This window comes from Pristiophorus japonicus, chromosome 25 (genome assembly GCF_044704955.1).
Source record: "Pristiophorus japonicus isolate sPriJap1 chromosome 25, sPriJap1.hap1, whole genome shotgun sequence".
NCBI lineage: Eukaryota > Metazoa > Chordata > Chondrichthyes > Pristiophoridae > Pristiophorus > Pristiophorus japonicus.
In genome coordinates, this window is record NC_092001.1 from 20,930,155 (window position 1) to 21,074,333 (window position 144,179).

The window sequence follows — 144,179 nt, forward strand, 5'->3', positions numbered from 1 at the left end:
ATGACGTGTGGAATGATGTGTGGAATAAGGTGTGGAATGAGGTGTGGAATGATGTTTGGAATGCTGTTTGGAATGATGTGTGGAATGATTTGTGGAATGATGTGTGGAATGATGTGTGGAATGATGCGTGGAATGATGTGTGGAATGATGTGTGGAATGATGTGTGGAATGATGTGTTGAATGAGTTGTGGAATGAGGTGTGGAATGATGCGTGGAATGACGAGTGGAATGAGGTGTTTAAATGACGTGTGGAATGATTTGCGGAATGATGTATGGAATGATGTTTGGAATGATGTGTGCAATGATGTGTGGAATGATGTGTGGAATGAGGTGTGGAATGAGGTGTGGAATGAGGTGTGAATTGATGTGAAGAATGATGTGTGTAATGCTGTGTGGAATGACGCGTGGAATTACGTGTGGAAGATGTGTGGAATGAGGTGTGGAATGAGGTGTGGAATGATATTTGGAATGCTGTGTGGAATGATGTGTGGAATGATATGTGCAATGATGTATGCAATGATGTGTGGAATGAGGTGTGGAATGAGGTCAGGAATGAGGTGTGGAATGAGGGATGGGCTGATATGTGGAATGATATGTGGAATGATATCTGGTATGATGTGTGGAATGATGTGTGGAATGATGTGTGGAATGATGCGTGGAATGATATGTGGAATGAGGTGTGGAATGATGTGTGGAATGATGTGTGGAATGATGTGTGGAATGATGTGTGGAATGATGTGTGGAATGATGTGTTGAATGATGTATGGAATGATGTTTGGAATGCTGTTTGGAATGATGTGTGGAATGATATTTGGAATGCTGTTTGGAATGATGTGTGGAATGATTTGTGGAATGATGTGTGGAATGATGTGTGGAATGATGCGTGGAATGATATGTGGAATGAGGTGTGGAATGATGTTTGGAATAATGTGTGGAATGATGTGTGGAATGATGTGTGGAATGATGTGTGGAATGATGTGTTGAATGAGTTGTGGAATGAGGTGTGGAATGATGCGTGGAATGACGAGTGGAATGAGGTGTTTAAATGACGTGCGGAATGATTTGAGGAATGATGTATGGAATGATGTTTGGAATGATGTGTACAATGATGTGTGGAATGATGTGTGGAATGAGGTGTGGAATGAGGTGTGGAATGAGGTGTGAATTGATGTGAAGAATGATGTGTGTAATGCTGTGTGGAATGACGCGTGGAATTACGTGTGGAAGATGTGTGGAATGAGGTGTGGAATGAGGTGTGGAATGATATTTGGAATGCTGTGTGGAATGATGTGTGGAATGATGTGTGGAATGACGTGTGGAATGAGGTGTGGAATGATGTTTGGAATGATGTGTGGAATGAGATGTGTAATTATGCGTCGAATGATATGAGGAATGAGGTTTGGATGATATTTGGAATGTTGTGTGGAATGATGTGTGTAATGCTTTGTGGAATGATGGGTGGAATGAGTTGTGGAATGAAGTGTGGAATGGTGTGTGCAATGATGTGAGGAATGCTGTGTGGAATTATGTGTGGAATGATGTGTGGAATGATGTGTGGAATGATATGTGGAATGATGTACTGAATAATGTGTTGAATGATGTGTGGAATGAGGTGTGGAATGATGTGTGGAATGATGTGTGGAATGATGTGTGGATTGGTGTGTGGAATGATGTGTGAATTGTTGTGGAATGATGTGTGGTATGAGGTGTGAAATGATGTGTGGAATGATGTGTGGAATAATGTGTGGAATGTTGAGTGGAATGTTATGGAATGATGTGTGGAATGAGGTATGCAATGATGTATCAATGATGTGTGGAATGATGTCTTGAATGATGTATGGAATGATGTGTGGAATGATGTGTTGAATGATGTATGGAATGACATGCGGAATGATGTGTGGAATGATGTGTGGAATTAGATGTGGAATGATGCGTGGAATGATATGTGGATTGAGGTGTGGAATGATATTTGGAATGCTGTGTGGAATGATGTGTGCAATGATGTGTGGAATGATGTGTGGAATGATATGTGGAATGATGTGTGGAATGATGTGTAGAATGTTGAGGAATGTTGTGGAATGATGTGTGGAATGATGTGTGGAATGATGGGTGGAATGAGGTGTGGAATGAGGTGTGGAACGATGTTTGGAATGATGTGTGGAATGATGTGTGGAATGATGCGTGGAATGATATGTGGATTGAGGTGTGGAATGATGTGTAAATGAAATGTGGAATGAGGTGTGGAATGATGTGTGGAATGTTGTGTGCAATGATGTGTGGAATGCTGTGTGGAATGATGTTTGGAATGCTGTGTGGAATGATGTGTGGAATGATGTATGGAATGACGTGCGGAATGATGTGTGGAATGATGTGTGGAATTAGATGTGGAATGATGCGTGGAATGATATGTGGATTGAGGTGTGGAATGATATTTGGAATGCTGTGTGGAATGATGTGTGCAATGATGTGTGGAATGATGTGTGGAATGATATGTGGAATGATGTATTGAATGATGTGTGGAATGATGTGTGGAATGATGTGTGGAATGATGTGTGGAATGTTATGTGGAATGAAGTGTGGAATGATGTTTGGAATGATGTGTGGAATGATGTGTGGAATGATGTGTGGAATGAGGTGTGGATTGATGTGTGGAATGATGTGTGGAATGATGCGTGGAATGATATGTGGATTGAGGTGTGGAATGAGGTGTGGAATGAGTTGTGGAATGTTGTGTGGAATGACGTGTGGAATGATGGATGTAATGATCTTTGGAACGGTGTGTGGAATGATGCGTGGAATGTTGTGGCATGTTGTGGAATGATGTGTGGAATGATGTCTGGAACGATGGGTGGAATGAGGTGTGGAATGAGGTGTGGAATGAGGTGTGGAATGAGGTGAGAAATGATGTGTGGAATGATGAGTGGAATGAGGTGTTTAAATGACGTGTGGAATGATTTGTGGAATGATGTATGGAATGATGTTTGGAATGATGTGTGCAATGATGTGTGGAATGATGTGTGGAATGAGGTGTGGAATGAGGTGTGGAATGAGGTGTGAATTGATGTGAAGAATGATGTGTGTAATGCTGTGTGGAATGACGCGTGGAATGACGTGTGGAATGATGTGTGGAATGAGGTGTGGAATGAGGTGTGGAATGATGTTTGGAATGCTGTTTCGAATGATGTGTGGAATGATATTTGGAATGCTGTTTGGAATAATATGTGGAATGACGTGTGGAATGACGTGTGGAATGATGTGTGGAATGATGTGTGGAATGAGATGTGGAATGATGCGTGGAATGAAATGAGGAATGAGGATTGGATGATATTTGGAATGTTGTGTGGAATGATGTGTGGAATGCTGTGTGGAATGATGTGTGGAATGATGTGTGGAATGATGTGTGGAATGATATGTGGAATGATGTATTGAATGATGTGTGGAATGATGTGATGATGTGTGGAATGAGGTGTGGAATGAGGTGTGCAATGATGTGTGGAATGATGTGTGGATTGATGTGTGGAATGATGTGTAAAATGTTGTGGAATGATGTGTGGAATGAGGTGTGAAATGATGTGTGGAATGATGTGTGGAATGATGTGTGGAATGATGTCAATGATGTGTGGAATAATGTGTGGAATGTTGAGTGGAATGTTATGGAATGATGTGTGGAATGAGGTATGGAATGATGTGTTAATGATGAGTGGAATGATGTGTGGAATGATGCGTGTAATGAGGTATGGAATGATATGCGGAATGAGGTGTGGAATGATGTGTGGAATGAGGTGTGAAATGCTGTGTGGAATGAGATGTGGAATGATGCGTGGAATGATATGCGGAATGAGGAGTGGATGATATTTGGAATGTTGTGTGGAATGATGTGTTGAATGATGTGTGGAATGAGGTATGGAATGATGTGTGCAATGATGTGTGGAATGTTGTGTGGAATGATATATGGAATGATGTGTGGAATGGTATGTGGAATGATGTATTGAATGTTGTGTGGAATGAGGTGAGGAATGATGTGTGGAATGAGGTGTGGAATGAGGTGTGGCATGATGTGTGGAATGAGTTGTTCAATGACGTGTGGAATGAGGGATGGAATGATGTGTGGATTGATGTGTGGAATGATGTGTTGAATGTTGTGGAATGATTTGTGAAATGAGGTGTGGAATGGGTTGTGGAATGATGTGTGGAATGATGTGTGGGTTGAGGTTTTCATTGAGGTGTGGAATGAGGGATGGAATGAAGTGTGGATTGATGTGTGTAATTAGGTGTTGAATGTTGTGGAATATTACGTGGAAAGTGGTGTGTGGAATGTTGTGCGGAATGAGGGATGGACTGATGTGTGGAATGATATGTGGAATGATATGTGGAATGATGTGTGGAATGATGTGTGGAATGATGTGTGGAATGATGTGTGGAATGATGTGTTGACTGAGTTGCGGAATGAGGTGTGGAATGATGCGTGGAATGATGAGTGGAATGAGGTGTTTAAATGACGCGTGGAATGATTTGTTGAATGATGTATGTAATGATGTTTGGAATGATGTGTGCAAAGATGTGTGGAATGAGGTGCGGAATGAGGTGTGGAATGAGGTGTGAATTGATGTGAAGAATGATGTGTGTAATGCTGTGTGGAATGACGCGTGGAATTACGTGTGGAATGACGTGTGGAATGATGTGTGGAATGAGGTGTGCAATGATATTTGGAATGCTGTGTGGAATGATGTGTGGAATGATGTGTGGAATGACGTGTGGAATGATGTGTGGAATGATAAGTGGAATGATGTGTGGAATGAGATGTGGAATTATGCGTGGAATGATATGAGGAATGAGGATTGGATGATACTTGGAATGTTGTGTGGAATGATGTGTGGAATGCTGTGTGGAATGATGTGAGGAATGATTTGTGGAATGATGTATGGAATGATGTTTGGAATGATGTGTGCAATGATGTGTGGAATGATGTGTGGAATGAGGTGTGGAATGAGGTGTGGAATGAGGTGTGAATTGATGTGAAGAATGATGTGTGTAATGCTGTGTGGAATGACGCGTGGAATGACGTGTGGAATGATGTGTGGAATGAGGTGTGGAATGAGGTGTGGAATGATGTTTGGAATGCTGTTTCGAATGATGTGTGGAATGATATTTGGAATGCTGTTTGGAATAATATGTGGAATGACGTGTGGAATGACGTGTGGAATGATGTGTGGAATGATGTGTGGAATGAGATGTGGAATGATGCGTGGAATGAAATGAGGAATGAGGATTGGATGATATTTGGAATGTTGTGTGGAATGATGTGTGGAATGCTGTGTGGAATGATGTGTGGAATGATGTGTGGAATGATGTGTGGAATGATATGTGGAATGATGTATTGAATGATGTGTGGAATGATGTGATGATGTGTGGAATGAGGTGTGGAATGAGGTGTGCAATGATGTGTGGAATGATGTGTGGATTGATGTGTGGAATGATGTGTAAAATGTTGTGGAATGATGTGTGGAATGAGGTGTGAAATGATGTGTGGAATGATGTGTGGAATGATGTGTGGAATGATGTCAATGATGTGTGGAATAATGTGTGGAATGTTGAGTGGAATGTTATGGAATGATGTGTGGAATGAGGTATGGAATGATGTGTTAATGATGAGTGGAATGATGTGTGGAATGATGCGTGTAATGAGGTATGGAATGATATGCGGAATGAGGTGTGGAATGATGTGTGGAATGAGGTGTGAAATGCTGTGTGGAATGAGATGTGGAATGATGCGTGGAATGATATGCGGAATGAGGAGTGGATGATATTTGGAATGTTGTGTGGAATGATGTGTTGAATGATGTGTGGAATGAGGTATGGAATGATGTGTGCAATGATGTGTGGAATGTTGTGTGGAATGATATATGGAATGATGTGTGGAATGGTATGTGGAATGATGTATTGAATGTTGTGTGGAATGAGGTGAGGAATGATGTGTGGAATGAGGTGTGGAATGAGGTGTGGCATGATGTGTGGAATGAGTTGTTCAATGACGTGTGGAATGAGGGATGGAATGATGTGTGGATTGATGTGTGGAATGATGTGTTGAATGTTGTGGAATGATTTGTGAAATGAGGTGTGGAATGGGTTGTGGAATGATGTGTGGAATGATGTGTGGGTTGAGGTTTTCATTGAGGTGTGGAATGAGGGATGGAATGAAGTGTGGATTGATGTGTGTAATTAGGTGTTGAATGTTGTGGAATATTACGTGGAAAGTGGTGTGTGGAATGTTGTGCGGAATGAGGGATGGACTGATGTGTGGAATGATATGTGGAATGATATGTGGAATGATGTGTGGAATGATGTGTGGAATGATGTGTGGAATGATGTGTGGAATGATGTGTTGACTGAGTTGCGGAATGAGGTGTGGAATGATGCGTGGAATGATGAGTGGAATGAGGTGTTTAAATGACGCGTGGAATGATTTGTTGAATGATGTATGTAATGATGTTTGGAATGATGTGTGCAAAGATGTGTGGAATGAGGTGCGGAATGAGGTGTGGAATGAGGTGTGAATTGATGTGAAGAATGATGTGTGTAATGCTGTGTGGAATGACGCGTGGAATTACGTGTGGAATGACGTGTGGAATGATGTGTGGAATGAGGTGTGCAATGATATTTGGAATGCTGTGTGGAATGATGTGTGGAATGATGTGTGGAATGACGTGTGGAATGATGTGTGGAATGATAAGTGGAATGATGTGTGGAATGAGATGTGGAATTATGCGTGGAATGATATGAGGAATGAGGATTGGATGATACTTGGAATGTTGTGTGGAATGATGTGTGGAATGCTGTGTGGAATGATGTGAGGAATGAGGTGTGGTATGAGGTGTGGATGAAGTGTGCAATGATGTGTGGAATGCTGTTTGGAATTATGTGTGGAACGATGTGTGGAATGATGTGTGGAATGATATGTGGAATGATGTATTGAATGATGTGTGGAATGAGGTGTGGAATGATGTGTGGAATGAAGTGTGGAATGATGTGTGGAATGATGTCTCAATGATGTGTGGAATGATGTGTGGAATGATGCGTGGAATGATATGTGGATTGAGGTGTGGAATGAGGTGTGGAATGAGTTGTGGAATGATGTGTGGAATGAAGTGTGGAATGATGGATGTAATGATCTTTGGAATGATGTGTGGAATGATGCGTGGAATGTTGTGGCATGTTGTGGAATGATGTGTGGAATGATGTCTGGAACGATGGGTGGAATGAGGTGTGGAATGAGGTGTAGAATGAGGTGTGGAATGAGGTGAGAAATGATGTGTGGAATGATGAGTGGAATGAGGTGTTTAAATGACGTGTGGAATGATTTGTGGAATGATGTATGGAATGATGTTTGGAATGATGTGTGCAATGATGTCTGGAATGATGTGTGGAATGAGGTGTGGAATGAGGTGTCGAATGAGGTGTGAATTGATGTGAAGAATGATGTGTGTAATGCTGTGTGGAATGACGCGTGGCATGACGTGTGGAATGATGTGTGGAATGAGGTGTGGAATGAGGTGTGGAATGATGTTTGGAATGCTGTTTGGAATGATGTGTGGAATGATATTTGGATTGCTGTTTGAAATGATGTGTGGAATGATGTGTGGAATGATGTGTGGAATGCTGTGTGGAATGATGCGTAGAATGATATGTGGAATGAGGTGTGGAATGATGTTTGGAATAATGTGTGGAATGATGTGTGGAATGATGTGTGGAATGATGTGTTGAATGAGTTGTGGAATGAGGTGTGGAATGATGCGTGGAATGACGAGTGGAATGATGTGTGCAATGATGTGTGGAATGATGTGTGGAATGAGGTGTGGAATGAGGTGTGGAATGAGGTGTGAATTGATGTGAAGATGATGTGTGTAATGCTGTGTGGAATGACGCGTGGAATTACGTGTGGAAGACGTGTGGAATGAGGTGTGGAATGAGGTGTGGAATGATATTGATGTGTGGAATGATGTCTCAATGATGTGTGGAATAATGTGTGGAATGTTGAGTGGTATGTTATGGAATGATGTGTGGAATGAGGTATGCAATGATGTATCAATGATTTGTGGAATGATGTGTGGAATAATGTGTGGAATGAGGTGAGGAATGTTGTGTGAAATGAAGTGTGGAATGATGTGTGGAATGATGTGTGGAATGTTATGTGGAATGAAGTGTGGAATGATGTTTGGAATGATGTGTGGAATGATGTGTGGAATGATGTGTGGAATGATGTGTGGAATGATATGTAGATTGAGGTGTGGAATGATATTTGGAATGCTGTGTGGAATGATGTGTGCAATGATGTGTGGAATGATGTGTGGAATGATATGTGGAATGATGTATTGAATGATGTGTGGAATGATGTGTGGAATGAGGTGAGGAATGATGTGTGAAATGAAGTGTGGAATGATGTGTGGAATGATGTGTGGAATGTTATGTGGAATGAAGTGTGGAATGATGTTTGGAATGATGTGTGGAATGATGTGTGGAATGATGTGTGGAATGAGGTGTGGATTGATGTGTGGAATGATGTGTGGAATGATGTGTGGAATGAAGTGTAGAATGTTGAGGAATGTTGTGGAATGATGTGTGGAATGATGTGTGGAATGATGGGTGGAATGAGGTGTGGAATGAGGTGTGGAACGATGTTTGGAATGATGTGTGGAATGATGTGTGGATTGAGGTGTGGAATGAGGTGTGGAATGAGTTGTGGAATGATGTGTGGAATGAAGTGTGGAATGATGGATGTAATGATCTTTGGAATGATGTGTGGAATGATGCGTGGAATGTTGTGGAATGATGTATGGAATGATGTTTGGAATGATGTTTGCAATGATGTGTGGAATGATGTGTGGAATGAGGTGTGGAATGAGGTGTGGAATGAGGTGTGAATTGATGTGAAGAATGATGTGTGTAATGCTGTGTGGAATGACGCGTGGAATGACGTGTGGAATGATGTGTGGAATGAGGTGTGGAATGAGGTGTGGAATGATGTTTGGAATGCTGTTTCGAATGATGTGTGGAATGATATTTGGAATGCTGTTTGGAATAATGTGTGGAATGATGTGTGGAATGACGTGTGGAATGACGTGTGGAATGATGTGTAGAATGCTGTGTGGAATGATGTGTGGAATGAGGTGTGGAATGAGGTGTGGAATGAAGTGTGCAATGATGTGTGGAATGATGTGTGGAATGATGTGTGGAATGATATGTGGAATGATGTGTGGAATGCTGTGTGGAATGATGTGTGGAATGAGGTGTGGAATGAGGTGTGGAATGAAGTGTGCAATGATGTGTGGAATGCTTTGTGGAATTATGTGTGGAACGATGTGTGGAATGATGTGTGGAATGATATGTGGAATGATGTATTGAATGATGTGTGGACTGATGTGTAGAATGAGGTGTGGAATGATGTGTGGAATGAAGTGTGGAATGATGTGTGGAATGATGTCTCAATGATGTGTGGAATGATGTGTGGAATGATGAGTGGCAAGTTATGGAATGATGTGAGGAATGAGGTATGGAATGATGTGTCAATGATTTGTGGAATGATGTGTGCAATGATGTTTGGAATGATGTGTGGAATGAGGAGTGGAATGATGTGTCATTGATGTGTGGAATTATTTGTGGAATGATGTGTGGAATTATATGTGGAGTGAGGTGTGGATTGATGTGTGGAATGATGTGTGGAATGACGAGTGAAATGATGTGTGGAATGAGGTGTGGAATGATGTGTGGAATGTTGTGTGCAATGATGTGTTTAATGCTGTGGGGAATGCTGTGTGGAATGATGTGTGGAATGCTGTGTGTAATGATGTGTGGAATAATGTATGGAATATGGTGTGGAATGATGCGTGGAATATGGTGTAGAATCATGCGTGGAATAATGTGGAATTTGATGTGGAATGATGTTTGGAATGATGTGTGCAATGCTGTGTGGAATGATGTGTGGAATGAGGTGAGGAATGATGTGTGGAATGAAGTGTGAAAAGATGTGTGGAATGATGTGCCGAATGACATCTGGAATGATGAATGGAATGATGTGTGGAATCATGTTTGGAATGATGTGTGGAATGAAGCGTGGAATGTTATGTGGAATGTGATGTGGAATGATGTTTGGAATAATGTGTGGATTGATGTGTGGAATGATGTGTGGAATGATGTGTGGAATGAAGTGTGGAATGAGGTGTGGAATGAGGTATGGACTGATGTGTGGAATGATGTGTGGAATGATGTGTGGAATGAGATGTGGAAAGGTATGTTGAATGAGGTATTGAATGATGTGTGGAATGATGTGTGGAATGATGTGTGTAATGATGTGTGGAATGTTGTGTGGAATGATGTGTGGAATGATGTGTGGAATGATGTGTGGAATGATGTGTGGAATGATGTGTGGAATGAGATGTGGAATGATGCGTGGAATGATATGTGGAATGAGGAGTGGATGATATTTGGAAAGTTGTGTGGAATGATTTGAGTGAATAATGTGTGAAATGAGGTGTGGAATGAGGTAAGGAATGATGTGTGCAATGTTGTGTGGAATGTTGTGTGGAATGATGTGTGGAATGATGTGTGGAATGGTATCTGTAATGATGTATTGAATGATGTGAGAGATGATGTGAGGAATGATGTGTGGAATGAAGTGTGGAAAGATGTGTGGAATGATGCGTGGAATGATGCGTGGAATGTGATGTGGAATGATGTTTGGAATGATGTGTAGAATGATGAGTGGAATGATGTGTGGAATGAAGTGTGGAATGATGTGTGGAATAATGTGTGGAATGAGGTGTGGAATGAGGTATGGACTGATGTGTGGAAGGACGTGTGGAATGAGGTGTGGAATGATGTGTGGAATGTTATGTGGAATGAGGTGTGGAATGATGTTTGGAATGATGTGTGGCATGATGTCTGGAATGATGTGTGGAATGAGGTGTGGAATGAGGTATGGACTAATGTGTGGAATGATGTGTGGAATGATGTGTGGAATGTTGAGGAATGTTGTGGAATGATGTGTGGAATGATGTGTGGATTGATGGGTGGAATGAGGTGTGGAATGAAGTTTCGAATGAGGTGTGGAAGGGTGTGTGCAATGATGTGTTGCATGATGTGTGGAATGAGTTGTTCAATGACGTGTGGAATGAGGGATGGAATGTTGTGTGGTTTGATGTGTGGAATGATGTGTTGAATGTTGTGGAATGATATTTGAAATGAGGTGTGGAATGGGGTGTGGAATGATGTGTGGAATGATGTGTGGAATGAGGTGTTCAATGAGGTGTGGAATGACGGATAGAATGATGTGTGGATTAATGTGTGGAATGATGTGTTGAATGTTGTGGAATGATACGTGAAATGAGGTGTGGAATGGTGAGTGGAATGATGTGTGGAATGATATGTGCAATGATGTATGCAATGTTGTGTGGAATGAGGTGTGGAATGAGGTGTGGAATGAGGGATGGAATGATGTGTCGAATCATGTGTGGAATGATATGTGGAATGATGTGTGGAATGATGTGTGGAATGATGTGTGGAATGATGCGTGGAATGAAATGAGGAATGAGGATTGGATGATATTTGGAATGTTGTGTGGAATGATGTGTTGAATGCTGTGTGGAATGATGTGTGGAATGAGGTGTGGAATGAGGTGTGGAATGATGTGTGCAATGATGTGTGGAATGCTGTGTGGAATCACGTGTGGAATGAGGTGTGGAATGATGTGTGGAATGATGTGTGGAATGAGATGTGGAATGATGCGTGGAATGATATGAGGAATGAGGATTGGATGATAAGAGGAATGTTGTGTGGAAAGATGTGTGTAATGAGGTGTGGAATGAAGCGTGGAATGATGCGTGGAATGGTGTGTAGTATGATGTGTGGAATGATGTGCGGAAAGATGTGTGGAATGATGCGTGGCAAGAGATGTGGAATGAAGTGTGGAATGAGGTGTGGAATGATGTGTGGAATGAGATGTGGAATGATGCGTGGAATGATATGTGGAATGAGGTGTGGGATGAGGTTTGGAATTATGTGTGGCATGATGTGTGGAATGATGTGTGGAATGAGGTGTGGAATGAGGTATGGACTGATGTGTGGAATGATGTGTGGAATGATGTCTGGAATGTTGAGGAATGTTGTGGAATGATGTGTGGAATGATGTTTGGAATGATGGGTGGAATGAGGTGTGGAAGGAGGTGTGGAATGATGTTTGGAATGATGTGTGGAATGATCTGTGGATTGATGCGTGGAATGATATGTAGAGTGAGGTGTGGAATGAGGTGTGGAATGATGTGTGGAATGATGTGTGAAATGCTGTGTGGAATGATGTGTGGAATTATGGATGTAATGATGTTTGGAATGATGTGTGGAATGATGTGTGGAATGATGTGTGGAATGATGTGGAATGTGATGTGGAATGATGTTTGGAATGATGTGTGTATTGATGTGTGGAATGATTTGTGGAATGAGGTGTGGAATCAGGTATGGAATGATGTGTGGAATGCGGTGTGGGATGAGGTGTGGAATGAGCTGTGGAATGATGTGTGGAATGATGTATGAAATGCTGTGTAGAATGATGTGTGGAATGATGGATGTAATGATGTGTGGAATGATGTGTGGAATGATGCATGGAATATGGTGTGGAATGATGTGTAAAATGATGTTTGGAATGATGTGTGGAATGATGTGTGGAATGATGTGTGGAATGAGGTGTGGAATGAGGTGTGGAATGAGGTATGGACTGATGTGTGGAATGTTGTGTGGAATGATGTGTGGAATGTTGTGGAATGTAGTGGAATGATGTGTGAAATGATGTTTGGAATGATGGGTGGAATGAGGTGTGGAATGAGGTGTGGAATGAGGTGTGGAATGATGTTTGGAATGATGTGTGGAATGATGTGTGGAAAGATGCGTGGAATGCTATATGGAATGAGGAGTGGAATAAGGTGTGGAATGAGTTGTGGAATGATGTGTGAAATGCTGTGTGGAATGATGTGTGCAATGATGTATGTAATGATGTTTGGAATGATGTGTGGAAAGATGAGTGGAATATGATGTGGCATGATGTGTGGAATGATGTGGAATGTGATGTGGAATGATGTTTGGAATGATGTTTGGAATGATGTGTGGAATGATGTGTGGAATGAGGTGAGAAATGATGTGTGGAATTAAGTGTGGACAGATGTGTGGAATGATGTGTCGATTGACATCTGGAATGATGTATGGAATGATGTTTGGACTGATGTTTGGAATGATGTGTGGAATGAAGTGTGGAATGAGGTTTGGAATGAGGTATGGACTGATGTGTGGAATAATGTGTGGAATGATGTGTGGAATGAGATGTAGAATGATGTATTGAATGATGTGTGGAATGGTATGTGGAATGATGAATTGAATGATGTGTGGAATGAGGTGACGAATGATGTGTGGAAGGAAGTGTGGAAAGATGTGTGGAATGATGTGTCGAATGACATCTGGAATGATCTATGGAATGTGGTATGGACAGAACTGTGGAATGATGTGTGGAATGAGGTGTGGAATGAGATGTGGAATGATGTGTGGCATGATGTGTGGCATGATGTGTGGAATGAGTTGTTCAATGACGTGTGGAATGAGGGATGGAATGATGTGTGGATTGATGTGTGGAATGATGTGTTGAATGTTGTGGAATGATATGTGGAATGAGGTGTGGAATGGGGTGTGGACTGATGTGTGGAATGATGTGTTTAATGATGTGTCGAATGAGGTGTTCAATGAGAGGTAGAATGAGGGATGGACTGATATGTGGAATGATCTGTGGAATGAGGTGTGGAATGAGGTGTGGAATGATGTGTGGCATGATGTGTGGCCTGATGTGTGTAATGAGTTGTTCAATGACGTGTGGAATGAGGGATGGAATGATGTGTGGATTGATGTGTGGAATGATGTGTTGAATGTTGTGGAATGATACGTGGAATGAGGTGTGGAAACTGGGATGGAATGATGTGTCGAATGATGTGTGGAATGATATGTGGATTGTTGTGTGGAATGATGTGTGGAATGATGTGTGGAATGATGCGTAGAATTATATGTGGAATGAGGTGTGGAATAATGTTTGGCATGATGTGTGGAATGATGTTTGGAATGATGTGTGGAATGAGGTGTGGAATGAGATGTGGAATGATGCGTGGAATGATGCGTGGAATGATGCATGGAATGATGCGTGGAATGATGAGTGGAAAGAGGTGTTTAAATGACGTGTGGAATGACTTGTGGAATGATGTGTGGAATGATGTTTGGAATTAAGTGTGCAATGACGTGCGGAATCAGATGTGGAATGATGCATGGAATGATATTTGGAATGCTGTGTGGAATGATGTGTGCAATGATGTGTGGAATGATGTGTGGAATGCGGTGTGGAATGAGGTATGGGCTGATGTGTGGAATGATGTGTGGAATGATGTGTGGAATGTTGAGGAATGTTGTGGAATGATGTGTGGAATGATGTGTGGAATGAAGGATGTAATGATGTTTGGAATTATGTGTGAAATGTTGCGTCGAATTATGTGTGGAATGATGTGTGGAATGATGTGTGGAATGATGTGGAATGTGATGTGGAATGATGTTTGGAATGATCTGTGGAATGATGTGTGGAATGAGGTATGGACTGATGTGTGGAATGATGTGTGGAATGATGTGTGGAATGTTGTGGAATGTTGTGGAATGATGTTTGAAATGATGTGTGGAAAGATGAGTGGAATGATGTGTCGAATGTTGCGTGGAATGATATGTGGATTGAGGTGTGGAATGAGGTGTGGAATGAGGTGTGAAATGCTGTGTGGAATGATGTGTGAAATAATGGATGTAATTTTGTTTGGAATGATGTGTGGAATGATGCATGGAATATGGTGTGGAATGATGTGTGGAATGATGTGGAATGTGAAGTGGAATGACGTTTGGAATGATTTGTGTAATGATGTGTGGAATGATGTGTGGAATGATGTGTGGAATGATGTGCGGAACGAGGTATGGATTGATGTGTGGACTGATGTGTGGAATGATGTGTGGAATAATGTGTGGAATGTTGTGGAATGTTGTGGAATGATGTGTGGAATGATGTGTGGAATGATGGGTGGAATGAGGTGTGGAATGAGGTGTGGAATGAGGTGTGGAATGGTGTTTCGAATGATGTGTGGAATGATGCGTGGAATGTTGCGTGGAATGATGCGTGGAATGATATTTGGAATGAGGTGTGGAATGAGGTGTGGACAAATGTGTGAAATGCTGTGTGGAATGATGTGTGGAATGATATTTCTAATGGTGTTTGGAATGATGTGTGGAATGATGCGTGGAATATGGTGTGGAATGATGTGTGGAATGATTTGGAATGTGATGTGGAATGATGTTTGGAATGATGTGTGGAATGATGTGTGGAATGAGGTGAGGAATGATGTGTGGAATGAAGTGTGGAAAGATGTGTGGAATGATGTGTCGAATGGCATCTGGAATGATGTATGGAATGATGTGTGGAATGATGTTTGGAATGATGTGTGGAATGAAGTGTGGAATGAGGTGTGGAATGAGATATGGACTGATGTGTGGAATGATGTGTTGAATGATGTGTGGAATGAGGTGTGGAATGCTATGTGGAATGAGGTGTTGAATGATGTGTGGAATGATGTGTGGAATGATGTGTGAAATGAGATGTGGAATGATGCGTGGAATGATATGTGGAATGAGGAGTGTATGATATTTGGAATGTTGTGTGGAATGATGTATTGAATGATGTGTGGAATGAGGTGTGGAATGATGTGTGGAATGATGTGTACAATGATGTGTGGAATGTTGTGTGGAATGATGTGTGGAATGATGTGTGGTATGATGTGTGGAATGGTATGTGGAATGATGAATTGAATGATGTGTGGAATGAGGTGAGGAATGATATGTGGAATGAAGTGTGGAAAGATGTGTCGAATGATGTGTCGAATGACATCTGGAACGATGTATGGAATGATGTGTGGAATGATGTTTGGAATGATGTGTGGAATGATGCGTGGAATGCTATGTGGAATGTGATGTGGAATGATGTTTGGAATGATGTGTGGAATGATGTGTGGAATGATGTGTGGAATGAGGTGTGGAATGAGGTACGGACTGATGTGTGGAATGATGTGTGTAATCATGTGTGGAAATAGAGTGGAATGGTGTGTGGAATGATGTGTGGCATGATGTGTGGAATGAGTTGTTCAATGACGTGTGGATTTAGGGATTGAAATAATGTGTGGATTGATGTGTGGAATGATGTGTTGAATGTTGTGGAATGATATTTGGAATGAGGTGTGGAATGAGGTGTGGAATGAGGGATGGAATGATGTGTCGAATGATGTGTGGAATGAGATGTGGAATGATGTGTGGAATGATGTATGGAATGATGCGTGGAATGATATGTGGAATGATGTGTGGAATAATGTTTGGAATAATGTGTGGAATGACGTGTGGAATGATGTGTGGAATGATGTGTGGAATGATGTGTTGAATGAGCTGTGGAATGAGGTGTGGAATGATGTTTGGAATGAAGTGTGCAATGATGTGTGGAATGATGTGTGGAATGAGGTGTGGAATGAGGTGCGTCATGAGGTGTGAATTGATGTGAAGAATGATGTGTGTAATGATGTGTGGAATGCTGTGTGGAATGACGCGTGGAATTACGTGTGGAATGAGGTGTGGAATGAGATGTGGAATGATGCGTGGAATGATATGAGGAATGAGGATTGGATGATATTTGGAATGTTGTGTGGAATGATGTGTGGAATGCCGTGTGGAATGATGTGTGGAATGAGGTGTGGAATGAGCTGTGGAATGATGTGTGCAATGATGTGTGGAATGCTGTATGGAATTATGTGTGGAATGATGTGTGGAATAATGTGTGAATGATGTGTGGAATGATGTGAGGAATGATGTGTGGAATGAAGTTTGGAATGATGCGTGCAATGATGTGTCGAATAATATCTGGAATGATGTGTGGAATGATGCGTGGAATGACGTGTGGAATGAGGTGTGGAATGATGTGTGGAATGATGTGTGGAATGATGTATGGAATGATGTGTGGAATGATGTGTTGAATGAGGTGTGGAATGTGGTGTGGAAAGATGCGTGGAATGATGAGTGAAATGAGGTGTTTAAATGACGTGTGTAGTTATTTGTGGAATGATGTGTGGAATGATGTTTGGAATGAAGTGTGCAATGATGTGTGGAATGATGTGTGGAATGAGGTGTGGAATGAGGTTCGTCATGAGGTGTGAATTGATGTGAAGAATGATGTGTGTAATGCTGTGTGGAATGACGCGTGGAATTACGTGTGGAATGAGGTGTGGAATGAGGTGTGGAATGAAGTGTGGAATGAGGTGTGGAATGATGTGTGGAATGATGTGTGGAATGAGATGTGGAATGAGGCGTGGAATGATATGAGGAATGAGGATTGGATGATATTTGGAATGTTGTGTGGAATGATGTGTGGAATGCTGTGTGGAATGATGTGTGGAATGAGGTGTGGAATAAGTTGTGGAATGATGTGTGCAATGATGTGTGGAATGCTGTGTGGAATTTATGTCTGGAATGATGTGTGGAATGAAGTGTGGAATGATGTGTGGAATGATGTGTGGAATGATATGTGGAATGATGTATTGAATGATGTGTCGAATGATGAGTGGAATGATGTGAGGAATGCTGTGTGGAATGAAGTTTGGAATGATGCGTGCAATGATGTGTCGAATAATATCTGGAATGATGTGTGGAATGAGGTGTGAAATGAGGTGTGGAATGAATTGTTCAATGCCGTGTGGAATGAGGGATGGAATGATGTGTGGATTGATGTGTCGAATGATGTGTTGAATGTTGTGGAATGATATGTGGAATGAGGTGTGGAATGGGTTATGGAATGATGTGTGGAATGATGTGTGGAATGATATTTGCAATGTTGTATGCAATGATGTGTGGAATGAGATGTGGAATGAGGTGTTGAATGAGGTGTGGAATGATGTTTGGCATGAGGTGTGGCATGATGCGTGGAATGATGAGTGTAATGAGGTGTTTAAATGACGTGTGGAATGATTTGTGGAATGATGTGTGGAGTGATGTTTGGAATGAAGTGTGCAATGATGTCTGGAATGATGTGTGGAATGAGGTGTCGAATGAGGTGTGTAATGTGGTGTTGAATGAGGGATGGTATGATGTGTCGAATGATGTGTGGAATGTTGTGGAATGATACGTGGAATGAGGTGTGGAATAGTGTGTGGAATGATGTGTGGAATGATATTTGCAATGTTGTATGCAATGATGTGTGGAATTAGATGTGGAATGAGGTGTTGAATGAGGGATGGTATGATGTGTCGAATGATGTGTGGAATGATATGTGGAATGATGTGTTGAATGATGTGTGGAATGGTGCGTGGAATGATATGTGGAATGAGGTGTGGAATGATGTTTGGAATGATGTGTGCAATGATATTTGCAATGTTGTGTGCAATGATGTGTGGAATGAGATGTGGAATGAGGTGTTGAATGAGGGATGGTATGATGTGTGGAATGATGTGTGGAATGATATGTGGAATGATGTGTTGAATGATGTGTGGAATGATGCGTGGAATGATATGTGGAATGAGGTGTGGAATGATGTTTGGCATGAGGTGTGGCATGATACGTGGAATGATAAGTGGAATGAGGTGTTTAAATGACGTGTGGAATGATTTGTGGAATGATGTGTGGAGTTTGGAATGAAGTGTGCAATGATGTGTGGAATGATGTGTTGAATGAGGTGTGGAATGAGGTGTGTAATGTGGTGCGAATTGATGTGAAGAATGATGTGTGTAATGCTGTGTGGAATGAAGCGTGGAATTAGGCGTGGAATGATGTGTGGAATGAGGTGTGGAATGAGGTGTGGAATGAGGTGTGGAAAGCTGTGTGGAATCACGTGTGGAATGACGTGTGAAATGAGGTGTGGAATGATATGTGGAATGATGTGTGGAATGATGTGTGGAATGAGATGTGGAATGATGCGTGGAATGATATGAGGAATGAGGAGTGGATGATATTTGGAATGTTGTGTGGAATGATATGTGGAATGCTGTGTGGAATGATGTGTGGAATGAGGTTTGGAATGAGGTGTGGAATGATGTGTGGAATGATGTGTGGAATGATGTGTGGAATGATATGTGGAATGATATATTGAATGATGTGTGGAATGATGAGTGGAATGAGGTGAGGAATGATGTGTGGAATGAAGTTTGGAATGATGTGTGCAATGATGTGTCGAATAATTTCTGGAATGATGTGTGGAATGACGTGTGGCCTGATGTTTGGAATGATGTGTGGAATGATGTGTGGAATGATGTGTGGAATGATGTGTGGTATGATGTGTCGAATGATGTGTGGACTAATGTGTGGAATGATGTGTGGATTGATGTGTGGAATGATGTGTGGAATAATGTGTGGAATGTTGTGGAATGATGTGTGGAATGAGGTGTGGAATGATGTTTGGAATGATGTGTGGAATGATGTGTCAATGATGTGTGGAACGATGTGTGGAATAATGTGTGGAATGATGTGTGGAATAATGTTTGAAATGATGTGTGGAATGATGTGTGGAATGATGTGTGGAATGAAGTGTGGAATGTTGTGTGCAATGATGTGTGGAATGCTGTGTGGAATAACGTGTGGAATGCTGTGCGGAATGATGTGTGGAATGATGTGTGGAATGATGAGTGGAATGTTGTATGGAATGACGTGCGGAATCAGATGTGGAATGATGCGTGGAATGATATGTCGAATGAGCTGTGGAATGATATTTGGAATGCTGTGTGGAATGATGTGTGCAATGATGTGTGTAATGATGTGTGGAATGCGGTTTGGAATTATGTGTGGATTGATGTGTGGAGTGCTTGTGGAATGATGTGTGGAATGTTATGTGGAATGTTATGTGGAATGAGGTGTGGAATGATGTGTGGAATGAGGTGTGGAATGAGGTATGGACTGATGTGTGGAATGATGTGTGGAATGATGTGTGCAATGTTGAGGAATGTTGTGGAATGATGTGTGGAATTATATGTGGAATGATGGATGTAATGATGTTTGGAATGATGTGTGGAATGATGCGTGGAATATGGTGTGGAATGATGTGTGGAATGATGTGGAATATAATGTGGAATGATATTTGGAATGATGTGTGGAATGATGTGTGGAATGATGTGTGAAATGTTGTGGAATGATGTGTGGAATGATGGGTGGAATCGTGTGGAATGATGGGTGGAATGAGGTGTGGAATGAGGTGTGGATTGAGGTGTGGAATGAGGTGTGGAATGATGTTTGGAATGATGTCTGGAATGATGTGTGGAATGATGTGTGGAATGATGTGTGGAATGAGGTGTTCAATGACGTGTGGAATGAGGGATGGAATGATGTGTGGATTGTTGTGGAATGATATGTGTTGAATGTTGTGGAATGATATGTGGAATGAGGTGTGGACTGGCGTGTGGAATGATGTGTGGAATGATGTGTGGAATGAGGTGTTCAATGAGGTGTGGAATGAGGGATGGAATTATGTGTGGATTGATGTGTGATATAACGTGTTGAATGTTGTGGAATGATATGTGGAATGAGGTGTGGAATGGTGTGTGAAATGTTGTGTGGAATGATATGTGCAATGATGTATGCAATGATGTTTGGAATGAGGTGTGAAATGAGGTGTGGAATGAGGGATGGAATGATGTATGGAATGATGTGTGGAATGATTTTTGGAATGATATGTGGAAAGATGCGTGAAATGTTCTGTGGAATGTGATGTGGAATGATGATTTGAATGTAGTGTGGAATGATGTGTGAAATGCTATGTGGAATCATGCGTGGAATGATATGAGGAATGAGGATTGGATGATATTTGGAATGTTCTGTGGAATGATGTGTTGAATGCTGTGTGGACTAATGTGTGGAATGATGTGTGGATTGATGTGTGGAATGATGTGTCAATGATGTGTGGGATGATGTGTGCAATGATGTGTGGAATGTTATGGAATGATGTTTGGAATGAGGTATGGAATGATGTGTCAATGATGCGTGGAATGATGTGTGGAATGATATGTGGAATAATGTTTGGAATTTTGTGTGGAATGACGTGTGGAATGATGTTTGGAATGATGTGTGGAATGATGTGTGGAATGATGTGTGGATTGATGTGTGTAATGATGTGTGTAATGTTATGGAATGATGTGTGGAATGAGGTGTGGAATGATGTGTCAATGATGTGTTGAAAGATTTGTGGAATGATGTGTCAATGATGTGTGGAATGATTTGTGGAATGAAGTGTGGAATGATTTGTGGAATGAGGTGTGGAATGATGTGTCGAATGACATCTGGAATGATGTATGGAATGAAGTGTGGAATGATGTTTGGAATGATGTGTGGAATGATGTTTGGAATGATGTGTGGAATGAAGTGTGGAATGAGGTGTGGAATGAGGTGTGGACTGATGTGTGAAATGATGCGTGGAATGATGTGTGGAATAAGGAGTGGAATGAGGTGTGGAATGATGTGTGACATGCTGTGTGGAATGATGTGTGGAATGATGTATGTAATGATGTTTGGAATGATGTGTGGAATGATGTGTCGAATGATGTGTGGAATGAGATGCTGAATGATGCGCGGAATGATTTGTGGAATGAGGAGTGGATGATATTTGGAATGTTGTGTGGAATGATGTGTGGAATGAGGTGTTAATGATGTGTGCAATGATGTATGGAATGATGTGTGGAACGATATTTGGAACGATGTGTGGAATGATGTGTGGAATGAGTTGTGGAATGATGTGTTGAATGTTGTGGAATGATATGTGGAATGAGGTGTGGAATGGGGTGTGGAATGATGTGTGGAATGATGTGTGGAATGAGGTGTTCAATGAGGTGTGGAATGAGGGATGGAATGATGTGTGGATTGATGTGTGGAATGATGTGTTAAATGTTGTGGAATGATATGTGGAATGAGGTGTGGAATGGTGTGTGGAATGATGTGTGGAATGATATGTGCAATGATGTAATCAATGATGTGTGGAATGAGGTGTGGAATGAGGTGTGGAATGAGGGATGGAATGATGTGTCGAATGATGTGTGGAATGATATGTGGAACGATGTGTGGAATGATGTGTGGAATGATGCGTGGAATGATATGTGGAATGAAGTGTGGAATGATGTATGGAATGATGTGTGGAATGACGTGTGGAATGATGTGTGGAATGAGGTGTGGAATGACGTGTGGAATGAGGCATGGAATGATGTGTGGAATGATGTATGGAATGAGATGTGGAATGATGCGTGGAATGATATGAGGAATGAGGATTGGAAGATATTTGGAATGTTGTCTGGAATGATGTGTGGAATGCTGTGTGGAATGATGTGTGGAATGAGGTGTGGAATGATGTGTGCAATGATGTGTGGAATGCTCTGTGGAATGATGTGTGAAATGATGTGTGGAATGATATGTGGAATGATGTATTGAATGATGTGTGGAATGAGGTGAGGAATGATGTGTGGAATGATGTGTGGAATGATGTTTGGAATGAGTTGTGGAATGAGGTGTGGACTGATGTGTGGAATGATGTGTGAATTGATGTGTGGAATGATGTGTGGAATGATGTGTGGAATGATGTGTGGAATGATGTTTGGAATGAGTTGTGGAATGAGGTGTGGACTGATGTGTGGAATGATGTGTGGATTGATTTGTGCAATAATGTATGGAATGTAGTGGAATGATGTGTGCAATGATGTGTGGAATGATGTGTGCAATGATGTGTGCAATAATGTGTGCAATTATGTGTGAAATGACGTGTGGAATTTGGTGTGGAATGATGTGTGTAATGCTGTGTGAAATGAGATGTGGAATGATGCGTGGAATGATATGTGGAATGAGGTGTGGAATGATGTTTGGAATGCTGAGTGGAATGATGTTTGCAATGATGTGTGGAATAATGTGTGAAATAAGGTGAGGAATGATGTGTGGAATGCTGTTTGGAATGCTGTGTGGAATGATGTGTGGAATGATGTGTCCATGATGTATGGAATGCTGTATGGAATGATGTGTGGAATGATGTGTGGTATGATGTATGGAATTCTGTGTGGAATGATGTGTGAAATGATGTGTGGAATGAGGTGTGGAATGATGTGTGCAATGATGTGTGCAATGATGTGTGCAATGATGTGTCGAACAATATCTGGAATGATGTGTGGAATGATGTGTGGAATGATATGTGGAATGATTTGTGGAATGAGATGTGGAATGAGTTGTGGAATGAGGTGTGGAATGAGGTGTGGAATAATGTGTGGAATGATGTGTGAATTGAAGTGTGGAATAACGTTTGGAATGATGTGTTGAATGATGTGTGGAATGATGTGTGGAATGAGGTGTTGGATCAGATGTGGAATGAGGTATGAAATGATGTGTGGAATTATGTGTGGAATGCTGTGTGGAATGATGGGTGGAATGAGGTTCGGAATGAGGTGTGGAATGAGGTGTGGAATGAGGTGTGGAATGATGTGTGGAATGATGTGTGCAATGATGTGTGGAATGATGCGTGGAATGATATTTGGAATGAGGTGTGGAATGAGGTGTGGAATGAGGTGTGGAATGATGTGTGGAATGATGTGTGACATGCTGTGTGGAATGATGTGTGGAATGATGTGTGACATGCTGTGTGGAATGATGTGGGGAATGATGTATGTAATGATATTTGGAATGATGTGTGGAATGATGCGTGGAATATGGTGTGGAATGATGTGGAATGTGATGTGGAATGATGTTTGGAATGATGTGTGGAATGATGTGTGGAATGATGTGTCGAATGACATCTGGAATGATGTATGGAATGATGTGTGGAATGATGTTTGGAATGATGTGTGGAATGATGTGTGGAATCATGTTTGGAATAATGTGTGGATTAATGTGTGGAATGATGTGTGGAATGATGTGTGGAATGATGTGTGGAATGATGTATGTAATGATGTTTGGAATGATGTGTGGAATGATGTGTGGAATGATGCGTGGAATATGGTGTGGAATGATGTGTGGAATGATGTGGAATGTGATGTACAATGATGTTTGGAATGATGTGAGGAATGATGTGTGGAATGAGGTGTGGAATGAGGTATGGACTGATATGTGGAATGATGTGTGGAATGATGTATTGGAATGTTGTGGAATGTTGTTGAATCATGTGTGGAATGAAGGGTGGAATGATGTGTGGAATGAGGTGTGGAATGAGCTGTGTAATGATATGTGGAATGATGTGTGAAATGCTGTGTGAATGATGTGTGCAATGATGTCTGTAATGATGTTTGGAATGATGCGTGGAATATGGTCTGGAATGATTTGTGGAATGTGATGTGGAATGATGTTTGGAATGATGTTTGAAATGATGTGTGGAATGATGTGTGGAATGATGTGTGGAATGAGGTGTGGAATGATGTGTGGAATGAAGTCTGGAAAGATGCGTGGAATGATGTATGGAATGATGCATGGAATGATTCGTAGAATGATGTTTCGAATGATGTGTGGAATGATGCGTGGAATGTTATGTGTAATGAGGAGTGGAATGAGGTATGGACTGATGTGTGGAATGATGTGTGGAATGATGTGTGGAATGAGGTGTGGAATGGTATGTGGAATGAGGTTGTTGAATGATGTGTGGAATTATGTGTGGAATGATGTGTGGAATGAGATATGGAATAATGGGTGGAATGAGGTGTGGAATGAGGTGTGGAATGAGGTGTGGACTGATGTGTGGAATGATGCGTGGAATGATGTGTGGAATGTTGAGGAATGTTGTGGAATGATGTGTGGAATGATGTGTGGAATGATGGGTGGAATTAATTGTGGAATGAGGTGTGGAATGAGGTGTGCACTAATGTGTGGTATGATGTGTGGATTGATGTGTGGAATGATGTGTGGAATGTTGTGGAATGAGGTGTGGAATAATGTGTGGAATGATGTGTGGAATGATGTGTGGAATGATGTATGCAATGATGTGTGGAATGAGGTGTGGAATGATGTGTGGAATGATGTGTGGAATGAGGTGTTGGATCAGATGTGGAATGAGGTATGGAATGATATGTGGAATTATGCGTGGAATGATGTGTGGAATGATGGGTGGAATGAGTTGCGGAATGAGGTTTGGAATGAGGTGTGGAATGATGTGTGGAATGATGTGTGGAATGATATTTGGAATGAGGTGTAGAATGAGTTGTGGAATGAGGTGTGGAATGATGTGTGGAATGATGTATGACATGCTGTGTGGAATGATGTGTGGAATGATGTGTGACATGCTGTGTGGAATAATGTGTGGAATGATGTATGTAATGATGTTTGGAATGATGTGTGGAATGATGCGTGCAATATGGTGTGGAATGATTTGTGGAATGATGTGTAATATGATGTGGAATGAATTTGGAATGATGTGTGGAATGACGTGTGGAATGATGTGTGGAATGAAGTGTGGAAAGATGTGTGGAATGATGTGTCGAATGACATCTGGAATGATTTATGGAATGAAGTGTGGAATGATGTTTGGAATGATGTGTGGAATGATGTGTGGAATGATGTTTGGATAATGTGTGGAATGATGTGTGGAATAATGTGTGGAATGATGTGTGGAATGATATGTGGAATGATGTATGTGATGATGTTTGGAATGATGTGTGGAATGATGCGTGGAATATGGTGTGGAATGATGTGTGGAATGATGTGGAATGTAATGTTGAATGATGTATGGAATGAATTGTGGAATGATGTGTGGCATGAGGTGTGGAATGAGGTATGGACTGATGTGTGGAATGAGGTGTGGAATGAGGTATGGACTGATGTGTGGAATGATGTGTGGAATGTTGTAGAATGCTGTTGAATGATGTGTGGAATGATGGGTGGAATGAGGTGTGGAATGAGGTGTGGAATGATGTTTGGAATGAGGCGTGGAATGATATTTGGAATGAGGTGTGGAATGAGGTGTGGAATGAGGTGTTGAATGATGTGTGGAATGATGTGTGGAATGACGTGTGGAATGAGGTTTGGAATGAAGTGAGCAATGATGTATAGAATGGTGTGTGGAATGATATTTGAAATGATGTGTGGAATGATGCGTGGAATGTTATGTGGAATGTGATGTGGAATGATGTTTGGAATGATGTGTGGAATGATGTGTGGAATGAGTTGTGGAATGATGTGTTGAATGCTGTGGAATGATATCTGGAATGAGGTGTGGAATGGGGTGTGGAATAATGTGTGTAATGATGTGTGGAATGAGGTGTTCAATGAGGTGTGGAATGAGGGATGGAATGATGTGTGGATTGATGTGTGGAATGATATGTGCAATGAAGTAATCAATGATGTGTGGAATGAGGTGTGGAATGAGGTGTGGAATGAGGGATGGAATGATGTGTCGAATGATGTGTCGAATGATATGTGGAATGATATGTGGAATGATGTGTGGAATGATGCGTGGAATGATATGTGGAATGAGATGTGGAATGATATATGGAATGATGTGTGGAATGATGTGTGGACTGATGTGTGGAATGAGGTGTGGAAGGACGTGTGGAATGAGGAGTGGAATGTTGTGTGGAATGATGTGTGGAATGCTGTGTGGAATGAGGTGTGGAATGATGTGTGCAATGATGTGTGGAATGCTCCATGGAATGATGTGTGGAATGATGTGTGGAATGATGTGTGGAATGATGTGTGGAATGATGTGTGGAATGATGTGTGGAATGATATGTGGAATGATGTATTGAATGATGTGTGGAATGATGAGTGGAATGAAGTTTGGAATGATGTGTGCAATGATGTGTCGAATAATATCTGGAATGATGTCTGGAATGATGTGTGGACTGAAGTTTGGAATGATGTGTGGAATAATGTGTGGAATTATGTGTGGAATGATGTGTGGAATGAGATGTGGAATGATGCGTGGAATGATATGTGGAATGAGGTGTGGAAAGATATTTGGAATGCTGTGTGGAATGATGTGTGCAATGATGAGTGGAATGAGGTGTTTAAATGACGTGTGGAATGATGTGTGGAATAATGTGTGGAATGAGGTATGAAATGATGTTTGGAATGATGTGTGGAATGATGCCTGGAATATGGTGTGGAATGATGTGTGTAATGATGTGGAATGTGATGTGGAATGATGTTTGGAATGATGTGTGGAATGATGTGTGGAATAATGTGTGGAATGAAGTGTGGAAAGATGTGTGGAATGATGTGTGGAATGATGTTTGGAATGATAAGTGGAATGATGTTTGGAATGATGTGGAATGTTGTTGAATGATGTGTGGAATGATGAGTGGAACGAGGTGTGGAATGCGGTTTGGAATGAGGTATGGATTGAGGGGTGGAATGAGGTGTGGAATGATGTATGGAATGATCTGTGGAATAATGCGTGGAATGATATTTGGAATGAGGTGTGGAATGAGGTGTGGAATGTGGTGTGGAATTATGTGTGGAATGATGCGTGAAATGCTGTGTGGAATGATGTGTGGAATGATGTATGTAATGATGTTTGGAATGATGCGTGGAATATAGTGTGGAATGATGTGTGGAATGTGATGTGGTATGGTGTTTGGAATGATGTTTGAAATGATGTGTGGAATGATGTGTGTAATGATGTGTGGAATGAGGTGAGGAATGATGTGTGCAATGAAGTGTGGAAAGATGCGTGGAATGATGTGTGGAATGATGCATGGAATGATGCGATGAATGATGTATAGAATGATGTGTGGAATGATGCGTGGAATGTTATGTGGAATGTGATAAGGAATGATGTTTGGAATGATGTGTGGACTGATATGTGGAATGATGTGTGGAATGATGTGCGGAATGAAGTGTGGAATGAGGTGTGGAATGAGGTATGGACTGATGTGTGGAATGATGTGTGGAATGATGAGTGGAATGAAATGTGGAATGGTATGTGGAATGAGGTTGTTGAATGTTGTTTGGAATGATGTGTGGAATGATGTGTGGAATAAGATGTGGAATGATGCGTGGAATGATATGTGGAACGAGTAGTGGATGATATTTGGAATGTTGTGTTGAATGAAGTGTGGAAAGATGTGTGGAATGATGTGTCGAATGACATCTGGAATGATGTATGGAATGAAGTGTGGAATGATGTTTGGAATGATGTGTGGAATGATGCGTGGAATGTTATGTGGAATGTGATGTGGAATGATGTTTGGAATGTTGTGTGGAATGATGTGTGGAATGATGTGTGGCATGATGTGTGGAATGATGTGTGGAATGAGGTGTGGAATGAGGTATGGACTGATGTGTGGAATGATGTGTTGAAAGATGTGGGGAATGAGGTGTGGAATGAGGTGTGGAATGGTGTGTGGCATGATGTGTGGCATGTTGTGTGGAATTAGTTTTTCAATGATGTGTGGAATGCTTTGTGGAATGATGTGTGGAATGATGTATGGAATGACTTGCGGAATGATGTGTGGAATGTGGTGTGGAATGATGTATGGAATGATGTGTGGAATGAGATGTGGAATGATGCATGGAATGATATGTGGAATGAGGTGTGGAATGATATTTGGAATGCTGTGTGGAATGATGTGTGGAATGATGTGTGGAATGCGTTGTGGAATGATGTGTGGAATGATGTGTGCAATGATGTGTGGAATGCTTGTGGAATGATGTGTGGAATGATGTGTGGAATGATATGTGGAATGATGTATTGAATGATGTGTGGAATGATGTGTGGAATGAGGTGAGGAATGATGTGTGAAATGAAGTGTGGAATGATGTGTGGAATGAGGTGTGGAATGTTCCGTGGAATGAGGTGTGGAATGATGTGTGGAATAATGTGTGGAATTATGTGTGGAATGATGTTTGGAATGAGGTGTGGAATGAGGGATGGAATGATGTGTGGATTGATGTGTGGAATGATGTGTGGAATGATGTGTGGAATGAGGTGTGGAATGAGGTGTGGAATGAGGTTTGGAATGAGTTGTTCAATGACGTGTGGAATGAGGGATGGAATGATGTGTGGAATGAAGTGTGGAATGAGTTGTTCAAAGACGTGTGGTATGAGGGATGGAATGATGTATGGACTGATGTGTGGAATGATGTGTGGAATGATGTGTGGAATGATGTGTGGAATGATGTGTGGCATGATGTGTGGAATGAGTTGTTCAATGACGTGTAGAATGAGGGATGGAATGATGTGTGGATTGATGTGTGGAATGATGTGTTGAATGTTGTGGAATGATTTGTGGAATGAGGTGTGGAATGGGGTGTGGAATGATGTGTGGAATGATGTGTGGGTTGAGGTTTTCATTGAGGTGTGGAATGAGGGATGGAATGAAGTGTGGATTGATGTGTGGAATTAGGTGTTGAATGGTGTGTGGAATGATGTGTGGAATGATATGTGCAATGATGTATGCAATGATGTGAATAATGAGGTGTGGAATGAGGTGTGGAATGAGGTGTGGAATGAGGGATGGACTGATGTGTGGAATGATATGTGGAATGATATGTGGAATGATGTGTGGAATGAAGTGTGGAATGATACGTGCAATGATGCGTAGAATGATATATGGAATGAGGTGTGGAATGATGTTTGGAATAATGTGTGGAATGATGTGTGGAATGATGTGTGAAATGATGTGTTGATTGAGTTGTGGAATTAGGTGTGGAATGATGCGTGGAATGATGAGTGGAATGATGTATTTAAATGACGCGTGGAATGATTTGTCAATGATGTATGGAATGATGTTTGGAATAATGCGTGCAAAGATGTGTGGAATGAGGTGTGAATTGATGTGAAGAATGATGTGCGTAATGCTGTGTGGAATGACGCGTGGAATTACGTGTGGAATGACGTGTGGAATGATGTGTGGAATGAGGTGTGCAATGATATTTGGAATGCTGTGCGGAATGATGTGTGGAATGATGTGTGGAATGACGTGTGGAATTAGGTGTGGAATGATGTGTGGAATGATTTGTGGAATGAGATGTGGAATTATGCGTGGAATGATATGAGGAATGAGGATTGGATGATATTTGGAATGTTGTGTGGAATGATGTGTGGAATGCTGTGTGGAATGATGTGTGGAATGAGGTGTGTAATGAGGTGGGGAATGAAGTGTGCAATGTTGTGTGGAATGATATGTGGAATTATGTATTGAATGATGTGTGCAATGATGTGTGGAATGAGGTGTGGAATGATGTGTGGAATGAAGTGTGGAATGATGTGTGGAATGATGTCTCAATGATGTGTGGAATGATGTGTGGAATGATGAGTGGAATGTTATGGAATGATGTGAGGAATGAGTTATGGAATGATGTGTCAATGATTTGTGAAATGATGTGTGGAATGATGTGTGGAATGATGTGTGGAATAATGTGTGGAATGATGTGTGGAATGATGTTTGGAATGATGTATGGAATGATGTGTGGAATGATGTGTGGGTTGTTGTGTTTATAATGATGTGTGGAATGTTATGGAATGATGTGTGGAATGAGGAGTTAAATGATGTGTCATTGATGTGTGGAATGATTTGTGGAATGATGTGTGGAATTATATGTGGAGTGAGGTGTGGATTGATGTGTGGAATGATGTATGGAATGACGTGCGGAATGATGTGTGGAATGATGTATTGAAGGATGTGTGGAATGATGTGTGGAAAGAGATGTGGAATGATGTGTGGAATGAGGTGTGGAATGATGTGTGGAATGAGGTGTGCAATGATATTTGGAATGCTGTGTGGAATGATGTGTGGAATGATGTGTGGAATGACGTGTGGAATGAGGTGTGGAATGATGTGTGGAATGATTTGTGGAATGAGATGTGGAATTATGCGTGGAATGATATGAGGAATGAGGATTGGATGATATTTGGAATGTTGTGTGGAATGATGTGTGGAATGCTGTGTGGAATGATGTGTGGAATGAGGTGTGTAATGAGGTGGGGAATGAAGTGTGCAATGTTGTGTGGAATGATATGTGGAATTATGTATTGAATGATGTGTGCAATGATGTGTGGAATGAGGTGTGGAATGATGTGTGGAATGAAGTGTGGAATGATGTGTGGAATGATGTCTCAATGATGTGTGGAATGATGTGTGGAATGATGAGTGGAATGTTATGGAATGATGTGAGGAATGAGTTATGGAATGATGTGTCAATGATTTGTGAAATGATGTGTGGAATGATGTGTGGAATGATGTGTGGAATAATGTGTGGAATGATGTGTGGAATGATGTTTGGAATGATGTATGGAATGATGTGTGGAATGATGTGTGGGTTGATGTGTATAATGATGTGTGGAATGTTATGGAATGATGTGTGGAATGAGGAGTTAAATGATGTGTCATTGATGTGTGGAATGATTTGTGGAATGATGTGTGGAATTATATGTGGAGTGAGGTGTGGATTGATGTGTGGAATGATGTGTGGAATGACGTGCGGAATGATGTGTGGAATGATGTATTGAAGGATGTGTGGAATGATGTGTGGAAAGAGATGTGGAATGATGTGTGGAATGAGGTGTGGAATGATGTGTGGAATGTTGTGTGCAATGATGTGTGGAATGCTGTGTGGAATGATATGTGGAATGATGTATGGAATATGGTGTGGAATGATGCGTGGAATATGGTGTAGAATAATGCGTGGAATGATGTGGAATTTGATGTGGAATGATGTTTGGAATGATGTGTGGAATGCTGTGTGTAATGATGTGTGTAATGAGGTGAGGAATGATGTGTGGAATTATGTATGGAATATGGTGTGGAATGATGCATGGAATATGGTGTAGAATAATGCGTGGAATGATGTGGAATTTGATGTGGAATGATGTTTGGAATGATGTGTGGAATGCTGTGTGTAATGATGTGTGGAATGAGGTGAGGAATGATGTGTGGAATGAAGTGTGGAAAGATGTGTGGAATGATGTGTCGAATGACATCTGGAATGATGTATGGAATGATGTGTGGAATCATGTTTGGAATGATGTGTGGAATGATGCGTGGAATGTTATGTGGAATGTGATGTGGAATGATTTTTGGAATAATGTGTCGATTGATGTGTGGAATGGTCTGTGGAATGATGTGTGCAATGAAGTGTGGATTGAGGTGTGGAATGAGGGATGGAATGATGTGTCGAATGATGTGTGGAATGAAATGTGGAATGATGTGTGGAATGATGTGTGGAATGATGCGTGGAATGATATGTGGAATGAAGTGTGTAATGATTTATGGAATGATGTGTGGAATGACGTGTGGAATGATGTGTGGAATGATGTGTGGAATTACGTGTGGAATGAGGCGTGGAATGATGTGTGGAATGATGTGTGGAATGAGATGTGGAATGATGCGTGGAATGATATTAGGAATGAGGATTGGAAGATATTAGGAATGTTGTCTGGAATGATGTTTGCAATGATGTGTGGAATGATGTGTGGATTGATGTGTGCAATGATGTATGGAATGTTGTGGAATGATGTGTGCAATGATGTGTGGAATGATGTGTGCAATGATGTGTGCAATGGTGTGTGCAATTATGTGTGAAATGATGTGTGGAATTTGGTGTGGAATGATGTGTGTAATGATGTGTGGAATGAGATGAGGAATGATGCGTGGAATGATATGTGGAATGAGGTGTGGAATGATGTTTGGAATGCTGAGTGGAATGATGTTTGCAATGATGTGTGGAATGATGTGTGGAATAAGGTGTGGAATGATGTGTGGATTGCTGTTTGGAATGCTGTGTGGAATGATGTGTGGAATGATGTGTCAATGATGTATGGAATGCTGTAAGGAATGATGTGTGGAATGATGTGTGGTATGATGTATGGAATTCTGTGTGGAATGATGTGTGAAATGATGTGTGGAATGATGTGTGGAATGAGGTGTGGAATGATGTGTGCAATGATGTGTGCAATGATGTTTCGAATAATATCTGAAATGATGTGTGGAATGATGTGTGGAATGATATGTGGAATGATTTGTGGAATGAGATGTGGAATGAGTTGTGGAATGAGGTGTGGAATGAGGTGTGGACTAATGTGTGGAATGATGTGTGGATTGATGTGTGGAATGATGTGTGGAATGTTGTGGAATGATGTGTGGAATTAGGTGTGGAATGATGTGTGGAATGATGTGTGGAATGATGTGTGGAATGAGGTGTTCGATCAGATGTGGAATGAGGTATGGAATGATGTGTGGAATTATGTGTGGAATGCTGTGTGGAATGATGGGTGGAATGAGGTTCGGAATGAGGTGTGGAATGAGGTCTGGAATGAGGTGTGGAATGAGGTGTGGAATGATGTGTGGAATGATGTGTGGAATGATGTGTGGAATGATGCGTGGAATGTTATTGGGAATGAGGTGTGGAATGAGATGTGGAATGAGGTGTGGAATGATGTGTGGAATGATGTGTGACATGCTGTGTGGAATGATGTGTGGAATGATGTGTGACATGCTGTGTGGAATGATGTGTGGAATGATGTATGTAATGATATTTGGAATGATGTGTGGAATGATGCGTGGAATATGGTGTGGAATGATATGTGGAATGATGTGGAATGTGATGTGGAATGATGTTTGGAATGATGTGTGGAATGATGTGTGGAATGATGTGTCGAATGACATCTGGAATGATGTATGGAATGATGTGTGGAATGATGTTTGGAATGATGTGTGGAATGATGTGTTGAATCATGTTTGGAATAATGTGTGGATTGATGTGTGGAATGATGTGTGGAATGATGTGTGGAATGATGTGTGGAATGATGTATGTAATGATGTTTGGAATGATGTGTGGAATGATGTGTGGAATAATGCGTGGAATATGGTGTGGAATGATGTGTGGAATGATGTGGAATGTGATGTACAATGATGTTTGGAATGATGTGTGGAATGATGTATGGAATGTTGTGAAATGTTGTTGAATGATGTGTGGAATGATGGGTGGAATGAGGTGTGGAATGCGGTGTGGAATGATGTGTGGAATGAGGTGTGGAATGAGCTGTGTAATGATATGTGGAATGATGTGTGAAATGCTGTGTGAATGATGTGTGCAATGATGTCTGTAATGATGTTTGGAATGATGCGTGGAATATGGTGTGGAATGATGTGTGGAATGTGATGTGGAATGATGTTTGGAATGATGTTTGAAATGATGTGTGGAATGATGTGTGGAATGATGTGTGGAATGAGGTGTGGAATGATGTGTGGAATGAAGTCTGGAAAGATGCGTGGAATGATGTGTGGAATGATGCATGGAATGATGCGTAGAATGATGTTTGGAATGATGTGTGGAATGATGCGTGGAATGTTATGTGGAATGAGGAGTGGAATGAGGTATGGACTCATGTGAGGAATGATGTGTGGAAAGATGTGTGGAATGAGGTGTGGAATGATGTGTGGAATGAGATGTGGAATAATGGGTGGAATGAGGTGTGGAATGAGGTGTGGAATGAGGTGTGGACTGATGTGTGGAATGATGCGTGGAATGATGTGTGGAATGTTGAGGAATGTTGTGGAATAATGTGTGGAATGTTGTGTGGAATGATGGGTGGAATGAGGTGTGGAATGAGGTGTGGAATGAGGTGTGCACTAATGTGAGGAAAGATGTGTCGATTGATGTGTGGAATGATGTGTGGAATGTTGTGGAATGAGGTGTGGAATGATGTGTGGAATGATGTATGGGTTGAGGTTTTCATTGAGGTGTGGAATGAGGGATGGAATGAAGTATGGATTGATGTGTGGAATTAGGTGTTGAATGGTGTGTGGAATGATGTGTGGAATGATATGTGCAATGATGTATGCAATGATGTGTGGAATGAGGTGTGGAATGAGGTATGGAATGAGGTGTGGAATGAGGGATGGACTGATGTGTGGAATTATATGTGGAATGATATGTGGAATGATGTGTGGAATGAAGCGTGGAATGATACGTGGAATGATGCGTAGAATGATATGTGGAATGAGGTGTGGAATGATGTTTGGAATAATGTGTGGAATGATGTGTGGAATGATGTGTGGAATGATGTGTTGATTGAGTTGTGGAATGAGGTGTGGAATGATGCGTGGAATGATGAGTGGAATGATGTGTTTAAATGACGCGTGGAATGATTTGTCAATGATGTATGGAATGATGTTTGGAATGATGTTTGCAAAGATGTGTGGAATGATGTGTGGAATGAGGTGTGGAATGAGGTGTGGAGTGAGGTGTGAATTGATGTGAAGAATGATGTGTGTAATGCTGTGTGGAATGACGCGTGGAATTACGTGTGGAATGACGTGTGGAATGATGTTTGGAATGAGGTGTGCAATGATATTTGGAATGCTGTGTGGAATGATGTGTGGAATGATGTGTGGAATGACGTGTGGAATGAGGTGTGGAATGATGTGTGGAATGATGTGTGGAATGAGATGTGGAATTATGCGTGGAATGATATGAGGAATGAGGATTGGATGATATTTGGAATGTTGTGTGGAATGATGTGTGGAATGCTGTGTGGAATGATGTGTGGAATGAGGTGTGTAATGAGGTGTGGAATGAAGTGTGCAATGATGTGTGGAATGCTTTCTGGAATTATGTGTGGAACGATGTGTGGAATGATGTGTGGAATGATATGTGGAATGATGTATTGAATGATGTGTGGAATGATGTGTGGAATGAGGTGTGGAATGATGTGTGGAATGATGTGTGGAATGATGCGTGGAATGTTATTGGGAATGAGGTGTGGAATGAGATGTGGAATGAGGTGTGGAATGATGTGTGGAATGATGTGTGACATGCTGTGTGGAATGATGTGTGGAATGATGTGTGACATGCTGTGTGGAATGATGTGTGGAATGATGTATGTAATGATATTTGGAATGATGTGTGGAATGATGCGTGGAATATGGTGTGGAATGATATGTGGAATGATGTGGAATGTGATGTGGAATGATGTTTGGAATGATGTGTGGAATGATGTGTGGAATGATGTGTCGAATGACATCTGGAATGATGTATGGAATGATGTGTGGAATGATGTTTGGAATGATGTGTGGAATGATGTGTTGAATCATGTTTGGAATAATGTGTGGATTGATGTGTGGAATGATGTGTGGAATGATGTGTGGAATGATGTGTGGAATGATGTATGTAATGATGTTTGGAATGATGTGTGGAATGATGTGTGGAATAATGCGTGGAATATGGTGTGGAATGATGTGTGGAATGATGTGGAATGTGATGTACAATGATGTTTGGAATGATGTGTGGAATGATGTATGGAATGTTGTGAAATGTTGTTGAATGATGTGTGGAATGATGGGTGGAATGAGGTGTGGAATGCGGTGTGGAATGATGTGTGGAATGAGGTGTGGAATGAGCTGTGTAATGATATGTGGAATGATGTGTGAAATGCTGTGTGAATGATGTGTGCAATGATGTCTGTAATGATGTTTGGAATGATGCGTGGAATATGGTGTGGAATGATGTGTGGAATGTGATGTGGAATGATGTTTGGAATGATGTTTGAAATGATGTGTGGAATGATGTGTGGAATGATGTGTGGAATGAGGTGTGGAATGATGTGTGGAATGAAGTCTGGAAAGATGCGTGGAATGATGTGTGGAATGATGCATGGAATGATGCGTAGAATGATGTTTGGAATGATGTGTGGAATGATGCGTGGAATGTTATGTGGAATGAGGAGTGGAATGAGGTATGGACTCATGTGAGGAATGATGTGTGGAAAGATGTGTGGAATGAGGTGTGGAATGATGTGTGGAATGAGATGTGGAATAATGGGTGGAATGAGGTGTGGAATGAGGTGTGGAATGAGGTGTGGACTGATGTGTGGAATGATGCGTGGAATGATGTGTGGAATGTTGAGGAATGTTGTGGAATAATGTGTGGAATGTTGTGTGGAATGATGGGTGGAATGAGGTGTGGAATGAGGTGTGGAATGAGGTGTGCACTAATGTGAGGAAAGATGTGTCGATTGATGTGTGGAATGATGTGTGGAATGTTGTGGAATGAGGTGTGGAATGATGTGTGGAATGATGTATGGGTTGAGGTTTTCATTGAGGTGTGGAATGAGGGATGGAATGAAGTATGGATTGATGTGTGGAATTAGGTGTTGAATGGTGTGTGGAATGATGTGTGGAATGATATGTGCAATGATGTATGCAATGATGTGTGGAATGAGGTGTGGAATGAGGTATGGAATGAGGTGTGGAATGAGGGATGGACTGATGTGTGGAATTATATGTGGAATGATATGTGGAATGATGTGTGGAATGAAGCGTGGAATGATACGTGGAATGATGCGTAGAATGATATGTGGAATGAGGTGTGGAATGATGTTTGGAATAATGTGTGGAATGATGTGTGGAATGATGTGTGGAATGATGTGTTGATTGAGTTGTGGAATGAGGTGTGGAATGATGCGTGGAATGATGAGTGGAATGATGTGTTTAAATGACGCGTGGAATGATTTGTCAATGATGTATGGAATGATGTTTGGAATGATGTTTGCAAAGATGTGTGGAATGATGTGTGGAATGAGGTGTGGAATGAGGTGTGGAGTGAGGTGTGAATTGATGTGAAGAATGATGTGTGTAATGCTGTGTGGAATGACGCGTGGAATTACGTGTGGAATGACGTGTGGAATGATGTTTGGAATGAGGTGTGCAATGATATTTGGAATGCTGTGTGGAATGATGTGTGGAATGATGAGTGGAATGATGTGTTTAAATGACGCGTGGAATGATTTGTCAATGATGTATGGAATGATGTTTGGAATGATGTTTGCAAAGATGTGTGGAATGATGTGTGGAATGATGTGTGGAATGATGTGTTGATTGAGTTGTGGAATGAGGTGTGGAATGATGCGTGGAATGATGAGTGGAATGATGTGTTTAAATGACGCGTGGAATGATTTGTCAATGATGTATGGAATGATGTTTGGAATGATGTTTGCAAAGATGTGTGGAATGATGTGTGGAATGAGGTGTGGAATGAGGTGTGGAGTGAGGTGTGAATTGATGTGAAGAATGATGTGTGTAATGCTGTGTGGAATGACGCGTGGAATTACGTGTGGAATGACGTGTGGAATGATGTTTGGAATGAGGTGTGCAATGATATTTGGAATGCTGTGTGGAATGATGTGTGGAATGATGTGTGGAATGACGTGTGGAATGAGGTGTGGAATGATGTGTGGAATGATGTGTGGAATGAGATGTGGAATTATGCGTGGAATGATATGAGGAATGAGGATTGGATGATATTTGGAATGTTGTGTGGAATGATGTGTGGAATGCTGTGTGGAATGATGTGTGGAATGAGGTGTGTAATGAGGTGTGGAATGAAGTGTGCAATGATGTGTGGAATGCTTTCTGGAATTATGTGTGGAACGATGTGTGGAATGATGTGTGGAATGATATGTGGAATGATGTATTGAATGATGTGTGGAATGATGTGTGGAATGAGGTGTGGAATGATGTGTGGAATGATGTGTGGAATGATGCGTGGAATGTTATTGGGAATGAGGTGTGGAATGAGATGTGGAATGAGGTGTGGAATGATGTGTGGAATGATGTGTGACATGCTGTGTGGAATGATGTGTGGAATGATGTGTGACATGCTGTGTGGAATGATGTGTGGAATGATGTATGTAATGATATTTGGAATGATGTGTGGAATGATGCGTGGAATATGGTGTGGAATGATATGTGGAATGATGTGGAATGTGATGTGGAATGATGTTTGGAATGATGTGTGGAATGATGTGTGGAATGATGTGTCGAATGACATCTGGAATGATGTATGGAATGATGTGTGGAATGATGTTTGGAATGATGTGTGGAATGATGTGTTGAATCATGTTTGGAATAATGTGTGGATTGATGTGTGGAATGATGTGTGGAATGATGTGTGGAATGATGTGTGGAATGATGTATGTAATGATGTTTGGAATGATGTGTGGAATGATGTGTGGAATAATGCGTGGAATATGGTGTGGAATGATGTGTGGAATGATGTGGAATGTGATGTACAATGATGTTTGGAATGATGTGTGGAATGATGTATGGAATGTTGTGAAATGTTGTTGAATGATGTGTGGAATGATGGGTGGAATGAGGTGTGGAATGCGGTGTGGAATGATGTGTGGAATGAGGTGTGGAATGAGCTGTGTAATGATATGTGGAATGATGTGTGAAATGCTGTGTGAATGATGTGTGCAATGATGTCTGTAATGATGTTTGGAATGATGCGTGGAATATGGTGTGGAATGATGTGTGGAATGTGATGTGGAATGATGTTTGGAATGATGTTTGAAATGATGTGTGGAATGATGTGTGGAATGATGTGTGGAATGAGGTGTGGAATGATGTGTGGAATGAAGTCTGGAAAGATGCGTGGAATGATGTGTGGAATGATGCATGGAATGATGCGTAGAATGATGTTTGGAATGATGTGTGGAATGATGCGTGGAATGTTATGTGGAATGAGGAGTGGAATGAGGTATGGACTCATGTGAGGAATGATGTGTGGAAAGATGTGTGGAATGAGGTGTGGAATGATGTGTGGAATGAGATGTGGAATAATGGGTGGAATGAGGTGTGGAATGAGGTGTGGAATGAGGTGTGGACTGATGTGTGGAATGATGCGTGGAATGATGTGTGGAATGTTGAGGAATGTTGTGGAATAATGTGTGGAATGTTGTGTGGAATGATGGGTGGAATGAGGTGTGGAATGAGGTGTGGAATGAGGTGTGCACTAATGTGAGGAAAGATGTGTCGATTGATGTGTGGAATGATGTGTGGAATGTTGTGGAATGAGGTGTGGAATGATGTGTGGAATGATGTATGGGTTGAGGTTTTCATTGAGGTGTGGAATGAGGGATGGAATGAAGTATGGATTGATGTGTGGAATTAGGTGTTGAATGGTGTGTGGAATGATGTGTGGAATGATATGTGCAATGATGTATGCAATGATGTGTGGAATGAGGTGTGGAATGAGGTATGGAATGAGGTGTGGAATGAGGGATGGACTGATGTGTGGAATTATATGTGGAATGATATGTGGAATGATGTGTGGAATGAAGCGTGGAATGATACGTGGAATGATGCGTAGAATGATATGTGGAATGAGGTGTGGAATGATGTTTGGAATAATGTGTGGAATGATGTGTGGAATGATGTGTGGAATGATGTGTTGATTGAGTTGTGGAATGAGGTGTGGAATGATGCGTGGAATGATGAGTGGAATGATGTGTTTAAATGACGCGTGGAATGATTTGTCAATGATGTATGGAATGATGTTTGGAATGATGTTTGCAAAGATGTGTGGAATGATGTGTGGAATGAGGTGTGGAATGAGGTGTGGAGTGAGGTGTGAATTGATGTGAAGAATGATGTGTGTAATGCTGTGTGGAATGACGCGTGGAATTACGTGTGGAATGACGTGTGGAATGATGTTTGGAATGAGGTGTGCAATGATATTTGGAATGCTGTGTGGAATGATGTGTGGAATGATGTGTGGAATGACGTGTGGAATGAGGTGTGGAATGATGTGTGGAATGATGTGTGGAATGAGATGTGGAATTATGCGTGGAATGATATGAGGAATGAGGATTGGATGATATTTGGAATGTTGTGTGGAATGATGTGTGGAATGCTGTGTGGAATGATGTGTGGAATGAGGTGTGTAATGAGGTGTGGAATGAAGTGTGCAATGATGTGTGGAATGCTTTCTGGAATTATGTGTGGAACGATGTGTGGAATGATGTGTGGAATGATATGTGGAATGATGTATTGAATGATGTGTGGAATGATGTGTGGAATGAGGTGTGGAATGATGTGTGGAATGAAGTGTGGAATGATGTGTGGAATGATGTCTCAATGATGTGTGGAATGATGTGTGGAATGATGAGTGGAATGTTATGGAATGATGTGAGGAATGAGGTATGGAATGATGTATCAATGATTTGTGGAATGATGTGTGGAATGATGTGTGGAATGATGTGTGGAATAATGTGTGGAATGATGTGTGGAATGATGTTTGGAATGATGTATGGAATGATGTGTGGAATGATGTGTGGGTTGATGTGTGTAATGATGTGAGGAATGTTATGGAATGATGTGTGGAATGAGGAGTGGAATGATGTGTCATTGATGTGTGGAATGATTTGTGGAATGATGTGTGGAATTATATGTGTAGTGAGGTGTGGATTGATGTGTGGAATGATGTGTGGAATGACGTGTGGAATGATGTGTGGAATGATGTGTTGAAGGATGTGTGGAATGATGTGTGGAAAGAGATGTGGAATGATGTGTGGAATGAGGTGTGGAATGATGTGTGGAATGTTGTGTGCAATGATGTGTGGAATGCTGTGTGGAATGCTGTGTGGAATGATGTGTGGAATGCTGTGTGGAATGATGTGTGGAATGATGTATGGAATATGGTGTGGAATGATGCGTGGAATATGGTGTATAATAATGCGTGGAATGATGTGGAAGTTGATGTGGAATGATGTTTGGAATGATGTGTGGAATGCTGTGTGTAATGATGTGTGGAATGAGGTGAGGAATGATGTGTGGAATGAAGTGTGGAAAGATGTGTGGAATGATGCGTGGAATGTTGTGTGGAATGTGATGTGGAATGATGTTTGGAATAATGTTTCGATTGATGTGTGGAATGATGTGTGGAATGATGTGTGGAATGAAGTGTGGATTGAGGTGTGGAATGAGGGATGGAATGATGTGTCGAATGATGTGTGGAATGATATGTGGAATGATGTGTGCAATGATGTGTGGAATGATGCGTGGAATGATATGTGGAATGAAGTGTGGAATGATTTATGGAATGATGTGTGGAATGACGTGTGGAATTATGTGTGGAATGAGGTGTGGAATGACGTGTGGAATGAGGCGTGGAATGATGTGTGGAATGATGTGTGGAATGAGGTGTGGAATGATGCGTGGAATGATATGAGGAATGAGGATTGGAAGATATTTGGAATGTTCTCTGGAATGATGTGTGGTATGCTGTGTGGAATGATGTGTGGAATGAGGTGTGGAATGATGTGTGCAATGATGTGTGGAATGCTCTGTGGAATGATGTGTGGAATGATGTGTGGAATGATATGTGGAATGATGTTTTGAATGATGTGTGGAATGATGTTTGGAATGAGTTGTGGAATGAGGTGTGGACTGATGTGTGGAATGATGTGTGGATTGATGTGTGCAATGATGCATGGAATGTTGTGGAATGATGTGTGCAATGATGTGTGGAATGATGTGTGCAATGATGTGTGCAATGATGTGTGCAATTATGTGTGAAATGATGTGTGGAATTTGGTGTGGAATGATGTGTGTAATGCTGTGCGGAATGAGATGTGGAATGATGCGTGGAATGATATGTGGAATGAGGTGTGAATGATGTTTGGAATGCTGAGTAGAATGATGTTTGCAATGATGTGTGGAATGATGTGTGGAATAAGGTGAGGAATTATGTGTGGAATGCTTTTTGGAATGCTGTGTGGAATGATGTGTGGAATGATGTGTCAATGATGTCTGGAATGCTCTGTGGAATGATGTGTGGAATGATGTGTGGAATGATATGTGGAATGATGTATTGAATGATGTGTGGAATGATGAGTGGAATGAGGTGAGGAATGATGTGTGGAATGATGTGTGGAATGATGTTTGGAATGAGTTGTGGAATGAGGTGTGGAACGATGTGTGGAATGATGTGTGGAATGATATGTGGAATGATGTATTGAATGATGTGTGGAATGATGTGTGGAATGAGGTGTGGAATGATGTGTGGAATGAAGTGTGGAATGATGTGTGGAATGATGTCTCAATGATGTGTGGAATGATGTGTGGAATGATGAGTGGAATGTTATGGAATGATGTGAGGAATGAGGTATGGAATAATGTGTCAATGATTTGTGGAATGATGTGTAGAATGATGTGTGGAATGATGTGTGGAATAATGTGTGGAATGATGTGTGGAATGATGTTTGGAATGATTTATGGAATGATGTGTGGAATGATGTGTGGGTTGATGTGTGTAATGATGTGGGGAATGTTATGGAATGATGTGTGGAATTAGGAGTGGAATGATGTGTCATTGCTGTGTGGAATGATTTGTGGAATGATGTGTGGAATTATATGTGGAGTGAGGTGTGGATTGATGTGTGGAATGATGTGTGGAATGAGATGAGGAATGATGTGTGGAATGAAGTGTGAAAAGATATGTGGAATGATGTGTCGAATGACATCTGGAATGATGTATGGAATGATGTGTGGAATCACGTTTGGAATGATGTGTGGAATGATGCGTGGAATGAAGTGTGGAATGTGATGTGGAATGATGTTTGGAATAATATGTCGATTGATGTGTGGAATGATGTGTGGAATGATGTGTGGAATGAAGTGTGGATTGAGGTGTGGAATGAGGTATGGAGTGATGTGTGGAATGATGTGTGGAATTATGTGTGGAATGAGATGTAGTAAGGTATGTTGAATGAGGTTTTGAATGATGTGTGGAATGATGTGTGGAATGATGTGTGTAATGATGTGTGGAATGATGTGTGGAATGAGATGTGGAATGATGCGTGGAATGATATGTGGAATGAGGAGTGGATGATATTTGGAAAGTTGTGTGGAATGATGTGAGTGAATGATGTGTGGAATGAGGTGTGGAATGATGTGTGCAATGTTGTGTGGAATGTTGTGTGGAATGATGTGTGGAATGATGTGTGGAATGGTTTATGTAATGATGTATTGAATGATGTGAGAAATGATGTGAGGAATGATGTGTGGAATGAAGTGTGGAAAGATGTGTGGAATGATGCGTGGAATGATGCGTGGAATGTGATGTGGAATGATGTTTGGAATGATGTGTGGAATAATGAGTGGAATGATGTGTGGAATGAGGTGTGGAATGATGTGTGGAATGATGTATGGCATGATGTGTGGAATGAGTTGTTGAATGACGTGTGGAATGAGGATTCGAATGATGTGTGGATTGATGTGTGGAATGATGTGTTGAATGTTGTGGAATGATATGTGGAATGAGGTGTGGAATGGGGTGTGGAATGATGTGTGGATTGATGTGTGGAATGAGGTGTTCAATGAGGTGTGGAATGAGGGATAGATTGATGTGTGGATTAATGTGTGGAATTATGTGTGGAATGATGTGTGGAATGATGTGTGGAATGCTGTGTGGAATGATGTGTGGAATGAGGTGTGGAATGAGGTGTGGAATGAAGTGTGCAATGATGTGTGGAAAGCTTTGTGGAATTTTTGTGGAATGATGGGGAATGATGTGTGGAATGATATGTGGAATGATGTACTGAACGTTGTGTGGAATGACGTGTGGAATGATGTGTGGAATGAGGTGTGGAATGATATTTGGAATGCTGTGTGGAATGATGTGTGGAATGATGCGTGGAATGATATGAGGAATGAGGATTGGATGATATTTGGAATGTTGTGTGGAATGAAGTGTGGAAAGCTGTGTGGAATGATGTGTGGAATGAGGTGTGGAATGAGGTGCGGAATGAAGTGTGCAATGATGTGTGGAATGCTGTGTGGAATTATGTATGGAATGATGTGTGGAATGATGTGTGGAATGATATGTGGAATGATGTATTGAATGATGTGTGGAATGAGGTATGGAATGATGTGTCAATGATGTGTGGAAAGATGTGTGGAATGATGTTTGGAATGATGTGTGGAATGATGTGTGGAATGATGTGGGGATTGATGTGTGTAATGATGTGTGGAATGTTATGGAATGATGTGTGGAATGAGGTGTGTAATGATGTGTCATTGATTTGTGGAATGTTGTGTGGAATTATTTGTGGAGTGAGGTGTGGATTGATGTGTGGAATGATGTGTGGAATGAGGTGTGGAATGATGTGTGGAATGATGTGTGGAAAGGTGTGTGGAATGATGTCTGGAAAGAGATGTGTAATGATGTGTGGAATAAGTTTGGAATGATGTGTGGAATGTTGTGTGCAATGATGTGTGGAATGAGATGTGGAATGATGCATGGAATGATGCGTGGAATGATATGTGGAATGAGGTGTGGAATGATATTTGGAATGATGTGTGGAATGATGTGTTGAATGATGTGTGGAAACATGTGTGGAAAGATGTGTGGAATGATGTGTGAAAAGAGATGTGAAATGATGTGTGTAATGATGTGTGCAATGATGTGTGGAATGAGATGTGGAATGATGCGTGGAATGATGCGTGGAATGATATGTGGAATGAAGTGTGGAATGATATTTGGAATGCTGTGTGGAATGATGTGTGCAATGATTTGTGGAATAATGTGTGGAATGCGGTGTGGAATGATGTGTGGAATGATGTGGGAAATGCTTGTGAAACGATGTGTGGAATGATATGTGGAATGATGTATTGAATGATGTTTGGAATGATGTGTGGAATGAGGTGAGGAATTATGTGTGAAATGAAGAGTGGAATGCTGTGTGGAATGAGATGTGAAATGATGCGTGGAATGATATGAGGAATGAGGATTGGATGATATTTGGAATGTTGTCTGGAATGATGTGTGGAAAGCTGTGTGGAATGATGTGAGTAATGAGGTGTGGAATGATGTGTGGAATGATGTGTCGAATGATATGTGGAATGATGTATTGAATGATGTGTGGAATGATGTGTGGAATGAGGTGTGGAATGACGTGTGGAATGATGTGTGGAATGATGTGTGGAATGATGTCTCAATGATGTGTGGAATGATGTGAGGAATGATGAGTGGAATGTTATGGAATGATGTGTGGAATGAGGTATGGAATGATGTGTCAATGATGTGTGGAATGATGTGTGGAATGATGTGTGGAATGATGTGTGGAATGATGTCTCAATGATGTGTGGAATGATGTGAGGAATGATGAGTGGAATGTTATGGAATGATGTGTGGAATGAGGTATGGAATGATGTGTCAATGATGTGTGGAATGATGTGAGGAATGATGAGTGGAATGTTATGGAATGATGTGTGGAATGAGGTATGGAATGATGTGTCAATGATGTGTGGAATGATGTGTGGAATGATGTTTGGAATGATGTGTGGAATGATGTGTGTAATGATGAGTGTAATGATGTGTGGAATGTTATGGAATGATGCGGGGAATGAGGTGTGGAATGATGTGTCATTGATGTGTGGAATGATTTGTGGAATGATGTGTGGAATTATTTATGGAGTGAGTTGTGGATTGATGTGTGGAATGATGTGTGGAATGAGGTGTGGAATGATGTGTGGAATGATGTGTTGAAAGATGTGTGGAATGATGTGTGGAAAGAGATGTGGAATGATGTGTGGAATAAGGTTGGAATGATGTGTGGAATGTTGTGTGCAATGATGTGTGGAATGAGATGTGGAATGGTGCGTGGAATGATGCGTGGAATGATATGTGGAATGAGGTGTGGAATGATATTTGGAATGATGTGTGGAATGATGTGTTGAATGATGTGTGGAAACATGTGTGGAAAGATGTGTGGAATGATGTGTGGAAACAGATGTGGAATGATGTTTGGTATGATGTGTGCAATGATGTTTGGAATGAGATGTGGAATGATGCGTGGAATGATGCGTGAAATGATATGTGGAATGAGGTGTGCAATGATATTTGGAATGCTGTGTGGAATGATGTGTGCAATGATGTGTGGAATAATGTGTGGAATGCGGTGTGGAATGATGTGTGGAATGATGTGTGCAATGCTTGTGGAACGATGTGTGGAATTATGTGTGGAATGATATGTGGCATGATGTATTGAATGATGTGTGGAATGATGTGTGGAATGAGGTGAGGAATTATGTGTGAAATGAAGAGTAGAATGCTGTGTGGAATGAGATGTGGAATGATGCGTGGAATGATATGAGGAATGAGGATTGGATGATATTTGGAATGTTGTCTGGAATGATGAGTGGAAAACTGTGTGGAATGATGTGAGGAATGAGGTGTGGAATGATGTGTAGTATGATGTGTCGAATGAGGTGTGGAAGGAGGTGTTGAATGAGGTGTGGAATGAGGTGTGGAAGGATGTGTGGAATGATGTGTGGAATGAGATGTGGAATGATGCGTGGAATGATATGAGGAATGAGGTTTGGATGATATTTGCAGTGTTGTGTGGAATAATGTGTGGAATGCTGTGTGGAATGAAGTGTGGAATGAGATGTGGAATGAGGTGTGGAATCATATTTGGAATGATGTGTGGAATGATGTGTTGAATGATGTGTGGAATGATGTGTGGAATAAGGTGTGGAATGAGGTGTGAATTGATGTGAAGAATGATGTGCGTAATGCTGTGTGGAATGACGTGTGGAATGATGTGTGGAATGAGGTGTGCAATGTTATTTGGAATGCTGTGTGGAATGATGTGTGGAATGATGTGTGGAATGACGTGAGGAATGAGGTGTGGAATGATGCGTGGAATGATATGAGGAATGAGGATTAGATGATATTTGGAATGTTGTCTGGAATGATGTGTGGAAAGCTGTGTGGAATGATGTGTGGAATGAGGTGTGGAATGATGTGTGGAATGATGTGTCGAATGATATGTGGAATGATGTATTGAATGATGTGTGGAATGATGTGTGGAATGAGGAGTGGAATGATGTGTGGAATGATGTGTGGAATGATGTGTGGAATGATGTCTCAATGATGTGTGAAATAATGTGAGGAATGATGAGTGGAATGTTATGGAATTATGTGTGGAATGAGGTATGGAATGATGTGTCAATGATGTGTGGAATGACGTGTGGAATGATGTGTAGAATGATGTGTGGAATGATGTGTGGAATGATGTCTCAATGATGTGTGGAATGATGTGAGGAAGGATGAGTGGAATGTTATGGAATGATGTGTGGAATGAGGTATGGAATGATGTGTCAATGATGTGTCGAATGATGTGAGGAATGATGAGTGGAATGTTATGGAATGATGTGTGGAATGATGTATGGAATGATGTGTCAATGATGTGTGGAATGATGTGTGGAATGATGTGTGGAATGGTGTGTGGAATGATGTGTGGAATGATGATTCGAATAATGTGTGGAATGATGTGTGGAATGATGTGTGGATTGATGTGTGGAATGATGTGTGGAATGTTATGGAATGATGTGTGGAATGAGGTGTGGAATGATGTGTCATTGATGTGTGGAATGATTTGTGGAATGATGTGTGGAATTATTTGTGGAATGAGGTGTGGAATGATGTATGGAATGATGTGTGGAAATATGTGTGGAATGATGTGTGGAAAGAGATGTGGAATCATGTGTGGAATAAGGTTGGAATGATGTTTGGAATGTTGTGTGCAATGATGTGTGGAATGAGATGTGGAATGATGCGTCGAATGATGCGTGGAATGATATGTGGAATGAGGTGTGGAATGATATTTGGAATGATGTGTGGAATGATGTGTTGAATGATGTGTGGAAACATGTGTGGAAAGATGTGTGAAATGATGTGTGGAAAGAGATGTGGAATCATGTGTGGAATAAGGTTGGAATGATGTGTGGAATGATGTGTGCAATGATGTGTGGAATGAGATGTGGAATTATGCGTGGAATGATGCGAGGAATGATATGTGGAATTAGGTGTGGAATGATATTTGGAATGCTGTGTGGAATGATGTGTGCAATGATGTGTGGATAATGTGTGGAATGCGGTGTGGAATGATGTGTGGAATGATGTGTGGAATGATGTGTGGAATGATGTGTGGAATGAGATGTGGAATGATGCGTGGAATGTATGTGGAATGAGGAGTGGATGATATTTGGAAAGTTGTGTGGAATGATGTGAGTGAATGATGTGTGGAATGAGGTGTGGAATGAGGTGTGGAATGATGTGTGCAATGTTGTGTGGAATGTTGTGTGGAATGATGTGTGGAATGATGCGTGGAATGATGCGTGGAATGTGATGTGGAATGATGTTTGGAATGGTGTGTGGAATGATGAGTGGAATGAGTTGTTCAATGACGTGTGGAATGAGGGATGGAATGATATGTGGATTGATGTGTGGAACGATGTGTTGAATGTCGTGTAATGATATGGGGAATGAGGTGTGGAATGGGGTGTGGAATGATGTGTGGAATGATGTGTGGAATGAGGTGTTAAATAAGGTGTGGAATGAGGGATAGAATGATGTGTGGATTAGTGTGTGGAATCATGTGTGGAATGATGTGTGGAATGATGTGTGGAATGAGATGTGGAATGAGGTGTGGAATGATATTTGGAATGCTGTGTGGAATGATGTGAGGAATCACGTGTGGAATGAGGTGTGGAATGAGGTGTGGAAGGATGTGTGGAATGATGTGTGGAATGCTGTGTGGAATGCTGTGTGGAATGATGTGTGGAATGACGTGTGGAATGAGGTGTGGAATGATGTGTGGAATGATGCGTGGAATGAGATGTGGAATGATGCTGGAATGATATGAGGAATGAGGATTGGATGATATTTGGAGTGATGTTTGGAATAATGTGTGGAATGCTGTGTGGAATGATGTGTGGAATGAGGTGTGGAATGAGGTGTGGAACGAAATGTGCAATGATGTGTGGAATGCTGTGTGGAATGCTGTGTGGAATGATGTGTGGAATGATGTGTGGAATGACGTGTGGAATGAGGTGTGGAATGATGTGTGGAATGATGCGTGGAATGAGATGTGGAATGATGCGTGGAATGATATGAGGAATGAGGATTGGATGATATTTGGAATGTTGTCTGGAATGATGTGTGGAAAGCTGTGTGGAATGATGTGTGGAATGAGGTGTGGAATGATGTGTGGAATGATGTGTCGAATGATCTGTGGAATGATGTATTGAATGATGTGTGGAATGATGTGTGGAATGAGGTGTGGAATGATGTGTGGAATGATGTGTGGAATGATGTGTGGAATGATGTCTCAATGATTGTGTGGAATGATGTGAGGAATGATGAGTGGAATGTTATGGAATGATGTGTGGAATGAGGTATGGAATGATTTGTCAATGATGTGTGGAATGATGTGTGGAATGATGTGTGGAATGATGTGTGAAATGATGTCTCAATGATGTATGGAATGATGTGAGGAATGATGAGGGGAATTTTATGGAATGATGTGTGGAATGAGGTATAGAATGATGTGTCAATGATGTATGGAATGATGTGAGGAATGATGAGTGGAATGTTATGGAATGATGTGTGGAAAGCTGTGTGGAATGATGTGTGGAATGAGGTGTGGAATGATGTGTGGAATGATGTGTCGAATGGTATGTGGAATGTTGTATTGAATGATGTGTGGAATGATGTGTGGAATGAGGTGTGGAATGATGTGTGGAATGATGTGTGGAATGATGTCTGGAATGATGTGTCATTGATGTGTGGAATGATTTGTGGAATGATGTGTGGAATTATTTGTGGAGTGAGGTGTGGATTGATGTGTGGAATGATGTGTGGAATGAGGTGTGGAATGATGTGTGGAATGATGTGTGGAAATATGTATGGAATGATGTGTGGAATGAGATGTGGAATGATGCGTGGAATGATGCGTGGAATGATATGTGGAATGAGGTGTGGAATGATATTTGGAATGATGTGTGGAATGATGTGTTGAATGATGTGTGGAAAGAGATGTGGAAATTTGTGTGGAATGTTGTGTGCAATGATGTGTGGAATGAGATGTGGAATGATATTTGGAATGATGTGTGGAATGATGTGTTGAATGATGTGTGGAAATATGCGTGGAAAGATGTGTGGAATGATGTGTGGAAAGAGATGTGGAATGATGTGTGGGATGATGTGTGCAATGATGTGTGGAATGAGATGTGGAATGATGCGTGGAATGATGCGTGGAATGATATTTTGAATGAGGTGTGGAATAATATTTGGAATGCTGTGTGGAATGATGTGTGCAATGATGTGTGGAATAATGTGTGGAATGCGGTGTGGAATGATGTGTGGAATGATGTGTGCAATGCTTGTGCAACGATGTGTGGAATGATGAGTGGAACGAAGTGTGGAATGATATGTGGAATGATGTATTGAATGATGTGTGGAATGATGTGTGGAATGACGTGTGGAATCACGTGTGGAATGAGGTGTAGAATGAGGTGTGGAAGGATGTGTGGAATGATGTGTGGAAAGAGATGTGGAATGATGCGTGGAATGATATGAGGATTGAGGATTGGATGATATTTGGAGTGTTGTGTGGAATAATGTGTGGAATGCTGTGTGGAATGATGTGTGGAATGAGGTATGGAATGAGGTGTGGAATGATATGTGGAATGATGTATTGAATGATATGTGGAATGACGTATTGAATGATGTGTGGAATGATGTGTGGAATAAGGTGTGGAATGAGGTGTGAATTGATGTGAAGAATGATGTGTGTAATGCTGTGTGGAATGACGTGTGGAATGATGTGTGGAATGAGGTGTGGAATGACGTGTGGAATGATGTGTGGAATGATGTGTGGAATGATGTCTCAATGATGTGTGGAATAATGTGTGGAATGTAGAGTGGAATGTTATGGAATGATGTGTGGAATGAGGTATGAAATGATGTGTCAATGATGTGTGGAATGATGTGTGGAATGATGTGTGGAATGATGTGTGGAATGATGTCTCAATGATGTGTGGAATGATGTGAGGAAAGATGAGTGGAATGTTATGGAATGATGTGTGGAATGAGGTATGGAATGATGTGTCAATGATGTGTGTTATGATGTGAGGAATGATGAGTGGAATGTTATGGAATGATGTGTGGAATGAGGTATGTAATTACTGTGTCAATAATGTGTGGAATGATGTGTGGAATGATGTGTGGAATGTTGTTTGGAATGATGTGTGGAATGATGTGTGGAATGATGTGTGGAATGATGTGTGGAATGATTTGTGGAATGATGTGTGGAATTATTTGTGGAGTGAGGTGTGGATTGATGTGTGGAATGATGTGTGGAATGAGGTGTGGAATGATGTGTGGAATGATGTGTGGAAAGATGTGTGGAATGATGTGTGGAAAGAGATGTGGAATGATGTGTGGAATAAGGTTGGAATGATGTGTGGAATGTTGTGTGCAATGATGTGTGGAATGAGATGTGGAATGATGCGTGGAATGATGGGTGGAATGATATGTGGAATGAGGTGTGGAATGATATTTGGAATGATGTGTGGAATGATGTGTTGAATGATGTGTGGAAACATGTGTGGAAAGATGTGTGGAATGATGTGTGGAAAGAGATGTGGAATGATGTGTGGAATGATGTGTGCAATGATGTGTGGAATGAGATGTGGAATGATGCGTGGAATGATGCGTGGAATGATATGTAGAATGAGGTGTGGAATGATATTTGGAATGCTGTGTGGAATGATGTGTGGAATGAGGTCTGGATTGATGTGTCATTGATCTGTGGAATGATTTGTGGAATGATGTGTGGAATGAGGTGTGGAATGATGTGTGGAATGATGTGTGGAAATATGTATGGAATGATGTGTGGAAAGAGATGTGGAATGATGTGTGGAAAAAGGTTGGAATGATGTGTGGAATGTTGTGTGCAATGATGTGTGGAATGAGATGTGGAATGATGCGTGGAATGATGCGTGGAATGATATGTGGAATGAGGTGTGGAATGATATTTGGAATGATGTGTGGAATGATGTGTTGAATGATGTGTGGAAAGAGATGTGTAATGATGTGTGGAATGTTGTGTGCAATGATGTGTGGAATGAGATGTGGAATGATATTTGGAATGATGTGTGGAATGATGTGTTGAATGATGTGTGGAAATATGTGTGGAAAGATGTGTGGAATGATGTGTGGAAAGAGATGTGGAATGATGTGTGGGATGATGTGTGCAATGATGTGTGGAATGAGATGTGGAATGATGCGTGGAATGATGCGTGGAATGAGATGTGGAATGATGCTGGAATGATATGAGGAATGAGGATTGGATGATATTTGGAGTGATGTTTGGAATAATGTGTGGAATGCTGTGTGGAATGATGTGTGGAATGAGGTGTGGAATGAGGTGTGGAACGAAATGTGCAATGATGTGTGGAATGCTGTGTGGAATGCTGTGTGGAATGATGTGTGGAATGATGTGTGGAATGACGTGTGGAATGAGGTGTGGAATGATGTGTGGAATGATGCGTGGAATGAGATGTGGAATGATGCGTGGAATGATATGAGGAATGAGGATTGGATGATATTTGGAATGTTGTCTGGAATGATGTGTGGAAAGCTGTGTGGAATGATGTGTGGAATGAGGTGTGGAATGATGTGTGGAATGATGTGTCGAATGATCTGTGGAATGATGTATTGAATGATGTGTGGAATGATGTGTGGAATGAGGTGTGGAATGATGTGTGGAATGATGTGTGGAATGATGTGTGGAATGATGTCTCAATGATGTGTGGAATGATGTGAGGAATGATGAGTGGAATGTTATGGAATGATGTGTGGAATGAGGTATGGAATGATTTGTCAATGATGTGTGGAATGATGTGTGGAATGATGTGTGGAATGATGTGTGAAATGATGTCTCAATGATGTATGGAATGATGTGAGGAATGATGAGGGGAATTTTATGGAATGATGTGTGGAATGAGGTATAGAATGATGTGTCAATGATGTATGGAATGATGTGAGGAATGATGAGTGGAATGTTATGGAATGATGTGTGGAAAGCTGTGTGGAATGATGTGTGGAATGAGGTGTGGAATGATGTGTGGAATGATGTGTCGAATGGTATGTGGAATGTTGTATTGAATGATGTGTGGAATGATGTGTGGAATGAGGTGTGGAATGATGTGTGGAATGATGTGTGGAATGATGTCTGGAATGATGTGTCATTGATGTGTGGAATGATTTGTGGAATGATGTGTGGAATTATTTGTGGAGTGAGGTGTGGATTGATGTGTGGAATGATGTGTGGAATGAGGTGTGGAATGATGTGTGGAATGATGTGTGGAAATATGTATGGAATGATGTGTGGAATGAGATGTGGAATGATGCGTGGAATGATGCGTGGAATGATATGTGGAATGAGGTGTGGAATGATATTTGGAATGATGTGTGGAATGATGTGTTGAATGATGTGTGGAAAGAGATGTGGAAATTTGTGTGGAATGTTGTGTGCAATGATGTGTGGAATGAGATGTGGAATGATATTTGGAATGATGTGTGGAATGATGTGTTGAATGATGTGTGGAAATATGCGTGGAAAGATGTGTGGAATGATGTGTGGAAAGAGATGTGGAATGATGTGTGGGATGATGTGTGCAATGATGTGTGGAATGAGATGTGGAATGATGCGTGGAATGATGCGTGGAATGATATTTTGAATGAGGTGTGGAATAATATTTGGAATGCTGTGTGGAATGATGTGTGCAATGATGTGTGGAATAATGTGTGGAATGCGGTGTGGAATGATGTGTGGAATGATGTGTGCAATGCTTGTGCAACGATGTGTGGAATGATGAGTGGAACGAAGTGTGGAATGATATGTGGAATGATGTATTGAATGATGTGTGGAATGATGTGTGGAATGACGTGTGGAATCACGTGTGGAATGAGGTGTAGAATGAGGTGTGGAAGGATGTGTGGAATGATGTGTGGAAAGAGATGTGGAATGATGCGTGGAATGATATGAGGATTGAGGATTGGATGATATTTGGAGTGTTGTGTGGAATAATGTGTGGAATGCTGTGTGGAATGATGTGTGGAATGAGGTATGGAATGAGGTGTGGAATGATATGTGGAATGATGTATTGAATGATATGTGGAATGACGTATTGAATGATGTGTGGAATGATGTGTGGAATAAGGTGTGGAATGAGGTGTGAATTGATGTGAAGAATGATGTGTGTAATGCTGTGTGGAATGACGTGTGGAATGATGTGTGGAATGAGGTGTGGAATGACGTGTGGAATGATGTGTGGAATGATGTGTGGAATGATGTCTCAATGATGTGTGGAATAATGTGTGGAATGTAGAGTGGAATGTTATGGAATGATGTGTGGAATGAGGTATGAAATGATGTGTCAATGATGTGTGGAATGATGTGTGGAATGATGTGTGGAATGATGTGTGGAATGATGTCTCAATGATGTGTGGAATGATGTGAGGAAAGATGAGTGGAATGTTATGGAATGATGTGTGGAATGAGGTATGGAATGATGTGTCAATGATGTGTGTTATGATGTGAGGAATGATGAGTGGAATGTTATGGAATGATGTGTGGAATGAGGTATGTAATTACTGTGTCAATAATGTGTGGAATGATGTGTGGAATGATGTGTGGAATGTTGTTTGGAATGATGTGTGGAATGATGTGTGGAATGATGTGTGGAATGATGTGTGGAATGATTTGTGGAATGATGTGTGGAATTATTTGTGGAGTGAGGTGTGGATTGATGTGTGGAATGATGTGTGGAATGAGGTGTGGAATGATGTGTGGAATGATGTGTGGAAAGATGTGTGGAATGATGTGTGGAAAGAGATGTGGAATGATGTGTGGAATAAGGTTGGAATGATGTGTGGAATGTTGTGTGCAATGATGTGTGGAATGAGATGTGGAATGATGCGTGGAATGATGCGTGGAATGATATGTGGAATGAGGTGTGGAATGATATTTGGAATGATGTGTGGAATGATGTGTTGAATGATGTGTGGAAACATGTGTGGAAAGATGTGTGGAATGATGTGTGGAAAGAGATGTGGAATGATGTGTGGAATGATGTGTGCAATGATGTGTGGAATGAGATGTGGAATGATGCGTGGAATGATGCGTGGAATGATATGTAGAATGAGGTGTGGAATGATATTTGGAATGCTGTGTGGAATGATGTGTGGAATGAGGTCTGGATTGATGTGTCATTGATCTGTGGAATGATTTGTGGAATGATGTGTGGAATGAGGTGTGGAATGATGTGTGGAATGATGTGTGGAAATATGTATGGAATGATGTGTGGAAAGAGATGTGGAATGATGTGTGGAAAAAGGTTGGAATGATGTGTGGAATGTTGTGTGCAATGATGTGTGGAATTAGATGTGGAATGATGCGTGGAATGATGCGTGGAATGATATGTGGAATGAGGTGTGGAATGATATTTGGAATGATGTGTGGAATGATGTGTTGAATGATGTGTGGAAAGAGATGTGGAATGATGTGTGGAATGTTGTGTGCAATGATGTGTGGAATGAGATGTGGAATGATATTTGGAATGATGTGTGGAATGATGTGTTGAATGATGTGTGGAAATATGTGTGGAAAGATGTGTGGAATGATGTGTGGAAAGAGATGTGGAATGATGTGTGGGATGATGTGTGCAATGATGTGTGGAATGAGATGTGGAATGATGCGTGGAATGATGCGTGGAATGATATTTGGAATGAGGTGTGGAATAATATTTGGAATGCTGTGTGGAATGATGTGTGCAATGATGTGTGGAATAATGTGTGGAATGCGGTGTGGAATGATGTGTGGAATGATGTGTGCAATGCTTGTTCAACGATGTGTGGAATGATGTGTGGAACGAAGTGTGGAATGATATGTGGAATGATGTATTGAATGATGTGTGGAATGATGTGTGGAATGACGTGTGGAATCACGTGTGGAATGAGGTGTAGAATGAGGTGTGGAAGGATGTGTGGAATGATGTGTGGAAAGAGATGTGGAATGATGCGTGGTATGATATGAGGATTGAGGATTGGATGATATTTGGAGTGTTGTGTGGAATAATGTGTGGAATGCTGTGTGGAATGATGTGTGGAATTAGGTATGGAATGAGGTGTGGAATGATATGTGGAATGATATATTGAATGATATGTGGAATGACGTATTGAATGATGTGTGGAATGATGTGTGGAATAAGGTGTGGAATGAGGTGTGAATTGATGTGAAGAATGATGTGTGTAATGCTGTGTGGAATGACGTGTGGAATGATGTGTGGAATGAGGTGTGGAATGATGTGTGGAATGATGTGTGGAATGATGTGTGGAATGATGTCTCAATGATGTGTGGAATAATGTGTGGAATGTAGAGTGGAATGTTATGGAATGATGTGTGGAATGAGGTATGAAATGATGTGTCAATGATGTGTGGAATGATGTGTGGAATGATGTGTGGAATGATGTGTGGAATGATGTCTCAATGATGTGTGGAATGATGTGAGGAAAGATGAGTGGAATGTTATGGAATGATGTGTGGAATGAGGTATGGAATGATGTGTCAATGATGTGTGGAATGAGGTGAGGAATGATGAGTGGAATGTTATGGAATGATGTGTGGAATGAGGTATGGAATTACTGTGTCAATAATGTGTGGAATGATGTGTGGAATGATGTGTGGAATGATGTTTGGAATGATGTGTGGAATGATGTTTGGAATGATGTGTGGAATGATGTGTGGAATGATGTGTGGATTGATGTGAGTAATGATGTGTGGAATGTTATGGAATGATGTGTGGAATGAGGTGTGGAATGATGTGTCATTGATGTGTGGAATGATTTGTGGAATGATGTGTGGAATTATTTGTGGAGTGAGGTGTGGATTGATGTGTGGAATGATGTGTGGAATGAGGTGTGGAATGATGTGTGGAATGATGTGTGGAAAGATGTGTGGAATGATGTGTGGAAAGAGATGTGGAATGATGGGTGGAATAAGGTTGGAATGATGTGTGGAATGTTGTGTGCAATGATGTGTGGAATGAGATGTGGAATGATGCGTGGAATGATGCGTGGAATGATATGTGGAATGAGGTGTGGAATGATATTTGGAATGATGTGTGGAATGATGTGTTGAATGATGTGTGGAAACATGTGTGGAAAGATGTGTGGAATGATGTGTGGAAAGAGATGTGGAATGATGTGTGGAATGATGTGTGCAATGATGTGTGGAATGAGATGTGGAATGATGCGTGGAATGATGCGTGGAATGATATGTGGAATGAGGTGTGGAATGATATTTGGAATGCTGTGTGGAATGATGTGTGCAATGATGTGTGGAATAATGTGTGGAATGCGGTGCGGAATGATGTGTGGAATGATGTGTGCAATGCTTGGGGAACGATTTGTGGAATGATGTGTGGAATTATGTGTGGAATGATATGTGGAATGATGTATTGAATGATGTGTGGAATGATGTTTGCAATGAGGTGAGGGATTATGTGTGAAATGAAGTGTGGAATGATGTGTGGAATGATGTGTGGAATGATGTGTGGAATGTTATGTGGAATGAGGTGTGGAATGATGTTTGGAATGATGTGTGGCATGATGTGAGGAATGATGTGTGGAATGAGGAGTGGAATGAGGTATGGACTGATGTGTGGAATAATGTGTGGAATGATGTGTGGAATGTTGAGGAATGTTGTGGAATGATATGTGGAATGATGTCTGGAATAATGGGTGGAATGAGGTGTGGAATGAGGTGTGGAATGATGTTTGGAATGATGTGCAGAATGATGTGTGGAATGATGCGTGGAATGATATGTGGATTGAGGTGTGGAATGAGGTGTGGAATGCTGCTTGGAATGATGCGTGGAATGTGATGTGGAATGATGTTTGGAATGACGTGTGGAAAGATGTGTGGAATAATGTGTCGAATGACATCTGGAATGATGTATGGAATGATGTGTGGAATGATGTTTGGAATGATGTGTGGAATGATGTGTGGAATGTGATGTGGAATGATGTTTGGAATGATGTGTGGAATGATGAGTGGAATGATGTGTGGAATGATGTGTGGAATGATGTGTGGAATGAGGTGTGGAATGAGGTGTGGAATGAGGTATGGACTGATGTGTGGAATGATGTGTGGAATGAGGTGTGGAATGGGGTGTGGAATGATGTGTGGCATGATGTGTGGAATGAGTTGATGAATGTCGTGTGGAATGAGGGATGGAATGATGTGTGGATTGATGTGTGGAATGATGTGTTGAATGTTGTGGAATGATATGAGGAATGAGGTGTGGAATGGGGTGTGGAATGATGTGCGGAATGATGTGTGGAATGAGGTGTTCAATGAGGTGTGGAATGAGGGATAGAATGATGTTTGGATTAATGAGTGGAATTATGTGTGGAATGATGTGTGGAATGATGTGTGGAATGAGATGTGGAATGATGTATTGAATGATGTGTGGAATGATGTGTGGATTGAGGTGTGGAATGAGGTGTGGAATGATATTTGGAATGCTATGTGAAATGATGTGTGGAATCACGTGTGGAATGAGGTGTGGAATGAGGTGTGGAAGGATGTGTGGAATGATGTGTGCAATGAGATGTGGAATGATGCATGGAATGATATGAGGAATGAGGATTGGATGATATTTGGAATGTTGCGTGGAATGATGTGTGGAATGAGGTGTGGAATGATGCGTGGAATGATGCATGGAATAATATGTGGAATAAGGTGCGGAATGATATTTGGAATGCTGTGTGGAATGATGTGTGCAATGATGTGTGGTATTATGTGTGGAATGCGGTGTGGAAAGATGCGTGGAATTATGTGTGGAATGATGTGTGGAATGATGTGTGGAATGATGTGTGGAAAGAGATGTAGAATGATGTGTGGAATGAGGTGTGGAATGATGTGTGGAATGAGATGTGGAATGATGCGTGGAATGATGCGTGGAATAATATGTGGAATGAGGTGTGGAATGATATTTGGAATGCTGTGTGGAATGATGTGTGCAATGATGTGTGGTATAATGTGTGGAATGCGGTGTGGAATGATGTGTGGAATGATGTGTGCAATGCTTGCGGACTGATGTGTGGAATGATTTGTGGAATTATGTGTGGAATGATATGTGGAATGATGTATTGAATGATGTGTGGAATGATGTGTGGAATGAGGTGAGGAATTATGTGTGAAATGAAGTGTGGAATGATGTGTCGAAAGATGTGTGGAATGAGGTGTGGAATTAGGTAAGGACTGATGTGTGGAATGATGTGTGGAATGATGTGTTGAATGTTGAGGAATGTTGTGGAATGATGTGGGAATGATGTGTGGAATGATGGGTGGAATGATGCGTGGAATGATATTTGGATTGAGGTGTGGAATGAGGTGTGGAATGATGCGTGGAATGAGGCGTGGAATGTGATGTGGAATGATGTTTGGAATGAAGTGTGGAAAGATGTGTGGAATGATGTGTCGAATGATAACTGGAATGATGTATGGAATGATGTGTGGAATGATGTTTGGAATGATGTGTGGAATGATGTGTGGAATGATGTGTGTAATGAGGTGTGGAATGGTGTTTGGAATGATGTGTGGTATGATGTGTGGAATGAGGTGTGGACTGAGGTGTGGAATGAGGTATGGACTGATGTCTGGAATGATATGTGGAATGAGGTGTGGAATGAGGTGTGGAATGGTGTTTGGAATGATGTGTGGAATGAGTTGTGGATTGAGGTGTGGAATGAGGTGTGGAATGATGCGTGGAATGAGGCGTGGAATGTAATGTGGAAAGATGTTTGGAATGAAGTGTGGAAAGATGTGTGGAATGATGTGTCGAATGATAACTGGAATGATGTATGGAATGATGTGTGGAATGATGTTTGGAATGATGTGTGGAATGATGTGTGGAATGATGTGTGGAATGAGGTGTGGAATGATGTTTGGTATGATGTGTGGAATGAGGTGTGGACTGAGGTGTGGAATGAGGTATGGACTGATGTGTGGAATGATGTGTGGAATGAGGTGTGGAATGAGGTGTGGAATGGTGTTTGGAATGATGTGTGGAATGATGTGTTGAATGATGTGTGGAAACATGTGTGGAAAGATGTGTGGAATGATGTGTGGAAAGAGATGTGGAATGATGTGTGGAATGATGTGTGCAATGATGTGTGGAATGAGATGTGGAATGATGCGTGGAATGATGCGTGGAATGATATGTGGAATGAGGTGTGGAATGATATTTGGAATGCTGTGTGGAATGATGTGTGGAATGAGGTCTGGAATGATGTGTCATTGATGTGTGGAATGATTTGTGGAATGATGTGTGGAATTATTTGTGGAGTGAGGTGTGGATTGATGTGTGGAATGATGTGTGGAATGAGGTGTGGAATGATGTGTGGAATGATGTGTGGAAATATGTATGGAATGATGTGTGGAAAGAGATGTGGAATGATGTGTGGAATAAGGTTGGAATGATGTGTGGAATGTTGTGTGCAATGATGTGTGGAATGAGATGTGGAATGATGCGTGGAATGATGCGTGGAATGATATGTGGAATGAGGTGTGGAATGATATTTGGAATGATGTGTGGAATGATGTGTTGAATGATGTGTGGAAAGAGATGTGTAATGATGTGTGGAATGTTGTGTGCAATGATGTGTGGAATGAGATGTGGAATGATATTTGGAATGATGTGTGGAATGATGTGTTGAATGATGTGTGGAAATATGTGTGGAAAGATGTGTGGAATGATGTGTGGAAAGAGATGTGGAATGATGTGTGGGATGATGTGTGCAATGATGTGTGGAATGAGATGTGGAATGATGCGTGGAATGATGCGTGGAATGATATTTGGAATGAGGTGTGGAATAATATTTGGAATGCTGTGTGGAATGATGTGTGCAATGATGTGTGGAATAATGTGTGGAATGCGGTGTGGAATGATGTGTGGAATGATGTGTGCAATGCTTGTGCAACGATGTGTGGAATGATGTGTGGAACGAAGTGTGGAATGATATGTGGAATGACGTATTGAATGATGTGTGGAATGATGTGTGGAATGACGTGTGGAATCACGTGTGGAATGAGGTGTAGAATGAGGTGTGGAAGGATGTGTGGAATGATGTGTGGAAAGAGATGTGGAATGATGCGTGGAATGATATGAGGATTGAGGATTGGATGATATTTGGAGTGTTGTGTGGAATAATGTGTGGAATGCTGTGTGGAATGATGTGTGGAATGAGGTATGGAATGAGGTGTGGAATGATATGTGGAATGATGTATTGAATGATATGTGGAATGACGTATTGAATGATGTGTGGAATGATGTGTGGAATAAGGTGTGGAATGAGGTGTGAATTGATGTGAAGAATGATGTGTGTAATGCTGTGTGGAATGACGTGTGGAATGATGTGTGGAATGAGGTGTGGAATGACGTGTGGAATGATGTGTGGAATGATGTGTGGAATGATGTCTCAATGATGTGTGGAATAATGTGTGGAATGTAGAGTGGAATGTTATGGAATGATGTGTGGAATGAGGTATGAAATGATGTGTCAATGATGTGTGGAATGATGTGTGGAATGATGTGTGGAATGATGTGTGGAATGATGTCTCAATGATGTGTGGAATGATGTGAGGAAAGATGAGTGGAATGTTATGGAATGATGTGTGGAATGAGGTATGGAATGATGTGTCAATGATGTGTGGAATGATGTGAGGAATGATGAGTGGAATGTTATGGAATGATGTGTGGAATGAGGTATGGAATTACTGTGTCAATAATGTGTGGAATGATGTGTGGAATGATGTGTGGAATGATGTTTGGAATGATGTGTGGAATGATGTTTGGAATGATGTGTGGAATGATGTGTGGAATGATGTGTGGATTGATGTGTGTAATATTGTGTGGAATGTTATGGAATGATGTGTGGAATGAGGTGTGGAATGATGTGTCATTGATGTGTGGAATGATTTGTGGAATGATGTGTGGAATTATTTGTGGAGTGAGGTGTGCATTGATGTGTGGAATGATGTGTGGAATGAGGTGTGGAATGATGTGTGGAATGATGTGTGGAAAGATGTGTGGAATGATGTGTGGAAAGAGATGTGGAATGATGGGTGGAATAAGGTTGGAATGATGGGTGGAATGTTGTGTGCAATGATGTGTGGAATGAGATGTGGAATGATGCATGGAATGATGCGTGGAATGATATGTGGAATGAGGTGTGGAATGATATTTGGAATGATGTGTGGAATGATGTGTTGAATGATGTGTGGAAACATGTGTGGAAAGATGTGTGGAATGATGTGTGGAAAGAGATGTGGAATGATGTGTGGAATGATGTGTGCAATGATGTGTGGAATGAGATGTGGAATGATGCGTGGAATAATGCGTGGAATGATATGTGGAATGAGGTGTGGAATGATATTTGGAATGATGTGTGGAATGATGTGTGCAATGATGTGTGGAATAATGTGTGGAATGCGGTGCGGAATGATGTGTGGAATGATGTGTGCAATGCTTGGGGAACGATGTGTGGAATGATGTGTGGAATTATGTGTGGAATGATATGTGGAATGATGTATTGAATGATGTGTGGAATGATGTTTGCAATGAGGTGAGGGATTATGTGTGAAATGAAGTGTGGAATGATGTGTGGAATGATGTGTGGAATGATGTGTGGAATGTTATGTGGAATGAGGTGTGGAATGATGTTTGGAATGATGTGTGGCATGATGTGAGGAATGATGTGTGGAATGAGGAGTGGAATGAGGTATGGACTGATGTGTGGAATAATGTGTGGAATGATGTGTGGAATGTTGAGGAATGTTGTGGAATGATATGTGGAATGATGTCTGGAATAATGGGTGGAATGAGGTGTGGAATGAGGTGTGGAATGATGTTTGGAATGATGTGTAGAATGATGTGTGGAATGATGCGTGGAATGATATGTGGATTGAGGTGTGGAATGAGGTGTGGAATGCTGCTTGGAATGATGCGTGGAATGTGATGTGGAATGATGTTTGGAATGACGTGTGGAAAGATGTGTGGAATAATGTGTCGAATGACATCTGGAATGATGTATGGAATGATGTGTGGAATGATATTTGGAATGATGTGTGGAATGATGTGTGGAATGTGATGTGGAATGATGTTTGGAATGATGTGTGGAATGATGAGTGGAATGATGTGTGGAATGATGTGTGGAATGATGTGTGGAATGAGGTGTGGAATGAGGTGTGGAATGAGGTATGGACTGATGTGTGGAATGATGTGTGGAATGAGGTGTGGAATGGTGTGTGGAATGATGTGTGGCATGATGTGTGGAATGAGTTGATGAATGTCGTGTGGAATGGGGTGTGGAATGATGTGCGGAATGATGTGTGGAATGAGGTGTTCAATGAGGTGTGGAATGAGAGATAGAATGATGTTTGGATTAATGAGTGGAATTATGTGTGGAATGATGTGTGGAATGATGTGTGGAATGAGATGTGGAATGATGTATTGAATGATGTGTGGAATGATGTGTGGATTGAGGTGTGGAATGAGGTGTGGAATGATATTTGGAATGCTATGTGAAATGATGTGTGGAATCACGTGTGGAATGAGGTGTGGAATGAGGTGTGGAAGGATGTGTGGAATGATGTGTGCAATGAGATGTGGAATGATGCATGGAATGATATGAGGAATGAGGATTGGATGATATTTGGAATGTTGCGTGGAATGATGTGTGGAATGAGGTGTGGAATGATGCGTGGAATGATGCATGGAATAATATGTGGAATGAGGTGCGGAATGATATTTGGAATGCTGTGTGGAATGATGTGTGCAATGATGTGTGGTATAATGTGTGGAATGCGGTTTGGAAAGATGCGTGGAATGATGTGTGGAATGATGTGTGGAAAGATGTGTGGAATGATGTGTGGAAAGAGATGTAGAATGATGTGTGGAATGAGGTGTGGAATGATGTGTGGAATGAGATGTGGAATGATGCGTGGAATGATGCGTGGAATAATATGTGGAATGAGGTGTGGAATGATATTTGGAATGCTGTGTGGAATGATGTGTGCAATGATGTGTGGTATAATGTGTGGAATGCGGTGTGGAATGATGTGTGGAATGATGTGTGCAATGCTTGCGGACTGATGTGTGGAATGATTTGTGGAATTATGTGTGGAATGATATGTGGAATGATGTATTGAATGATGTGTGGAATGATGTGTGGAATGAGGTGAGGAATTATGTGTGAAATGAAGTGTGGAATGATGTGTGGAAAGATGTGTGGAATGAGGTGTGGAATTAGGTAAGGACTGATGTGTGGAATGATGTGTGGAATGATGTGTTGAATGTTGAGGAATGTTGTGGAATGATGTGTGGAATGATGTGTGGAATGATGGGTGGAATGATGCGTGGAATGATATTTGGATTGAGGTGTGGAATGAGGTGTGGAATGATGCGTGGAATGAGGCGTGGAATGTGATGTGGAATGATGTTTGGAATGAAGTGTGGAAAGATGTGTGGAATGATGTGTGGAATGATAACTGGAATGATGTATGGAATGATGTGTGGAATGATGTTTGGAATGATGTGTGGAATGATGTGTGGAATGATGTGTGGAATGAGGTGTGGAATGGTGTTTGGAATGATGTGTGGTATGATGTGTGGAATGAGGTGTGGACTGAGGTGTGGAATGGTGTTTGGAATGATGTGTGGAATGAGTTGTGGAACGAGGTGTGCAATGATGTGTGGAATGATGTTTGGAATGATGCGTGGAATGATATGTGGATTGAGGTGTGGAATGAGGTGTGGAATGATGCGTGGAATGAGGCGTGGAATGTAATGTGGAAAGATGTTTGGAATGAAGTGTGGAAAGATGTGTGGAATGATGTGTCGAATGATAACTGGAATGATGTATGGAATGATGTGTGGAATGATGTTTGGAATGATGTGTGGAATGATGTGTGGAATGATGTGTGGAATGAGGTGTGGAATGATGTTTGGTATGATGTGTGGAATGAGGTGTGGACTGAGGTGTGGAATGAGGTATGGACTGATGTGTGGAATGATGTGTGGAATGAGGTGTGGAATGAGGTGTGGAAGGATATGTGGAATGATGTGTGGAATGAGATGTGGAATGATGCGTGGAATGATATGAGGAATGAGGATTGGATGATATTTGGAATGTTGTGTGGAATGATGTGTGGAATGATGTCGGAATGATGTGTACTATGATATGTGGAATGATGTGTTGAATGATGTGTGGAAAGATGTGTGGAAAGATGTGTGGAATGATGTGTGGAAAGATGTGTGGAATGATGTGTGGAAAGAGATGTAAAATGATGTGTGGAATGAGGTGTGGAATGATGTGTGGAATGAGATGTGGAACGATGCGTGGAATGATGCGTGGAATAATATATGGAATGAGGTGTGGAATGATATTCGGAATGCTGTATGGAATGATGTGTGCAATGATGTGTGGTATAATGTGTGGAATGCGGTATGGAATGATGTGTGGAATGATGTGTGCAATGCTTGCGGAATGATGTTTGGAATGATGTGTGGAATTATGTGTGGAATGATATGTGGAATGATGTATTGAATGATGTGTGGAATGATGTGTGGAAAGAGGTGAGGAATTATGTTTGAAATGAAGTGTGGAATGATGTGTGGAATGATGTGTGGAATGATGTGTGGAATGTTATGTGGAATGAGGTGTGGAATGATGTTTGGAATGATGTGTGGCAGATGTGTGGAAAGATGTGTGGAATGAGGTGTGGAATTAGGTAAGGACTGATGTGTGGAATGATGTGTGGAATGATGTGTGGAATGATCAGGTATGTTGTGGAATGATGTGTGGAATGATGTGTGGAAAGATGAGAGGAATGAGGTGTGGAATTATGTTTGGAATGATGCGTGGAATGATATGTGGATTGAGGTGTGGAATGAAGTGTGGAAAGATGTGTGGAATGATGTGTCTGATGACATCTGGAATGATGCATGGAATGATGTGTGGAATGATGTTTGGAATGATGTGTGGAATGATGTGTGTCATGTGATGTGGAATGAAGTTTGGAATGATGTGTGGAATGATGAGTGGAATGATGTGTGGAATGATGTGTGGAATGATGTGTGGAATGAGGTGTGGAATGAGGTGTGGAATGGTGTTTGGAATGATGTGTGGCATGATGTGTGGAATGAGTTGTTCAATAACGTGTGGAATGAGGGATGGAATGATGTGTGGATTGATGTGTGGAATGATGTGTTGAATGTTGTGGAATGATATGTGGAATGAGGTGTGGAATGGGGTGTGGAATGATGTGCGGAATCATGTGTGGAATGAGGTGTTCAATGAGGTGCGGAATGAGGGATAGAATGATGGGTGGATTAATGTGTGGAATGATGAGTTGAATGTTGTGGAATGATACGTGGAATGAGGTGTGGAATTGTGTGTGGAATGATGTGTGGAAGATATGTGCAATGATGTATGCAATGTTGTGTGGAATTAGGTGTGGAATGAGGTGTGGACTGAGGGATCGAATGATATATCGAATGATGCGTGGAATAATATGTGGAATGATGTTTGGAATGATGTGTGGAATGATGTGTGGAATGATGCATGGAATGATATGTGGAATGAGGTGCGGAATGATGTTTGGAATAATGTGTGGAATGATGTGTGGAATGATGTGTGGAATGATGTGTGGAATGATGTGTTGAATGAGATGTGGAATGAGGTGTGGAACGATTCGTGGAATGATGAGTGGAATGAGGTGTTTAAATGACGTGTGGAATGATTTGTGGAATGATGTGTGGAATGAGGTGTTTAAATGATGTGTGGAATGACGTGTGCAATGATGTGTTGAATGATTTGTGGAATGAGGTGTGGAATGAGGTGTGGAATGATGTATGCAATGATGTTTGGAATGCTGTGTGGAATTATGTGTGGAATGTTGTGTGGAATGATGTGTGTAATGAGATGTGGAATGATGTATTGAATGATGTGTGGAATGATGTGTGGAATGCGGTGTGGAATGAGGTTTGGAATGATATCTGGTATGCTGTGTGGAATGAGGTGTGGATGGATGTGTGGAATGATGTGTGGAATGAGATGTGGAATGATGCGTATAATGATATGAGGAATGAGGATTGGATGATATTTGGAATGTTGTGTGGAATGATGTGTGGAATGATGTGTGGAATGATGTGTAGTATGATGTGTGGAATGATGTGTGGAATGATGTGTTGAATGATGTGTGGAAAGATGTGTGGAAAGATATGTGGAATGATGTGTGGAAAGATGAGTGGAATGATGTGTGGAAAGAGATGTGGAATGAGGTGTGGAATGAGGTGTGGAATGAGGTGTGGAATGAGATGTGGGATGACGCGTGGAATGAGGCGTGGAATGAGAAGTGGAATGAGGTGTGGAATGATATTTGGAATGCTGTGTGAAATGATGTGTGCAATGATGTGTGGAATGATGTGTGCAATGCTTGTGGCATGATGTGTGGAATGATGTGTGGAATGATGTGTGGAATGATATATGGAATGATGTATTGAATGATGTGTGGAATGATGTGTGGAATAATGTGAGGAATTATGTGTGAAATGAAGTGTGGAATGATGTGTGGAATGATGTGTGGAATGATGTGTGGAATGTTATGTGGAATGAGGTGTGGAATGATGTTTGGAATGAGGTGTGGAATGAGGTGTGGAATGATGTTTGGAATGATGTGTAGAATGATGTGTGGAATGATGCGTGGAATGATATGTGGATTGAGGTGTGGAATGAGGTGTGGAATGCTGCTTGGAATGATGCGTGGAATGTGATGTGGAATGATGTTTGGAATGACGTGTGGAAAGATGTGTGGAATAATGTGTCGAATGACATCTGGAATGATGTATGGAATGATGTGTGGAATGATGTTTGGAATGATGTGTGGAATGATGTGTGGAATGTGATGTGGAATGATGTTTGGAATGATGTGTGGAATGATGAGTGGAATGATGTGTGGAATGATGTGTGGAATGATGTGTGGAATGAGGTGTGGAATGAGGTGTGGAATGAGGTATGGACTGATGTGTGGAATGATGTGTGGAATGAGGTGTGGAATGGTGTGTGGAATGATGTGTGGCATGATGTGTGGAATGAGTTGATGAATGTCGTGTGGAATGAGGGATGGAATGATGTGTGGATTGATGTGTGGAATGATGTGTTGAATGTTGTGGAATGATATGAGGAATGAGGTGTGGAATGGGGTGTGGAATGATGTGCGGAATGATGTGTGGAATGAGGTGTTCAATGAGGTGTGGAATGAGAGATAGAATGATGTTTGGATTAATGAGTGGAATTATGTGTGGAATGATGTGTGGAATGATGTGTGGAATGAGATGTGGAATGATGTATTGAATGATGTGTGGAATGATGTGTGGATTGAGGTGTGGAATGAGGTGTGGAATGATATTTGGAATGCTATGTGAAATGATGTGTGGAATCACGTGTGGAATGAGGTGTGGAATGAGGTGTGGAAGGATGTGTGGAATGATGTGTGCAATGAGATGTGGAATGATGCATGGAATGATATGAGGAATGAGGATTGGATGATATTTGGAATGTTGCGTGGAATGATGTGTGGAATGAGGTGTGGAATGATGCGTGGAATGATGCATGGAATAATATGTGGAATGAGGTGCGGAATGATATTTGGAATGCTGTGTGGAATGATGTGTGCAATGATGTGTGGTATAATGTGTGGAATGCGGTTTGGAAAGATGCGTGGAATGATGTGTGGAATGATGTGTGGAAAGATGTGTGGAATGATGTGTGGAAAGAGATGTAGAATGATGTGTGGAATGAGGTGTGGAATGATGTGTGGAATGAGATGTGGAATGATGCGTGGAATGATGCGTGGAATAATATGTGGAATGAGGTGTGGAATGATATTTGGAATGCTGTGTGGAATGATGTGTGCAATGATGTGTGGTATAATGTGTGGAATGCGGTGTGGAATGATGTGTGGAATGATGTGTGCAATGCTTGCGGACTGATGTGTGGAATGATTTGTGGAATTATGTGTGGAATGATATGTGGAATGATGTATTGAATGATGTGTGGAATGATGTGTGGAATGAGGTGAGGAATTATGTGTGAAATGAAGTGTGGAATGATGTGTGGAAAGATGTGTGGAATGAGGTGTGGAATTAGGTAAGGACTGATGTGTGGAATGATGTGTGGAATGATGTGTTGAATGTTGAGGAATGTTGTGGAATGATGTGTGGAATGATGTGTGGAATGATGGGTGGAATGATGCGTGGAATGATATTTGGATTGAGGTGTGGAATGAGGTGTGGAATGATGCGTGGAATGAGGCGTGGAATGTGATGTGGAATGATGTTTGGAATGAAGTGTGGAAAGATGTGTGGAATGATGTGTGGAATGATAACTGGAATGATGTATGGAATGATGTGTGGAATGATGTTTGGAATGATGTGTGGAATGATGTGTGGAATGATGTGTGGAATGAGGTGTGGAATGGTGTTTGGAATGATGTGTGGTATGATGTGTGGAATGAGGTGTGGACTGAGGTGTGGAATGGTGTTTGGAATGATGTGTGGAATGAGTTGTGGAACGAGGTGTGCAATGATGTGTGGAATGATGTTTGGAATGATGCGTGGAATGATATGTGGATTGAGGTGTGGAATGAGGTGTGGAATGATGCGTGGAATGAGGCGTGGAATGTAATGTGGAAAGATGTTTGGAATGAAGTGTGGAAAGATGTGTGGAATGATGTGTCGAATGATAACTGGAATGATGTATGGAATGATGTGTGGAATGATGTTTGGAATGATGTGTGGAATGATGTGTGGAATGAGGTGTGGAATGATGTTTGGTATGATGTGTGGAATGAGGTGTGGACTGATATGTGGAATGAGGTATGGACTGATGTGTGGAATGATGTGTGGAATGAGGTGTGGAATGAGGTGTGGAATGGTGTTTGGAATGATGTGTGGAATGAGTTGATGAATGACGTGTGGAATGAGGGATGGAATGATGTGTGGTTTGATGTGTGGAATGATGTGTTGAATGTCGTGGAATGATATGTGGAATGAGGTGTGGAATGGGGAGTGTAATGATGTGTGGAATGATGTGTGGAATGAGGTGTGCAATGAAGTGTGGAATGAGGGATAGAATGATGTGTGGATTAATGTGTGGAATTATGTGTGGAATGATGTGTGGAATGATGTGTGGAATGAGATGTTTAATGATGTATTGAATGATGTGTGGAATGATGTGTATAATGAGGTGTGGAATGAGGTGTGGAATGTTATTTGGAATGCTGTGTGGAATGATGTGTGGAATCACGTGTGGAATGAGGTGTGGAATGAGGTGTGGAAGGATATGTGGAATGATGTGTGGAATGAGATGTGGAATGATGCGTGGAATGATATGAGGAATGAGGATTGGATGATATTTGGAATGTTGTGTGGAATGATGTGTGGAATGAGGTGTGGAATGATGTGTGGAATGATGTCGGAATGATGTGTACTATGATATGTGGAATGATGTGTTGAATGATGTGTGGAAAGATGTGTGGAAAGATGTGTGGAATGATGTGTGGAAAGATGTGTGGAATGATGTGTGGAAAGAGATGTAAAATGATGTGTGGAATGAGGTGTGGAATGATGTGTGGAATAAGATGTGGAACGATGCGTGGAATGATGCGTGGAATAATATATGGAATGAGGTGTGGAATGATATTCGGAATGCTGTATGGAATGATGTGTGCAATGATGTGTGGTATAATGTGTGGAATGCGGTATGGAATGATGTGTGGAATGATGTGTGCAATGCTTGCGGAATGATGTTTGGAATGATGTGTGGAATTATGTGTGGAATGATATGTGGAATGATGTATTGAATGATGTGTGGAATGATGTGTGGAAAGAGGTGAGGAATTATGTTTGAAATGAAGTGTGGAATGATGTGTGGAATGATGTGTGGAATGATGTGTGGAATGTTATGTGGAATGAGGTGTGGAATGATGTTTGGAATGATGTGTGGCAGATGTGTGGAATGATGTGTGGAATGAGGTGTGGAATTAGCTAAGGACTGATGTGTGGAATGATGTGTGGAATGATGTGTGGAATGATCAGGTATGTTGTGGAATGATGTGTGGAATGATGTGTGGAAAGATGAGAGGAATGATGTGTGGAATTATGTTTGGAATGATGCGTGGAATGATATGTGGATTGAGGTGTGGAATGAAGTGTGGAAAGATGTGTGGAATGATGTGTCTGATGACATCTGGAATGATGCATGGAATGATGTGTGGAATGATGTTTGGAATGATGTGTGGAATGATGTGTGTCATGTGATGTGGAATGAAGTTTGGAATGATGTGTGGAATGATGAGTGGAATGATGTGTGGAATGATGTGTGGAATGATGTGTGGAATGAGGTGTGGAATGAGGTGTGGAATGGTGTTTGGAATGATGTGTGGCATGATGTGTGGAATGAGTTGTTCAATAACGTGTGGAATGAGGGATGGAATGATGTGTGGATTGATGTGTGGAATGATGTGTTGAATGTTGTGGAATGATATGTGGAATGAGGTGTGGAATGGGGTGTGGAATGATGTGCGGAATCATGTGTGGAATGAGGTGTTCAATGAGGTGCGGAATGAGGGATAGAATGATGGGTGGATTAATGTGTGGAATGATGAGTTGAATGTTGTGGAATGATACGTGGAATGAGGTGTGGAATTGTGTGTGGAATGATGTGTGGAAGATATGTGCAATGATGTATGCAATGTTGTGTGGAATTAGGTGTGGAATGAGGTGTGGACTGAGGGATCGAATGATATATCGAATGATGCGTGGAATAATATGTGGAATGATGTTTGGAATGATGTGTGGAATGATGTGTGGAATGATGCATGGAATGATATGTGGAATGAGGTGCGGAATGATGTTTGGAATAATGTGTGGAATGATGTGTGGAATGATGTGTGGAATGATGTGTGGAATGATGTGTTGAATGAGATGTGGAATGAGGTGTGGAACGATTCGTGGAATGATGAGTGGAATGAGGTGTTTAAATGACGTGTGGAATGATTTGTGGAATGATGTGTGGAATGAGGTGTTTAAATGATGTGTGGAATGACGTGTGCAATGATGTGTTGAATGATTTGTGGAATGAGGTGTGGAATGAGGTGTGGAATGATGTATGCAATGATGTTTGGAATGCTGTGTGGAATTATGTGTGGAATGTTGTGTGGAATGATGTGTGTAATGAGATGTGGAATGATGTATTGAATGATGTGTGGAATGATGTGTGGAATGCGGTGTGGAATGAGGTTTGGAATGATATCTGGTATGCTGTGTGGAATGAGGTGTGGATGGATGTGTGGAATGATGTGTGGAATGAGATGTGGAATGATGCGTATAATGATATGAGGAATGAGGATTGGATGATATTTGGAATGTTGTGTGGAATGATGTGTGGAATGATGTGTGGAATGATGTGTAGTATGATGTGTGGAATGATGTGTGGAATGATGTGTTGAATGATGTGTGGAAAGATGTGTGGAAAGATATGTGGAATGATGTGTGGAAAGATGAGTGGAATGATGTGTGGAAAGAGATGTGGAATGAGGTGTGGAATGAGGTGTGGAATGAGGTGTGGAATGAGATGTGGAATGACGCGTGGAATGAGGCGTGGAATGAGAAGTGGAATGAGGTGTGGAATGATATTTGGAATGCTGTGTGAAATGATGTGTGCAATGATGTGTGGAATGATGTGTGGAATGTTATGTGGAATGAGGTGTGGAATGATGTTTGGAATGATGTGTGGCATGATGTGTGGAATGAGGTGTGGAATGTGACGTGGAATGATGTTTGGAATGTTGTGTGGAATGAAGCGTGGAATGTGATGTGGAATGTGATGTGGAATGATGTTTGGATTAAGGTATGGAATGATGTGTGGCATGATGTGTGGATTGAGGTGTTCAATAACGTGTGGATTGAGGGATGGAATGATGTGTGGATCGATGTGTGGAATGATGTGTGGAAAGATGAGTAGAATGAGGTGTTTAAATGACGTGTGGAATGATTTGTGGAATGATGTGTGGAATGAGGTGTTTAAATGATGTGTGGAATGACGTGTGCAATGATGTGTTGAATGATTTGTGGAATGAGGTGTGGAATGATATTTGGAATGCTGTGTGGAATGATGTGTGCAATGATGAGTGGAATGATGTGTTGAATGATGTGTGGAATGATGTGTGGAATGAGGTGTGGAATAATGAGTGAAATGAAGTGTGGAATGATGTGTGGAATGACGTGTCGAAAGATGTGTGGAATGTTGTGTGGAATGAGGTGTGGAATGAGGGGTGTGGAATGATGTTTGGAATGATGTTTGGAATGATGTGTGGAATGAAGTGTGGAATGAGGTGTGGAATGATGTGTGGAATGATGTGTGGAATGATGTGTGGAATGTTGTGGAATGTTGTGGAATGATGTGTGGAATGATGTGTGGAAAGATGGGTGGAATGAGGTGTGGAATGAGGTGTGGAATGATGTTTGGAATGATTTGTGGAATGATGTGTGGAATGATGTGTTGCATATTGTGGAATTATACGTGCAATGAGGTGTGCAATGATGTGTGGAATGAGGGATGGAATGATGTGTCGAATGATGTGTGGAATGATATGTGGAATGATGTGTGCAATGATGTGTGGAATGCTGTGTGGAATGATGCGTGGAATGATATGTGGAATGAGGTGTGGAATGATGTTTGGAATAATGCGTGGAATGATGTGTGGAAGGATGTGTGGAATGATGTGTGGAATGATGTGTGGAATGCGGTGTGGAATGAGTTGAATAATGAGATGTGGAATGATGCATGGAATGATGCGTGGAATGATGCGTGGAATGATGACTGGAATGAGGTGTTTAAATGACGTGTGGAATGATTTGTGGAATGATGTGTGGAATGATGTTTGGAATTAAGTGTGCAATGATGTATGGAATGAAGTGTGGAATGAATTGTGGAATGAGGTGTGTAATGAGGTGTGAATTGATGTGAAGAATGATGTGTGTAATGCTGTGTGGAATGCCGCGTTTAATTACATGTGGAATGTGGTGTGGAATGAGGTGTGGAATGAGGTGTGGAATGGTATTTGGAATGCTGTGTGGAATGATGTGTGGAATGATGTGTGGAATGACGTGTGGAATGAGGTGTGGAATTATGTTTGAAATGATGTGTGGAAAGATGTGTGCAAAGATATGTGGAATGATATATTGATTGAGGTGTGGAACGAAGTGTGGAATGAGGTGTGGAATGAGGTGTGGAATGATATTTGGAATGCTGTGTGGAATGATGTGTAGAATGATGTGTGGAATCACGTGTGGAATGAGGTGTGGAATGATGTGTGGAGTGATGTATGGAATGAGATGCGGAATGATGCGTGGAATGATATGAGGAATGAGAATTGGATGATATTTTGAATTTTGTGTGGAATGATTTGTGGAATGAGGCGTGGAATGATGTGTGGAATGATGTGTTGAATGATGTGTGGAAAGATGTGTGGAATGACGTGTGGGAAGATGAGTGGAATGATGTGTGGAAAGAGATGTGGAATGATGTGTGGAATGAGGTGTGGAATGATGTGTGGAATGTTGTGTGCAATGATGTATGGAATGCTGTGTGGAATGATGTGTGGAAAGCTGTGTGGAATGATGTGTGGAATGATGTATGGAATGACGTGCGGAATGACGTGTGGAATGAGGTGTGGATTGACGTGTGGAATGATGTGTGGAATGATGTGTGGAATGATGTGTGGAATTAGATGTGGAATGATGCGTGGAATGATATGTGGAATGAGGTGCGGAATGATATTTGGAATGGTGTGTGGAATGATGTGTGCAATGATGTGTGGAATGATGTGTGGAATGAGGTGTGGAATGATGTGTGGAATGATGTGTGGAATGATGTGTGGAATGTTGTGTAATGTTGTGGAATGATGTGTGGAATGATGTGTGGAATGATGGTGGAATGAGGTGTGGAATGAGGTGTGGAATGATGTGTGGAATAATGTTTGGAATGATGTGCGGAATTATGTGTGGAATGATGCGTGGAATGATATTTGCAATGAGGCGAGGAATGAGGTGTGGAATGAGGTTTGATTAAGGTGTGGAATGAGGTGTGAACTGCTGTGTCAATGTGACGTGGAATGATGTTTGGAATGTTGTGTGGAATGAAGCGTGGAATGTGATGTGGAATGTGATGTGGAATGATGTTTGGAATGAGGTATGGACTGATGTGTGGAATGATGTGTGGAATGTTGTGTGGAATGATGAGTGGAATGATGTGTGGAATGATGTGTGGTATGATGTGTGGAATGAGGTGTTTAATGAGGTGTGGAATAGTGTTTGGAACGATGTGTGGCATGATGTGTGGATTGAGTTGTTCAATAACGTGTGGAATGAGGGATGGAATGATGTGTGGATCGATGTGTGGAATGATGTGTTGAATGTTGTGGAATGATATGTGGAATGAGGTGTGGAATGGGGTGTGGAATGTTGTGTGGAATCATGTGTGGAATGAGGTGTTCAATGATGTGTGGAATGATGTGTGGAATGAGATGTGGAATGAGGTTTGGAATGATGCGTGGAATGATGAGTGGAATGAGGTGTTTAAATGACGTGTGGAATGATTTGTGGAATGATGTGTGGAATGAGGTGTTTAAATGACGTGTGGAATGACGTGTGCATTGATGTGTTGAATGATGTGTGGAATGAGGTGTGGAATGATATTTGGAATGCTGTGTGGAATGATGTGTGCAATGATGTGTGGAATGATGTATGGAATGATGTGTGGAATGATGTGTGGAATGAGGTGAGGAATTATGAGTGAAATGAAGTGTGGAATGATGTGTGGAATGATGTGTCGAATGATGTGTGGAATGTTATGTGGAATGAGGTGTGCAATGAGGTGTGGAATGAAATTTGGAATGATGTTTGGAAGGATGTGTGGAATGATGTGTGGAATGACGTGAAATGTGATGTGGAATGATGTTTGGAATGATGTGTGGAATGATGTGTGGAATGATGTGTGGAATGTTGTGGAATGTTGTGGAATGATGTGTGGAATGATGTGTGGGAAGATGGGTCGAATGATATGTGGATTAAGGTGTGGAATGAGGTGTGGAATGATGTGTGGAATGATGTGTGAAATGCTGTGTGGAATGATGTGTGGAATGATGTGTGGAATGATGTTTGGAATGATGTGTGGAATGATGCGTGGAAAATGGTGTGGAATGATGTGTGGAATGATGTGGAATGTGAAGTGGAATGATGTTTGGAATGAGGTGCGGAATGAGGTATGGATTGATGTGTGGACTGATGTGTGGAATGATGTGTGGACTGAGGTGAGGAATGGTGTGTGAAATGAAGTGTGGAATGATGTGTGGAATGATGTGTGGAATGTTCTGTGGAATGAGTTGTGGAATGATGTTTGGAATGATGTGTGGCATGATGTGTGGAATGATGTGTTGAACGACGTGTGGAATGATATATGGACTGATGTGTGGAACGATGTGTGGAATGATGTGTGGAATGTTGAGAAACGTTGTGGAATGATGTGTGGAATGATGTGTGGAATGAGGTGTGGAATGAGGTGTGAAAAGATGTGTGAAATGCTGTGTGGAATGATGTGTGGAATGATGGATGTAATGATGTTTGGAATGAAGTGTGGAATGATGCGTGAAATGATGTGTGGAATGATGTGTGGAATGATGTGTGGAATGAGGTGTGGAATGAGGAATGGACTGATGTGTGAAATGCTGTGTGGAATGAGGTGTGGAATGAGGTAGGACTGATGTGTGAAATGATGTGTGGAATGATGTGTGGAATGATGCGTGGAATCTGATGTGGAATTATGTTTGGAAAGATGTGTGGAATGATTAGTGAAATGATGTGTGGAATGATGTGTGGAATGATGTGTGGAATGATGTGGAATGTGATGTGGAATGATGTTTGGAATGATGTGTGTAATGATGTATGGAATGATGTGTGGAATGAGGTGTGGAATGAGGTATGGACTGATGTGTGAAATGATGTGTGGAATGATGTGTGGAATGATGCGTGGAATCTGATGTGGAATGATGTTTGGAAAGATGTGTGGAATGATGAGTGAAATGATGTGTGGAATGATGTGTTGAATGATGTGTGGAATGAGGTATGGAATGAGGTATGGACTGATGTATGGAATGATGTGTGGAATGAGGTGTGCAATGAGGTGTGGAATGTCGTGTGGCATCATGTGTGGCATGATGTGTGGAATGAGTTGTTCAATGACGTGTGGAATGAGGGTTGGAATGATGTGTGGATTGATGTGTGGAATGATGTGTTGAATGTTGTTGAATTATATGTGGAATGAGGTGTGGAATGGTGTGTGGAATGATGTGTGGAATGATTAGTGCAATGATGTATGCAATGTTGTGTGGAATGAGGTGTGGAATGAGGTGTGGAATGAGGGATGGAATGATGTGTCGAATGATGTGTGGAATGATATGTGGAATGAATTGTGGAATGATGTGTGGAATGATTTGTGGAATGATGCGTGGAATGATATGTCGAATGAGGTTTGGAATGATGTTTGGAGTAATGTGTGGAATGATGTGTGGAATGATGTGTGGAATGATGTGTGGAATGATGTGTGGAATGAGGTGTGGAATGAGTTGTGGAATGAGATGTGGAATGATGCATGGAATGATGCGTTGAATGATGCGTGGAATGATGCGTGGAATGATGAGTGGAATGAGGTGTTTAAATGACGTGTGGTCTGATTTGTGGAATGATATTTGGAATGATGTATTGAATGAGGTGTGGAACGAGGTGTGGAATGAGGTGTGGAATGAGGTGTGGAATGATATTTGGAATGCTGTGTGGAATGATGTGTAGAATGATGTGTGGAATCACGTGTGGAATGAGGTGTGGAATGGAGTGTGGAATGAGGTGTGGAATGAGGTGTGTAATGATGTGTGAATTGATGTGAAGAATGATGTGTGTAATGCTGTGTGGAATGACGGGTTTAATTACGTGTGGAATGTGGTTTGGAATGAGGTGTGGAATGAGGTGTGGAATGGTATTTGGAATGCCTGTGGAATGCTGTGTGGAATGATGTGTGGAATGACGTGTGGAATGAGGTGTGGAATGATGTGTGGAATGATGTGTGGAATGAGATGTGGAATGATGCGTGGAATTATGTGTGGAATGATGTGTGGAATGATGTGTGGAATGATATGTGGAATGATGTATTGAATGAGGTGTGGAACGAGGTGTGGAATGAGGTGTGGAATGAGGTGTGGAATGATATTTGGAATGCTGTGTGGAATGATGTGTAGACTGATGTGTGGAATCACGTGTGGAATGAGGTGTGGAATGATGTGTGGAATGATGTATGGAATGAGATGTGAAATGATGCGTGGAATGATATGAGGAATGAGGATTGGATGATATTTGGAATGTTGTGTGGAATGATGTGTGGAAAGATGTGTGGAATGATGTGAGGAAAGATGTGTGGAATGATGTGTGGAAAGAGATGTGGAATGATGTGTGGAATGTTGTGTGCAATGCTGTGTGGAATGCTGTGTGGACTGATGTGTGGAAAGCTGTGTGGAATGATGTGTGGAATGATGTATGGAATGACGTGCAAGAATGACGTGTGGAATGAGGTGTGGAATGCGGTGTGGAATGATGTGTGGAATGATGTGTACAATGATGTGTGGATTGCTTGTGGAATGATATGTGGAATGATGAGTGGAATGATGTGTGGAAGGATATGTGGAATGATGCATTGAATGATGTGTGGAATGATGTGTGGAATGAGGTGAGGAATGGTGTGTGAAATGAAGTGTGGAATGATGTGTATAATGATGTGTGGAATGTTCTGTGGAATGAGGTGTGGAATGATGTTTGGAATGATGTGTGGCATGATGTGTGGAATGATGTGTTGAATGAGGTGTGGAATGAGGTATAGACTGATGTGTGGAATGATGTGTGGAATGATGTGTGGAATGTTGAGGAATGTTGTGCAATGATGTGTGGAATGATGTGTGGAATGATGTGCGGAATCCTGTGTGGTATTTGATGTGGAATGATGCATGGAATGATGCGTGGAATGATGCGTGGAATGGTGAGTGGAATGAGGTGTTTAAATGACGTGTGGACTGATTTGTGGAATGATATTTGGAATGATGTATTGAATGAGTTGTGGAACGAGGTGTGGAATGAGTTGTGGAATGTTCTGTGGAATGAGGTGTGGAATGATGTTTGGAATGATGTATTGAATGAGTTGTGGAACGAGGTGTGGAATGAGGTGTGGAATGTTCTGTGGAATGAGGTGTGGAATGATCTTTGGAATGATGTGTGGCATGATGTGTGGAAAATGGTGTGGAATGATGTGTGGAATGATGTGGTATGTGAATTGGAATGATGTTTGGAATGTTCTGTGGAATGAGGTGTGGAATGATGTTTGGAATGATGTGTGGCATGATGTGTGGAATGATGTGTTGAATGACGTGTGGAATGAGGTATGGACTGATGTGTGGAATGATGTGTGGAATGATGTGTGGAATGTTGAGGAACGTTGTGGAATGATGTTTGGAATGACGTGTGGAATGAGGTGTGGAATGAGGTGTGGAATGATGTGTGAAATGCTGTGTGGAATGATGTGTGGAATGATGGATGTAATGATGTTTGGAATGAAGTGTGGAATGATGCGTGAAATGATGTGTGGAATGATGTGTGGAATGATGTGTGGAATGATGTGGAATGTGATGTGGAATGATGTTTGGAATGATGTGTGGAATGATGTGTGGAATGATGTGTGGAATGATGTGTGGAATGATGTGTGAAATGTTGTGTGGAATGATGTGTGGAATGTTGCGGAATGTTGTGGAATAATGTGTGGAATGATGTGTGGGAAGATGGGTGGAATGATGTGTGGAATGTTGTGTGGAATGATGCGTGGAATGATATGTGGATTGAGGTGTGGAATGAGGTGTGGAATGATGTGTGGAATGATGTGTGAAATGCTGTGTAGAATGATGTGTGGAATGATGTGTGGAATGATGTTTGGAATTATGTGTGGAATGATGTGTGGAACATGGTGTGGAATGATGTGTGAATGATGTGGAATGTGAAGTGGAATGATGTTTGGAATGAAGTGTGGAATGATGTGTGGTATGAAGTGTGGAATGAGGTGCGGAATGATGTATGGATTGATGTGTGGACTGATGTGTGGAATGATGTGTGGAATGATGTGTGGAATGTTGTGAAATGTTGTGGAATGATGTATGGAATGATGTTTCGAATGATGGGTGGAATGAGGTGTGGAATGATGTGTGGAATGATGTGTGAAATGCTGTGTGGAATGATGTGTGGAATGATGTGGAATGTGAAGTGGAATGATGTTTGGAATGAAGTATGGAATGATGTTTGGTATGATGTGTGGAATGAGGTGCGGAATGAGGTATGGATTGATGTGTGGACTGATGTGTTGAAAGATGTGTGGAATGAGGTGTGCAATGAGGTGTGGAATATCGTGTGGCATGATGTGTGGCATGATGTGTCGAATGAGTTGTTCAATGACGTGTGGAATGAGGTGTGGAATGAGGTGTGGAATGATATTTGGAATGCTGTGTGGAATGATGTGTAGAATGATGTGTGGAATCACGTGTGGAATGAGGTGTGGAATGAAGTTTGGAATGAGGTGTGGAATGAGGTGTGTAATGATGTGTGAATTGATGTGAAGAATGATGTGTGTAATGCTGTGTGGAATGACGGGTTTAATTACGTGTGGAATGTGGTTTGGAATGAGGTGTGGAATGAGGTATGGAATGGTATTTGGAATGCTGTGTGGAATGATGTGTGGAATGACGTGTGGAATGAGGTGTGGAATGATGTGTGGAATGATTTGTGGAATGAGATGTGGAATGATGCATGGAATTATGTGTGGAATGATGTGTGGAATGATGTGTGGAATGATATGTGGAATGATGTATTGAATGAGGTGTAGAACGAGGTGTGGAATGAGGTGTGGAATGATATTTGGAATGCTGTGTGGAATGATGTGTAGACTGATGTGTGGAATCACGTGTGGAATGAGGTGTGGAATGATGTGTGGAAAGATGTATGGAATGAGATGTGAAATGATGCGTGGAATGATATGAGGAATGAGGATTGGATGATATTTGGAATGTTGTGTGGAATGATGTGTGGAATGAGGCGTGGAATGATGTGTTGAATAATGTGTGGAATGATGTGTGGGAAGATGGGTGGAATGATGTGTGGAATGTTGTGTGGAATGATGCGTGGAATGATATGTGGATTGAGGTGTGGAATGAGGTGTGGAATGATGTGTGGAATGATGTGTGAAATGATGTGTGGAATGTTGCGGAATGTTGTGGAATAATGTGTGGAATGATGTGTGGGAAGATGGGTGGAATGATGTGTGGAATGTTTTGTGGAATGATGTGTGGAAAGATGTGTGGAATGATGTGAGGAAAGATGTGTGGAATGATGTGTGGAAAGAGATGTGGAATGATGTGTGGAATGTTCTGTGCAATACTGCGTGGAATGCTGTGTGGACTGATGTGTGGAATGATGTGTGCAATGATGTGTGGAATGCTTGTGGAATGATATGTGGAATGATGAGTGGAATGATGTGTGGAAGGATATGTGGAATGATGCATTGAATGATGTGTGGAATGATGTGTGGAATGTTCTGTGGAATGAGGTGTGGAATGATGTTTGGAATGATGTGTGGCATGATGTGTGGAATGATGTGTTGAATGAGGTGTGGAATGAGGTATGGACTGATGTGTGGAATGATGTGTGGAATGATGTGTGGAATGTTGAGGAATGTTGTGGAATGATGTGTGGAATCATGTGTGGTATTTGATGTGGAATGATGCATGGAATGATGCGTGGAATGATGCGTGGAATGGTGAGTGGAATGAGGTGTTTAAATGACGTGTGGACTGATTTGTGGAATGATATTTGGAATGATGTTTTGAATGAGTTGTGGAACGAGGTGTGGAATGAGGTGTGGAATGTTCAGTGGAATGAGGTGTGGAATGATGTTTGGAATGATGTATTGAATGAGTTGTGGAACGAGGTGTGGAATGAGGTGTGGAATGTTCTGTGGAATGAGGTGTGGAATGATGTTTGGAATGATGTGTGGCATGATGTGTGGAAAATGGTGTGGAATGATGTGTGGAATGATGTGGAATGTGAATTGGAATGATGTTTGTAATGAAGTGTGGAATGCGGTGTGGTATGATGTGTGGACTGATGTGTGGAATGATGTGTGGACTGAGGTGAGTAAATGGTGTGTGAAATGAAGTTTGGAATGATGTGTGGAATGATGTGTGGAATGTTCTGTGGAATGAGGTGTGGAATGATGTTTGGAATGATGTGTGGCATGATGTGTGGAATGATGTGTTGAATGACGTGTGGAATGAGGTATGGACTGATGTGTGGAATGATGTGTGGAATGATGTGTGGAATGTTGAGGAACGTTGTGGAATGATGTTTGGAATGACGTGTGGAATGAGGTGTGGAATGAGGTGTGGAATGATGTGTGAAATGCTGTGTGGAATGATGTGTGGAATGATGGATGTAATGATGTTTGGAATGAAGTGTGGAATGATGCGTGAAATGATGTGTAGAATGATGTGTGGAATGATGTGTGGAATGATGTGTGAAATGATGTGTGGAATGATGTGTGGAATGATGTGTGAAATGATGTGTGGAATGATGTGTGGAATGTTGCGGAATGTTGTGTAATAATGTGTGGAATGATGTGTGGGAAGATGGGTGGAATGATGTGTGGAATGTTGTGTGGAATGATGCGTGGAATGATATGTGGATTGAGGTCTGGAATGAGGTGTGGAATGATGTGTGGAATGATGTGTGAAATGCTGTGTGGAATGATGTGTGGAATGATTTGTGGAATGATGTTTGGAATTATGTGTGGAATGATGTGTGGAACATGGTGTGGAATGATGTGTGGAATGATGTGGAATGTGAAGTGGAATGATGTTTGGAATGAAGTGTGGAATTATGTGTGGTATGATGTGTGGAATGAGGTGCGGAATGATGTATGGATTGATGTGTGGACTGATGTGTGGAATGACGTATGGATTTATGTGTGGACTGATGTGTGGAATAATGTGTGGAATGATGTGTGGAATGTTTTGGAATGTTGTGGAATGATGTATGGAATGATGTTTCGAATGATGTGTGGAATGATGTGTGGAATGAGGTGTGGAATGAGGTGTGGAATGATGTTTGGAATGATGTGTGGAATGATCTGTGAAATGATGCGTGGAATGATGCGTGGAATGATATTTGGAATGAGGTGTGGAATGAGGTGTGGAATGAGGTGTGGAATGATGTGTGCAATTATGTGTGAAATGCTGTGTGGAATGATGTGTGGAATGATGTATGTAATGATATTTGGAATGATGTGTGGAATGATGCATGGAATATGGTGTGGAATGATGTGTGGAATGATGTGGAATGTGATGTGGAATGATGTTTGGAATGTTGTGTGGAATGATGTGTGGAATGGTATGTGGAATGATGTATTGAATGATGTGTGGAATGAGGTGAGGAATGATATGTGGAATGAAGTGTGGAAAGATGTGTGGAATGATGTGTCGAATGACATCTGGAATGATGTATGGAATGATGTGTGCAATGATGTTTGGAAATTTGTGTGGAATGATGCGTGGAATGTTATGTGGAATGTGATGTGGAATAATGTTTGGAATGATGTGTGGAATGATGTGTGGAATGATGTGTGGAATGAGGTGTGGAATGAGGTATGGACTGATGTGTGGAATGATGTGTGTAATGATGTGTGGAATGAGGTGTGGAATGGTGTGTGGAATGATGTGTGGAATGATGTGTGGAATGAGTTGTTCAATGACGTGCGGAATGAGGGATGTAATGATATGTGGATTGATGTGTGGAATGATGTGTTGAATGTTGAGGAATGATACGTGGAATGTGGTGTGGAATGGTGTGTGGAATGATGTGTGGAATGATGTGTGGAATGAGGTGTTCAATGATGTGTGGAATGAGGGATGGACTTATGTTTGGTTAATGTGTGGAATGATGTGTTGAATGTTGAGGAATGATACGTGGAATGAGGTGTGGAATGGTGTGCGGAATGAGGTGTGGAATGATATGTGAAATGAGGTGTGGAATAATGTTTGGAATAATGTGTGGAATAATGTGTGGAATGCTGTGTGGAATGAGGTGTGGAATGATGTGTGGAATGATGTGAGCAAAGTTGTGTGGAATGCTGTGTGGAATTATGTGTGGAATGATGTGTGGAATGATATGTGGAATGATGTATTGAATGATGTGTGGAATGATGTGTGGATTGAGGTGAGGAATGGTGTGTGCAATGATGTGTCGAATAATATCTGGAATGATGTGTGGAATGATGTGTGGACTGATGCTTGGAATGATGTGTGGAATGATGTGTGGAATGAGATGTGGAATGAGGTGTGCAATGAGGTGTGGAATGGTCTGTGGAATGATGTGTGGCATGATGTGTGGAATGATGTGTGGAATGATGTGTGGAAAGATGTGTCGAATGTTGAGTGCAATGATGTGTGGAAGGCTGTGTGGACTGATGTGTGGAAAGCTGTGTGGAATGATGTGTGGAATGATGTATGGAATGACGTTCGGAATGACGTGTGGAATGAGGTGTGGAATGCGGTGTGGAATGATGTTTGGAATGATGTGTGCAATGATGTGTGGAATGCTTGTGGAATGATATGTGGAATGATGTTTGGAATGATGTGTGGAATGATATGTGGAATGATGTATTGAATGATGTGTGGAATGATGTGTGGAATGAGGTGAGGAATGGTGTGTGAAATGAAGTGTGGAATGATGTGTGGAATGATATGTGGAATGTTCTGTGGAATGAGGTGTGGAATGATGTTTGGAATGATGTGTGGCATGATGTATGGAATGATGTGTTGAATGAGGTGTGGAATGAGGTATGGACTGATGTGTGGAATGATGTGTGGAATGATGTGTGGAATTTTGAGGAATGTTGTGGAATGATGTATGGAATGAGGTGTGGAATGAGGTGTGGAATGAGGTGTGGAATGATGTGTGAAATGCTGTGTGGAATGATGTCTGGAATGATGGATGTAATAATGTTTGGAATGATGTGTGGAATGATGCGTGGAATGATGTGTGGAATGATGTGTGGAATGATGTATGGAATGATGTGGAATGTGATGTGGAATGATGTGTGGAATGAGGTGTGGAATGAGGTATGGACTGATGTGTGGAATGATGTGTGTAATTATGTGTGGAATGTTGTGGAATGTTGTGGAATGATGTGTGGAATGATGTGTGGGAAGATGGGTGGAATGATGTGTGGAATGATGTGTGGAATGATGCGTGGAATGATATGTGGATTGAGGTGTGGAATGAGGTGTGGAATGATGTGTGGAATGGTGTGTGAAATGCTGTGTGGAATGATGTGTGTAATGATGGATGTAATGATGTTTGGAATGATGTGTGGAATGATGCGTGGAATATGGTGTGGAATGATGTGTGGAATGATGTGGAATGTGAAGTGGAATGTTGTTTGGAATGATGTGTGGAATGTTGTGTGGAATGATGTGTGGAATGAGGTGCGGAATGAGGAATGGATTGATGTGTGGACTAATGTGTGGAATGCTGTGTGGAATGATGAATGATGTGTGGAATGATGTATGTAATGATATTTGGAATGATGTGTGGAATGATGCATGGAATATGGTGTGGAATGATGTGTGGAATGTTACGTGGAATGTGATGTGGAATGATGTTAGGAATGATGTGTGGAATGATGTGTGGAATGACATCTGGAATGATGTATGGAATGATGTGTGTAATGCTGTGTGGAATGATGCGTGGAATTACGTGTGGAATGATGTGTGGAATGATGTTTGGAATGAGGTGTGGAATGAGGTGTGGAATGAGGAGTGGAATGATGTGTGCAATGATGTGTGCAATGATGTGTGGAATCTGTGTGGAATTATGTGTGGAATGATGTGTGGAATGATGTGTGGAATGATATGTGGAATGATATATTGAATGATGTGTGGAATGATGAGTGGAATGAGGTGAGGAATGATGTGTGAAATGAAGTTTGGAATGATGTGTGCAATGATGTGTCTAATAATTTCTGGAAAGATGTGTGGAATGATGTATGGAATGATGTGTCAATGATGTGTGGAATGACGTGTGGAATGATGTGTGGAATGTTATGGAATGACGTGTGGAATGAGGTATGGAATGATGTGTCAATGATGTGTGGAATGACGTGTGGAATGATGTGTGGAATGATTTGTGGAATGATGTGTGGAATAACGTGTGGAATGATGTGTGGAATGATGTTTGGAATGATGTGTGGAATGATGTGTGGATTGATTTGTGTAATGATGTGTGGAATGTTATGGAATGATGTGTGGAATGAGGTGTGGAATGATGTGTCAAATATGTGTGGAATGATGTTTGGAATGATTTGTGGAATGAGTTGTGGAATGTTTTGTGGAATGATGTGTGGAATGAGGTGTGGAATGATGTGTGGAATGATGTGTTGAATGATGTGTGGCAAGATGTGTGGAATGATGTGTGGAAAGAGGTGTGGAATGAGGTGTGGAATGATGTTTGGAATGTTGTGTGCAATGATGTGTGGAATGCTGTGTGGAATGATGTGTGGAATGCTGAGTGGAATGATGTGTGGAATGTTGTATAGAATGACGTGCGGAATGAGATGTGGAATGATGCTGGAATGATATGTCGAATGAGGTGTGGAATGATATTTGGAATGCTGTGTGAAATGATGTGTGCAATGATGTGTGCAATGATGTGTGGAATGCGGTGTGGAATGATGTGTGGAATGATGCGTGCAATGATGTGTGGAATGCTTGTGGAATGATGTGTGGAATGTTATGTGGAATGTTATGTGGAATGAGGTGTGGAATGATGTTTGGAATGATGTGTGGCATGATGTGTGGAATGATGTGTGTAATGAGGTGTGCAATGAGGTATGGACTGATGTATGGAATGATGTGTGGAATGATGTGTGGAATGTTAAGGAATGTTGTGGAATGATGTGTGGAATGATGTGTGGAATGATGTGTGGAATGTTGAGGAATGTTGTGGAATGATGTATGGAAAGATGTGTGGAATGAGGTGTGGAATGAGGTGTGGAATGATGTGTGAAATGCTGTGTGGAATGATCTGTGGAATGTTGGATGGAATGATGTTTGGAATGATGTGTGGAATGATGCGTGGAATGATGTGTGGAATGATGTGTGGAATGATGTGTGGAATGATGTGGAATGTGATGTGTAATGATGTTTGGAATGATGTGTGGAATGATGTGTGGAATGATGTGTAGAATGAGGTGTGGAATGAGGTATGGACTGATGTGTGGAATGATGTGTGGAATGATGTGTGGAATGATGTGTGGAATGTTGTGGAATGTTGTGGAATGATGTATAGAATAATGTTTCGAATGATGGGTGGAATGAGGTGTGGAATGAGGTGTGGAATGAGGTGTGGAATGATGTTTGGAATGATGTGTGGAATGATCTGTGAAATGATGCGTGGAATGATGCGTGGAATGATATTTGGAATGAGGTGTGGAATTAGGTGTGGAATGAGGTGTGGAATGAGGTGTGGAATGATGTGGGCAATGATGTGTGAAATGCTGTGTGGAATGATGTGTGGAATGATGTATGTAATGATATTTGTAATGATGTGTGGAATGATGCATGGAATATGGTGTGGAATGATGTGTGGAACGTTGTGGAATGTGATGTGGAATGACGTTTGGAATGTTGTGTGGAATGATGTGTGGAATGCTATGTGGAATGATGTATTGAATGATGTGTGGAATGAGGTGAGGAATGATATGTGGAATGAAGTGTGGAAAGATGTGTGGAATGATGTGTCGAATGACATCTGGAATGATGTATGGAATGATGTGTGGAATGATGTTTGGAATGATGTGTGGAATGATGCGTGAAATGATGTGGAATGTGAATTGGAATGATGTTTGGAATGAAGTGTGGAATGAGGTGTGGTATGATGTGTGGACTGATTTGTGGAATGATGTGTGGACTGAGGTGAGGAATGGTGTGTGAAATGAAGTGTGGAATGATGTGTGGAATGATGTGTGGAATGTTCTGTGGAATGTGGTGTGGAATGATGTTTGGAATGATGTGTGGCATGATGTGTGGAATGATGTGTTGAATGACGTGTGGAATGAGGTATGGACTGATGTGTGGAATAATTTGTGGAATGATGTGTGGAATGTTGAGGAACGTTGTGGAATGATGTGTGGAATGACGTGTGGAATGAGGTGTGGAATGATGTGTGAAATGCTGTGTGGAATGATGTGTGGAATGATGGATGTAATGTTGTTTGGAATGTAGTGTGGAATGATGCGTGAAATGATGTGTGGAATGATGTGTGGAATGCTGTTTGGAATGATGTGTGGAATGATGTGTGGAATGATGTGTGGAATGATGTGTGAAATGATGTGTGGAATGATGTGTGTAATGTTGTGGAATGTTGTGGAATAATGTGTGGAATGATGTGTGGGAAGATGGGTGGAATGATGTGTGGAATGATGTGTGGAATGATGCGTGGAATGATATGTGGATTGAGGTGTGGAATGAGGTGTGGAATGATGTGTGGAATGATGTGTGAAATGCTGTGTGGAATGATGTGTGGAATGATGTGTGGATTGATGTTTGGAATGATGTGTGGAATGATGCGTGGAACATGGTGTGGAATGATGTGTGGAATGATGTGGAATGTGAAGTGGAATGATGTTTGGAATGAAGTGTGGAATGATGTGTGGTATGATGTGTGGAATGAGGTGCGGAATGACGTATGGATTGATGTGTGGACTGATGTATGGAATGATGTGTGGAATGATGTGTGGAATGTTGTGGAATGTTGTGGAATGATGTATGGAATGATGTTTCGAATGCTGTGTGGAATGAGGTGTGGAATGAGATGTGGAATGAGGTGTGGAGTGATGTGTGGAATGATGTGTGGAATGATCTGTGAAATGATGCATGGAATGATGCGTGGAATGATATTTGGAATGAGGTGTGGAATGAGGTGTGGAATGAGGTGTGGAATGATGTGTGCAATGATGTGTGAAATGCTGTGTGGAATGATGTGTGGAATGATGTATGTAATGATATTTGGAATGATGTGTGGAATGATGCATGGAATATGGTGTGGAATGATGTGTGGAATGATGTGGAATGTGATGTGGAATGATGTTTGGAATGTTGTGTGGAATGATGTGTGGAATGGTATGTGGAATGATGTATTGAATGATGTGTGGAATGAGGTGAGGAATGATATGTGGAATGAAGTGTGGAAAGATGTGTGGAATGATGTGTCGAATGATATCTGGAATGATGTATGGAATGATGTGTGGAATGATGTTTGGAAATTTGTGTGGAATGTTGCGTGGAATGTTATGTGGAATGTGATGAGGAATAATGTTTGGAATGATGTGTGGAATGATGTGTGGAATGATGTGTGGAATGAGGTGTGGAATGAGGTATGGACTGATGTGTGGAATGATGTGTGTAATGATGTGTGGAATGAGGTGTGGAATGGTGTGTGGAATGATGTGTGGAATGATGTGTGGAATGAGTTGTTCAATGACGTGTGGAATGAGGGATGTAATGATATGTGGATTGATGTGTGGAATGATGTGTTGAATGTTGAGGAATGATACGTGGAATGTGGTGTGGAATGGTGTGTGGAATGATGTGTGGAATGATGTGTGGAATGAGGTGTTCAATGATGTGTGGAATGAGGGATGGACTTATGTTTGGTTAATGTGTGGAATGATGTGTTGAATGTTGAGGAATGATACGTGGAATGAGGTGTGGAATGGTGTGCGGAATAAGGTGTGGAATGATATGTGAAATGAGGTGTGGAATAATGTTTGGAATAATGTGTGGAATAATGTGTGGAAATGCTGTGTGGAATGAGGTGTGGAATGATGTGTGGAATGATGTGAGCAAAGTTGTGTGGAATGCTGTGTGGAATTATGTGTGGAATGATGTGTGGAATGATATGTGGAATGATGTATTGAATGATGTGTGGAATGATGTGTGGATTGAGGTGAGGAATGATGTGTGCAATGATGTGTCGAATAATATCTGGAATAATGTGTGGAATGATGTGTGGACTGATGCTTGGAATGATGTGTGGAATGATGTGTGGAATGAGGTGTGGAATGAGGTGTGCAATGAGGTGTGGAATGGTCTGTGGAATGATGTGTGGCATGATGTGTGGAATGATGTGTGGAATGATGTGTGGAATGCTATGTGGAATGATGTATTGAATGATGTGTGGAAAGATGTGTGGAACGATGTGTGGAAAGATGTGTGGAATGATGTGTGGAAAGAGATGTGGAATGATGTGTGGAATGATGTGTGGAATGTTGAGTGCAATGATGTGTGGAAGGCTGTGTGGACTGATGTGTGGAAAGCTGTGTGGAATGATGTGTGGAATGATGTATGGAATGACGTTCGGAATGACGTGTGGAATGAGGTGTGGAATGCGGTGTGGAATGATGTTTGGAATGATGTGTGCAATGATGTGTGGAATGCTTGTGGAATGATATGTGGAATGCTGTGTGGAATGATGTGTGGAATGATATGTGGAATGATGTAATGAATGATGTGTGGAATGATGTGTGGAATGAGGTGAGGAATGGTGTGTGAAATGAAGTGTGGAATGATGTGTGGAATGATATGTGGAATGTTCTGTGGAATGAGGTGTGGAATGATGTTTGGAATGATGTGTGGCATGATGTGTGGAATGATGTGTTGAATGAGGTGTGGAATGAGGTGTGGACTGATGTGTGGAATGATGTGTGGAATGATGTGTGGAATTTTGAGGAATGTTGTGGAATGATGTATGGAATGAGGTGTGGAATGAGGTGTGGAATGAGGTGTGGAATGATGGGTGAAATGTTGTGTGGAATGATGTCTGGAATGATGGATGTAATGATGTTTGGAATGATGTGTGGAATGATGCGTGGAATGATGTGTGGAATGATGTGTGGAATGATGTATGGAATGATGTGGAATGTGATGTGGAATGATGTGTGGAATGAGGTGTGGAATGAGGTATGGACTGATGTGTGGAATGATGTGTGGAATGATGTGTGGAATGTTGTGGAATGTTGTGGAATGATGTGTGGAATGATATGTGGGAAGATGGGTGGAATGATGTGTGGAATGATGTGTGGAATGATGCGTGGAATGATATGTGGATTGAGGTGTGGAATGAGGTGTGGAATGATGTGTGGAATGATGTGTGAAATGCTGTGTGGAATTATGTGTGGAATGATGGATGTAATGATGTTTGGAATGATGTGTGGAATGATGCGTGGAATATGGTGCGGAATGATGTGTGGAATGATGTGGAATGTGAAGTGGAATGATGTTTGGAATGATGTGTGGAATGATGTTAGGAATGATGTGTGGAATGATGTGTGGAATGACATCTGGAATGATGTATGGAATGATGTGTGTAATGCTGTGTGGAATGACGCGTGGAATTACGTGTGGAATGATGTGTGGAATGATGTTTGGAATGAGGTGTGGAATGAGGTGTGGAATGAGGAGTAGAATGATGTGTGCAATGATGTGTGCAATGATGTGTGGAATGCTGTGTGGAATTATGTGTGGAATGATGTGTGGAATGATGTGTGGAATGATATGTGGAATGATATATTGAATGATGTGTGGAATGATGAGTGGAATGAGGTGAGGAATGATGTGCGAAATGAAGTTTGGAATGATGTGTGCAATAATGTGTCTAATAATTTCTGGAAAGATGTGTGGAATGATGTGTGGAATGATGTGTCAATGATGTGTGGAATGACGTGTGGAATGATGTGTGGAATGTTATGGAATGATGTGTGGAATGAGGTATGGAATGATGTGTCAATGATGTGTGGAATGACGTGTGGAATGATGTGTGGAATGATTTGTGGAATGATGTGTGGAATAATGTGTGGAATGATGTGTGGAATGATGTTTGGAATGTTGTGTGGAATGATGTGTGGAATGATGTGTGGATTGATTTGTGTAATGATGTGTGGAATGTTATGGAATGATGTTTGGAATGAGGTGTGGAATGATGTGTCAAATATGTGCGGAATGATTTGTGGAATGATGTCTGGAATGATTTGTGGAATGAGTTGTGGAATGTTTTGTGGAATGATGTGTGGAATGAGGTGTGGAATGATGTGTGGAATGATGTGTTGAATGATGTGTGGAAAGATGTGTGGAATGATGTGTGGAAAGAGGTGTGGAATGAGGTGTGGAATGATGTTTGGAATGTTGTGTGCAATGATGTGTGGAATGCTCTGTGGAATGATGTGTGGAATGCTGAGTGGAATGATGTGTGGAATGTTATATAGAATGACGTGCGGAATGAGATGTGGAATGATGATGGAATGATATGTCGAATGAGGTGTGGAATGATATTTGGAATGCTGTGTGAAATGATGTGTGCAATGATGTGTGCAATGATGTGTGGAATGCGGTGTGGAATGATGTGTGGAATGATGCGTGCAATGATGTGTGGAATGCTTGTGGAATGATGTGTGGAATGTTATGTGGAATGTTATGTGGAATGAGGTGTGGAATGATGTTTGGAATGATGTGTGGCATGATGTGTGGAATGATGTGTGTAATGAGGTGTGGAATGAGGTATGGACTGATGTATGGAATGATGTGTGGAATGATGTGTGGAATGTTGAGGAATGTTGTGGAATGATGTGTGGAATGATGTGTGGAATGATGTGTGGAATGTTGAGGAATGTTGTGGAATGATGTATGGAAAGATGTGTGGAATGAGGTGTGGAATGAGGTGTGGAATGATGTGTGAAATGCTGTGTGGAATGATGCGTGGAATGTTGGATGGAATGATGTTTGGAATGATGTGTGGAATGATGCGTGGAATGATGTGTGAATGATGTGTGGAATGATGTGTGGAATGATGTGGAATGTGATGTGGAATGAGGTTTGGAATGATGTGTGGAATGATGTATGGAATGATGTGTGGAATGAGGTGTGGAATGAGGTATGGACTGATGTGTGGAATGATGTGTGGAATGATGTGTGGAATGATGTGTGGAATGTTGTGGAATGTTGTGGAATCATGTATGGAATAATGTTTCGAATGATGGGTGGAATGAGGTGTGGAATGAGGTGTGGAATGAGGTGTGGAATGATGTTTGGAATGATGTATGGAATGATCTGTGAAATGATGCGTGGAATGATGCGTGGAATGATATTTGGAATGAGGTGTGGAATGAGGTGTGGAATTAGGTGTGGAATGATGTGGGCAATGATGTGTGAAATGCTGTGTGGAATGATGTGTGGAATGATGTAGGTAATGATATTTGGAATGATGTGTGGAATGATGCATGGAATATGGTGTGGAATGATGTGTGGAACGTTGTGGAATGTGATGTGGAATGACGTTTGGAATGTTGTGTGGAATGATGTGTGGAATGCTATGTGGAATGATATATTGAATGATGTGTGGAATTAGGTGAGGAATGATATGTGGAATGAAGTGTGGAAAGATGTGTGGAATGATGTGTCGAATGACATCTGGAATGATGTATGGAATGACGTGTGGAATGATGTTTGTAATGATGTGTGGAATGATGCGTGGAATGTTATGTGGAATGTGATGTGGAATAATGTTTGGAATGATGTGTGGAATGACGTGTGGAATGAAGTGTGGAATGAGGTGTAGAATGAGGTATGGACTGATGTGTGGAATGATGTGTGTAATGATGTGTGGAATGAGGTGTGGAATGGTGTGTGGAATGATGTGTGGAATGATGTGTGGAATGAGTTGTTCAATGACGTGTGGAATGAGGGATGTAATGATATGTGGATTGATGTGTGGAATTATGTGTTGAATGTTGAGGAATGATACGTGGAATGTGGTGTGGATTGGTGTGTGGAATGATGTATGGAATGATGTGTGGAATGAGGTGTTCAATGATGTGTGGAATGAGGGATGGACTTATGTTTGGTTAATGTGTGGAATGATGTGTTGAATGTTGAGGAATGATACGTGGAATGAGGTGTGGAATGGTGTGCGGAATGAGGTGTGGAATGATATGTGAAATGAGGTGTGAAATAATGTTTGGAATAATGTGTAGAATAATGTGTGGAATGCTGTGTGGAATGAGGTGTGGAATGAAGTGTGGAATGATGTGAGCAAAGTTGTGTGGAATGCTGTGTGGAATTATGTGTGGAATGATGTGTGGAATGATATGTGGAATGATGTATTGAATGATGTGTGGAATGATGTGTGGAATGAGGTGAGGAATGAAGTGTGCAATGATGTGTCGAATAATATCTGGAATGATGTGTGGAATGATGTGAGGACTGATGTTTGGAATGATGTGTGGAATGATGTGTGGAATGAGGTGTGGAATGAGGTGTGCAATGAGGTGTGGAATGGTGTGTGGAATGATGTGTGGCATGATGTGTGGAATGACTTGTTCAATGACGTGTGCAATGAGGAATGGAATGCCGAGTGGATTGATTTGTGGAATGATGTGTTGAATGTTGTGTAATGATAAGTGGAATGAGGTGTGGAATGGGTTGTGGAATGATGTGTGGAATGATGTGTGGCATGTTGTGGAAGGATATGTGGAATGAGGTGTGGAATGGTGTTTGGAATGATGTTTGGAATGATATGTGCAATGATGTACGCAATGATGTGTGGAATGAGGTGTGGAATGAGGGTGGAATGAGGCATGGTATGATGTGTGGAATAATGTGTGGAATGATGCGTGGAATAATATGTGGAATGAGGTGGGGAATGATGTTTGGAATAATGTGTGGAATGATGTGTGGAATGAGGTGTGGAATGAGTTGTGGAATGAGGTGTGGAATGATGCGTGGAATGATGAGTGGAATGAGGTGTTTAAATGACGTGTGGAATGATTTGTGGAATGATGTGTGGAATGATGTTTGGAATGGAGAGTGCAATGATGTGTGGAATGATGTGTGTAATGTGCTGTGAATTGATGTGAAGAATAATGTGTGTAATGCTGTGTGGAATGACGCGTGGAATTACGTGTGGAATGATGTGTGGAATGATGCTTGGAATGAGGTGTGGAATGAGGTGTGGAATGAGGAGTGGAATGACGTGTGCAATGATGTGTGCAATGATGTGTGGAATGCTGTGTGGAATTATGTGTGGAATTATGTGTGGAATGATATGTGGAATGATATATTGAATGATGTGTGGAATGATGAGTGGAATGAGGTGAGGAATGAAGTGTGAAATTAAGTTTGGAATGATGTGTGCAATGATGTGTCTAATAATTTCTGGAATTATGTGTGGAATGATGTGCGGAATGTTGTGGAATGTTGTGGAATGATGTATGGAATAATGTTTCGAATGATGGGTGGAATGAGGTGTGGAATGAGGTGTGGAATGAGGTGTGGAATGATGTTTGGAATGATGTATGGAATGATCTGTGAAATGATGCGTGGAATGATGCGTGGAATGATATTTGGAATGAGGTGTGGAATTAGGTGTGGAATGATGTGGGCAATGATGTGTGAAATGCTGTGTGGAATGATGTGTGGAATTATGTAGGTAATGATATTTGGAATGATGTGTGGAATGATGCATGGAATATGGTGTGGAATGATGTGTGGAACGTTGTGGAATGTGATGTGGAATGACGTTTGGAATGTTGTGTGGAATGATGTGTGGAATGCTATGTGGAATGATGTATTGAATGATGTGTGGAATTAGGTGAGGAATGATATGTGGAATGAAGTGTGGAAAGATGTGTGGAATGATGTGTCGAATGACATCTGGAATGATGTATGGAATGATGTGTGGAATGATGTTTGGAATGATGTTTGGAATGATGCGTGGAATGTTATGTGGAATGTGATGTGGAATAATGTTTGGAATGATGTGTGGAATGACGTGTGGAATGAAGTGTGGAATGAGGTGTGGAATGAGGTATGGACTGATGTGTGGAATGATGTGTGTAATGATGTGTGGAATGAGGTGTGGAATGGTGTGTGGAATGATGTGTGGAATGATGTGTGGAATGAGTTGTTCAATGACGTGTGGAATGAGGGATGTAATGATATGTGGATTGATGTGTGGAATTATGTGTTGAATGTTGAGGAATGATACGTGGAATGTGGTGTGGATTGGTGTGTGGAATGATGTATGGAATGATGTGTGGAATGAGGTGTTCAATGATGTGTGGAATGAGGGATGGACTTATGTTTGGTTAATGTGTGGAATGATGTGTTGAATGTTGAGGAATGATACGTGGAATGAGGTGTGGAATGGTGTGCGGAATGAGGTGTGGAATGATATGTGAAATGAGGTGTGAAATAATGTTTGGAATAATGTGTAGAATAATGTGTGGAATGCTGTGTGGAATGAGGTGTGGAATGAAGTGTGGAATGATGTGAGCAAAGTTGTGTGGAATGCTGTGTGGAATTATGTGTGGAATGATGTGTGGAATGATATGTGGAATGATGTATTGAATGATGTGTGGAATGATGTGTGGAATGAGGTGAGGAATGAAGTGTGCAATGATGTGTCGAATAATATCTGGAATGATGTGTGGAATGATGTGAGGACTGATGTTTGGAATGATGTGTGGAATGATGTGTGGAATGAGGTGTGGAATGAGGTGTGCAATGAGGTGTGGAATGGTGTGTGGAATGATGTGTGGCATGATGTGTGGAATGACTTGTTCAATGACGTGTGCAATGAGGAATGGAATGCCGAGTGGATTGATTTGTGGAATGATGTGTTGAATGTTGTGTAATGATAAGTGGAATGAGGTGTGGAATGGGTTGTGGAATGATGTGTGGAATGATGTGTGGCATGTTGTGGAAGGATATGTGGAATGAGGTGTGGAATGGTGTTTGGAATGATGTTTGGAATGATATGTGCAATGATGTACGCAATGATGTGTGGAATGAGGTGTGGAATGAGGGTGGAATGAGGCATGGTATGATGTGTGGAATAATGTGTGGAATGATGCGTGGAATGATATGTGGAATGAGGTGGGGAATGATGTTTGGAATAATGTGTGGAATGATGTGTGGAATGAGGTGTGGAATGAGTTGTGGAATGAGGTGTGGAATGATGCGTGGAATGATGAGTGGAATGAGGTGTTTAAATGACGTGTGGAATGATTTGTGGAATGATGTGTGGAATGATGTTTGGAATGGAGAGTGCAATGATGTGTGGAATGATGTGTGTAATGTGCTGTGAATTGATGTGAAGAATAATGTGTGTAATGCTGTGTGGAATGACGCGTGGAATTACGTGTGGAATGATGTGTGGAATGATGCTTGGAATGAGGTGTGGAATGAGGTGTGGAATGAGGAGGGGAATGATGTGTGCAATGATGTGTGCAATGATGTGTGGAATGCTGTGTGGAATTATGTGTGGAATTATGTGTGGAATGATATGTGGAATGATATATTGAATGATGTGTGGAATGATGAGTGGAATGAGGTGAGGAATGAAGTGTGAAATTAAGTTTGGAATGATGTGTGCAATGATGTATCTAATAATTTCTGGAATGATGTGTGGAATGATGTGTGGAATGATGTGTCAATGATGTGTGGAATGATGTGTGGAATGATGTGTGGAATATGGTGTGGAATGAGGTATGGACTGATGTGTGGAATGATGTGTGGAATGATGTGTGGAATGTTGAGGAATGTTGTGGAATGATGTGTGGAATGATGTGTGGAATGATGGGTGGAATGAGGTGTGGAATGAGGTGTGGAATGATGGATGTAATGATGTTTGGAATGATGTTTGGAATGATGTGTGGAATGATGTGTGGAATGATGTGTGGAATAACGCGTAGAATGATATTTGGAATGAGGTGTCGAATGAGGTGTGGAATGAGGTGTGGAATGAGGTGTGGAATGATGTGTGCAATGATGTGTGAAATGCTGTGTGGAATGATGTGTGGAATGTTATGGAATGATGTGTGGAATGAGGTATGGAATGATGTGTCAATGCTGTGTGGAATGATGTGTGGAATGCTGTGTGGAATGATGTATGGAATGTTGTATAGAATGACGTGCGGAATGAGATGTGATAATGATGCTGGAATGATATGTCGAATGAGGTGTGGAATGATATTTGGAATGCTGTGTGAAATGATGTTTGCAATGATGTGTGGAATGATGTGTGGAATGCTGTGTGGAATGATGTGTGGAATGATGTGTGCAATGATGTGTGGAATGCTTGTGGAATGATGTGTGGAATGTTATGTGGAATGTTATGTGGAATGAGGTGTGTAATGATGTTTGGAATGATGTGTGGAATGAGGTGTGGAATGAGGTATGGACTGATGTGTGGAATGATGTGTGGAATGATGTGTGGAATGTTGAGGAATGTTGTGGAATGATGTGTGGAATGATGTGTGGAATGATGGGTGGAATGAGGTGTGGAATGGGGTGTGGAATGATGGATGTAATGATGTTTGGAATGTTGTTTGGAATGATGTGTGGAATGATGTGTGGAATGATGTGTGGAATGATGTGTGGAATAACGCGTAGAATGATATTTGGAATGAGGTGTCGAATGAGGTGTGGAATCATGTGTGCAATGATGTGTGAAATGCTGTGTGGAATGATGTGTGGAATTATGTATGTAATGATGTTTGGAATGATGTGTGGAATGATGTGTGGAATGATGTGTTGAATGAGTTGTGGAATGAGATGTGGAATGATGCGTGGAATGATATGAGGAATGAGGATTGGATGATATTTGGAATGTTGTATGGAATGATGTGTGGAATGCTGAGTGGAATGATGTGTGGAATGAGGTGTGGAATGAGGTGTGGAATGATGTGTGCAATGATGTGTGGAATGCTGTGTAGAATTATGTGTGGAATGATGTGTGGAATGATGTGTGGAATGATATGTGGAATGATGTATTGAATGATGTTATGAATGATGAGTGGAATGAGGTGAGGAATGATGTGTGGAATGAAGTATGTAATGATGTGTGCAATGATGTATGAGTCGAATAATATCTGGAATGATGTGCGGAATGATGTGTGGACTGATGTGTGGAATGATGTGTGGAATGATGTGTGGAATGATGAGTGGAATGTTATGGAATGATGTGTGGAATGAGGTTTGGAATGATGTGTCAATGATGTGTGGAATGATGTGAGGAATGATGTGTGGAATGATGGGTGGAATAATGTGTGGAATGATGTGTGGAATGATGTTTGGAATGATGTTTGGAATGAGGTGTGGAATGAGGTATGGACTGATGTGTGGAATGATGTGTGAAATGATGTGTGGAATGTTGAGGAATGTTGTGGAATGATGTATGGAAAGATGTGTGGAATGATGGGTAGAATGATGTGTGGAATGAGGTGTGGAATGATGAATGTAATGATGTTTGGAATGATGTTTGGAATGATGTGTGGAATGATGTGTGGAATGATGTGTGGAATGACGCGTGGAATGATATTTGGAATGAGTTGTGGAACGAGGTGTGGAATGAGGTGTGGAATGTGGTGTAGAATGATGTGTACAATGATGTGTGAAATGCTGTGTGGTATGATGTATGGAATGATGTATGTAATGATGTTTGGAATGATGTGTGGAATGATGCGTGGAATAAGGTGTGGAATGATGTGTGGAATTATGTTTGGAATGATGTGTGGAATGATGTGTGGAATGATGTGTGGAATGATGTGTGGAATGAGGTGAGGAATGATGTGTGGAATAAAGTATGGAAAGATGTGTGGAATGATGTGTCGAATGACATCTGGAATGATGTATGGAATGATGTTTGGAATGATGTTTGGAATGATGTGTGGAATGATGCGTGGAATGTTATGCGGAATGATGTTTGGAATGATGTGTGCACTGATGTGTGGAATGCTGTGTGGAATGATGTGTGGAATGAAGTGTGGAATGAGGTGTGGAATGAGGTATGGAATGGTATTTGGAATGAGGTGTTGAATGATGTGTGGACTGATATGTCGAATGATGTGAGGAATGATGTGTGGAATGAAGTGTGGAATGATGTTTGCAATGATGTGTCGAATGATATCTGGAATGATGTGTGGAATAATATGTGGAATGATATTTGGAATGATGTGTGGAATGATGTGTGGAATGATGCGTAGAATGTTATGTGGAAGGAGGTGTGGAATGATGTTTGGAATGATGAGTGGAATGATGTATGAAATGATGTGTGGAATGAGGTTTGGAATGAGGTATGGACTAATGTGTGGAATGATGTGTGAAATGATGTGTGGAATGTTGTGGTTTGATTTTTGTAATGAGGTGTGGAATGATGTGTGGAATGCTGTGTGGAATGATGTGTGGAACGATGTGTGGAATGAGATGTGGAATGGTGCGTGGAATGATATGTGGAATGATGTGTGGAATGTGGTATGGAATGATGTGTGGAATGTTGTGTGCAATGATGTGTGGAATGCTGTGTGGAATGATGTGTGGAATGATGTATGGAATGACGTTCGGAATGATGTGTGGAATGTGGTGTGGAATGATGTGTGGAATGATGTGTGGAATGAGATGTGGAATGATGCGTGGAATGATATGTGGAATGAGGTGTGGAATGATATTTGGAATGCTGAATGGAATGATGTGTGCACTGATGTGTGGAATGATGTGTGGAATGCGGTGTGGAATGATGTGTGGAATGATGTGTGGAATGATGTGTGGAATGATGTGTGGAATGAAGTATGTAATGATGTGTGTAATGATGTGTCGAATAATATCTGGATTGATGTTTGGAATGATGTGTGGACTGATGTTTGGAATGATGTGTGGAATGATATGTGGAATGATGTGAGGAATGATGTGTGGACTAATGTGTGGAATGATGTGTGGAATGATGTGTGGAATGATGTGTCAATGATGTGTGGAATGATGTGCGGAATGATGTGTGGAATGATGTGTGGAATAATCTGTGGAATGATGTGTGGAATGATGTTTGGAATGATGTGTGGAATGATGTGTGGAATGATGTGTGGAATAATGTGTGGAATGTTGTGTGGAATGATGTTTGGAATGATGTTTGGAATGAGGTGTGGAATGAGGTATGGACTGATGTGCGGAATGATGTGTGGAATGATGTGTGGAATGTTGTGGAATGTTGTGGAATGATGTGTGGAACGATGTGTGGAATGATGTGTGGAATGAGGTGTGGAATGAGGTGTGGAATGATGGATGTAATGATGTTTGGAATGATGTTTGGAATGATGTGTGGAATGATGTGTGGAATGATGTGTGGAATGACGCGTGGAATATGGTGTGGAATGATGTGTGGAATGATGTTTGGAATGATGTGTGGAATGATGTGTGGAATGAGGTGAGGAATGATGTTTGGAATAAAGTATGGAAAGATGTGTGGAATGATGAGTGGAATGTTATGGAATGATGTGTGGAATGAGGTATGGAATGATGTGCCAATGATGTGTGGAATGATGTGCGGAATGATGTGTGGAATGATGTGTGGAATAATGTGTGGAATGACGTGTGGAATGATGTTTGGAATGATATTTGGAATGAGGTGTGGAATGAGGTATGGACTGATGTGTGGAATGATGTGTGGAATGATGTGTGGAATGTTGAGGAATGTTGTGGAATGATGTGTGGAATGATGTGTGGAATGATTGGTGGAATGAGGTGTGGAATGAGGTGTGGAATGATGGATGTAATGATGTTTGGAATGATGTTTGGAATGATGTGTGGAATGATGTGTGGAATGATGTGTGGAATGACTCGTTAAATGATATTTGGAATGAAGTGTGGAATGAGGTGTGGAATGAGGTGTGGAATGAGGTGTGGAATGATGTGTGCAATGATGTTTGGAATGCTGTGTGGAATGATGTGTGGAATGATGTAAGTAATGGTGTTTGGAATGATGTGTGGAATGTTGCGTGGAATATGGTGTGGAATGATGTGTGGAATGAGGTGAGGAATGATGTGTGGAATAAAGTATGGAAAGATGTGTGGAATGATGCGTGGAATGTTATGTGGAATGTTGTTTGGAATGATGTGTTGTCTGATGTGTGGAATGATGTGTGGAATGATGTGTGGAATGAAGTGTGGAATGAGGTGTGGAATGAGGTATGGAATGATATGTGGAATGAGGTGTTGAATGATGTGTGGACTGATATGTCGAATGATGTGAGGAATGATGTATGGAATGAAGTGTGGAATGATGTGTGGAATGATATTTGGAATGATGTGTGGAATGATGTATGGAATGATGCGTGGAATGTTATGTGGAATGAGGTGTGGAATGATGTTTGGAATGATGTGTGGAATGATGTGTGAAATGATATGTGGAATGATTTGTGGAATGAGGTGTGGAATGAGTTGTGTAATGATGTTTGGAATGATGTGTGGAATGATGTGTAGAATGATGTGTGGAATGATGTGCGGAATGATGTGTGGAATGATGTATGAAATGACGAGTGGATTGAAATGTGGAATGGTGTATGGAATGCAGTGTGGAATGATGTGCGGAATGAAGTTTGAAAGGATGTGTGGAATGATGTGTGGAATGTTGTGTGGAAAGATGTGTGGAATGATGTGTGGAACGAGGTGTGGAATGAGGTGTGGAATGATGTGTGGAATGATGTGCGGAATGAGATGTGGAATGATGCGTTGAATGATGTGTGGAATGATGTGTGGAATGATGTATTGAATGATGTGTGGAATGATTTATGTAACGAGGTGTGGAATGAGGTGTGGAATGATGTTTGTAATGATGTGTGGATTGATGTGTGGCATGTTGTGTGGATTGATGTGTGGAATGATGTGTGGAATGATATGTGGAATGATGTATTGAATGATTTGTGGAATGATGTGTGGAATGATGTTTGGAATGATGTGTGAAATGATGTGTGGAATGATGTATTGGATGATGTGTGGAATATGTGTCGAATGAAATCTGGAATGATGTGTGGAATGATGTGTGGAATGATGTGTGGAATGATGTTTGGAATGATGTGTGGAATGATGTGAGGTATGATGTGTGGATTGATGTTTGTAATGATGTGTGGAATTTTATGGAATGATGTGTGGAATGAGGTATGGAATGGTGTGTCAAAGATGTGTGAAATGATGTGTGGAATGATTTGTGGAATGATGTGTGGAATAATGTGTGGAATGATGTGTGGAATGATGTTTGGAATGATGTGTGGAATGATGTGTGGAATGATGTGTGGATTGATGTGTGTAATGATGTGTGGAATGTTATGGAATGATGTGTTGAATGAGGTGTGGAATGATGTGTCAATGATTTGTGGAATTATGTGTGGAATGATGTGTGGAATGATTTGTTGAATGAGGTTTGGAATGATGTGTGGAAAGATGTGTGGAATGATGTGTGGAATGAGTTGTGGAATGATGTGTGGAATGAGGTGTGGAATGATGTGTGGAATGTTGTGTGCAATGATGTGATGGAATGCTGTGTGGAATGATGTGTGGAATGCTGTGTGGAATGATGTGTGGAATGATGTATGGAATGACGGGCGGAATGATGTGTGGAATGATGTGTGGGATGTTGTGTGCAATGATGTGTGGATTGCTGTGTGGAATGATGTGTGGAATCCTGTGTGGAATGATGTGTGGAATGATGTGTGGAATGCCGTGTGGAATGATGTGTGGAATGATGTGTGGAATGATGTGTGGAATGATATGTGGAATGAATTATTGAATGATGTATTGAATGATGTGTGGAATGCCGTGTGGAATGATGTGTGGAATGATGTGTAGAATGATGTGTGGAATGATATGTGGAATGAATTATTGAATGATGTGCTGAATGATGTGTGGAATGATGTGTGGAATGAGGTGAGCAATCATGTGTGAAATGAAGTGTGGAATGATTTGTAGAATGTTATGTGGAATGCGGTGTGGAATGATGTTTGGAATGATGTTTGGAATGATGTGTGGAATGAGGTGAGGAATGATGTGTGGAATGTTATGTGGAATGAGGTGGGGAATGATGTTTGGAGTGATGTTTGAAATGATGTGTGGAATGATGTGTGGAATGATGTGTGGAATGTTGTGTGGAATGAGGTGCAGAATGTCGTTTGTAATGAGGTATGGACTGATCAGTGGAATGATTTGTGAACTGATGAGTGGAATGTTGTGGAATGTTGTGGAATGATGTGTGGAATGATATGTGGAATGTTGGGTGAATGAGGTGTGGAATGAGATGTGGAATGAGGTGTGGAATGATGTTTGGTATGATGTATGGAATGATGTGTGGATTGATGCGTGGAATGATATGTGGAATGAGGTGTGGAATGTTGTGTGGAATGACGTGTGGAATGATATTTGCAATGATGTACGCAATGATGTGTGGAATGAGATGTGGAATGAGGTGTGGAATGATGGATGGTATGAAGTGTCGAATGATGTGTGGAATGATATGTGGAATGATCTGTGGAATGATGTTTGGAATAATGTGTGGAGTGATGTGTGGAATTATGTGTGGAATGAGTTGTGGAATGAGGTGTGGAATGATGCGTGGAATGATGAGTGGAATGAGGTGTTTAAATGACGTGTGGAATGATTTGTGGAATGATGTGTGGAATGATATTTGGAATGGAGTGTGCAATGATTTGTGGAATGATGTGTGGAATGAGGTGTGAAATGAGGTGTGTAATGTGATGTGAATTGATGTGAAGAATGGTATGTGTAATGCTGTGTGGAATGACGCGTGGAATTACGTGTGGAATGATGTGTGGAATGATGTGTGGAATGAGGTGTGTAATGAGGTGTGGAATTATGTGTGGAAAGATGTGTGGAATGATGTGCGGAATGATATGTGGAATGATATATTGAATGATGTGTGGAATGATGCGTGGAATGAGGTGAGGAATGATGTGTGGAATGAAGTTTGGAATGATGTGTGCAATGATGCGTCTAATAATTTCTGGAATGATGTGTGGAATGATGTGTGGAATGATGTTTGGAATGATGTGTGGAATGATTTGTGGAATGATATGTGGAATGATGTGTGGAATGATGTGTGGTCTAATGTCTGGAATGATGTGTGGATTGATGTGTGGAATGATGTGTGGAATGATGTGTGGAATGATTTGTCGAATGTTGTGGAATGATGTGTGGAATGAGGTGTGGAATGATGTGTCGAATGATGTGTGGAATGATGTGTCAATGATGTGTGGAATAACGTGTGGAATGATGTGTGGAATGTTATGGAATGATGTGTGGAATGCTGTGTGGAATGACGCGTGGAATTACGTGTGGAATGATGTGTTGAATGAGGTGTGGAATGAGGTGTGGAATGAAATTTGGAATGCTGTGTGGAATGATGTGTGGAATGATGTGTGGAATGACGTGTGGAATGAGGTGTGGAATGATGTGTGGAATGAAGTGTGGAATGAGATGTGGAATGATGCGTGTAATGATATGAGGAATGAGGATTGGATGATATTTGGAATGTTGTGTAGAATGATGTGTGGAATGCTGTGTGGAATGATATGTGGAATGAGGTTTGGAATGAGGTGTGGAATGGTGTGTGCAATGATGTGTGGAATGATGTTTGGAATGCGGTGCGGAATGATGTGTGGAATGATGTGTGGAATGCCGTGTGGAATGATGTGCGGAATGATGTGTGGAATGAGGTGTGGAATGAGGTGAGGAATGATGTGTGGAATGTTATGTGGAATGAGGTGTGGAATGATGATTGGAGTGATGTTTGGAATGATGTGTGGAATGATGTATGGAATGATGTGTGGTATAATGTATGAAATGAGGTGTGGAATGATGTTTGGAATCAGGTATGGACTGATGTGTGGAATGATGCGTGCAATGACGTGTGGAATGTTGTGGAATGTTGTGGAATGATGTGTGGAATGATGTGTGGAATGATGTGTGGAATGATGCGTGGAATGATATGTGGAATGGTGAATTGAATGATTTGTGGAATGATGTGTGGAATGATGTTTGAGATGATGTGTGGAATGATGTGTGGAATGATGGATTGAATGATGTGTGGAATGATGTGTCGAATGAAATCTGGAATGATGTGTGGAATGATGTGTGTAATGATGTGTGGCATGATGTTTGGAAAAATGTGTGGAATGCTGTGTGGAATGATGTGTGGATTGATGTGTGTAATGATGTGTGGAATTTTATGGAATGATCTCTGGAATGAGGTATGGAATGATGTGTCAAAGATGTGTGGAATGATGTGTGGAATGATGTGTGGAATGAGGTGTGGAAATATGTGTGGAAAGAGATGTGGAATGATGTGTGGAATGAGGTGTGGAATGAAGTACAATGTTGTGTGCAATGATGTGTGGAATGCTGTGTGGAATGATGTGTGGAATGCTGTGTGGAATGATGTGTGGAATGATGTATGGAATAACGTGCGGAATGATGTGTGGAATATTGTGTGGAATGATATTGGAATGAGGTGTGGAATGATATTTGGAATGCTGTGTGGAATGATATGTGCAATGATGTGTGGAATTGATGAGTGGAATGCGTTGTGGAATGATGTGTGGAATGATGTGTGCAATGCTGCGTGGAATGCTTGTTGAATGATGTGTGGAACGATGTGTGGAATGATATGTGGAATGAGGTGTGTAATGATGTGTGGAATGAAGTGTGGAATGATGTTTGGAATGATGATTGGAATGATGTGTGGAATGAGGTGTGGAATAATGTGTGGAATGATGTGTGGAATGATGTGTGGAATGATGTGTGGAATGATGGGTGGAATGAGTTGTGGAATGAGGTTTGGATTGAGGTGTGGAATGAGGTGTGCAATGAGGTGCGGAATGATGCATGTAATGATGTTTGGAATGATGTGTTGAATGATGCGTGGAATATGGTGCGGAATGGTGTGGAATGTGATGTGGAATGATGTTTGGAATGATGTGTTGAATGATGTGTGGAATGAGGTGAGGAATGAGGTATGGACTGATTTGTGGAATGATGTGTGGATAGTTGTGGAATGTTGTGGATTGATATGTGGAATGATGTGTGGAATGAGGTGTGGAATGAGGTGTGGAATGAGCTGAGGAATGATGTGTGGAATGATGTGTGGAATGAGGTGTGGAATGATATGTGGAATGAGGTGTGGAATGATGTGTGGACTGATGTGTGGAATGATGTGTGAAATGCTGTGTGGAATGAGATGTGGAATGAGGCTTGGAATGATATGTGGAATGAGGAGTGGATGATATTTGGAATGTTGTGTGGAATGATGTTTTGAATTATGTGTGGAATGAGGTGTGCAATGATGTGTGGAATGTTGTGTGGAATGATGTGTGGAATGATGTGTGAAATGGTATGTGGAATTATGTATTGAATGATGTGTGGAATGAGGTGAGTAATGATGTGTGGAATGAAGTGTGGAAAGATGCGTGGAATGATGTGTCGAATGACATCTGGAATGATGTATGGAATGACGTGTGGAATGATGTTTGGAATGATGTGTGGAATGATGCGTAGAATGTTATGTGGAATGTGATGTTGAATGATGATTGGAATGATGTATGAATGATGTGTGGAATGATGTGTGGAATTATGTGTGGAATGAGGTGTGGAATGAGGTGCGGAATGAGGTGTGGAATGAGGTATGGACTGATGTGAGGAATGATGTGTGGAATGATGTGTGCAATGATGTGTGGCATGACGCGTGGAATGAGTTGTTCAATGACGTGTGGAATGAGGGATGGAATGATGTGTGGATTGATGTGTGAAATGATTTCTTGAATGTTGTGGAATGATTTGTGGAATGAGGTGTGGAATGGGGTGTTGAATGATGTGCGGAATGATGTGAGGAATGAGGTTTTCAATGAGGTGTGGAATGAGGGATGGAATGAGGTATGGACTGATGTGAGGAATGATGTGTGGAATGATGTGTGGAATGATGTGTGGAATGATGTGTGGCATGATGTGTGGAATGAGTTGTTCAATGACGTGTGGAATGAGGGATGGAATGATGTGTGGATTGATGTGTGGAATGATTTGTTGAATGTTGTGGAATGATTTGTGGAATGAGGTGTGGAATGGGGTGTGGAATGATGTGCGGAATTATGTGTGGAATGAGGTTTTCAATGAGGTGTGGAATGTGGGATGGAATGAAGTGTGGATTGATGTGTGGAATTATGTGTTGAATGTTGTGGAATGTTTCGTGGAATGAGGTGTGGAATGGTGTGTGGAATAATGTGTGGAATGATATGTGCAATGATGTATGCAATGATGTGTGGATTGAGGTGTGGAATGAGGTGTAGAATGAGGGATGGACTGATGTGTGGAATGAAGTGTGGAATGATGTTTGGAATGATGAATGGAATGATGTGTGGAATGAGGTGTGGAATGATGTGTGGAATGATGTGTGGAATGATGTGTGGAATGATGTGTGGAATGATGGGTGGAATGAGTTGTGGAATGAGGTGTGGATTGAGGTGTGGAATGAGGTGTGGAATGAGGTGCGGAATGATGGATGTAATGATGTTTGGAATGATGTGTTGAATGATGCGTGGAATATGGTGCGGAATGGTGTGGAATGTGATGTGGACTGATGTGTGGAATGATGTGTGGAATGATGTGTGGAATGAGGTGAGGAATGAGGTATGGACTGATGTGTGGAATGATATGTAGAATGAGGAGTGGATGATATATGGAATGTTGTGTGGAATGTTGTGTGGAAGGATGTGTTGATTAATGTGTGGAATGAGGTGTGCAATGATGTGTGGAATGTTGTGTGGAATGATGTGTGGAATGATGTGTGAAATGGTATGTGGAATGATGTATTGAATGATGTGTGGAATGAGGTGAAGAATGATGTGTGGAATGACATCTGGAATGATGTATGGAATGACTTGTGGAATGATGTTTGGAATGATGTGTGGAATGATGCGTTGAATGTTATGTGGAATGTGATGTTGAATGATGATTGGAATGATGTATGGAATGATGTGTGGAATGATGTGTGGAATTATGTGTGGAATGAGGTGTGGAATGAGGTGCGGAATGAAGTGTGAAATGAGGTATGGAATGAGATGTGGAATGATGTGTGGAATGATATGTAGAATGAGGAGTGGATGATATATGGAATGTTGTGTGGAATGTTGTGTGGAAGGATGTGTTGATTGATGTGCGGAATGAGGTGTGCAATGATGTGTGGAATGTTGTGTGGAATGATGTGTGGAATGATGTGTGAAATGGTAAGTGGAATGATGTATTGAATGATGTGTGGAATGAGGTGAAGAATGATGTGTGGAATGAAGTGTGGAAAGATGCGTGGAATGATGTGTCGAATGACATCTGGAATGATGTATGGAATGACTTGTGGAATGATGTTTGGAATGATGTGTGGAATGATGCGTGGAATGTTATGTGGAATGTGATGTTGAATGATGATTGGAATGATGTATGGAATGATGTGTGGAATGATGTGTGGAATTATGTGTGGAATGAGGTGTGGAATGAGGTGCGGAATGAAGTGTGAAATGAGGTATGGACTGATGTGAGGAATGATGTGTGGAATGATGTGTGGAATGATGTGTGGAATGATGTGTGGCATGACGTGTGGAATGAGTTGTTCAATGACGTGTGGAATGTGGGATGGAATGATGTGTGGATTGATGTGTGGAATGATTTGTTGAATGTTGTGGAATGATTTGTGGAATGAGGTGTGGAATGGGGTGTGGAATGATGTGCGGAATGATGTGTGGAATGAGGTTTTCAATGAGGTGTGGTATGAGGGATGGAATGACCTATGGACTGATGTGAGGAATGATGTGTGGAATGATGTGTGGAATGATGTGTGGAATGATGTGTGGCATGATGTGTGGAATCAGTTGTTCAATGACGTGTGGAATGAGGGATGGAATGATGTGTGGATTGATGTTTGGAATGATTTGTTGAATGTTGTGGAATGATTTGTGGAATGAGGTGAGGAATGGGGTGTGGAATGATGTGCGGAATGATGTGTGGAATGAGGTTTTCAATGAGGTGTGGAATGAGGGATGGAATGAAGTGTGGATTGATGTGTGGAATTATGTGTTGAATGTTGTGGAATGATACGTGGAATGAGGTGTGGAATGGTGTGTGGAATAATGTGTGGAATGATATGTGCAATGATGTATGCAATGATGTGTGGAATGAGGTGTGGAATGAGGTGTCGAATGAGGGATGGACTGATGTGTTGAATGATATGTGGAATGATATTTGGAATGATGTGTGGAATGATGTGTGGAATGATGCGTGGAATGATATGTGGAATGAGGTGTGGAATGATGTTTGGAATAATGTGTGGAATGATGTGTGGAATAATGTGTGGAATGATGTGTGGAATGATGTGTTGAATGAGTTGTGGAATGAGGTGTGAAATGATGCGTGGAATGATGAATGGAATGAGGTGTTTAAATGACGTGTGGAATGATTTGTGGAATGATGTATGGAATGATGTTAGGAATGATGTGTGAAATGATGTGTGGAATGCTGTGTGGAATGAGGTGTGGAATGAGGTGTGAAATGAGGTGTGGTATGAGGTGTGAATTGATGTGAAGAATGATGTGTGTAATGCTGTGTGGAATGACGCGTGGAATTACGTGTGGAATGATGTGTGGAATGAGGTGTGGAATGAGGTGTGAATTGATGTGAAGAATGATGTGTGTAATACTGTGTGGAATGACGCATGGAATTACGTGTGTAATGATGTGTGGAATGAGGTGTGGAATGATATTTGGAATGCTGTGTGGAATGATGTGTGGAATGATGTGTCGAATGACGTGTGGAATGAGGTGTGGAATGATGTGTGGAATGATGTGTGGAATGAGATGTGGAATGATGCGTGGAATGATGTGTGGATTGATGTGTGGAATGATGTGTGAAATGTTGTGGAATGATTGTGCGGAATGAGATGTGGAATGATGCTTGGAATGATATTTGGAATGCTGTTTGGAATGATGTGTGCAATGATGTGTGGAATGATGTGTGGAATGCGGTATGGAATGCTTGTGGAATGATATGTGGAATGATGCGTGGAATGATATTTGGAATGGTGTGTGCAATGATGTGTGGAATGATGTGTGGAATGCTGTGTGGAATGATGTGTGGAATGAGGTATGGAATGACGTGCGGAATGAGATGTGGAATGATGGTGGAATGATATTTGGAATGCTGTGTGGAATGATGTGTGCAATGATGTGTGGAATGATGTGTTGAATGCGGTGTGGAATGATGTGTAGAATTCTGTGTGGAATGATATGTGGAATGAAGTGTGGAATGATGTTTGGAATGATGTGTGGAATGATGTGTGGAATGAGTTGAGGAATGATGTGTGAAATGATGATTGGAATGATGTGTGGAATGATGTGTGGAATGATGTGTGGAATGATTTGTGGAATGAATTGTGGAATGATGTTTGGAATGGTGTGTGGAATGATGTGTGGAATGATGTGTGGAATGATGTGTGGAATGAAGTGTGGAATGATGTTTGGAATGATGTGTCGAATGACGTGTGGAATGATGTGTGGAATGATGTGTGGAATGAAGTGAGGAATGACGTGTGGAATGAAATGTGGAATGATATGTGGAATGAAGTGTGGAATGATGTTTGGAATGATGTGTGGAATGATGTGTGGGATGATGTGTGGAATGAGGTGTGGACTGATGTGTGGAATGATGTGTGGAATGAGGTGTGAACTGATGTGTGAAATGTTGTGTGGAATGATGTGTGGAATGATGTGTGGAATGAGGTGAGGAATGATGTGTGGAATGATATGTGGAATGAGGAATGGATGATATTTGGAATATTGTGTGGAATGATGTGTTGAATGATGTGTGGAATGAGGTGTGGAATGATGTGTGCAATGATGTGTGGAATGTTGCGTGGAATGATGTGTGGAATGGTATGTGGAATGATGTATTGAATGATGTGTGGAATGAGGTGAGGAATGATGTGTGGAATGCGGTGTGGAATGCTTGTGGAATGATATGTGGAATGAGGAATGGATGATATTTGGAATGTTGTGTGGAATGATGTGTTGAATGATGTGTGGAATGAGGTGTGGAATGATGTGTGCAATGATGTGTGGAATGTTGCGTCGAATGATGTGTGGAATGGTATGTGGAATGATGTATTGAATGATGTGTAGAATGAGGTGAGGAATGATGTGTGGAATGCAGTGTGGAATGCTGGTGGAATGATATGTGGAATGATGTATGGAATGATGTATGGAATGACGTGCGGAATGAGATGTGGAATGATGCGTGGAATGATATTTGGAATGCTGTGTGGAATGATGTGTGCAATGATGTGTGGAATGATGTGTTGAATGCGGTGTGGAATGATGTGTGGAATTCTGTGTGGAATGATATGTGGAATGAAGTGTGGAATGATGTTTGGAATGATGTGTGGAATGATGTGTGAAATGATGTTTGGAATGATGTGTGGAATGATGTGTGGAATGATGTGTGGAATGATGTGTGGACTGAAGTGTGGAATGATGTTTGGAATGGTGTGTGGAATGATGTGTGGAATGATGTGCGGAATGATGTATGGAATGATGTGTCGAATGATGTGTGGAATGATGTGTGGAATGAGGTGAGGAATGATGAGTGGAATGAAATGTGGAATGATATGTGGAATGAAGTGTGGAATGATATGTGGAATGATGTGTGGAATGAGGTGAGGAATGATGTGTGGAATGATGTTTGGAATGATGTGTGGAATGATGTGTGGAATGATGTGTGGAATGATGTGTGGAATGAGGTGAGGTATGATGTGTGGAAAGAGATGTGGACTGATGTATGGAATGATGTGTGGAATGATGTGTGAAATGATGTGTGGAATGATGTGTGGAATGAGGTGTGGACTGATGTATGGAATGATGTGTGGAATGATGTGTGGAATGATGTGTGGAATGATGTGTGGAATGAGGTGTGGACTGATGTGTGGAATGATGTGTGGAATGAGGTGTGGACTGATGTATGGAATGATGTGTGGAATGATGTGTGGAATGATGTGTGGAATGATGTGTGGAATGATGTGTGGAATGAGGTGAGGAATGATGTGCGGAATGAAGTTTGGAATGATGTGTGGAATGATGTGTGGAATGATGTGTAGAATGATGTGTGGAATGAGGTGTGGACTGAGGTGTGGAATGAGGTGTGGAATGATGTGTGGAATGATGTGTGGAATGATGTGTGAAAGGATGTGTGGAATGAGGTGAGGTATGATGTGTGGAATGAAGTGTGGACTGATGTATGGAATGATGTGTGGAATGATGTGTGGAATGATGTGTGGAATGATGTGTGGAATGAGGTGTGGACTGATGTGTGGAATGATGTGTGGAATGAGGTGTGGACTGATGTATGGAATGATGTGTGGAATGATGTGTGGAATGATATGTGGAATGATGTGTGGAATGATGTGTGGAATGAGGTGAGGAATGATGTGCGGAATGATGTTTGGAATGATGTGTGGAATGATGTGTGGAAAAATGTATTGAATGATGTGTGGAATGACGTGTGGAATGATGTGTGGAATGTTATGTGGAATGATGTATTGAATAATGTGTGGAATGATGTGTGGAATGATGTGTGGAATGATGTGTGAAATGGTATGTGGAATGATGTATTGAATGATGTGTGGAATGAGGTGAAGAATGATGTGTGGAATGAAGTGTGGAAAGATGCGTGGAATGATGTGTCGAATGACATCTGGAATGATGTATGGAATGACTTGTGGAATGATGTTTGGAATGATGTGTGGAATGATGCGTGGAATGTTATGTGGAATGTGATGTTGAATGATGATTGGAATGATGTATGGAATGATGTGTGGAATGATGTGTGGAATTATGTGTGGAATGAGGTGTGGAATGAGGTGCGGAATGAAGTGTGAAATGAGGTATGGACTGATGTGAGGAATGATGTGTGGAATGATGTGTGGAATGATGTGTGGAATGATGTGTGGCATGACGTGTGGAATGAGTTGTTCAATGACGTGTGGAATGTGGGATGGAATGATGTGTGGATTGATGTGTGGAATGATTTGTTGAATGTTGTGGAATGATTTGTGGAATGAGGTGTGGAATGGGGTGTGGAATGATGTGCGGAATGATGTGTGGAATGAGGTTTTCAATGAGGTGTGGTATGAGGGATGGAATGACGTATGGACTGATGTGAGGAATGATGTGTGGAATGATGTGTGGAATGATGTGTGGAATGATGTGTGGCATGATGTGTGGAATCAGTTGTTCAATGACGTGTGGAATGAGGGATGGAATGATGTGTGGATTGATGTGTGGAATGATTTGTTGAATGCTGTGGAATGATTTGTGGAATGAGGTGAGGAATGGGGTGTGGAATGATGTGCGGAATGATGTGTGGAATGAGGTTTTCAATGAGGTGTGGAATGAGGGATGGAATGAAGTGTGGATTGATGTGTGGAATTATGTGTTGAATGTTGTGGAATGATTCGTGGAATGAGGTGTGGAATGGTGTGTGGAATAATGTGTGGAATGATATGTGCAATGATGTATGCAATGATGTGTGGAATGAGTTGTGGAATGAGGTGTCGAATGAGGGATGGACTGATGTGTTGAATGATATGTGGAATGATATTTGGAATGATGTGTGGAATGATGTGTGGAATGATGCGTGGAATGATATGTGGAATGAGGTGTGGAATGATGTTTGGAATAATGTGTGGAATGATGTGTGGAATAATGTGTGGAATGATGTATGGAATGATGTGTTGAATGAGTTGTGGAATGAGGTGTGAAATGATGCGTGGAATGATGAATGGAATGAGGTGTTTAAATGACGTGTGGAATGATTTGTGGAATGATGTATGGAATGATGTTAGGAATGATGTGTGAAATGATGTGTGGAGTGCTGTGTGGAATGAGGTGTGGAATGAGGTGTGGAATGAGGTGTGGAATGTGGTGTGAATTGATGTGAAGAATGATGTGTGTAATGCTGTGTGGAATGACGCGTGGAATTACGTGTGGAATGATGTGTGGAATGAGGTGTGGAATGAGGTGTGAATTGATGTGAAGAATGATGTGTGTAATACTGTGTGGAATGACGCATGGAATTACGTGTGTAATGATGTGTGGAATGAGGTGTGGAATGATATTTGGAATGCTGTGTGGAATGATGTGTGGAATGATGTGTCGAATGACGTGTGGAATGAGGTGTGGAATGATGTGTGGAATGATGTGTGGAATGAGATGTGGAATGATGCGTGGAATGATGTGTGGATTGATGTGTGGAATGATGTGTGAAATGTTGTGGAATGATTGTGCGGAATGAGATGTGGAATGATGCTTGGAATGATATTTGGAATGCTGTTTGGAATGATGTGTGCAATGATGTGTGGAATGATGTGTGGAATGCGGTATGGAATGCTTGTGGAATGATATGTGGAATGATGCGTGGAATGATATTTGGAATGCTGTGTGCAATGATGTGTGGAATGATGTGTGGAATGCTGTGTGGAATGATGTGTGGAATGAGGTATGGAATGACGTGCGGAATGAGATGTGGAATGATGGTGGAATGATATTTGGAATGCTGTGTGGAATGATGTGTGCAATGATGTGTGGAATGATGTGTTGAATGCGGTGTGGAATGATGTGTAGAATTCTGTGTGGAATGATATGTGGAATGAAGTGTGGAATGATGTTTGGAATGATGTGTGGAATGATGTGTGGAATGAGTTGAGGAATGATGTGTGAAATGATGATTGGAATGATGTGTGGAATGATGTGTGGAATGATGTGTGGAATGATTTGTGGAATGAATTGTGGAATGATGTTTGGAATGGTGTGTGGAATGATGTGTGGAATGATGTGTGGAATGATGTGTGGAATGAAGTGTGGAATGATGTTTGGAATGATGTGTCGAATGACGTGTGGAATGATGTGTGGAATGATGTGTGGAATGAAGTGAGGAATGACGTGTGGAATGAAATGTGGAATGATATGTGGAATGAAGTGTGGAATGATGTTTGGAATGATGTGTGGAATGATGTGTGGGATGATGTGTGGAATGAGGTGTGGACTGATGTGTGGAATGATGTGTGGAATGAGGTGTGGACTGATGTGTGAAATGTTGTGTGGAATGATGTGTGGAATGATGTGTGGAATGAGGTGAGGAATGATGTGTGGAATGATATGTGGAATGAGGAATGGATGATATTTGGAATATTGTGTGGAATGATGTGTTGAATGATGTGTGGAATGAGGTGTGGAATGATGTGTGCAATGATGTGTGGAATGTTGCGTGGAATGATGTGTGGAATGGTATGTGGAATGATGTATTGAATGATGTGTGGAATGAGGTGAGGAATGATGTGTGGAATGCGGTGTGGAATGCTTGTGGAATGATATGTGGAATGAGGAATGGATGATATTTGGAATGTTGTGTGGAATGATGTGTTGAATGATGTGTGGAATGAGGTGTGGAATGATGTGTGCAATGATGTGTGGAATGTTGCGTGGAATGATGTGTGGAATGGTATGTGGAATGATGTATTGAATGATGTGTGGAATGAGGTGAGGAATGATGTGTGGAATGCAGTGTGGAATGCTGGTGGAATGATATGTGGAATGATGTATGGAATGATGTATGGAATGACGTGCGGAATGAGATGTGGAATGATGCGTGGAATGATATTTGGAATGCTGTGTGGAATGATGTGTGCAATGATGTGTCGAATGATGTGTTGAATGCGGTGTGGAATGATGTGTGGAATTCTGTGTGGAATGATATGTGGAATGAAGTGTGGAATGATGTTTGGAATGATGTGTGGAATGATGTGTGAAATGATGTTTGGAATGATGTGTGGAATGATGTGTGGAATGATGTGTGGAATGATGTGTGGACTGAAGTGTGGAATGATGTTTGGAATGGTGTGTGGAATGATGTGTGGAATGATGTTTGGAATGGTGTGTGGAATGATGTGTGGAATGATGTGCGGAATGATGTATGGAATGATGTGTCGAATGATGTGTGGAATGATGTGTGGAATGAGGTGAGGAATGATGAGTGGAATGAAATGTGGAATGATATGTGGAATGAAGTGTGGAATGATATGTGGAATGATGTGTGGAATGAGGTGAGGAATGATGTGTGGAATGATGTTTGGAATGATGTGTGGAATGATGTGTGGAATGATGTGTGGAATGATGTGTGGAATGAGGTGTGGAATGATGTGTGGAATGATGTGTGGAATGATGTGTGAAATGATGTGTGGAATGAGGTGAGGTATGATGTGTGGAAAGAGATGTGGACTGATGTATGGAATGATGTGTGGAATGATGTGTGAAATGATGTGTGGAATGATGTGTGGAATGAGGTGTGGACTGATGTATGGAATGATGTGTGGAATGATGTGTGGAATGATGTGTGGAATGATGTGTGGAATGAGGTGTGGACTGATGTGTGGAATGATGTGTGGAATGAGGTGTGGACTGAAGTATGGAATGATGTGTGGAATGATGTGTGGAATGATGTGTGGAATGATGTGTGGAATGATGTGTGGAATGAGGTGAGGAATGATGTGCGGAATGAAGTTTGGAATGATGTGTGGAATGATGTGTGGAATGATGTGTAGAATGATGTGTGGAATGAGGTGTGGACTGAGGTGTGGAATGAGGTGTGGAATGATGTGTGGAATGATGTGTGGAATGATGTGTGAAAGGATGTGTGGAATGAGGTGAGGTATGATGTGTGGAATGAGGTGTGGACTGATGTATGGAATGATGTGTGGAATGATGTGTGGAATGATGTGTGGAATGATGTGTGGAATGAGGTGTGGACTGATGTGTGGAATGATGTGTGGAATGAGGTGTGGACTGATGTATGGAATGATGTGTGGAATGATGTGTGGAATGATGTGTGGAATGATGTGTGGAATGATGTGTGGAATGAGGTGAGGAATGATGTGCGGAATGATGTTTGGAATGATGTGTGGAATGATGTGTGGAAAAATGTATTGAATGATGTGTGGAATGACGTGTGGAATGATGTGTGGAATGTTATGTGGAATGATGTATTGAATAATGTGTGGAATGATGTGTGGAATGATGTGTGGAATGATGTGTGGAATGAGGTGTGGAATGAGGTGAGGAATGATGTGTGAAATGAGGTATGGAATGATGTTTGGAATGATGTGTGGAATGAGGTGTGGACTGATGTGTGGAATGATGTGTGGAATGTTGAGGAATGTTGTGGAATGATGTGTGGAATGATGTGTGGAATGATGGGTGGAATGAGATGTGGAATGATGTTTAGAATGGTGTGTGGAATGATGAATGGAATGACGTACGGAATGATGTGTGGAATGATGTGCGGAATGAGATGTGGAATGATGCGTGGAATGATATTTGGAATGCTGTGTGGAACGATGTGTGCAATTATGTGTGGAAAGATGTGCGGAATGCGGTATGGAATGCTTGTGGAATGATATGTGGAATGATGTATGGAATGATGTGTGGAATGACGTGCGGAATGAGATGTGGAATGATGCGTGGAATGATATTTGGAATGCTGTGTGGAATGATGTGTGCAATGATGTGTGGAATGATGTGTTGAATGCGGTGTGAAATGATGTGTAGAATTCTGTGTGGAATGTTATGTGGAATGAAGTGTGGAATGAAGTTTGGAATGATGTGAGGAATGATGTGTGGAATGATATGTGGAATGAGGAATGGATGATATTTGGAATGCTGTGTGGAATGATGTGTTGAATGATGTGTGGAATGAGGTGTGGAATGATGTGTGCAATGATGTGTGGAATGTTGCGTGGAATGATGTGTGGAATGGTATGTGGAATGATGTATTGAATGATGTGTGGAATGAGGTGAGGAATGATGTGTGGAATGCGGTGTGGAATGCTTGTGGAATGATATGTGGAATGAGGAATGGATGATATTTGGAATGTTGTGTGGAATGATGTGTTGAATGATGTGTGGAATGAGGTGTGGAATGATGTGTGCAATGATGTGTGGAATGTTGCATGGAATGATGTGTGGAATGGTATGTGGAATGATGTATTGAATAATGTGTGGAATGAGGTGAGGAATGATGTATGGAATGCGGTGTGGAATGCTGGTGGAATGATATGTGGAATGATGTATGGAATGATGTATGGAATGACGTGCGGAATGAGATGTGGAATGATGCGTGGAATGATATTTGGAATGCTGTGTGGAATGGTGAATGGAATGACGTGCGGAATGAGATGTGGAATGATGTGTGGAATGATGTGTGGAATGAGGTGTGGACTGATGTGTGGAATGATGTGTGGAATGAGGTGTGGACTGATGTGTGAAATGATGTGTGGAATGATGTGTGGAATGATGTGTGGAAAGAGGTGAGGAATGATGTGTGGAATGATATGTGGAATGAGGAATGGATGATATTTGGAATGTTGTGTGGAATGATGTGTTGAATGATGTGCGGAATGAGGTGTGGACTGATGTGTGGAATGATGTGTGGAATGAGGTGTGGACTGATGTATGGAATGATGTGTGGAATGATGTGTGGAATGATGTATGGAATGATGTGTGGAATGATGTGTGGAATGATGTGTGGAATGAGGTGAGGAATGATGTGCGGAATGAAGTTTGGAATGATGTGTGGAATGATGTGTGGAATGATGTGTAGAATGATGTGTGGAATGAGGTGTGGATTGAGGTGTGGAATGAGGTGTGGAATGATGTGTGGAATGATGTGTGGAATGACGTGTGAAATGATGTGTGGAATGAGGTGAGGTATGATGTGTGGAATGAGGTGTGGACTGATGTATGGAATGATGTGTGGAATGATGTGAGGAATGATGTGTGGAATGATGTGTGGAATGAGGTGTGGACTGATGTGTGGAATGATGTGTGGAATGAGGTGTGGACTGATGTATGGAATGATGTGTGGAATGATGTGTGGAATGAGGTGAGGAATGATGTGCGGAATGATGTTTGGAATGATGTGTGGAATGATGTGGGGAATGATGTGTGGAATGATGTGTGGAATGAAGTGTGGACTGAGGTGTGAAATGATGTGTGGAATGAGGTGTGGACTGATGTTTGGAATGATGTGTGGAATGATGTGTGGAGTGATGTGTGGAATGATGTGTGGATTGATGTGTGGATTGTTGTGTGGAATGATATGTGGAATGAGGAGTGGATGACATTTGGACTGTTGTCTGGAATGATGCATTGAATGATGTGTTGAATGATATGTGGAAATATGTATTGAAAGATGTGTGGAATGATGAGTGGAATGATGTGTGGAATGCTGTGTGGAATGATGTGTGGAATGATGTGTGGAATGATGTGTGGAATGCTGTGTGGAATGATGTGTGGAATGCTGTGTAATGATGTGTGGAATGAGGTATGGAATGACGTGCGAATGATGTGTGGAATGATGTGTGGAATGAGATGTGGAATGATCCGTGGAATGATATGTGGAATGAGGTGTGGAATGATATTTGGATTGATGTGTGGAATGATGCGTGCAATGCAGTCTGGAATGCTTGTGGAATGATGTGTGGAATGATGTGTGGAATGATATGTGGAAAAATGTATTGAATGATGTGTGGAATGACGTGTGGAATGATGTGTGGAATGTTATGTGGAATGATGTATTGAATAATGTGTGGAATGATGTGTGGAATGATGTGTGGAATGATGTGTGGAATGAGGTGTGGAATGAGGTGAGGAATGATGTGTGAAATGAGGTATGGAATGATGTTTGGAATGATGTGTGGAATGAGGTGTGGACTGATGTGTGGAATGATGTGTGGAATGTTGAGGAATGTTGTGGAATGATGTGTGGAATGACGTGTGGAATGATGGGTGGAATGAGATGTGGAATGATGTTTTGAATGGTGTGTGGAATGATGAATGGAATGACGTACGGAATGATGTGTGGAATGATGTGCGGAATGAGATGTGGAATGATGCGTGGAATGATATTTGGAATGCTATGTGGAATGATGTGTGCAATAATGTGTGGAAAGATGTGCGGAATGCGGTATGGAATGCTTGTGGAATGATATGTGGAATGATGTATGGAATGATGTGTGGAATGATGTGTTGAATGATGTGTGGAATGAGGTGTGGAATGATGTGTGCAATGATGTGTGGAATGTTGCGTGGAATGATGTGTGGAATGGTATGTGGAATGATGTATTGAATGATGTGTGGAATGAGGAGAGGAATGATGTGTGGAATGCGGTGTGGAATGCTTGTGGAATGATATGTGGAATGAGGAATGAATGATATTTGGAATGTTGTGTGGAATGATGTGTTGAATGATGTGTGGAATGAGGTGTGGAATGATGTGTGCAATGATGTGTGGAATGTTGCGTGGAATGATGTGTGGAATGGTATGTGGAATGATGTATTGAATGATGTGTGGAATGAGGTGAGGAATGATGTGTGGAATGCGGTGTGGAATGCTGGTGGAATGATATGTGGAATGATGTATGGAATGATCTATGGAATGACGTGCGGAATGAGATGTGGAATGATGCGTGGAATGATATTTGGAATGCTGTGTGGAATGATGTGTGCAATGATGTGTGGAATGATGTGTTGAATGCGGTGTGGAATGATGTGTGGAATTCTGTGTGGAATGATATGTGGAATGAAGTGTGGAATGATGTTTGGAATGATGTGTGGAATGATGTGTGAAATGATGTTTGGAATGATGTGTGGAATGATGTGTGGAATGATGTGTGGAATGCTGTGTGGACTGAAGTGTGGAATGAAGTTTGGAATGGTGTGTGGAATGATGTGTGGAATGATGTGCGGAATGATGTTTGGAATGAAGTATGGAATGATGTTTGGAATGATGTGTCGAATGATGTGTGGAATGATGTGTGGAATGAGGTGAGGAATGATGAGTGGAATGAAATGTGGAATGATATGTGGAATGAAGTGTGGAATGATATGTGGAATGATGTGTGGAATGAGGTGAGGAATGATGTGTGGAATGATGTTTGGAATGATGTGTGGAATGATGTGTGGAATGATGTGTGGAATGATGTGTGTAATGAGGTGTGGAATGATGTGTGGAATGATGTGTGGAATGATGTGTGAAATGATGTGTGGAATGAGGTGAGGTATGATGTGTGGAAAGAGATGTGGACTGATGTATGGAATGATGTGTGGAATGATGTGTGGAATGATGTGTGGAATGATGTGTGGAATGAGGTGTGGACTGATGTATGGAATGATGTGTGGAATGATGTGTGGAATGATGTGTGGAATGATGTGTGGAATGAGGTGTGGACTGATGTGTGGAATGATGTGTGGAATGAGGTGTGGACTGATGTATGGAATGATGTGTGGAATGATGTGTGGAATGACGTGTGGAATGAGGTGAGGAATGATGTGCGGAATGAAGTTTGGAATGATATGTGGAATGATGTGTGGAATGATGTGTAGAATGATGTGTGGAATGAGGTGTGGACTGAGGTGTGGAATGAGGTGTGGAATGATGTGTGGAATGATGTGTGGAATGATGTGTGAAATGATGTGTGGAATGATGTGAGGTATGATGTGTGGACTGATGTTTGGAATGATGTGTGGAATGATGTGTGGAGTGATGTGTGGAATGATGTGTGGAATGATGTGTGGATTGTTGTGTGGAATGATATGTGGAATGAGGAGTGGATGATATTTGGACTGTGTGTGGAATGATGCATTGAATGATGTGTTGAATGATATGTGGAAATATGTATTGAATGATGTGTGGAATGATGAGTGGAATGACGTGCGGAATGACGTGCGGAATGATGTGTGGAATGATGTGTGGAATGAGATGTGGAATGTTCCATGGAATGATATGTGGAATGAGGTGTGGAATGATATTTGGATTGATGTGTGGAATGATGTGTGCAATGCTGTCTGGAATGCTTGTGGAATGATGTGTGGAATGATGTGTGGAATGATATGTGGAAAAATGTTTTGAATGATGTGTGGAATGACGTGTGGAATGATGTGTGGAATGTTATGTGGAATGATGTATTGAATAATGTGTGGAATGATGTTTGGAATGAGGTGAGGAATGATGTGTGAAATGAGGTATGGAATGATGTTTGTAATGATGTGTGGAATGAGGTGTGGACTGATGTGTGGAATGATGTGTGGAATGTTGAGGAATGTTGTGGAATGATGTGTGGAATGACGTGTGGAATGATGGGTGGAATGAGATGTGGAATGATGTTAAGAATGGTGTGTGGAATGATGAATGGAATGACGTACGGAATGATGTGTGGAATGATGTGCGGAATGAGATGTGGAATGATGCGTGGAATGATATTTGGAATGCTGTGTGGAATGATGTGTGCAATAATGCGTGGAAAGATGTGTGGAATGCGATATGGAATGCTTGTGGAATGATATGTGGAATGATGTATGGATTGATGTATGGAATGACGTGCGGAATGAGATGTGGAATGATGCGTGGAATGATATTTGGAATGCTGTGTGGAATGATGTGTGCAATGATGTGTGGAATGATGTGTTGAATGCGGTGTGGAATGATGTGTAGAATTCTGTGTGGAATGTTATGTGGAATTAAGTGTGGAATGATGTTTGGAATGATGTGTGGAATGATGTGTGGAATGATGTGTGGAATGGTGTGTGGAATGATGTGAGGAATAATGTGTGAAATGATGTTTGGAATGATGTGTGGAATGATGTGTGGAATGATGTGTGGAATGATGTGTGGAATGGAGTGTGGAATGATGTTTGGAATGGTGTGTGGAATGATGTGCGGAATGATGTGTGGAATGAAGTGTGGAATGATGTTTGGAATGTTGTGTGGAATGATGTGTGGAATGATGTGTGGAATGATGTGTGGAATGATGTGTGGAATGAGGTGAGGAATGATGTGTGGAATGATGTGTGGAATGATGTGTGGAATGATGTGTGGAATGATGTGTGGAATAATGTGTGGAATGAGGTGAGGAATGATGTGCGGAATAATGTTTGGAATGATGTGTGGAATGATGTGTGGAATGATGTGTGGAATGAGGTGTGGACTGAGGTGTGGGATGATGTGTGGAATGAGGTGTGGACTTATGTTTGGAATGATGTGTGGAATGATGTGTGGAGTGATGTGTAGAATGATGTGTGGAATGATGTGTGGATTGATGTGTGGAATGATATGTGGAATGAGGAGTGGATGATATTTGGACTGTTGTGTGGAATGATGTATTGAATGATGTGTTGAATGATATGTGGAAATATGTATTGAATGATGTGTGGAATGATGAGTGGAATGATGTGTGGAATGCTGTGTGGAATGATGTGTGGAATGATGTGTGGAATGATGTGTGGAATGCTGTGTGGAATGGTGTGTGGAATGCTGTGTAATGATGTGTGGAATGATGTATGGAATGACGTGCGGAATGATGTGTGGAATGATGTGTGGAATGAGATGTGGAATGATCCGTGGAATGATATGTGGAATGAGGTGTGGAATGATATTTGGATTGATGTGTGGAATGATGTGTGCAATGCTGTCTGGAATGCTTGTGGAATGATGTGTGGAATGATGTGTGGAATGATATGTGGAAAAATGTATTGAATGATGTGTGGAATGACGTGTGGAATGATGTGTGGAATGTTATGTGGAATGATGTATTGAATAATGTGTGGAATGATGTTTGGAATGAGGTGAGGAATGATGTGTTAAATGTGGTATGGAATGATGTTTGGAATGATGTGTGGAATGAGGTGTGGACTGATGTGTGGAATGATGTGTGGAATGTTGAGGAATGTTGTGGAATGATGTGTGGAATGACGTGTGGAATGATGGGTGGAATGAGATGTGGAATGATGTTTGGAATGGTGTGTGGAATGATGAATGGAATAACGTACGGAATGATGTGTGGAATGATGTGCGGAATGAGATGTGGAATGATGCGTGGAATGCTATTTGGAATGCTGTGTGGAATGATGTGTGCAATGATGTGTGGAATGATGTGTTGAATGCCGTGTGGAATGATGTGTAGAATTCTGTGTGGAATGTTATGTGGAATGAAGTGTGGAATGATGTGTGGAATGATGTGTGCAATAATGGTGGAAAGATGTGTGGAATGCGGTATGGAATGCTTGTGGAATGATATGTGGAATGATGTATGGAATGATGTATGGAATGACGTGCGGAATGAGATGTGGAATGATGCGTGAAATGATATTTGGAATGCTGTGTGGAATGATGTGTGCAATGATGTGTGGAATGATGTGTTGAATGCCGTGTGGAATGATGTGTAGAATTCTGTGTGAAATGTTATGTGGAATGAAGTGTGGAATGATGTTTGGAATGATGTGTGGAATGATGTGTGGAATGATGTGTGGAATGGTGTGTGGAATGATGTGAGGAATAATGTGTGAAATGATGTTTGGAATGATGTGTGGAATGAAGTGTGGAATGATGTGTGGAATGATGTGTGGAATGGAGTGTGGAATGATGTTTGGAATGGTGTGTGGAATGATGTGTGGAATGATGTGTGGAATGATGTGTGGAATGAAGTGTGGAATGAAGTTGGGAATGATGTGTCGAATGATGTGTGGAATGAGGTGAGGAATGATGTGTGGAATGAAATGTGGAATGATATGTGGAATGAAGTGTGGAATGATGTTTGGAATGATGTGTGGAATGATGTGTGGAATGAAGTGTGGAATGATGTGTGGAATGATGTGTGGAATGAGGTGAGGAATGATGTGTGAAATGAAGTTTGGAATGATGTGTGGAATGATGTGTAGAATGATGTGTGGAATGATGTGTGGAATGAAGTGTGGAATGATGTTTGGAATGATGTGTGGAATGATGTGTGGAATGATGTGTGGAATGATGTGTGGAATGATGTGTGGAATGAGGTGAGGAATGATGTGTGGAATGATGTTTGGAATGATGTGTGGAATGATGTGTGGAATGATGTGTGGAATGATGTGTGGAATGAGGTGTGGACTGAGGTGTGGAATGATGTGTGGAATGAGGTGTGGACTGATGTTTGGAATGAAATTTGGATTGATGTGTGGAATGATATGTGCATTGCTGTCTGGAATGCTTGTGGAATGATGTGTGCAATGATGTGTCGAATGATATGTGGAAAAATGTATTGAATGATGTGTGGAATGATGTGTGGAATGAGATGTGGAATGATGCGTGGAATGATATTTGGAATGCTCTGTGCAATTATGTGTGGAATGATGAATGGAATGACGTGCGGAATGATGTGTGCAATGATGTGTGGAATGATGTGTGGAATGCGGTATGGAATGCTTGTGGAATAATATGTGGAATGATGTATGGAATGATGTATGGAATGACGTGCGGAATGAGATGTGGAATGATGCGTGGAATGATATTTGGAATGCTGTGTGCAATGATGTGTGGAATGATGTGTGGAATGCTGTGTGAAATGATGTGTGGAATGATGTATGGAATGACGTGCGGAATGAGATGTGGAATGATGGTGGAATGATATTTGGAATGCTGTGTGGAATGATGTGTGCAATGATGTGTGGAATGATGTGTTGAATGCGGTGTGGAATGATGTGTGGAATTCTGTGTGTAATGATATGTGGAATGAAGTGTGAAATGATGTTTGGAATGATGTGTGGAATGATGTGTAGAATGATGTGTGGAATAATGTGTGGAATGAAGTGTGGAATGATGTTTGGAATGGTGTGTGGAATGATGTGTGGAATGATGTGTGGACTGATGTGTGGAATGAAGTGTGGAATAATGTTTGGAATGATGTATGGAATGTTGTGTGGAATGATGTGTTGAATGATGTGTGGAATGAGGTGTGGAATGATGTGTGCAATGATGTGTGGAATGTTGCGTGGAATGATGTGTGGAATGGTATGTGGAATGATGTATTGAATGATGTGTGGAATGAGGTGAGGATTGATGTGTGGAATGCGGTGTGGAATGCTTGTGGAATGATATGTGGAATGATGTATGGAGTGATGTATGGAATGACGTGCGGAATGAGATGTGGAATGATGCGTGGAATGATATTTGGAATGCTGTGTGGAATGATTTGTGGAATGACGTGCGGAATGAGATGTGGAATGATGGTGGAATGATATTTGGAATGCTGTGTGGAATGTTGTGTGCAATGATCTGTGGAATGATGTGTTGAATGCGGTGTGGAATGATGTGTGGAATTCTGTGTGGAATGATATGTGGAATGAAGTGTGGAATGATGTTTGGAATGATGTGTGGAATGATGTGTGGAATGATGTGTGGAATGATGTGTGGAATGAGGTGAGGAATGATGTGTGAAATGATGTTTGGAATGTCGTGTGGAATGATGTGTGGAATGATGTGTGGAATGATGTGTGGAATGAAGTGTGGAATGATGTGTGGAATGGTGTGTGGAATGATGTGTGGAATGATGTGCAGAATGATGTGTGGAGTGAAGTGTGGAATGATGTTTGGAATGACGTGTGGAATGATGTGTGGAATGATGTGTGGAATGATGTGTGGAATGAGGTGAGGAATGATGTGTGGAATGATATTTGGAATGATGTGTGGAATGATGTGTGGAATGATGTGTGGAATGATGTGTGGAATGAGGAGTGGACTGAGGTGTGGAATGATGTGTGGAATGAGGTGTGGACTGATGTTTGGAATGATGTGTGCAATGATGTGTGGAATGATGTTTGGAATGATGTGTGGAATGATGTATGGAATGATGTGTGGAATGTTATGTGGAATGAAGTGTGGAATGATGTTTGGAATGATGTGTGGAATGATGTGTGGATTGAGGTGTGGAATGATATGTGGAAAGCTGTGTGGAATGATGTGTGGAATGATGTATGGAATGACGTGCGGAATGCTGTGTAGAATGATGTGTGGAATGATATATGGAATGACGTGCGGAATGATGTGTGGAATGATGTGTGGAATGAAATGTGGAATGATCCGTGGAATGATGTGTGGAATGATATGTGGAAAAATGTATTGAATGATGTGTGGAATGATGTGTGGAATGAGGTGAGGAATAATGTGTGAAATGAGGTGTGGACTGATGTGTGGAATGATGTGTGGAATGATGTGTGGAATGTTATGTGGAATGATGCATTGAATAATGTGTGGAATGATGTTTGGAATGAGGTGAGGAATGATGTGTGAAATGAGGTATGGAATGATGTTTGGAATGATGTGTGGAATGAGGTGTGGACTGATGCGTGGAATGATGTGTGGAATGTTGAGGAATGTTGTGCAATGATGTGTGGAATGATGTGTGGAATGCGGTATGGAATGCTTGTGGAATGATATGTGGAATGATGTATGGAATGATGTATGGAATGACGTGCGGAATGAGATGTGGAATGATGCGTGAAATGATATTTGGAATGTTGTGTGCAATGATGTGTGGAATGATGTGTGGAATGCTGTGTGGAATGATGTGTGGAATGATGTATGGAATGACGTGCGGAATGAGATGTGGAACGATGGTGGAATGATATTTGGAATGATGTGTGGAATGATGTGTGCAATGATGTGTGGAATGATGTGTTGAATGCTGTGTGGAATGATGTTTGGAATTCTGTGTGTAATGATATGTGGAATGAAGTGTGGAATGATGTTTGGAATGATGTGTGGAATGATGTGTGGAATGATGTGTGGAATGGTGTGTGGAATGAGGTGAGGAATGATGTGTGAAATGATGTTTGGAATGATGTGTGGAATGATGTGTGGAATGATGTGAGGAATGATGTGTGTAATGAAGTGTGGAATGTTGTTTGGAATGGTGTGTGTAATGATGTGTGGAATGATGTGTGGAATGATGTGTGGAATGAAGTGTGGAATGATGTTTGGAATGATGTGTCGAATGATGTGTGGAATGATGTGTGGAATGATGTGTGGAATGAGGTGAGGAATGATGTGTGGAATGAAATGTGGAATGATATGTGGAATGAAGTGTGGAATGATGTTTGGAATGATGTGTGGAATGATGTGTGGAATGATGTGTGTAATGATGTGTGGAAAAATGTATTGAATGATGTGTGGAATGAGGTGAGGAATAATGTGTGAAATGAGGTGTGGACTGATGTGTGGAATGATGTGTGGAATGATGTGTGGAATGTTATGTGGAATGCTGTATTGAATAATGTGTGAAATGATGTTTGGAATGAGGTGAGGAATGATGTGTGAAATGAGGTATGGAATGATGTTTGGAATGATGTGGGAATGAGGTGTGGACTGATGCGTGGATTGATGTGTGGAATGTTGAGGAATGTTGTGGAATGATGTGTGGAATGACGTGTGGAATGATGGGTGGAATGAGATGTGGAATGATGTTTGGAATGGTGTGTGGAATGATGAATGGAATGACGTGCGGAATGATGTGTGGAATGATGTGCGGAATGAGATGTGGAATGATGCGTGGAATGATATTTGGAATGCTGTGTGGAATGATGTGTGCAATGATGTGTGGAATGATGTGTGGAATGCGGTATGGAATGCTTGTGGAATGATATGTGGAATGATGTATGGAATGATGTATGGAATGACGTGCGGAATGAGATGTGGAATGATGCGTGGAATGATATTTGGAATGTTGTGTGCAATGATGTGTGGAATGATGTGTGGAATGATGTATGGAATGACGTGCGGAATGAGATGTGGAACGATGGTTGAATGATATTTGGAATGATGTGTGGAATGATGTGTGCAATGATGTGTGGAATGATGTGTTGAATGCGGTGTGGAATGATGTTTGGAATTCTGTGTGTAATGATATGTGGAATGAAGTGTGGAATGATGTTTGGAATGATGTGTGGAATGATGTGTGGAATGATGTGTGGAATGGTGTGTGGAATGAGGTGAGGAATGATGTGTGAAATGTTGTTTGGAATGATGTGTGGAATGATGTGTGGAATGATGTGTGGAATGATGTGTGGAATGAAGTGTGGAATGATGTTTGGAATGGTGTGTGGAATGATGTGTGGAATGATGTGTGGAATGATGTGTGGAATGAAGTGTGGAATGATGTTTGGAATGATGTGTCGAATGATGTGTGGAATGATGTGTGGAATGATGTGTGGAATGAGGTGAGGAATGATGTGTGGAATGAAATGTGGAATGATATGTGGAATGAAGTGTGGAATGATGTTTGGAATGATGTGTGGAATGATGTGTGGAATGATGTGTGGAATGATGTGTGGAATGAGGTGAGTAATGATGTGTGGAATGATGTTTGGAATGATGTGTGGAACGATGTGTGGAATGATGTGTGGAATGATGTGTGGAATGAGGTGTGGACTGATGTGTGGAATGATGTGTGGAATGTTATGTGGAATGAAGTGTGGAATGATGTTTGGAATGATGTGTGGAATGATGTGTGGAATGATGTGTGGAATGGTGTGTGGAATGATGTGAGGAATAATGTGTGAAATGATGTGTGGAATGAAGTGTGGAATGATGTTTGGAATGATGTGTCGAATGATGTATGGAATGAGGTGAGGAATGATGTGTGGAATGAAATGTGGAATGATATGTGGAATGAAGTGTGGAATGATGTTTGGAATGATGTGTGGAATGATGTGTGGAATGATGTGTGGAATGATGTGTGGAATGAGGTGAGGCATGATTTGTGGAATGATGTTTGGAATGATGTGTGGAACGATGTGTGGAATGATGTGTGGAATGATGTGTGGAATGAGGTGTGGAATGATGTGTGGAATGATGTGTGGAATGAGGTGTGGACTGATTTGTGGAATAATGTATGGAATGATGTGTGGAATGATGTGTGAAATGATGTTTGGAATGAGGTGAGGAATGATGTGTGGAATGATATGTGGAATGAGGAATGGATGATATTTGGAATGTTGTGTGGAATGATGTGTTGAATGATGTGTGGAATGAGGTGTGGAATGATGTGTGCAATGATGTGTGGAATGTTTCGTGGAATAATGTGTGGAATGGTATTTGGAATGATGTATTGAATGATGTGTGGAATGAGGTGAGGATTGATGTGTGGAAAGATGTGTGGAATGAGGTGTGGACTGATGTATGGAATGATGTGTGGAATGATGTGGGAATGATGTGTGGAATGATGTGTGGAATGATGTGTGGAATGAGGTGAGGAATGATGTGTGGAATGATGTTTGGAATGATGTGTGGAATGATGTGTGGAATGATGTGTGGAATGATGTGTGGAATGAGGTGTGGACTGTGGTGTGGAATGATGTGTGGAATGAGGTGTGGACTGATGTTTGGAATGATGTGTGGAATGATGTGTGGAGTGATGTGTGGAATGATGTGTGGAATGATGTATGGAACGATGTTTGGAATGATATGTGGAATGAAGTGTGGACTGATGTTTGGAATGATGTGTGGAATGATGTGTGGAGTGATGTGTGGAATGATGTGTGGATTGATGTGCGGAATGATATGTGGAATGAGGAGTGGATGACATTTGGACTGTTGTGTGGAATGATGTATTGAATGATGTGTTGAATGATATGTGGAAATATGTATTGAATGATGTGTGGAATGATGAGTGGAATGATGTGTGGAATGATGTGTGGAATGCTGTGTGGAATGATGTGTGGAATGCTGTGTAATGATGTGTGGAATGATGTATGGAATGACGTGCGGAATGATGTGTGGAGTGATGTGTGGAATGAGATGTGGAATGGTCCGTGGAATGATATGTGGAATGAGGTGTGGAATGATATTTGGATTGATGTGTGGAATGATGTGTGCAATGCTGTCTGGAATGCTTGTGGAAAGATGTATGGAATGATGTGTGGAATGATATGTGGAAAAATGTATTGAATGATGTGTGGAATGATGTGTGGAATGATGTGTGGAATGTTATGTGGAATGACGTATTGAATAATGTGTGGAATGATGTTTGGAATGAGGTGAGGAATGATGTGTGAAATGAGGTATGGAATGATGTTTGGAATGATGTGTGGAATGAGGTATGGACTGATGTGTGGAATGATGTGTGGAATGTTGAGGAATGTTGTGGAATGATGTGTGGAGTGACGTGTGGAATGATGGGTGGAATGAGATGTGGAATGATGTTTGGAATGGTGTGTGGAATGATGAATGGAATGACGTACGGAATGATGTGTGGAATGATGTGCGGAATGAGATGTGGAATGATGCGTGGAATGATATTTGGAATGCTGTGTGGAATGATGTGTGCAATGATGTGTGGAAAGATGCCTGGAATGCGGTATGGAATGCTTCTGGAATGATGTGTGGAATGATGTATGGAATGATGTATGGAATGACGTGCGGAATGAGATGTGGAATGATGCGTGGAATGATATTTAGAATGCTGTGTGGAATGCTGTGTGCCATGATGTGTGGAATGATGTGTTGAATGCGGTGTGGAATGATGTGTAGAATTCTGTGTGGAATGATATGTGGAATGAAGTGTGGAATGATGTTTGGAAAGATGTGTGGAATGATGTGTGAAATGATGTTTGGAATGATGTGTGGAATGATGTGTGGAATGATGTGTGGAATGATGTGTGGAATGAAGTGTGGAATGATGTTTGGAATGGTGTGTGGAATGATGTGTGGAATGATGTGCGGAATGATGTTTGGAATGAAGTGTGGAATGATGTTTGGAATGATGTGTCGAATGATGTGTGGAATGATGTGTTGAATGCGGTGTGGAATGATGTGTAGAATTCTGTGTGGAATGTTATGTGGAATGAAGTGTGGAATGATGTTTGGAATGATGTGTGGAATGAGATGTGGAATGATGCGTGGAATTATATTTGGAATGCTGTGTGGAATGATGTGTGCAATGATGTGTGGAATGATGTGTGGAATGCGGTATGGAATGCTTGTGGAATGATATATGGAATGATGTATGGAATGATGTATGGAATGACGTGCGGAATGAGATGTGGAATGATGCGTGGAATGATATTTGGAATGTTGTGTGCAATGATGTGTGGAATGATGTGTGGAATGCTGTGTGGAATGATGTTTGGAATGATGTATGGAATGACGTGCGGAATGAGATGTGGAACGATGGTGGAATGATATTTGGAATGATGTGTGGAATGATGTGTGCAATGATGTGTGGAATGATGTGTTGAATGCGGTGTGGAATGATGTTTGGAATTCTGTGTGTTATGATATGTGGAATGAAGTGTGGAATGATGTTTGGAATGATGTGTGGAATGATGTGTGGAATGATGTGTGGAATGGTGTGTGGAATGAGGTGAGGAATGATGTGTGGAATGAAGTGTGGAATGATGTTTGGAATGATGTGTCGAATGATGTGTGGAATGATGTGTGGAATGATGTGTGGAATGATGTGAGGAATGATGTGTGGAATGAAATGTGGAATGATATGTGGAATGAAGTGTGGAATGATGTTTGGAATGATGTGTGGAATGATGTGTGGAATGATGTGTGGAATGATGTGTGGAATGAGGTGAGTAATGATGTGTGGAATGCTGTTTGGAATGATGTGTGGAACGATGTGTGGAATGATGTGTGGAATGATGTGTGGAATGAGGTGTGGACTGATGTGTGGAATGATGTGTGGAATGTTATGTGGAATGAAGTGTGGAATGATGTTTGGAATGATGTGTGGAATGATGTGTGGAATGATGTGTGGAATGGTGTGTGGAATGATGTGAGGAATAATGTGTGAAATGATGTGTGGAATGAAGTGTGGAATGATGTTTGGAATGATGTGTCGAATGATGTGTGGAATGAGGTGAGGAATGATGTGTGGAATGAAATGTGGAATGATATGTGGAATGAAGTGTGGAATGATGTTTGGAATGATGTGTGGAATGATGTGTGGAATGATGTGTGGAATGATGTGTGGAATGAGGTGAGGCATGATTTGTGGAATGATGTTTGGAATGATGTGTGGAACGATGTGTGGAATGATGTGTGGAATGATGTGTGGAATGAGGTGTGGAATGATGTGTGGAATGATGTGTGGAATGAGGTGTGGACTGATGTGTGGAATAATGTATGGAATGATGTGTGGAATGATGTGTGAAATGATGTTTGGAATGAGGTGAGGAATGATGTGTGGAATGATATGTGGAATGAGGAATGGATGATATTTGGAATGTTGTGTGGAATGATGTGTTGAATGATGTGTGGAATGAGGTGTGGAATGATGTGTGCAATGATGTGTGGAATGTTGCGTGGAATAATGTGTGGAATGGTATTTGGAATGATGTATTGAATGATGTGTGGAATGAGGTGAGGATTGATGTGTGGAATGCGGTGTGGAATGCTTGTGGAATGATATGTGGAATGATGTGTGGAATGATGTGTGGAATGATGTGTGGAATGAGGTTTGGACTGATGTGTGGAAAGATGCGTGGAATGAGGTGTGGACTGATGTATGGAATGATGTGTGGAATGATGTGTGGAATGATGTGTGGAATGATGTGTGGAATGATGTGTGGAATGAGGTGAGGAATGATGTGCGGAATGATGTTTGGAATTATGTGTGGAATGATGTGTGGAATGATGTGTGGAATGATGTGTGGAATGAGGTGTGGACTGAGGTGTGGAATGATGTGTGGAATGAGGTGTGGACTGATGTATGGAATGATGTGTGGAATGATGTGTGGAGTGATGTGTGGAATGATGTGTGGAATGATGTATGGAACGATGTTTGGAATGATATGTGGAATGAAGTGTGGAATGATGTTTGGAATGATGTGTGGAACGATGTGTGGAATGATGTGTGGAATGATGTGTGGAATGAGGTGTGGAATGATGTGTGGAATGATGTGTGGAATGAAGTGTGGACTGATGTGTGGAATAATGTATGGAATGATGTGTGGAATGATGTGTGAAATGATGTTTGGAATGAGGTGAGGAATGATGTGTGGAATGATATGTGGAATGAGGAATGGATGATATTTGGAATGTTGTGTGGAATGATGTGTTGAATGATGTGTGGAATGAGGTGTGGAATGATGTGTGCAATGATGTGTGGAATGTTGCGTGGAATAATGTGTGGAATGGTATTTGGAATGATGTATTGAATGATGTGTGGAATGAGGTGAGGATTGATGTGTGGAATGCGGTGTGGAATGCATGTGGAATGATATGTGGAATGATGTGTGGAATGATGTGTGGAATGATGTGTGGAATGAGGTTTGGACTGATGTGTGGAAAGATGTGTGGAATAAGGTGTGGACTGATGTATGGAATGATGTGTGGAATGATGTGTGGAATGATGTGTGGAATGATGTGTGGAATGATGTCTGGAATGAGGTGAGGAATGATGTGCGGAATGATGTTTGGAATGATGTGTGGAATGATGTGTGGAATGATGTGTGGAATGATGTGTGGAATGAGGTGTGGACTGAGGTGTGGAATGATGTGTGGAATGAGGTGTGGACTGATGTATGGAATGATGTGTGGAATGATGTGTGGAGTGATGTGTGGAATGATGTGTGGAATGATGTATGGAACGATGTTTGGAATGATATGTGGAATGAAGTGTGGAATGATGTTTGGAATGATGTGTGGAATGATGTGTGGATTGATGTGTGGAATGATATGTGGAATGAGGAGTGGATGACATTTGGACTGTTGTGTGGAATGATGTATTGAATGATGTGTTGAATGATATGTGGAAATATGTATTGAATGATGTGTGGAATGATGAGTGGAATGATGTGTGGAATGATGTGTGGAATGCTGTGTGGAGTGATGTGTGGAATGAGATGTGGAATGATCCGTGGAATGATATGTGGAATGAGGTGTGGAATGATATTTGGATTGATGTGTGGAATGATGTGTGCAATGCTGTCTGGAATGCTTGTGGAATGATGTATGGAATGATGTGTGGAATGATATGTGGAAAAATGTATTGAATGATGTGTGGAATGATGTGTGGAATGATGTGTGGAATGTTATGTGGAATGATGTATTGAATAATGTGTGGAATGATGTTTGGAATGAGGTGAGGAATGATGTGTGAAATGAGGTATGGAATGATGTTTGGAATGATGTGTGGAATGAGGTATGGACTGATGTGTGGAATGAGGTGTGGAATGTTGTGGAATGTTGTGGAATGATGTGTGGAATGACGTGTGGAATGATGGGTGGAATGAGATGTGGAATGATGTTTGGAATGGTGTGTGGAATGATGAATGGAATGACGTACGGAATGATGTGTGGAATGATGTGCGGAATGAGATGTGGAAAGATGCGTGGAATGATATTTGGAATGCTGTGTGGAATGATGTGTGCAATGATGTGTGGAAAGATGCGTGGAATGCGGTATGGAATGCTTGTGGAATGATGTGTGGAATAATGTATGGAATGATGTATGGAATGACGTGCGGAATGAGATGTGGAATGATGCGTGGAATGATATTTAGAATGCTGTGTGGAATGATGTGTGCCATGATGTGTGGAATGATGTGTTGAATGCGGTGTGGAATGATGTGTAGAATTCTGTGTGGAATGATATGTGGAATGAAGTGTGGAATGATGTTTGGAAAGATGTGTGGAATGATGTGTGAAATGATGTTTGGAATGATGTGTGGAATGATGTGTGGAATGATGTGTGGAATGATGTGTGGAATGAAGTGTGGAATGATGTTTGGAATGGTGTGTGGAATGATGTGTGGAATGATGTGTAGAATTCTGTGTGGAATGTTATGTGGAATGAAGTGTGGAATGATGTTTGGAATGATGTGTGGAATGAGATGTGGAATGATGCGTGGAATGATATTTGGAATGCTGTGTGGAATGATGTGTGCAATGATGTGTGGAATGATGTGTGGAATGCGGTATGGAATTCTTGTGGAATGATATGTGGAATGATGTATGGAATGATGTATGGAATGACGTGCGGAATGAGATGTGGAATGATGCGTGGAATGATATTTGGAATGTTGTGTGCAATGATGTGTGGAATGATGTGTGGAATGCTGTGTGGAATGATGTGTGGAATGATGTATGGAATGACGTGCGGAATGAGATGTGGAACGATGGTGGAATGATATTTGGAATGATGTTTGGAATGATGTGTGCAATGATGTGTGGAATGATGTGTTGAATGCGGTGTGGAATGATGTGTGGAATTCTGTGTGTAATGTTATGTGGAATGAAGTGTGGAATGATGTTTGGAATGATGTGTGGAATGATATGTGGAATGATGTGTGGAATGGTGTGTGGAATGAGGTGAGGAATGATGTGTGAAATGATGTTTGGAATGATGTGTTGAATGATGTTTGGAATGATGTGTGGAATGATGTGTGGAATGAAGTGTGGAATGATGTTTGGAATGGTGTGTGGAATGTTGTGTGGAATGATGTGTGGAATGATGTGTGGAATGAAGTGTGGAATGTTGTTTGGAATGATGTGTCGAATGATGTGTGGAATGATGTGTGGAATGATGTGTGGAATGAGGTGAGGAATGATGTGTGGAATGAAATGTGGAATGATATGTGGAATGAAGTGTGGAATGATGTTTGGAATGATGTGTGGAATGATGTGTGGAATGATGTGTGGAATGATGTGTGGAATGAGGTGAGGAATGATGTGTGGAATGATGTTTGGAATGATGTGTGGAACGATGTGTGGAATGATGTGTGGAATGATGTGTGGAATGAGGTGTGGATTGATGTGTGGAATGATGTGTGGAATGTTTTGTGGAATGAAGTGTGGAATGATGTTTGAAATGATGTGTGGAATGATGTGTGGAATGATGTGTGGAATGGTGTGTGGAATGATGTGAGGAATAATGTGTGAAATGATGTTTGGAATGTTGTGTGTAATGATGTGTGGAATGAAGTGTGGAATGATGTGTGGAATGGAGTGTGGAATGATGTTTGGAATGGTGTGTGGAATGATGTGTGGAATGATGTGTGGAATGATGTGTGGAATGAAGTGTGGAATGATGTTTGGAATGATGTGTCGAATGATGTGTGGAATGAGGTGAGGAATTATGTGTGGAATGAAATGTGGAATGATGTTTGGAATGGTGTGTGGAATGATGTGTGGAATGATGTGTGGAATGATGTTTGGAATGAAGTGTGGAATGATGTTTGGAATGATGTGTCGAATGATGTGTGGAATGAGGTGAGGAATGATGTGTGGAATGAAATGTGGAATGATATGTGGAATGAAGTGTGGAATGATGTTAGGAATGATGTGTGTAATGAAATGTGGAATGATATGTGGAATGAAGTGTGGAATGATGTTTGGAATGATGTGTGGAATGATGTGTGGAATGATGTGTGGAATGATGTGTGGAATGAGGTGAGGCATGTTTTGTGGAATAATGTTTGGAATGATGTGTGAAACGATGTGTGGAATGATGTGTGGAATGATGTGTGGAATGAGGTGTGGACTGATGTGTGGAATGATGTGTGGAATGAGGTGTGGACTGATGTGTGGAATAATGTATGGAATGATGTGTGGAATGATGTGTGAAATGATGTTTGGAATGAAGTGAGGAATGATGTGTGGAATGATATGTGGAATGAGGAATGGATGATATTTGGAATGTTGTGTGGAATGATGTGTTGAATGATGTGTGGAATGAGGTGTGGAATGATGTGTGCAATGATGTGTGGAATGTTGCGTGGAATAATGTGTGGAATGGTATGTGGAATGATGTATTGAATGATGTGTGGAATGAGGTGAGGATTGATGTGTGGAATGCGGTGTGGAATGCTTGTGGAATGATATGTGGAACGATTTGTGGAATGATGTGTGCAATGATGTGTGGAATGAGGTGTGGACTGATGTGTGGAAAGGTGTGTGGAATGAGGTGTGGACTGATGTATGGAATGATGTGTCGAATGATGTGTGGAATGATGTTTGGAATGATGTGTGGAATGAGGTGAGGAATGATGTGCGGAATGATGTTTGGAATGATGTGTGGAATGATGTGTGGAATGATGTGTGGAATGATGTGTGGAATGAGGTGTGGACTGAGGTGTGGAATGCTGTGTGGAATGTGGTGTGGACTGATGTTTGGAATGATGTGTGGAATGATGTGTGGAGTGATGTGTGGAATGATGTGTGGAATGATGTGTGGAACGATGTTTGGAATGATATGTGGAATGAAGTGTGGAATGATGTTTGGAATGATGTGTGGAATGATGTGTGGATTGATGTGTGGAATGATATGTGGAATGAGGAGTGGATGACATTTGGACTGTTGTGTGGAATGATGTATTGAATGATGTGTTGAATGATATGTGGAAATATGTATTGAATGATGTGTGGAATGATGAGTGGAATGATGTGTGGAATGCTGTGTGGAATGATGTGTGGAATGATGTGTGGAATGATGTGTGGAATGCTGTGTGGAATGATGTGTGGAATGCGGTGTAATGATGTGTGGAATGATGTATGGAATGACGTGCGGAATGATGTGTGGAGTGATGTGTGGAATGAGATGTGGAATGATCCGTGGAATGATATGTGGAATGAGGTGTGGAATGATATTTGGATTGATGTGTGGAATGATGTGTGCAATGCTGTCTGGAATGCTTGTGGAATGATGTATGGAATGATGTGTGGAATGATATGTGGAAAAATGTATTGAATGATGTGTGGAATGATGTGTGGAATGATGTGTGGAATGTTATGTGGAATGATGTATTGAATAATGTGTGGAATGATGTTTGGAATGAGGTGAGGAATGATGTGTGAAATGAGGTATGGAATGATGTTTGGAATGATGTGTGGAATGAGGTATGGACTGATGTGTGGAATAATGTGTGGAATGTTGAGGAATGTTGTGGAATGATGTGTGGAATGACGTGTGGAATGATCGGTGGAATGAGATGTGGAATGATGTTTGGAATGGTGTGTGGAATGATGAATGGAATGACGTACGGAATGATGTGTGGAATGATGTGCGGAATGAGATGTGGAATGATGCGTGGAATGATATTTGGAATGCTGTGTGGAATGATGTGTGCAATGATATGTGGAAAGATGTGTGGAATGCGGTATGGAATGTTTGTGGAATGATGTGTGGAATGATGTATGGAATGATGTATGGAATGACGTGCGGAATGAGATGTGTAATGATGCGTGGAATGATATTTGGAATGCTGTGTGGAATGATGTGTAGAATTCTGTGTGGAATGATATGTGAATGAAGTGTGGAATGATGTTTGGAAAGTTGTGTGGAATGACGTGTGAAATGATGTTTGGAATGATGTGTGGAATGATGTGTGGAATGATGTGTGGAATGATGTGTGGAATGAAGTGTGGAATGATGTTTGGAATGGTGTGTGGAATGATGTGTGGAATGATGTGTTGAATGATGTTTGGAATGAAGTGTGGAATGAATTTTGGAATGATGTGTCGAATGATGTGTGGAATGATGTGTTGAATGCGGTGTGGAATGATGTGTAGAATTCTGTGTGGAATGTTATGTGGAATGAAGTGTGGAATGATGTTTGGAATGATGTGTGGAATGATGTGTGGAATGATGTGTGGAATGGTGTGTGGAATGATGTGAGGAATAATGTGTGAAATGATGTTTGGAATGATGTGTGGAATGATGTGTGGAATGATGTGTGGAATGATGTGTGGAATGGAGTGTGGAATGATGTTTGGAATGGTGTGTGGAATGATGTGTGGAATGATGTGTGGAATGATGTGTGGAATGAAGTGTGGAATGATGTTTGGAATGATGTGTCGAATGATGTGTGGAATGAGGTGAGGAATGATCCGTTGAATGAAATGTGGAATGGTATGTGGAATGAAGTGTGGAATGATGTTTTGAATGATGTGTGGAATGATGTGTGGAATGATGTGTGGAATGATGTGTGGAATGAGGTGAGGCATGATTTGTGGAATGATGTTTGGAATGATGTGTGGAACGATGTGTGGAATGTTGTGTGGAATGATGTGTGGAATGAGGTGTGGACTGTTGTGTGGAATGATGTGTGGAATGAGGTGTGGACTGATGTGTGGAATAATGTATGGAATGATGTGTGGAATTATGTGTGAAATGATGTTTGGAATGAGGTGAGGAATGATGTGTGGAATGATATGTGGAATGAGGAATGGATGATATTTGGAATGTTCTGTGGAATGATGTGTTGAATGATGTGTGGAATGAGGTGTGGAATGAGGTGAGGAATGATGTGTGGAATGAAATGTGGAATGATATGTGGAATGCTGTGTGCAATGATGTGTGGAATGATGTGTGGAATGTTGTGTGGAATGATATGTGGAATGATGTATGGAATGACGTACGGAATGAGATATGGAATGATGGTGGAATGATATTTGGAATGCTGTGTGGAATGATGTGTGCAGTGATGTGTGGAATGATGAGTTGAATGCGGTGTGGAATGATGTGTGGAATTCTGTGTGGAATGATATGTGGAATGAAGTGTGGAATGATGTTTGGAATGATGTGTGGAATGATGTGTGGAATGATGTATGGAATGGTGTGTGGAATGAGGTGAGGAATAATGTGTGAAATGATGTTTGGAATGACGTGTGGAATGATGTGTGGAATGATGTGTGGAATGATGTGTGGAATGAAGTGTGGACTGATGTTTGGAATGGTGTGTGGAATGATGTGTGGAATGATGTGTGGAATGATGTGTGGAATGAAGTGTGGAATGATGTTTGGAATGATGTGTCGAATGATGTGTGGAATGAGGTGAGGAATGATGTGTGGAATGAAATGTGGAATGATATGTGGAATGAAGTGTGGAATGATGTTTGGAATGATATGTGGAATGATGTGTGGAATGATGTGTGGAATGATGTGTGGAATGAGGTGAGGAATGATTTGTGTAATGATGTTTGGAATGATGTGTGGAACGATGTGTGGAATGATGTGTGGAATGATGTGTGGAATGAGGTGTGGACTGATGTGTGGAATGATGTTTAGAATGAGGTGTGGACTGATGTGTGGAATGATGTATGGAATGATGTGTGGAATGATGTGTGAAATGATGTTTGGAATGAGGTGAGGAATGATGTGTGGAATGATATGTGGAATGAGGAATGGATGATATTTGGAATGTTGTGTGGAATGATCTGTTGAATGATGTGTGGAATGAGGTGTGGAATGATGTGTGCAATGATGTGTGGAATGTTGCGTGGAATGATGTGTGGAATGGTATGTGGAATGATGTATTGAATGATGTGTGGAATGAGGTGAGGATTGATGTTTGGAATGCGGTGTGGAATGCTTGTGGAATGATATGTGGAATGATGTATGGAATGATGTATGGAATGACGTGCGGAATGAGATGTGGAATGATGCGTGGAATGATATTTGGAATGCTGTGTGGAATGATGTATGGAATGACGTGCGGAATGAGATGTGGAATGATGGTGGAATGATATTTGGATTGCTGTGTGGAATGATGTGTGCAATGATGTGTGGAATGATGTGTTGAATGCGGTGTGGAATAATGTGTGGAATTCTGTGTGGAATGATGTGTAAAATGTTGCGTGGAATGATGTGTGGAATGGTATGTGGAATGATGTATTGAATGATGTGTGGAATGAGGTGAGGAATGATGTGTGGAATGCGGTGTGGAATGCTTGTGGAATGATATGTGGAATGATGTATGGAATGATGTATGGAATGACGTGCGGAATGAGATATGGAATGATGCGTGGAATGATATTTGGAATGCTGTGTGGAATGATGTATGGAATGACGTGCGGAATGAGATGTGGAATGATGGCGGAATGATATTTGGAATGCTGTGGCGACTGATGTGTGGAATGATGTGTGGAATGAGGTGAGGAATGATGTGTGGAAAGAAATGTGGAATGATATGTAGAATGAAGTGTGGAATGATGTGTGGAATGATGTATGGAATGAGGTGAGGAATGATGTGTGGAATGATGTTTGGAATGATGTGTGGAATGATGTGTGGAATGATGTGTGGAATGAGGTGTGGACTGATGTATGGAATGATGTGTGGAATGATGTGTGGAATGATGTGTGGAAGGATGTGTGGAATGATGTGTGGAATGATGTGTGGAATGAAGTGAGGAAAGATGTGTGGAATGATGTTTGGAATGATGTGTGGAATGATGTGTGGAATGATGTGTGGAATGATGTGTGGAATGAGGTGTGGACTGAGGTGTGGAATGATGTGTGGAATGAGGTGTAGACTGATGTTTGGAATGATGTGTGGAATGATGTTTGGAATGATGTATGGAATGATGTGTGGAATGAGGTGAGGAATGATGTCTGGAATGAAATGTGGAATGATATGTGGAATGAAGTGTG